Here is a 127,086-nt window from a genome sequence, read left to right as displayed (position 1 = left end):
GGCGTGGGGGAATACCAATAGCATCTGAATAACTAGTGCGGTTGAAGGGAGGGACTGGAGCTGGAAAAGTTCAAGCACTACTCAGGCTTTTGGGGCTCAATAAACAGTGCTTTCAAGGAGTATCACTGTGCAGTGAGAACCTGGAGTAAACAGTGCAGCTCTTTAAGAGGCTTGAGCTGTTCGTGTTGGTAGTCATGGTCAAACGGTGGAGACAGCACCTTCCCACGTAACAGCTCGCAGTCGGTGTGCGTTGGCAGACTTGTCTGCTCAGGGTGACACCGGCTTTTTTTTCTCTCCTGCCGTGGGCAGCCTGGTGAAGCCTGGCACAGCCTGGGGAGCTGGATTGCCTCTGTCTGTGCTCAGCTCCCAAGGGATGAACGAACCTGGCTAGGGCTGGTGGTGGGAAACAAAGGCTTGGCTCAGTTCTCTGCTCACAGGGCGTGGGGGTGCTGGCAGAGCAGGTTTTTGTTTTACCTTCTAAGCTAAAACAGATTTGACATAACGAATTTATTAAGATAAGAGAGGCCACACTGGCAAACCATTTGTCAGAGTCAGGGGCTGTTTTGTATAAAGGTGCTGGGGTTGCTGCCTGCCTCGAAGAAGTGCTGAGGTAGAAGGGCAGAGAACCCTTTTCTAGGGCTGGAAATGCTTTCTAGGGTTTTAGGTTGCAAATCAGAGGTGGGGTATTGGCAATAACCAGGGCAAGGTCTGCAGAGAGGCAGAGTATCTATTAGAGGACAGCAGCTATGTTTGGGAGCACCTTTGGACACACAGACCCTTAAGGCCAAAGCCAAGCTACAAGTGTCAAGCTACATGCGATAGCATCTGGGGAAGGGGGCAGGCACGCACATGCCTTTCGCTTTTCCTAGTTGTGGTTAACTTTGTGAGCCTACGAGTTTGGGACAAGGTTTGAAGGGCATTTCAGGAGACTAAAGAAGGCCTTGGAAGAGGATCAGCGCCACGCAAAGAGTTAGCTCCGGTCCCGAGAGTCTGGCTGCTTGGTTCCCAAAATAAGCTCAGAGATGAGTGTGAGAGCTTCCCTCTCCTTCCCGCTGTTACCAGCAGAGCAGGCTCGAGGGGAAAGGGAGCAGGATTGGAAAGTGAGATCTGCTCCCTCCTGACTGCAGCTCGGTGCCAGTGGGTCTGCTTTGCGCCCTGCTCTGTTAGCTGGTGTGGCAAAACATGAGGCTGTTCCTTTGGCACGGTGCATTAGGAAAAAGAGAGGGGAGGGAAGTGCTATGGCGTGGCCAGATGCATCGTTTCATGGGCTCAGGGGAGGGTGGGGTTGATCTTTTTAAAGAAATCCAAAGTAACTTGATGTGTCTTTCCCATGGAGGAAACCAGGCTGGTCTGTGTTGCACTGGGATGCCATTAAAACCTCAGCGAAAAAAAAAAAAAAAGCCTCCCTCTTTATTCTTTGATCGTATCACTTCTTTGCAAGCCGGGGTCATCCCAGTACCATTCGTCCAAGGCCGCGACAGTGACGAACCGCGCGAGCGGGGCTGTGCAGAGACCTGCTCTGGGGGGAAGGCAAGCAAACGCGTTAGTTACTGCTCCTTGAGATATGCTTTAGGAGATGAAGGCTGATCTTTCATATCAAGGCTAAGATGACATTATATCTCTCCCTTCTGCTCAGAAGGTTTTATTCTAACACATTCTTGGCACAGCATAGCAGAACCACCAATATTTCTATGAATTTTATTAAGCTTGCTTCCATAATGGGAGCCAGCAATCTGCTCTCTAGAGCTCCTTCCACCCCCCTCCTCCCTGGATCTAAAACTGAACTTTTATCAGGAGTTTTAAAACAAGTTTGTTGGCGGCAAGTTCCAGTCTCTTCCCCTTTCCCAAAGGCTGTCATTGAGCAGCTGAAAACGCTTCAGGCGAATTGTCCAGAAAGCTTTTTCTGCCGTGCTGCTCCTCTGGTCTGAGCGCCTGTCGAGCACAGCATCTTCAAAGGGGTTCAAGGCGCTGGCTCTGGCCACGCTGCTCCTGCCCTTCCCGAGGCCAGAGGAGATGGTATCTCTTGTTTTGTGATTTTATGTGACCTTTTCCAGTCACGCGTGCAATTAAACCACAGCCTTCCAGGTCTGAAAGCACACGAGGGGAAAGCACTTCTCTTGCTCTGCTGACTGCAGCGCTGGCTGGGGTAAGGGGGCGGATCAGTCTGGCTTGTGAAGTTCGGTGTTTGCTGGGGATCCAGGACTTGCCAGTCACGCAAGTGCCCCCACGCTAGGTTTTGGTGCAGAGCCGCCGCAGCGTGGGGCGTACATGCGCTCGGCACAGAAAGAGAGGGCTTGGTGTTAAAAGTGCACGGGGTGAGCCCTGGGAGCTCAGAGCCGTCGGGGCTTTTGATGTGGGTAACACAAGGGCTGCCCTGTGCTGTGGGCAGGCGGCTCCTTGCTGTCATTGCAGCACGAAACTCACTCTGCGGGCCAGCATGAGGGGAAAAGCTGATTTTTTTGTTATTCTGGATGGGGACCCCTTGTTGTTTGTTTCTAGCCTGAAGATCCCTCCTGCTCCAGGGTTCCCTGTGTGGGCCTGAGGAGGGCTTTGCTGGTGTTGCCATTGCGTGTTTTTCCATCTAAATGGAGGCACAGCTCTGGTGCAAAGGCTGCTGGCTTTGGGAAGGCTGGAAAGCCCCGCTTTTCCTGCAGCTCTGCCTCATGGTGGGGTTTACTGTGGTCTGGCAGGGGCTTGCTTGCATTTGGTCATACACCTTTCCTAAACTGCTGCAGGGAAGGTACCACTCATCCTTTGCCGATGCCACCCGAGCTGCCATTGCTTCACCTCTGCCGTTCTCATCTCTGCCTGTTTTCTTAAAAGTCAAGTGTTTTCCATGCTGGACATCTTCCCCTCTTCTCAGCTCCCCCCCAGGCCAAACGGCTGTCTTTTTGCCAAGTTTCCTCTGTTTAGACATCAGCACATATCATCCAAACTCTTAATTGATCTCTTAGGATTTGTTTTTCATCTGAATTCCTGGAATGTTTCCAGACTCTGAAGAGCTTCCTCCAGAGGGAAGGGAAATGAATCCTGTGTCCCTCCTTCCCGAGGAGCGGTGGCTGCAGGAAGGTCGGTTGTTTGGCTTGCTCCTGTTGGGAGATGCGGTGTTTGCTCATGGACGTGGCTGTTTGCTTTAATAAGGCCGTTGTTAGGAGTGCAGCAGGAAGGGGAGCGGTAGCTCCACATCAGCAGCTTCCCCATCGGATGCAGAAAGCATCCCGGACTGATGAGCTGGGAGAGCATTGCCTTGTTTCTGTGCATGAAGAGGACTTTTGCTCGTAGGTGGAGAGAATAGCAAACAGCTGCCTGAAAAGCTCCACTTTTGAGATCCTGGAATGCGCAGGAGCAGCAGTGGCAGGAGTCAGGCTGCCGGAATGGTGTGCGGTAGTGGTGGTCTCTGATGGTACGGTGGCACCTGCATGGTCCTGTCAGCTCCATCCCCCTTTCCCTAGGATGGAGATCACTCCGAGGCCATCTGACAGAGGCACAATCCCTGCCACAATGTCACCAAGTGTGACACCTCTCATGCCATGCCCTGATGCTGCCCAGCCCTGCCGGGGTGGCTGGAGAGGTCTCCTGAGGAGCTCTCTGCCCCACAGATCATGGCACTGTGCTGGCTCCTGCTCTGCTCTCAGCTGATCCCCACCTTGCACCAGCCCTGAGAGAAACCCCAGCTCTGGATAACACGAGACCGAGCGCAGGCTGGGGGAAGAGAGACGGGCAAAAAGCTTCAGGGTTCCTGCAGACTCGCAGGATCGGACTGGAAGCACTCACTAAACCCAGAAAGGCCACCTGCAGCCCTGAAAGCTCACTGGGCGCTGGCACCAGGAAAACCTGCATCACCCAAAAGGCTCCTTTGTGCCGGCACTGCTCCTGGCCGCAGGCCGGGCCATCCCCTCCCTCCTGGGCTGGTCCCTGTCCCAGCACCATGGCGTGCACCCTCCAGCAGCCCTCAGGGCTGCGAGGAGCTTAATGAGCCATGAAAACACCAGGCAGAAGGGCCGGGGCCTTGCTGGTATTGAAGAAGTCTCGTTACTAACGATGTCCTTACCACCACAGTGTGCCCGCTGGCTTGGTGAAAAACCCAGGCTCTGCTCTCTGTGCCGACGTGCATCAAAGCCAACGGCCAGAGGTTCTGACCTGGTGAGCAGGGCTGGGACCAGAAATACAGCCCGCAAAGGACTCGAGAAAAGAATATTATTTTCTTCATTTAGTGAGTAGAGGCGTCAGGAGGACGAAACGAGCTGCCGGAGGTTTGGGCCAGGTCTGGGTCAAGTGGCCCTCGCAAATGCAGTGGCTTGTGGTGAAGGCTGTCTGAGGAGGGAGGCAGGAGGGGACCTGGTGCTGGGCTGTGCCCCAGCCTCGCCATTCGGGCAGGAGGGACATTTCCACAGCACGGGGCACCAACCCCGCGTTCGGGCGGACCCGGGGCTCTTGCAGCAGCTGGGTGCTGCCTGGGAGCTGAGCAGGCGGCAAACCCTGCTCCCCAGCCCTCTGTGGAGTCACAGCTCGGGGCAAAAGGTAGGATTTAAGCGGCTGCTGCTCCTGGCCACGGTGCAGATGCTTCCTATTTGAATTGGGTACGGTTCAGAACCACTGTAATACTTTAACAGGCTTGTAAAAGCGTGGGAACCAGGTCTGGAGGCCAGCTGAGCCTGCCTGCTGCTCCAGGCTCCTCCACCAGCCCCGCACTCCTGCTCCGTCTGGGGTGGGGAAGCACTTGGGCCTTTTTTTTTTTTTTTTTTTTTTAATTTAGCACCTCAGCTACAATTAGAAAGAAAGCTTTGACTCTGGGGATGATAGAGCTAGTTTTCCCTGAGATTAGCCAGCCAGCCAGCCCTGCTAGGTCAAAGTGAGACGAAAAGACATCTTAGACTTGCAGTGCCCCTAGCCTAAATTTTTTATTGTGCTGCTCTGGGCAATAGCAAATAGTGGCATGAGGCCATGGATTTCAGGGCTCTTTGAATAGCTGATCTTGAGGCAGAAAGGGAACCCCAGGCCTTCATGAGCCTGGGCTGCCCCTGGACCCCTGGTCCGCAGCGGCTGGGGAGCAGATGCTGACCATGCCAGCAATTTGGCAGCGCCCAGGCGCTGCAGCCCCCTCCTCTGCAAGCTGAATGGCAATTTAATATCTGCCTGCCTTTCCCTTCTCACCCTCAGGATGCACGGGAGTCACCAATGATGCCCTCAAACACCCTCTGTTCAGAAAACATAACTTTATTATTAGTTGCAATATACATTGTATTCTTTTAAGAATCCTAAACTTGTATATGGTTTTTCCCACTGAAAATACATGTGTATGTATATATGCTTTTATATATGTATGTATATATATATATATATAAATGTATTTGATTGAACTGGAACACGATGGAACAAGAGGGACAAGCTCAGAAATTACTTGGAAAAGTAAGCGTGGTCTCAACGGGTTTGTGCTGGCAGTGTGCTAAGGTGAGCGGTACAAAAAGAACAGGCCAAACAGAAAATGTGATGGGTTGGGCAGTGGGGACCGGTCTCCCAGTGCTGTGGCGGTGGTATGTACAGTAGTTACACGTTGCTATTGCTCAGTCACGAGTGCCGCCTGTCCTCAGAGGCAGCCCGCTCTCTGGTACGGCCCCGCACAGCAACATTCGTAAGGCCGGCCGTGCTCCCTGCAAGTGGTACCTGCCGCTGGAAAACAGAGTTTAATCACATTTCCCTTGGCAGCAGCCCCGCTCATTGCTAATCTGGTCAGCGCAGGAAGAATTCCTCCGGGGCACGGTGCAATCTACTGGGTCAATGTAAAATAGCTTACGGGCAGGGTGAGGGATCAGCACCAGCCGGGAGAGCTGAGATGCGCAGGCTGAGCTGCAGCTGCTGCAGATGAGCATCTCAACCCACCCAGGCTGTTTGCTCCTGGCTCCTTCCCTCTCTGCTCATCTCCCCACCTGCAAACACGCTGCTCCATCGCCGCTCAGCAGCCTGGATGGAGTGGTGCGCGGCTGAGCCTTCGTGACTTTTTTTGGGGTAGGTTTCCTTGTGTTAATTTCCCCAGAAGATAATTCTTCAGAAAGCTGGCGGAAGGTGGCTGTAACCCCTGCTGTGCCAGGGGCTTGGGGCATATTTGGCTTTTTTGTTGTTGTTCTTTCAACTTTTGGTTTGTTAACCTGATTTTCAAACACAGCTTCCACAGGCCACATGCCATTGCTGAGCTTAGCCAGACAGAGGGACAAGCCTTTCCCAGATCAACGTAATTGGCTTCCTTTTATCTCTGCTGAGCTGCAGATGTTTCTTGGGTGAAAGGACGCATTTTATCCAAGGCACTGACCAGGGACCTTCCTCTGCCTGGAGCCAGGTTGGAGGGAGCAGACGGACTCTGACCTTCCTGCTGGAGGGTCACTACCCTCCCCCCTGCAAAGTGCTTGTCAGTTTGGGAAGGGATGTGAAGAATGTGAGCATTGATTTGCTCCTCCTGACTTCCTTGGGAAAAGTGCTTTCAAAAATCCCACCCTTAAATCATCACCTTGCTGCTGCCCCCGCAATGTCTGTCACCACTGGATCACGCCTACTTCATTCCCTTCCAGCTGAAGAAGCAGGTGAGGTTTATCACCGCTGTAGTGTTTCTCTTCTTGCTGTCCCTCCCCAGCAGCATCTGGCAAGGAGGGATCTTGCTCAGGGAAAAGAAGCTGAACAAGTCAGGCTGCTGGGAGATACAGAGCATCGCCCCCTTCCTAAAGCGAGTGTTGCCTGAGGTTCAGCGGGGGTTTGTGGGAACAGCTGATTGCACTGGAATCATGACTCAAAAGCTGGTGTTGCTGGAAGAACGACACCTTGTTCCTCTCTTTAGAGGCAAGAAAGTACAAATATGAAAGTGCCTGGATCAACCAGTGTAAAAGAGCTTTCCTGACTTGGCCCCCTTAGGGCCATTACAAGGATGTAACCTGCACCCACACATCCCTCATCCATCCACGCTGCTGCGGCCGAATGGGACCGAGCCCTGATTCTGTTATTGCACAAAGGTCCCTTTCCTGAATCTTGCCAGAAATGGCTTCAAGGGGAGGAGAGGTGGGTGACCCCCTGCGGCTGCCACAGGTGGGATCCAGCCCTGGGGACGCAGCGATGGTTCCCACTGCTGCCAGGGAAGGGGGGGCTGGTTTGTTGCTGGGGAGAGCCCCACTCTCTCATAGTGCAATATTTGAAGGTGTTTTCTGCTTTCAAAATCAGAGGGAGAGGCACAGGTTAAACCCCTTCCCTCTGGCTGGTGCCAAGAAGTGTATTCATAACCAGGGCCATCACCCTGGACAAGCTGAGCCTCACAGCCACGCCGGGATCACTACACAGCTTTTGCTGTATCGATACAATGCCTCTGCTCCATAACTGGGTCTTAAGCCTTTCCTTTAGCCCTGCTGCTACCAGAGATCCAGGCAGCTCTAGGATTTGGCTTATCTGCACCACCAGACCAGTTGACCAGCTCCTCCCTGGCAGCTTGTACACCAGTGCCCCTGGATGCCCCCGAGCAGGAAGGCAGATGTTGGATGGATGATTGCACCCTGTACTCTGCCTCCAGCTCCCCCCGTTAAAGGGGTGAGCTCAGCCCCTGCACTCCATGATCCGCCCCAGAGGTGGCTGGGCCGATTAGGAGGGGGCTGGGATGAGCTTGGATAGTATCTCTGCTCACGCTGTGGGTCTTCTGCTAAACCGGTGGACCATGAGGACACCCACTGCTAATCCCCACCCACCAGATGCTCTGCACTTCTCTCTAGTGTTATTTTTCAGGACATTTTCCAACTGATGAAGGAAAACAACAGATTATGACTGTAAAGTTATGGTGAGAGGACTGGATCCCGGTAGGACAACATTATTCTGTGCCAAGAGAAGGGACAATTAACCCCTTCTTTAGACTCTGCTGCCATCTCTTCCCCAGCTCCCAGCCACCTCTATATACATTATTATATTACTATATTCTCTTACAACTTTTCTTCACTTTTTCAGTTTCAGTAGCGCAAGTGATTAATTCCAAAGGAAGAGAAAAAGAAAAAAGAAAAAAAAAAGGAAGAAAATTTAAAAAGCAGCCCCTAGGAATATTTACAGAATAGCTCATCTTCCAGAGGAGATGGGGACGGGCATTGGGAAAAGCACGCGTTTTGAATGTGCTAAGTGGGTTTGATTCCACGTTCTTCCTCTCCCCTCTGGGATCCTGGTCTGAAGAGCTGCTCATCACGCCTCCCCACATGCAAACTCGCAGAGGCCGTGCAGGGTTGCGGGGGGAGGCTCTCTTTACGCTTATAAAGCAGTACCCAAAGGGGTCTGACCTTGAAAACCTGCCTTTCACCTTCAGGGAGCTGTCAGCTCCATTTTCAGCCTCTCCTCGTTACTCAGTGCCTCCATTACTGCTCTCCTCTCAAGGACCAGGGATTAGGAAGGTGCTGGATGGTGGGGGTCAGGGAAGGGACTGTATGCACCCAGAATCAAAACTGTGAAGTGGAAGATACTGAATTCTTTAACATACCAAAAATTATTGCAGTATAAATACACCCCTGTCACCCCAGCGAAAGCAGAGAAGGGGAAGTGATGGGGGGAGTTTGGTGGGTAAGGGGCATTTCAGTAAAATCACCTGACCTGGAAAGCTTTGACGGCTGCTCGCACAGCTATCAACTCTTCCCCGGATTGGGGCAATGACCATTTACATCTGCAAATAACGCCCCACCCTGTGCCTCTCCCCCCACCCTCCCTTACGCCGTGCATGATACAATATCCCGAGTCCCTCCATGTCAGATCTTTTTCAGAGAGACTTCTGTTAAGAAAAGCATCTATTCCCAGAAAACCCCAGTAAAAGCTGCAAAAACAATTGCTCTTAAGTATGGCTGGGTTCCCCAGCTGCTGAGACCTTCTGGCCAATCCACGTTAGGATTTCTGTGAAGACAGAGGTAGAGACCTCGGGCAGCTCTTTGTGGAGGGCATGATAGGCTTCCTCGTACACCTGCAGCCAGGGAGAGAGCGGAGATTAGCACAGAAAAAAGAAATCCGCATGAACAAAATAGCCTTCAATCCTCTCTTGTCAACACCCACAGGTCCGACACATCCTGCCCACACCTTGTCAGGTTTTTCCCCGAGAAGTGGCAGGTTATGAAATCAAAGAGATGGTTGGCGCTGGCCCTCCGCAAGCAGGAAGGCATTGGCGTTGCAGCTTGGCATCTGGGCATCACCCGAGCACCCGCTGCCCTTTAGGAAGGTAACGCATGTCCCAACCCCATGCATTTATTGCTGCTTATCCCTCTAAGAAGGAGGAAATGCTTATCATGCCCTTGGAGTTTAAAGGACAATGGGGGATGTTCCCATCATGCCTTGTGCAATTTTACTCCTTTTATGCCAGATATCCAGTTATTTTTCCAATGACAAAAGCTTTCCTTTGGTCTCCCTGTCTCTCTTTCAGGCTCATTCATGTGCTAACAATTGGTTAATCAGCTGTGGCTCTCTTGAAATGACCAGATGTGAAGAGGCTTTTGTTGTGCGGTGCTTTGGAAAGGCCCCCCCTGTACCTTTATGTGCTGGGGCATGAGGTAAGGTTGGTGCCTTCACAGTTGGTGTCGTTCAGAAGAGCTTTCGGGGTCAGCACTTTACCTGCTGATGAGCCTCGCTCTACTTTTATGCCACATTGCTTCACGTCCAAGAGACCCTCTGGGTACACAGCCACCCCTGGCTCAGGTCTTCAGATCACTCACCCCTTGCCCACAGCCCGGCTGTAGGTGGTGAAAGGCCACCTCATTTCTCAGGAGGGCTACCTCCTGATGAAAGGGGCTGTCACCTGCTCGGTCTCACCAATGCATCAGGCCCTGCTTTGCCTCCAGCTCTCCAGAGCTCAGCAGGCTTCCCTGCCCCTCACAGTCACTCATGCTTAGGCCAACACTGACAGGATAATACCCTAAAAATCAAGAAAACAAGATGACCTTGAGTGTTTTGTCCTGACTCTGCACTGTGTCCATCAGTAAATAGGACCCTTTGATGTCGCAGAGCTTGTCAGAAGAGCCGTGTAGCACCAGGATGGGCAAAGTCAGCTTGGGCAGAGCTCGCTCAATTCTGGCAATGGCATTCATCAACTGGATGACAAAGGAGACCTTCATGCCACCGTGGTAGACCAGGGGATCGGATGTGTAAGACTCCATCTGGCAGCGAGAAAGAGGTCATTTAAGGTTAGCAATATTTCATGCAGAAAAGACAAAGCAGATCAACCTGGCAGTGAGGAGCCTCTTCCTTTGGCTTGCACACATTTCCTACTCTGTCAGGACATCCTGCCATCAGAGTCAAGGTCGAGATCTTTACTGTGGCTACCCACACTGGCTCACACAACCTGGCTTGCTCTGTACTGTGTTTCTCTCTACATCACCAGAAATATTCAAGCCAAAGCTCTTTCTGCAGACAACCAACCAGTGGTGGACAAAGGCTGTTCCCGTGGGGGCACCTGCCTGTATTTTTCTGCTCTGCCATGTCCTTCTGTCACTTGAAGGTGACATCTCTTCTGCAGAGGGTTCTTCAGACTGCGTTACTTGAAAGCTGATGTTGTCCAGGTCCTTATCCTCTTTGCTGAGGGCTCAGATGTTCTTCTCTTTCACCTTCCCTCTCTGGGGATCACGACTGTGACCTACACCTACTGACAACGGACACACCTGACTGCAAAGCACTTGTACGCTGAGGGGGCCTCTCCGGGCACCAGGTCGTAGGCAAGAAAAAAAAGTCAACAACTCACTCAGCCAGACTGTGAGAGGATGAAAATGTACAAGAGCTGGTGCAGAAAGATGCTAGGAATGAGAAGTTACTGCAGCAGGAAAATCTACAGTAAATATTTGTATACTGTACGTGGAGACGGCCCACACAGCCACTGCCATCTCAATATTTGCCAGAATGCTTTGATTATGGGTTGGTCTCTGGCCCAGCCTCCAGTTTCTCCCAACCCTGGCAGATGTTTACAGAAATGATGGTTATTTATAGGTTACTCAAAACCAGTCTCCTCCTCTCCTCACAACCAGTGCGGTCTTTTCAAATTCTCCCTCTCTTTGCAGAAACTCAAGGCCCTCTTGCTGCTGCACACGCCTGCCCTGAGGGACACATGGGTGGGCGATGGCCCACAAGACCACCCCAGGGACATGCAGCTATGCGAAGGTATAGGCACAAACGTGCACTGTAGCGGGACAGCTTGCACCCATGGTTCCCATCCCCGAGTGCAGCAAGGGAAAGGAGTGGGTGGGAATTTGGGACTATCAGCGGCTGGCACCCTTCAGTCCCAGCCCACAATGCTGGGGTGGCCAAGGGGCTGAGAGCTGTAGAGGCACTCTAACTTGTGCTGGAGTTGGATCAAAGAAATTCAAGTTGTTGTAGCACCCATTGAGGGACCCTTGGATAGTAACTCCCTGTACAAAGAAGCAAGTGCTCACACACGCCGAGGGTTTGGAAAACACTGTAAGAGGCCACTGCAAAGATGAGATTGTGGATGAGACAAAAGGATCCACTCTTAAGACATGCTGAGCATCCGCTGCTCCTGCTAAAGGCCCTAGGAAGCAGAGGCTGAACAGTGTGTGGTCCTCTTGGCTCCACATGGACCCTTCCAGTGCCCGACCAGCTTGTTGGTGCAGAAACCTCCACCCACGTCCTCCATCCCCTACACCGCTCAGCCTGTCTGCCATACTCTCCCTGCTCTGCAAAGTGCTTCAGAAGGGCAAGCAGCTGCGAAGAAACTGTCCTCTCCTGAATGTCCTCATGGAAAAAGTTCAGCTTTGACTTCCAAAGCACCAACTGCCCGGTGTGTGTTGCTAGCTCTCCTGTTGACAGCTGGGTGTACCCTGATATTTTCAGCCCAATGCGTTGACTTTTCATCAGCATTTTGAGCAAAACCACCCTGTTGCACTGGCTACTTAGCAACTAGCTCCAGCCTAATCTGGGAGTGACTTGTCCGGATCTATGTCACAGCTCTGCGCTGAAGCAGCACTGCTTTGAGATGGGTTTCTTTTTATTTTTATGGGGGTTTTTTTGTTTGTTTTTTGTTTGTTTGTTTTTTAATTGAAGACGACAAATTAAATTTAGGACTTTGCGGGGGGCGGGGAAGAGGGGGAACAGGGGAGTAGGCAGATGGACTGACAGAAGTTCCCTTCCCATGGAGCAAAACAATGTTGATGAATTCCTGTGAGCTGGCCCCCTCCCCATCCCCATGAAGATCTAATGGTCATTTCTCTTGTTCTTTTCTGAAAGAATAGGGATTTTTTAGCTACTGAGCAGCCAATAAATATTTTTGTGTAGATCATGGGAGGGGAAAAAAATAACCCAATCTTAACCCAGATGGATTAGGACTGCAGGGGGAGGATGCTGGTCCCAGTCAACAAACAGGAATCCTGGTCAGAGTTAACGTCCAGTGCATGGAGTGAGTGCAAAGCCGCAGCTTGCTGGGAAAAAGGGGGAAAGACAGGGAAAGGGCTTTATGTTCTGCAAAATACAAGCTGCAAAGCCACGTGGAGCAGCAGACAGAGCTCCTGTTGGAGCACTGGGCTCTGGGACAGCAGGGGCAAGGGAGTGAGGGTGTCCCCGGAGAGTCTGCGGCTGCTTCCAGCTGCGGTCCAGCAAAGGCTCTGCAGAGTCCATCACAGCAGCTCTTTTTTTCTCTTTATGTAATGCTAAAACAGAAGCAAACATCAGGGCTCCTGCTGATTACATTGCCTTTCATAGAGGTCTGTATCTTCCCTTTGCGTTTTGCAGAGCAATAAATTCATTATAAGGTAATTGCAGCCTCATCCTACGTGGGCTCTGCAGGAATAAGACTAAAGTCAGGGGGATTATTCCACTGAATTCAATGGCAGCTAACAAAGATTAATAGGGTAAAGGGGTGCCAGCCCCTGTGATGTTATTCCTGCTTGGAATAACAGTACTGGGTTTTTAAGATTGCTTTTTGCACTCTTTTGTGTCTCTTGCGTTTGATGTAGCAAGCAGATCAAACAAACATCTCCACACCATCCTGTGTCTCAGTCCCTACAGGACAGCCTGCTGGGAACACAAGCTCATCAAAAAATTATTGGATGATGTCCCAAAAATATTTCTAGAGAATAGAAAGTTAGTCTGGCAGGAAAATATGTTTAACATATAAATAATGGATGTTTCCAGCCCATTGTGTGCTTTGAAGCCATGCGTCTTGGGTCTGAAGGAGGGCGGAATGGGCATTAAAGATGGCCAGAGGACTGAGATGTTGTGTTGTGCTGTGTAAATGCCTGGAGTCTCAAATCCTGGTGTTTGAAGATGATCAGGGAAGCGCTTTATATCACAATCCATGGCTGCTATGTCAGCCGTGTGCTCACTTGCAGGTGCACAGGCAGCACAGCAAGGAGGGGCTTCTTGTCTTGCTTTGAAGACCACTCCATCATAAGCAGACTCAAATGAAGCAGACCCATGTTTTCATCCACTGCAAAAGGCTTTCCCTTGCTCCATGGAAAGGGAAAGGGCAGAGGAAAAACAATGCTCAAAGAAGCCCTTGAGACTTGGAGCATCACAGAGCAGAGGGAGCAGTGGCAAATATTTGTGTAGAAAGACAACAGAACAGCATTTGTTATAAACTATGTCCCGTGGTTGCTGTGGTGATTCCTAGCATCACCCCAAGAGCCTACATGGAAATGCTCAGTCAATATTGTGCACCAAATTAAGGGAGTTGACACTTTTCTAAATGCATTATTTTTTGGGATGTCCCCACATCAGCACTTTTCTCCTGTGAAGCTATTTAGCGCAGCAGTAACATCTTCCAGCAGAGACCGCAGCTGTCAGGGGTGTATTTAAAACTGCTCCCTTAAGGACCCGCCGCGGCACCGAGTTCAAGTGCCACACAGCAAATCAGTGCAGAAGCAGGCAAAGACCCAGGTGTCCCAGCCACGCTCACCCTCCAGCTAGGGGGTAACGCTCAAATTCCTCCCCTCCTCCAGAGGACCGATTGCTTTTATCCTCTAAATACAAATGCAGAAGTGAAAACTTTCCTCTGTGTGATTTCAGTGAATTAGTTCTCTAATTTAAACCTTTTCTCTGAACTATAATGCAATGTGTTATGGCAGCCGAATGTAATTAAGCACAGGTTTCTATAACTTGACTGGAATCAGTCTTTTTCCCAAGTATATATCCTGTGCAGCTTCATATGGGACTTAAGAACAGATGTCACACGGTGCATCAGTGGATGCAGATGAACTCGCTCCGTGCTCATCCTGACTGTTTCCTAGAACCGACTTTGTCTTCCTTTTCTCAGCTCCTTGAATCTTTCTGCCTTCAGCCCAGTGAGGTTATGCTCTGTTCACAGCTAAGTGAACAGAAAGTCGTTTGAAGAAAAACCTCTTTGTCAGAGCCAGAAACAACCCTGAACACCTTGATGGTCTTCTGGGAGACCCTTTGCTCTCCAGTTTACCAAGTGGGTGGGTCAGAGAGGTGGGATATGCAGTGCCTGAATGCATTGTGCTCACACAGCTACTGACATTGACTTTGCTCCTGATCCTTTCAGCTTCAATTCTTACACCAGTTGAGCTGCCTCCCCAGAGGAAAGCCATTTATTAACTTCTACTTAAGATATGACCCGTTGCATGAACGGCAGGAAAAATGACAGCATCTGTCAGAGAGATGCAAGCTGATGTGGGCGCACAGGAACAACTGACCAGCACAGCTCTCCTGCTTTTCAGATACCCTTGGGTGCCTTTTTGATTTCTGAAATGCAGCAAGTTCTGGGTCCAGCCACAGCACCTTCATTCACTCACAGCTCGTGTCTCCCTCCTTTCACTCCTCCCACAGCAGTGAGAAGGAAAAGCCCCTGTTATGTGTTCTTGCAGCTCTTGCAGAGACATCTGGTTTTGCCAGTGCTGGCATGAACAGGCTGCAGCAGTTATCACCAGGAATGGGTTTGAATGGGAGAAGAGTCCCAGGCTATGGTGACACTACAAAAAAAAAAAAATTCACCCTGGAATAGTTCCACGCACAGTCGCAGCGGTGCAGCTGGAACTAGGGTGTTAGAATACCTGCTTCAATTGCAGCTCATTTAAGTATTCTTCTTGGGGCAGCATCATTTGTTTGGAAAGGCTGTAGCAGAGCCAGCATGTCATCCTGGAGACCTTGCAGCAAGGTCTTTGGGGCAAGCACACTCTCTTCCTCTGTTTGAAAGCATTCGGGACAACATGATCCTGGTTTGTAAGCAGGAAAGCAAATCCCTGGGACTGCAGCGTTTTGCACGGTCTCACCGCAAAAAGGAGGACTGGAAAGGTTTGCTTTAGCACTGTGTTTGCAACCTGTGTGAGTTGTTTTTTACTGCTGTAACGAGCAGTGGTGGTGCAGCAGAGACAAACATGGTTCCCATGTGCTTTCCACCGCAACCGTAGCACCGGTCCCTGTGATTTCCCACAGTTTTCTGCTCTGTGCAGTCAGTTCCACTGACTTCAGAGATGTCTTACCTTTTTACCCCAGCATTGATCTCGCCCTCATGATTTAGCAAAACATTTGTTTGTTTTTTTTTTTTTTTTGAAAAGAGAAATGGCAGGACTAGTATGAGATACTGACTATGAAGTGACTTGAAATGGCATTAAGGTTCTCACCTCCTTCTTGTTCCGGGAAATTGCACTTGGATCTATCGAACCCAGTGACAGGTTTGGGAGAACAAAGTTGAGCACTTTCGCTGCAAAAACCTGTGGGAGAGGAAAGCAAGCAGTTAAAGGGCTAGTCAACACAGAGGGCCAAATCCCGAGCTGATGGCAATCAGCACGGAAGTTAAATAGTTGAGAAATGTCAACTGACACAGGAGAAAGATCTGTCCTATATCTAAAACATTTCTCTTAAAGAGAAAACATTTCAACTGCTCCCAGGATCAGGGAGCGGGTGTGCTGGTCTGAAATGCTGTCAGCTGTCCATCCACACGCAACATCACAACTTCATCGTACTTTGCCTTTTTCTCATTCTCAAGTTAATTCCTAAAAAGGCCTCAGCTAAGCACTTTGATAGGAAAAAGCCATTTCCAGCCTTCAAAATTTCTGGGGTTTGTTTTACTGCCCTTTCCTTGCTGCCACAGCTCTGATTTCAGGCTGCAGTGCACAAGTGATGTTGGGTGCAATCTGCAGTAGCTGTCTAGGCTGCACTCCTTTTGAGAAGCCTATTCTCCAGGGAACCTGTAAATAAACATCAGCAAAACGTGCAGGCTAAGGAAATCCATTGCTCACTTGTCTCCTGGGAACAAAACACAAAAGCATTCAGCAGCCCAGGCTCGAAACCACTGGCAGAAGAAAGGGCAACATCTTTCATTTCAATAGCACTACAAGCACATTGATACCAGGGTTCTGCTCTGATCTTTGATAGATGTCTTTAATTAAATTATCACCACTTAAGCCAGAAAATAAGCAATTAGTGTTTGCTGGTCTGTTTTATGGCCCTTCCATGCTCACAGCTAACCATTGCAGGTAGGCTGTGATCCGTGTTCTCTGTTTCTGCTGATACGTGATCACTTCTGAAGCGCTCCTGACATTTCGGATCACAGATGACACATGACAGAGTAATTATGATATTAGAGGAATAACGCAAGGTTGAAGTCAAAGTCATCCAGGAGTGAAAAGCAGTAAAGACTCCCAGCAGATTTGAGAACACACGTGTACTTCAGCATAGATATGACTGGAACCAGTGTCACTGTCTACCAGCATATTGAGCCCCTCCCTGGCTATGACAGTTAAGCTTCTACTGGGGTCTCCAGAGTGGGACCAGTAAAAATCCATGCCCACACAGATGCAAGTACAAGCTTATGATGCAAATGAGCAGGAATGGGCTTTTCTCTGTTTTGTGTTACCTCCAGGCAGTGATGATTTGAGGAATTCTCTATGAATCCTAGGCAAGGTTATGGACTCTGTGAGTTGACAATGCTCTAGCAGTTTTACCTCTCTCAAACCACTTATAATCACACAGATATATGTCAAGCAACCTTAGATACCTATCTGAGGTATTTAACTTAGAAGTGTAACTGTCCTAGGCTTTCTTTACAGGGTATGAAGAGTGACAGAAACATCTCTGAACACCTCTAACCTCTGAATAAAGGTCTGGAAGTGCCTGTCTCCAAAGATTATCAAGAGAACCTAAGGCAATCAGGCTGCCCTAAAGCTGGAGCCTGAGTTAAGAGCTAGGATGACTTCTTATGCCTAAAGATTGCTTATTCAAGAGGAGACATGACCTGATACTCACTCAAGATCTATTTAGAGTATTGGCCACAAGACATGTCAGTATTAAGGCCACAGATATTTAGGTCCAAGTTAAAAGAGGTAAAGAGGGCACGGCTTTTGGGAGATGCAAGCTTTGCTTACTTTTAAATTTGTCTGAAGAAGAAAGTTGACATACTCTCAGATTCCAGAAGCTGTGAGTTTGATGGAGATTCTGCTCTGTGTCTGCTTGGTACGAGTGTGAATATTTATATTCCCAAGGATTTGCAACAGCGATTTTGCACAAAGAGCATGAATTTGAATCCTCTCACGTGAGCAACAATACACCAGCCTAACAATAGGCTGAAGCTGGGGAAGGTGTGACATGGAAGGAATAACACATATGCTCTTTCTCAGGCTCTTCCTTGTTGGAGACAGGCTAGGCGGGATTTTATCAAACTCAGCATGGCCATTTTTCTGTTCTAATATATGGTTATCATCCCAGCCCCACAGCCTACGGATGGCCGTGTCTCTGTGACAGGCTTTGGAAATGTTCTTGAAGATTTTGTGCGTCTCTGGAGTTTTGCCAAACCGAGTCACAAGCTGATTGCTAAACTGCTGCGGAGATTGGGCTGGCTGCTGACCGCAAGTACAGCGGCACGCACCGTCTTGGGCTGGTGATACCAGAGAGGTCATTTCTGGTGTTCAGCTGTACAAGAGAAGCACCAGGCCCTGTAGATAGACAGATCAGTTGTACTTACACACACATTTATAAACTCCCTGTGTGCATAAAAACTCTTATTTATGCACAAAAAGAACTAACTTTGGTCTACAGGCCTGACTGTGAAAGGACTCTGCCCATCCTTCAAAGGGTCTTCAGATCTCTGGGAAATGCTCCAGTGCCTCCAACATGTAGTACATCCTCAAAGTTTAGATGTAATTGTGATGATTCTTGAAGGCAAGGTCACAGACAGAAAAAAAATTCGAGTTTTATGCTATAATAAAAAATTCTGAAGGTTCCCCTGATCTCAGAATAAGACTGGAATTGATGACTGAGCACTGCCTCTTGACTTAAAGCTGATTTAATGCTTTTTGCATTGCTTTATCTATATGGGTGCTTTACAGGGTAGACACTTTTCTCCTGAATGGAGCAATGTTCCCTGCACACCTCAATGTGCTTATTTCTCTCTCACATGATCTCTGCTTGCCAACCACTTGTGTGAATGCCTTTTAGTTCATTTCAGGTACAAATGACCTGGATTTACAAAAATGTGGTGTTTGAACTGGTTAAGCTAGCCAGGCTCATTTGACCGAGCTGAAAAGTCTCTAGAAGAGACACTGTGATGAACTACAGAGATCAGGCTGACAGCAGCTGAACAGCGTTATCAGGGAGATGCGATATCAGGGATATTATATAATATATATCTATATCTATATCTCAGATATGGTGTCTCCATACCTGGGTATCAAACCAATTCATACATGTTTGTATGAACCTGATGATTACCATCTCTACTAAACTGGAAAGACCAAAGCAAAGCCAAAATAAGAGATTTAAATATAATACTTTCTTCCAGTTTGTCTGTATCTTCAGAAAGAGTCCTCTGCGCTGTTACCGGATGCAGATTCAGGCTGAATGACTGGGAGACCCTCAGGTGCTGGAACAATGTGATGCTCAGTTGGTTTGGAATAGATCAGCAAGGGGTGAAGTGGAAAACACAAAAAGTAAAGAGAGAATATTGTGTACTGAGATCTTAAGGAATAGGCTGAGGGTTACTACAGGATTAATCACTAGGGAATACTTCCTAAGAGGCTGTCCTGCCCATCAGATTTCAAAGCATGCAATAGCAGAAATGTGGTGGGAGATACTATTTTACCCTTACTCTGCTCTTTGCCAGCAGATGCGATGCCTTTCTCTTTGCATCCTTCGAAATGTTGAAGATTCAGAGCTGAATTTTGTCCAGATTAGTTGAGAAGAAAAGGGGGAAGGCAGCAAGATCCCTCCCTTTCCACTCGCTCTGCAACAAGTAGGTCGTTGTTTCTATCAGGACATAGGATTTACAGGGCATTGATGAAATTGTGTTTCTGCAAAGAGCAGAATTTTATTTTCCTGCACGTAGTCTGCAAACGCACCGTGTTTCTGCTGCTGCCAGGGCTGGTTCGGCAGCGAGGGAATGTATTTCTAAGCCAGACTGAAGGACTCAGTGTGTAACCTGGCCCACTGTTATTGTGGTCTTTAGCCCCCGTTTGTTTAGGCCAAGGTAAATTCTTGCTCAGCTGGAAACTTCCCTGGCAAAGGGATGAATGTAACGGTGCTTGGGAAATGGCCCAGGGCCGAGAAGTCGTACCAGTTCCAAGGGAAAACCAAAGCCTTTGTGCCTCAGAGGCACAAACATCGATGAAATGTTTTTTGGCTCTCAGCAGAAAAAAAAAAGCACATGAGTGTTTTCAGCTCAGCTTCATGGGAAAACGTGGCTTCCACAGGAATGCTCTGCCTGTTTTCACTCCCCCCTCTTGAAAATACCTTTTCACCTCCAGGTCTGATTTCAACTGAATTTGACAGAGCAGAGATATTTCAGGAATAATGAATTATTTATCAGTTTTGAGATGCAACAATAGATTTGAAAGAAAAAAACTCACTGTGCACTTTTATAATGGCACACGAGAGACTCTAGGAAAGGGACCGTATAAACACCTCCACAGTGCTTCAGTTAGCGATTGGGATTTCCCACACCGAAATTAAGCAACAGTCTGGTACAGATCTGCAAGACATCAGACTCCAGTAATACCAGCTCCCACAGAACTGGTGAGTCCTTATTTCAGAGAGGGTTTAGCACCTAGCAAAAGTATAGCTCTAGAAGAAGGAAAATCTTGCCATATTTTCCTTGACTCGACTAGAAACAGAAGGCTAACAATGTCTCTCAGATTCAGACCCTATACTATTTTTTTTCCCTTTCCAAAATAAGAAAAAACAGGGGAACTGGTGCTCATGGGACCTTGATGGTGAGCTAGGTATTGCCTCACCTGTGAGGAATCAGCTGCCAGCCTCCTAAAAACACCTTTTGCTGCTCTGACTCCTATTCAAATAAGTTTTTTCCAGACTGAACGACTTCAGGATTCACTTCCCCTCTGAAAACTAGGTGGGACTGTGGGGGAGGCACTCAGAAGGAAAATATTGACTGACATCCAGGTGGTGCAGATCTCGGCGGGGTTTTGCATTTTAACGCCAGAGGTATTAACGCATTTCCTTCAGCGGCAGAGTGGAGTGATTAAAAAGCATCCTTTGGTGCTTGTAATGATCTGTGGGGTGAGGAGATGGCTTTGGCTACAGCAGAAGGTGTGACAGGATTATACTGAAAGCTGAGGCAATCTGTTTCCTTTCTCTCAGAAGACAAAAAAAAAAAAACCAAACCAGGAGAAATAGCTTAGAAGTAGATTAAAACAAGAAGCCAGCCCTAGGGGAAGAGTCTAGGGAGAAAGGATAAAGGAACGAGTCCTGTGGGAATGAGATGGTCTGCCCTTTCTGCTGGCTTAGCTGGTCCTTCCCTTTGCTTCCAGCTTATTTTAGGGTTGTTGTTTATTCTTTTAAAAATCCAGAAACAAGAGGAGAGCTGAGGGTCAGTCACCTTGCAGAGCCTCCCTAGGGAATGGGAAACTGGGCAGTGCAAATTTGGATCAGAAATAGCTCTGGAAGGGCCATGTGAATGGGAGGGGGGTAAAGCCTAAAAGCAAACTGAAGGAGGTAGTCTGGACAAGAACCAGCTATGGTACCAAGCCAAATGGGACGCTGCTGGAGCAGTGATGCTTTAGCTGGGAGCATTCTTTGAGGCTCACAAAGGATTCCTAGGACTCAAGTGCTCTAGCTTTGTTTAGAAATCGGTCATCCCCCAAATGCCAAAAATAACCCTGGCCTGACTTAGCCAGCAGCCTGTGTTGCAACTATACCAGACTCTGCATGAGTCAGAAAGAAAACTGTAGGAGAGGAAGGGAGAGGACGGCACTGTGTGGGCTGCCGCAGGGTGTGGTGAAGAAAGCACAGTCTGCTACCACCTCCGGAGGTAGCGTCGTTCTCTGACTCTCATTTAAATAAGTTTTTCTGGACGAGTTCAGGATTCACTTCCCCTTTGAAAAGTAGGTGGGACTGTGGGGGAGGCACTCAAGAAGAGTATTGACTGGCATCCAGGTGGTGCAGATCTCAGAAGGGTTTTGCATTTTAAAGACAGAGACCTTAAGGCGTTTCCTTCAGCAGAAGAGCGAGGTGTCGAGGTGAAACGCGGGTTTGCTCTTACCTTGATGGGAGTGGCGACCTCTGGGCTGGCTACCACTAAAGGAGAGATTAACAGCATGCCTGAAAACTCGCTGGGTCTCTCACTAGCTGTCAGAATGGAGATGGCTCCCCCCTGCAACGCAGAATGACAACCCACAGCTTAATACAGAAGTCAGCACCTCATTTATATAGTAATTTTGTTAACGGAAGGGTTTGAATTCAAAGCAGCAAATTATTTCTGCTCCAGTGAGGGGGCAGTGTGGTCAGCAAGGAAGGGTGGAGGAGCAGGGTGACCAGAAGTGGCTGGGTTTTGTTGTGGAGAAGAGACCTAGTTTCTGTTCTCGTGCTACAAACCCTCACATCACACTGGACTCAACTCTCCTTGCAAGGTCCGTCAGCTCCCTAGGATGCCTTGTGTCCTCCTCAGTGAAAGGACCAAGAAGAACAGGTCTGAAGTGGTAGTTCAGGTGGGACTTGAAGAATGAGTGGAGGCTGTACCAGTGTGACAGACTGGCGCTGCACTGGGAAGATGCCGTGAACTCGGGCTCACTCCGTGCTTGTGGCACCGGTAACCTGGGCAACGCAACGCTGCCACCCAGCATGTGAAAATCTTCACTAATTACTGGAAGTTAAATATTCCCCTCTTCAGTGTCCCCATCCCCCCCAGCCCATGGCTCACAGGTGAACGCCAGCCCGGCTGAGCCCTCCTGCACAAGGACAGTGGCTGAGGGCGCGAGGGGCGGGGGACAGAAGGGACCTGGCTGGCTCACTCAGGAAAGTTTGCAGAGGATTAGTTGCCAAGGGAAATATTTGGTGAACTTCCATGCTGCCAGAGGACCAGGGGCTCGTTAAATGGAGCAACAGCAAGAAGCATCTCAAAGTCCTCACTGGGAAATTAGCTCCTTGTTACAGCAGCTTTGGAGCGCAGCGAGCACTTCAGAGCATGCCATGCCTTCTTATGCAAGAACACTTGTTTATCTGAGCATGGCCTGAATCCCAAAGTACTTATTCATTTTCCTCTCCTCCGGGAATGCAGGGAGAGCAGATCAATTACATCAGTGGGAATATTGCTCGCTTGAATAAAGGGATTTGGCCCGAGCTGTCAGAATCAGACTTCAGATCTGTTCACCAAATCAGTGCCTTTGTTTTTGCAGCCCTAATCCCTGGTACATTTTCCTGTTAGGTTGTTTAACAGAATGAGGCTACAGGGTATTTTCATGCTCCATCCCCGAGCTGCTCACAAAGCTTTGGAGGGCTTAACCTCCCAGTTAAATGAAAGGAGAAGCCCAGTGCTGCAGGGAAGTGGTGGGACTTACCATGCACCTGGTGTGAATGAACGGTTCTATTAAAAAATAGACCCGCTGTTGCAAACGACACTAATTAGGGCCATGATCCAGGTAGAAAAGTTAAGGACTGACTACACTGAAGACAGATCTCATGGGGTAAAGCGTGCTGGCAAATCAGTGAATGAAGTGGAAGGGAAGATTGCTTGTGGTTTTGTTTTTCCCGCTGTGGGACGTTATTTCCCACCACCCACACGAGTACCACCATGCTGCGGCACGCGCCCTGGGCGCTGCCGGGGGGGTGGGGACGGTGCTTACCATGGAGTGCCCCAGAATGAGAATGGGGAGCTCGGGGTGCTCTTTCTTCATGAGATCAATGTGCTGCAAGCTGTCCCTGACGAAGACGTGGAAATCTGAGACCACCATACGATCGCCCTCGCTCTGCCCATGGCCAACTGTAAGGGAAAAGGAGAGCAGGCATCTAAGTCGTTTGAAGCAGCGGTTGCAACCAAGATAGGCTTTAGAAGAAACATGGCTGGTGGACTCTTCTGTCCTAACTTGACCTTCTCCTGCAGTCGTCTCTCAACAGAAAGAGCACTACAGAAATACAAAGGAAGCTGCTCCCTGAGCAGATTAAAAAATGCCATATTGTCCATTATCTGTTTAAAATAAAAATAAATCTTATATTCTCCTGTGTTTTCACCTGCTCTTCAGAACTGAGAGCACTGACCTAATCTCTTGCAGCCTTCAACATCAAATTGAGGAGGGCAGAGGGCTGTCTTGCCTTGCTGCAGGGATGAGAGGTCACTGCATGCCAGGAAATGGGTTTTTGCCCGAGGGATCGTAGCTGCTGGGGTCTGATAGCAGACTGCACTGAGCCAACTGCTGTGTAGAGTCTTGGCAAGAAATGGAAAAAATTCTGAAGACTGGATATGGTTGCTATAAACTTAATGGGCCATGGACATAGCCTTTTCTAGTGCCTGGGTGTGCACGAGCTTTGCAGTGTCCTGCCTTTTCTCACTGCTACTCTAGAGCACTGGGTGGGCTGGAAACCTTCCCTGCTACGAGGTGAACCGGTCTCAGCAGCGGGGGCCAAGTGATGGTGGTGGCAACAGCCTGCAGTGGGAAAGTATGAAGTGGCATGCCCCTCCTAAACAAGTGCAAACACAAATTGTACTGCATCTGGGCACTGTTAGCTCCTTCTGTATCTGGGAATTATCTTGTTTGATCGAGGGGACGGGAAAGACTAAAAGGGGAGATGGTGAGTTGCTACGGGAACAGCGGCATCCCTGGCAGAGCTGGAGCTGGCATCACCAAAAATACAGCCCCAGGCAATTTTGAGCTTGCAAAGGCTTGAAATTAATACCACTTTGGGGAAGCAGTCTGCATGTTCACCTGACCACACATACGTGTAATTATCACAAATAGTATTCTTCCTAAAAAAGTCTCCTTGCTTCTTTCTGTTCCATGCAGGTTGTTAAGGAAAACTGTGAAGGGGAAAACACATCCCGCCCATACAGGATAGGGTACAGGGAGTCTCAAACAATGTCTCCCTCCTCCGGTGTGTCTCCCTGGGCCCTCTCCAGTGGGCGCTTAGGCATAAAGGGGCAGTGACTTGTCAAAGGATGTGGAGTGCCTGATAATTGTTTGTGTGTTGGATGATACCCCCTCTAAGGATCCACAAAGAAAAGCACTGCTTCCCCAGACAGAAAGGCTTTGCAGTTAGATCTGCTGTCACCAGTCATACCAGAAGAAATCAGTATGCCTAAACTTAATTTTCTTGCAAGCCATCCAACAAATCACCTTCCAAAGGCAGAACTTCTAATGAAAAGCTGGGCTAAATACACTCCATCTAAGAAAAAAAATGAACCCTAAATTTGCTTTTCTTTTATCCTGCCAGGTGCTCTGCAGATCTGGGCCTCTTGGCAGTGAGCACTGCCATCAGCCACGCTGTCTGCCAGATAAACCCATCCATGTCATGCTGGTCAATTATAAATAACATATTACCGGTTCTGCTTTCCATGCACACACTCCAATTCCTGCCAAAACATGACAGAGCAAGCACCCTCCGTGGATCAGTGACCAGAAACAAATCGAAGGGCCAACTAAAATACAAGTTGCAATAATCCACAAAAGTGAAGCCATGTGTGTGACTTGTGGTTCTATTAACTTTAAATTGATTTTTTATTGCAGATGGAAAGTGAGCTTTCCTCAACTTTTATACATGTCCAGTCCACTCACTTTGTGGACCTCAAATACATTATCTGCCTAATATTTAAACTTCAGATTTAGCAGATTAATATGAGTTGAATAGTCCAGACAGAGAAAAATTTTCTTTTAGCAGAGCTCTGCACTTCCACTTCTTTTTTCTCCGGTGCTGCTTGCACTTGCTTCTAGTACCTCTTTCTCTATGGGATCTGTGTAAAACAGCTAAAAAAGCAGAAATAGCAAACCACCACAGCCCAGGTCTGTATATGGACCATGACTCCCTGTTGTGGGGCCGTGAGGCTTTGCCATCCATTTGATGGGAAAGAGGGAGGTTTGGAAAACCTCCTTGGTCCTCAGCATGGAGAAAGTCCCCTGGCCCTATCACATAAGAATGACGCTGCCCATAACAGTCAGAGTTATGACTGTGGAAGCCGAGAAATACCCATGCAATAGATCTGACAAGCATCTCATTGTATTTCTGCAGGGTTTGGGGTTTTTTTTTAATTAATAATTTAATGAACCCACCTTTTGACCCTGCTTTTAACTACTAAACTACTGTTCCCCACTGAGGCGGACCAGAGCAATGCTTGAGGAGCAGTCTGTCTGCATGGACGGTAAAGGAAGGCCATGCAAGTCTTTGCTTTGATACCATCCCTGCCCCTTGCACAAGGTTGGCTGGATGGCATTGCTTCATCAGAGAATGAGTTTATTGCATGTTTGAACCTCCCAGCTGAGAAAGCTTCAGGGTGAAGAAATAAGACCTCTTCTATTAGATGAAAGACATGTGCACAACCAAACATCAATACAGCCAAGAATATTGACATGTTTTTCTCTGATCTTTTGCCTTTAGAGTTATTAAGAATGAAAGGCCGGTTCATCCTTGATGTAAAGCTATTTGCTTTGGGTTTTGCCAAGAATGAATCTGATGTAGAAGTTCCACAGTGCCAGCAGCAAGACACCGGGTGCAGGAGGAGGGGAACGGTCTGCGCCTGGGAACTGGAACTAACTAGAGGCTACTCCCCCGCCAAATGACACAACACTCAAGGGAGACAACAGAGAAGTGTCACGATAATAACAGCTCGCCGAGTTCCTCTTCACAACGCTTCCTCTGGGGCCCCTGGTTTCAGCAGGGTGATGTGAGGTTATAACCATGAGATGCTCATCTGTAAAGAGCTGTGACTGCCAGCGCACGTCCACATCACACACTTGGTTTTCAAAAACTGTTGAATGAGTTTCATATCTATCTGGCTTCACCATCAGCTTGCAGGGGTCACTGCTAGTATCATGTATCTGCAGTGGCTCAGTGATTGACAATTTTGGGTTGTGTGTACTGAGATAATTGTGGGCACCCTTTCCTAGATGCAAGCCTTTAAAACCAAGAATCCAAACCACATCTTTTCAAATTGCAAATGTAGAATTAGGAGGTCTAAGCCTCCATTTCCAACCAAACACACCACTGCAAAATAACATACCTTGCCCAAACAAAGCCTGAATAAAAGCTGCAATGATCTGGCCCAATATGTAATAGCTTTTAAGATCTGCCCTCTATTTTCTGCACGACCTTGCTCAGATGGCAGCTCTGCCACTGCAGAGACAAGAACAGTAAGTCACCATCAGTCAATCCTGTCAGAAAACGACTTCAGAGCATGATTTCAGCTATGACCACAGATCCTCCAAAGCCTCACCCCTCTCTGGATGGAGGAATACTGACTGGCTGCGCAGGAAGACAAAGCCAAGGGTTCAGTGATTAAATATTTGAGGGGGTGAGGGCTCTGGGGAGCGCGTTATCATCGTGTAGGTATCACTCTGCCTGCATAACAGACCCTGTGGCCCTGCAAATGCATACTTCTACAAGTCCCTACATTCCTCAAATCCCATATCCTCCTGTGCTGTGGGGCTTGCTTTTAAAAACCACTCCAAAGCAGCCAGACTCTTCCGCTGACATTGGCGTACGTGCCTTAAAAAAAAAAGTTACATCCTGGTCAAGATTGGAGATATGCTGAAAAAAATGTAAATAAAAAGCAACTTGACCCTCCCTTCCCTTCAGTAAGGGCCAAGTGGGAGCTGCCTGAAGAAAGAGCGCCTGTCCCCGCACACCCCAGGCTGCATTAGCACCCGGCCCTTCGAGGCGCCGCAGGGATGGACGAGCACGGCAGCACACCTCGTCCACCCTCAGAAACTTGCACAATGTTCTAAACACCAATTTTAATGTAAGCAACACACTATAGATTTATTTCTCTTTCCTAGTGCCAAACCCTCCTGACAAAGGCACTGCACGCTCAGGTGCGGACTGAACTGCTCTTCACAGCTTAAGCAGGGACGTTTTGCTATGGAAGATGAGGGGACAGGGGAAATGCAGGGTCAGATGTTGACTTCAGCTATGCTGCTGTAAATTTACCAATTTCAGCGATGTTCCTTAAAGCTTACAGTCATGGGAGAGCAGAAATTATGGGCTATGTTGTTTTTTCAGCCTTTGCTCCCTGTTTATCATAGAAAAGTCATAAAACAGAGAGAGGGCATGAGAAATCTGCCTGTGGAGCAGTAATTCTCCAAGCAGGATCCAGATCTTGATTTTTCACATATTTTGAGGTTTCCAGCTTTGGGGGAAATGGGATGGTTTGGATCCGGTTTTACTGTAGCGAGCACACCGTCACGGGCATCTGTGGGGTGAAATGCTCTCCCTAACCAACTGATGGTAAAAACAATCAGGAGGAACGCAGGTCTTGACTTCTATCTGGGGATCCATCACACTGTGTGTTGGTTTTCCTCGCTAGATACGTAACTCCAAGATTTTGAAGTGGGAGAACCAAGAACAGGGAGGATTAGGAGGTGGTCAGGCACTCCAGGCTTACCCCTCCCTGAGCATCAACACATTTTGAATTGCGATGGCACCAACACAGGAGCACCAGGACTTTGCAGAAGTAGAGGTGAGAACCACCACCACTGCGAACTCAACAATTTGCCAGCCACAGCCGAGGGGCTGTTCCTGTTCCACAGGGTCCCCACCAAAAGGGCACTTTGTGATCATGTCAGAGGGGGCCATGGGCAAGGCTCAGTACTGTAGCATCTAATTTAACAAGCTGGAGCACGGGTGCAATTCAGTTCCCAAAAGAGCCATTGGAGGCCAGAAAAGGTGATTTTTCTGTTCCACAGCAGCAGCACATTACAGCACAGGCAGTGGTGTACAAAGGAAGGATTTCTGTTAGAGCCCACATCACGCTCAGGCTCAAGAACCTCGTCTTTCACTGCCTCCTTCATCAATAAGCTTACTGGAGTCTGACAGGTCCATTTGAAGCAAACACCTAAATGCAAACACCTAAAGGAGGTATTCATATGAGTATGTGTCTATTAGATTTCTGATATATTTGCTTTATTTCTGAAGGCCTCCACCTCTGTTTTCTGCCCCAAATTGGAGGTGGGATGGGCTCCTCACTGGTGCTGGATGCTGCAGCACATGGAAAGGTGAGCCCACCTACCCCCCCACACCCCTTTTCACTCTCACCTCCCACCAGGTGATGCTGCTGGAGAGAGACAGGAAAATAGCGTATCTTCCCTGCTGCTAAACTGTCTGGATTAGGGAAAAAACCCCCATAATTAAAAGATCTCATGGATGCTTTCATTCTGCGGGCAGCCCACACAGAGGAGCAATGCTGGGTCTCAAGTCTGTGGGAGGGAGATGCCAGTGACAGAAATTTGGATGGCTCTTCTGGTGCACCAGGTGCATATGTGCCAAGCTAATCCCTCTCCCGCTATCTGCCCAAGCCTGTGGCAGCTTGCTCAGGTGGGGCTCTCGCTGTGGTGGTCCACAACCTGCCCTGTGATCCCACTGCTATGGGGAGGGACCACTTCAGTCGCTTATTTTAATATCCAACCCCCATAGACTGGGAAACAGCCGTCCTCGTCTGCCTCCGCTTTCATCTCTGCCCTATACAAAACGCATTCAGACTTGGAGGTAAGACTTCTACTTAAAGTACAAGATGAAGCAGGTAGAGTTTTCAGGAGTGTTTCAATTTTGGAAGTCAGTGCAGCAGTTAATTAAGCAGTGTCACAAGGCATTACAGCTGATGCCTGTATTTATGAAATCTACTGAAACTCATCTGAGCAAGGATTGCTTTTTTTTGCACTCGTACAGCACCCAGCACCGCAGGGCATCATCACAGACCTTGGTCCAAGGTACTGCAAGATCTAAAAGTAATAATTAACTCTAATCCCAGACTGAAAGGCAGCATGGTTTTTCTGAGGAGATGGGAGAAGGCACATAGATGGAGAATGTGGGTGAGACAATACACAAGACAACACTAGTGATGGGTTTACACAGCAAATGTTGTGTGAAGCCTTGATTTTCTGCTTGGGTGTTTTTTTAAGGTTTAATGAAAAAAAAAATGAACTAGTAAACACTTCAAATTGTCATAACAGTTCACTACTGAAAAAAAAAACAATACTTGTTTTGTAATGAATCAAGTACACATCCTTTTTATCAAGTGAGCAAAGCTCATTAATTAAACATACTGGATTTCAAAGCTCCCAACGTTTAATTATTTGTTGAACAAGCAGTACATCTAATCCACCATTCAGACATACAAACAACTAAAACAACAGGAAGAAGCTTCAAAGCAGGACAATCAACATCTGGAAAAGTCAACAGACTGTGCCTGAGTTGTCAGTAACATGTAAAGCAAATGTTCCACTCGCAGAACAAACACACACAGGAAGCACCTCTGAGTTCATCCCACAGATTCCTGCTCAACAAAGCAGCTTCCTTGCCCTGAGAACAGATTTATCACAGCGAGGGAGCCTGTTCTGATTTTATTTCCCCTATCTTTTTCCATTCCCCAACAAAACCAAGACTGGTGCACAGAGGGCGTTCAGTCATGTCTACCCACCAGACGTACGTAACTCATCGTTTTGTAGGCAGATGGAGAACAAGGGCAGGACATAGACACCTGAATTACCTGAGGAGCAGGGTCAGCTGTCCTGGAATTTGCCATGCTACCTTGACCCCGATGAAGTTGCCAATTACGTCAGCTGCTGTGCTGCAGTGATTTTGTAGCTTTACCTTGGAGGTGAGCTTTTCAATGTCCATCTGACTGGACCTTAGCTGTTGTCATGGTTTAGCCCCACTCAGCAGCTAAAATACCACACAGTTGCTCACTCACTCTGGTCCTCACCAGTCTTAGTGGGATGGGGAGGAGAATTGGGAAAGAAAAGAAGGCAAAACTCATGAGTTGGGATAAAAACAATTTAAGACAACAACAGAGGAAAACAAAACAGAGAAGGAAACAAAAACCAGTAACAATATACTTCAGCACATAATTTACAGTACAATATCTCACAGTGGAACCAGGTGCCCAGCTCCCTCCCAAGTAGCAAAACCTGCTTCCTATCACCATCCCCACTTCATACACTGACCACTGTGTCACATGGTGTGGAACAGCTCTTGGGCTCATTTGGGTAAACTGTCCCAGCTGGTGGCTAATTAGTAACCTATCCCAGCTCTGTTCCCAGCCACAGGTACCACCAGCTCTGGCTCCTCTCCCAGCTCCGGTGAAAATTAACTCTGTCCTAGCTGGAACTAGGACAGCTGTGCACCATCTCTCTCATCCTCTCCCACAGCTCTGGGTTTCCACAAGAAGAAAAAGCAGCACTTAGGCTAGAGGGCAGCTGTGAAGTCCTCCAGCTAGGCTCCTGATCTGGACTACCAAGAAACAGGACTGTGGGGCACAGTGCAGGGTAAACTTGCTCCGCAGCATTGACAAGCTTTACACTGTGAATATTTGATACAAGCCTACGGTCTAAGGCTTTTCCAGGAGGACTACTGCCACGTCAGAAGGGAAGCAACAGGAACCACTGGTTCATTATGTTCCTTGAGGATCTGAAATATAGCTCAACGCATGCTCATCCTTAGTAACTTTTGACCGCTCTTCTCTGTCTGGGCAGTCCTCAGCATCCCTTCTTTCTCACCACCTGTACAGATACAGTGAGTACACTGGGTTCCCATGACAGAAGGCACATTATAAAACCATTAGATCTGGTACCCAACAGAAGTATCTCTCCACCCTTGGTGTTTTACATATGGAGCGTGTATGTAGGAATTACAGATGGATTCTGCCTCTCTCTCAGCAGAAGGGAGTCTTGTCTGTCAGCTCCCCTATTCTTTCTCAAGGTTAGGAAAATCATTTTGCTTCAGCATTTGCTGGATAGTTTTTATGCACTTGCCTCACACAAAGAGTGCAGCAAACTGAAAGCCTTCTCCTCCCACATCAGAGACACATTTACAGAGCCGAGATATTTTTAGAACAGTGCACACACAGAGTTATATTGTTTGTTGTCTTGGTTAGAGGGAAAAAAAAAGGAACAGGCAATTTTCTATACTAAAATTATTTGTGCCTTATTGCTGGGGAGCAGAGAACTAGTCTTGCCAAAGCCATTTAAAATTTCTGTACTCCAGCAATGACAAACAAAATGACCTGGTACATATCAGAGCAGTCGTTAATTCTGCCCGACAAGGCAAACTGTTTCTGTCAATGTTAAGAGCCAATTCATCTCTAATGGATACAAGCAACGTTCTTTTGGCTTTAGAAGACTTGCCCATTTCTTATGCTGTTGCTGAATTTGGCTCTGAATTACAATTCCTTAAAAGTCTTCCTGGAACACCACGTTGCTCATGAAAACATGCTGAAAAAACCCATCTGAGTGTTTGTGTTGCAAAATAATGAGCTCTTCATAGGCTGCGTTTCCAAACAGCGGTCACTGTGGCCAGACGTGTCTGCTGGGACATCATGCAATGAAAGGGGGCAAGACAGTATGAAAACCTGCACATACCCTAGTCACTTCCCACGCTGCCTGGAGTCGGCTTTGTCATTCCTGTCACAACATCAGTATGCTCCTGCTGAGCAGCTGGTGGAAGCTAAGGCCCATGAAAGAGGAATATGGAGCCCGGTTCCTTCTCCACAAAGCTCATACACAACCATATTCCACTTTCTTCTTCAGCCCCTTTTGCAATCCCACCTCCCAAGCCAGCCCTCAAGAATAATAAAGCAAAAGACAGCTGAAAGGAACGCCCTTCTCTACTGGGCTACTGGGATCAATGGTTTGAAAATGGTGCACAACACTGGTGTAGATGATTGAGCAGCCGTTGAGTTCCTCTGCAGAAGAGTTCCTTTTGGTGCTGGGTGAAACGATTCGTATCTAATCTCCTTTCCCATGGCAAGAAGATCACAATATAAATTTAAGATATCTAACCTGTGAGGCACAACTTATGGTGCCTCTAAAGAGTCCTATAATGCGGCACTAAGGGATTTTATTTAAGGCTCTATACTAATTTTTAACTGTTACTCTTGCAATGTTGCACAGAGATTTTGCCATCTTCCATGAGGAGCAGCTACTTTCCTGAAGTATCGCTGAGATGACTTTATTTAGCATTAGAGTTGGTCTTCAAAGACTTTTTCTGGTGTGACCAGTACAGAACCAGTACAGTGCTCAGATACTGCAGAAAAAATTGTGTGGACTTTGCTGGAGTTACTACAGAGTCTCACTAGGTCACTTGAACTACATGCCACTGACCTTTTAAGAATGGAGAAGGGCCTCTTTTCTGCTCTCCACATGTGACTTAAGATACCACTAATGGTAGTTAGAGTTTCACACTCACTGGATGAGGAGAGCGGCCAAGGACAATCTCCCTGCTACTTTAATTTAACTTTAAAAACAGATATATAATTTTCTTCTTTTCTTTTAGTACCATAAAACCCAAAAAAGGGGTGCAAACTTTATTCTTTTCCAGATGAAAACAAGGATAAAAGTCCACTTGCATTAACTTTCTGATCCAAGTTCCAGCTGTAGAACAGCTGGGGCACCAATTCAAAATGTCAGGGTTTCCAGTGAAAAAGCCAGCGCTGGAGTGGAACGGCACACTCCCCGTCCCCTTCCCTGCCCATTTATTCCAAAGCACGGCTGGCAAGCGGGCCGGCTCTCCAACACGCACAAGCTATTAAGTCCTAAATGACAGCTTGTTTAACTAGAAAACATTTCCATTTTTTCCTTCACAAAGGCCATTCATTTCTCGCTCTTCTATTTGCTTAAAGACGGTTTCATTTGCCCTGCCTGAGAGTTTGCACAACCCGTGCGACTGTTCTCCTCCAAACAGCGCTGCAAGTTAATGACCCACCTCTTGATCTCCGAGCAGGGAGCCTTGCCCAGCGCACCGCAGCGGGATCAAGCCAGCCAGTTACGCCGCAAAATCCATACGTGCGCCTTGAATATTTTTATGCTTGAGAAAACAATCAAATCAATTCACCTCAGGGAAGACAATCCTAATTCTTCCCTGCTAACAGTAGATTAGGCATCAAGATGCAAAGAAGATGAAAGCTGGATCATGTAGCAACTCTCTCCATGCTGTTGATGAATGTCTTGGGGGACAGGCACAACTTCCTTTCAAGCTGTCTTCAAAAGGTTCCCCTCCATGCAGACCACCCATTGGGGAACCACATCAATAACAAAAAAAAAGAAAATTTAAAAGAGCCATTTTTCACCCAATTTATTTACATGTTAAAATAAACACGAGTTCCCATACAGAGCAAGGGCTCCCGGTGGGTTCTGTTTAGTCTGTGAGATTCTTGGCACTGGAATGTAGCATTTCTCTATTCCAAAGCAATCTTGGCACAGATTTCTTTGGTTATATAATTTTTTTCAGCAACTGGCAAATGAAAAATAATGATGCTTCTAAAAAGTGGGAATCGTGGTCTAAGACACCAGCAAGATGTTTTACCAGTTCATCTGCCAAAGATCATTAGCAAACCAGAGCTCCTAAACTCCCGCATTCAGGGTTGGTTCTCCCCATGGGTTGCACTTCCAGTTCCCAGTCAACCTGCCCGAAACGAGCTTTCCCACGGAGTTAAAGAGATTTTTGTTTCACTCCTTGGCATTGCCACATGGCAGTGCCACCCTCATTAGAGTGGATTTGTCCTGTTCCTGACCATGCAGGAAACACCACTCTTCCAGAGCCGACAGCTTTTTATCCCCACTTTGCACAAGCTCAATGGGTGCGCAGCAGGTGGATTATTTGAAATAAGGGTAGGCTTTTCTTATTTGTTTTTCTTTAACAGGGTACATCCGCACAGAGCTATATCTCCCTCAAACCCTACCAGACCTGACCGGGAGCAACACAACTAAGAAGAAACCTTCTGATTAAGCAGGCCTGGCAGGGAGCGTTCCTGGGTGGGACAACCCTGCCCGGCATGCTGGAATGGAGTCCCAGGGCTGCCAGTTGGCTCACGGCTGGGTGGCATTTAGATGGTGTACGGGGAAAGTCACGGGGAAAGCAGCATGGCAGAAAATAGCTCCACTAAATTCGTCTTGCAGCAAAGCTGTTGCCCTTTCTTGGTAGAGACTGATTTCAGTGTTATAAGTTCAGCTGCTTTTTAGTACGAGACCCTTTTCTCTAACTCTCCTGCCACTCTGAAATTCTCAGTACATATATATTTACCAAACAAGCCAGGATCAAACAGGCAGGTTGTTGCTTCCTGTGCTCTATTACTCCTTTCAAACCATGGCTGGTTGGCAGTAGACAATGAATACTAGCTGGCAGGTCTGCACTTCAGTGAACAACGCGCAGGTACAAGAGTTGAGCTGTTGAAGGTTACAGACCTGAATGCTGCTTTTGGGCTGTGAAAGCTACTTGGCAATTGATCAGCGAAGGCATATTTGCAGCTGTGAGAAAGCTGCATGTTCAAAATGTGGGCAGAATAGGTGCAGGGTTCACGAAAGGCATGGGATTGTAGTCAAAATACCAGGTCATTTCAGGCAATCTCAGCTCGGAACAGCCCCCAACCTCCGCTCCCTTCCCCCACTCCTCCACCAAACCGAGCGTGAACTTGGCACCGCTACAGATCAGGCTGCATAGCCCCCAGTGTAAGACAAACTGCCAGGGTCTCCTAGCACGCTTTGTCTTTGACAAATTCAGAACCAGAAGATAAGTGCAGTGTGGAGAACATCCATTTTAAGGGATCTGAGTTGGGAGCATCAGTCTTTGTACCATCTACAATTCAGCACTTTTTTTTTTTAATTTATTTTTGAAACTAAACAAGGATTCTCAAATTGAAGAGTACTGCCAAGTCCTGAATAAATCCCAGCATTAGAGATGCTGTGGGTATAACAGCTTTCCTCATTAACTGAATCTGCTGATGGTATCTTCAGAGAAATTAACCCCCGAGTGCCACACGGCAGGCTCTGTGGCATCAGCTTTACTGCCCTAGGAAATCTCACCTCGTGGTTAAAGCAGGTTCTTGCCATTCACGGGGCGATACTGATGGAGTGTGGAGTAAAGCACAGGCTTAGCCGGTACAGAGTAACTTTTCTGCATTGTTTGTGAAGTGGTGAAGTTTGCAGGTGCAATGCTGAATACAAATTCAGTCAAAGGACACGTAACTACCAAACTAGTCAACCGACATGTGATTGTCTGACATATGATTGTTTGTTTTCCATTCACAACCCCACTTCTTAGCAATTCCAAAAGAAAATGGTTAGCATTTGGATGTAAGAAAATGCTATACAGTCACAATTTAACCCTTATTATTTTTCTGCCTCATCCCTTCAAATGTTGGTGAGATATTTTACTCTGAGCTGCTCTCTTCACGGGCTGAATCTTCTCCTCAGCCTGTGAAGAGCCATTCACAGTAACAGTTTTGCTTTCTTGGAGCTTAGGGCTTCTTCTCTGCAAGCTCTCTGGAAGTGAGCTGGTGTCACGTTCGGATTTTGCCATGAGTAACCTGAGATACAGTGAGCTGAAGTGTTTTTCCTGAGATCCACAACCAACCTGTGGCAGATCTAAGTAGAGGTTTCCAAACACCTTCTGGCATTGCCTACTACTGCAATACAGAATGAGCCACATCCTGATCTGAGTTACATAGGATTGACCATATGATTAATGGGAAGGATCTACCTGCAAGAGATACCCACAGCTACTAAAACTCCTGCTCTATAGAAGCATAACAGACCACAAGCTACACCTAAAAGCTAGGAAATTCAGGGAAGTCTTTGGGACACTGACTAAAAAAGCTTTTCTAGTTCAGGTCACTAAAATTTGGCCACAGCTGGCACAGACCAAGGTATGTTACCATCTGAGGACTGGCTGTTGCTTACAGAAGTGGGTTGACAAGCTCTCCTTCGATGTCTTAGTGCATTACAAACCAAAACACCTCCACTGCAACTGGCTCCCTGACCGCCAGACTGCACAGAAGGCTTCATAGTGGCCTCCACACACCTTCAGATAAGCCTTCCAGCCAGCCATAGGTTTTGTGAGACCTTTTGCAATCCTCATTTTGTTTTTATAAAGCAGCAAGATGCTCAAGGCTGAAAGGAATGTTACTGCGATGCTGGAAAATCTCAAATGTGTTGGAGATGAACCAGAGGCTAACCAGATGTTCTGCTTTACTTTACTAACAGGCTCAGAAATGAAGAGGATGGCACCGCCAGAGGCTTTCAATTATGAAACACCGGTTTTAAAACACCAATTTTCCATCCCGTTTTCCCAAATCACCAACCATGATTCTCATAGTTCCCTGTACACCCCTTTATCAGCTAGAATGATCTTTTCTTCTCTAAAATAATAGCCCAATAGATGTTAGCTTCTTACTAAAAGAAGATAAACAACCTTAAAACCCATGAGTCAAATCCTGACCCCACTGAAGTTACTGTCATTTAGCTACTGCCTTCAGAGGGTGCAAGCATGTATTTTTTGTGTAGAGCTCAAGCAATTAAAAAGTAAACCCCCAAACCACATAAGAATTACATTATAACTGCGGTTTTAAATTAAAGACATTCTGAAATTAAAGAGAAGCTGCAGTGCTGAGCTGGCAGGGCACACATCGGCACTATCCCTGAAGGAGCAAGAGGCGAAGCTGAGGGCATCTCACACAAAGGAGATGTGCCTGACGCCTCAAAGGGGAAGGAGAGGCAGGACCAGGAAAAGTCCAAGGGTTACTTGGTACCTAAGTGAGAGACGTCAGTTAATGTTAACGCTCTGCTAGGCTCTGCAGACAAGGTGTGAGACCAAAAGAGAAGCGCTCTTAACTAACATGTTGTGAGTAACTACTAGATGGAGGAGAGAGAAATATTGGCACTGAAATATAGAGCCCTAAAGTGGGCAGAGATGCACTGGGACAAAAAGTGAGAAGAGAGGAGTAAGGAACAGCCTGCTCAGCCGGAACAGTGTTTGCTAGCAACCAAACTTGGTTAAAAACTGAGCTTTGACCATTTGTGAAAAAGACCCAGGGATGCTGTTTGCCGGAACAAAAGAAAAATCCAGGGAGCGTCTTCCTGTCTGTGCTCCTAATAAAGTATGTTTTAATAAACAAAGAAATGTCCTGTTTCACATTCAGAATGCATGTGCAAGAGAAGGAACATGATTAACTGAGAACACCAGACACCATAACCAAATATGTTTCTCTGCAAGACTCAGACTGATTAAAAAGGGAAGAATCTGACTTTGTGAATTTAAAAAGGATGAAATTCCCCCTTGTTTATTGCCTATTTTGCTTCTGGGGGTTGTTGCTGCAATATTCAATGTTGTGTTTGCAGTCACAGCTAGAGAATTTGGGTTTTTAAAAAGGTCTCTGCATCTTTTTTAATAAGAAAGATTCTAAGACTTGTGAGACAGTCCCTTAAAAGAGCTCATGGCCTGTAACAAGCAGAGCTACTCCCAGGAAAATCAGCACGGATGGTTATTTATGGAGGAAATACACCAACATGAATCAGGCATACAGGCTCTATAACAACACGCCACACTTTATGAATGAGCAAACAGACCATCAAACAATGAATACTAGAAGGATAAAGTACAAAAAGCAGTGCACGGGCTGCTTCTGTGCCTTTACTTTGGCGAGTGCAACCCCGGCCCCAGCCCTTGACCTGACCCAAGAGCAGGGCCAGGAGGGACACCCACTGGAGTCTGCCAAGCTGGGGTGGGAGCTAGTACCTCCCTTTCAAGGAACCTGTTCCTGATGTAGACCACGTAGCAGCTGACGGCATTTTACAACGCACTAACAAACACACTGCAGTAGGTTTGCCTTGGGCAGGCCCAGGGAATTTGCTAACAGCAATACTGGGTGAAAAATAGGAGGAGACTGCCGCGGTTCTGATCAAAGCACACAAATGCAAGCAGCTTCAGTCAGCCTTCCCATGACTTCAGACCATCACTTATGGTATAAGGAAAATCAGTTCTCTCACTCGAAGCTTGGAAACGTTTTGCTTGCCTTAGTCAATAATTTCCCCTGATGCAGTAGCCGTGCAGTTCAGCAAGAGCAGTTTTATCCAGTAGTTTCCAATGCAGGTAGGGTACAAAGTGCATTAGAAGTAAAGATGAAATGGCAGTTTTAGGCCATTTATTGACTGGTTATACATTTTACTTCTCTTTGTAAAGCTGCCTGTCCTTTGCCTTTGTTTGGTGCAAACAAGAGCTCTCTTTGAATAGCACACCCCTTAACAGGGCTGTTCCTCCAGGTCCGTGCTGAACCAGGCGCTAACCTGAGACGGGCTGTGCTCCCTTGACTCCTGTTACCTATCCAAAAAGGTACTGAAGGAAACCAGACTATGTTTTAATCCAACAGGAGTTACATACACAAAATATATGTTTCTCTGTAGTTTTCAAATGGTGTTCAGTGACTTGGAACAGTCATTTGTAACTCAATAGGATGACAAACTCCACATCTGTATGAAGATACATTTATAGGTAAGGTATCATCAGCAATTAGCTTCTGAAACAGCCTCCTCCAAATTAGACACATCTGACAAATAAACAATAGGAAAGCTAGTCACATTAATGAAATACTGTTGCTATGGAAAAATTGTTCCCATAAAGGTGAAAATAAACATGCTTCGATTTTCTCATTGTGCAAAGACATCAAAAAGCATTTACCTCAAGATGAAGCTGTTCCTAATTGTAGATATCATTAAAGTGTATTTTTAAGAGGGCCATTTCTTCACCCATTTCAAAACCTCCTGTGCTTTAACATCCGAAGCAACATCCCAAATTCTAGCATCTAGGATGCTCTTTAGTTTACAAAGAATAATTAAGGCTGGAAGGGACATATGGAGATTATCTAGTTCAAGCCCTTACTCAAAGCGTTTCTCATTCAAGTAGGTTGTTCAGGGCCTGTTGAATTAAGCTTTAAATATCTCGAGGGCTAGACGTTTCCCTACCTCTCTGGGTCCTGCTCCAGCATCTGACTGCCCTCATGGTGAACACATTTTTCCTTGTATCTAATTGGGATTTCTCATGCTGTGATTTGCGTCAGTTCCCTCTGATCCCGTCAACATGCACCTCCAAGAAGAATCTGGCTCTGCTGTCTCCACACCCTCCCACTGGGGACTTGTATACAGCAATAAGATCCCCTGTTAGCCTTCTCTTCTAAGGCTAAATAAACTCAGTTTTATCAGCCTCTCCTCGTACATCTTGTTCTGCAGTGCCCTAATTGTTTTGACAGCCCTCCTCTGGCCTTGCTCCAGTATGTCAATGTTTTGCTTTTACTGGACAGCAAATTGGACCCAGTGCTTCAGATGTGGTCTCACAAATGCTGAATGTAAGAGAATAATCACTTCTCTAGAGTTGCTGGCTATAATCTTTCCAATACAGCTCAGTATGTGGTGGCCTTCTTCACCACAAGGTCACACTGTTGACCCATGTTCAGCTTGTCTGCAAGGATCCCCAGGTCCTTTTCTGCAAAGCTGCTTTCTATTCATTCAATGGCCAACCTTTAATGCTGAATGGGGTTGCTTCACCTCAGATGCTGAGCTTCACAAGCACCTTTGTTAAAACTTCATGAGGTCCCTGCCAATCTGTTTCTTCAGCTGTCAAGGTCCCTGTGAATAGCAGCCTTCCAGCATATGCTCACTTTCCACAATTTGATACCCCTGTAAACTTCCTGAAAGTGCTCTCCATCCTATCATCCACACCTTTAATAAAAAAGGTCCATTGACAGTGTATGCAACATCTATTTATTATTTTTTTCCCCTTGAAGAATACAGATTCCTCTGACACTTCTTGAGGCCAAAGTCCTTGCTGATATGAACTGATGTCCTGCCATGGAAGTCAGTAAAGGAAATGACCCTTGGATCAAAGCTTGAAGCAAGTTTGATATCTGTCCGGTAGCCCCACGTAACAGACAGCTAGCAACATGAAATGATCTGTTCTCTCAGCCTTAGCTCTGTACTAACCCTCTAGTCCTTGTCCTGCCACCCTCAACTATCTTGCGTGCAGATGTACGCCTACAGCTAGCGAAGCTGGCTATGGGAGAGCAAGTAAACTGTTGAAAACATTACACAAGGTTGCCAACCCTCCTTCACTAATAGGAAATGCAATTACAAGTTACAAGCCTGAACCGCCTTTCAGACATGGCGACAGAGTTATCCTGGATTTACTTGAGCAGCTCTGAAAGCAGATTTTGACCCTTGATGTGGGGACTAATTTATATATGTAAAGACTGAGTACAGATGACAATTGCACAGATTTTTGCAACAACAGAAGCAAACCAACAGGTTGTAAACTGAAATGAGCTTAGTTCAGTCAAGGCTATTTCCTCTTTAGTTTCTCTCATTCACCAAAGTGAACCCTTTGTCCAAATAAAGGATGTTTTATTCCTGATTATCAGGACCACTCATCCAAAATTCCTATCACTTGATCCCAATGTTATCAACACTCCACACAAATTTAGTGGCCTACTCCTCTTTATCACGGAGGGTATCTCCCATCTGGGAGACAGAATCATGGAACGGAAGCCAAGAAGGACTCAACCCTCACGGGAAGCAGGAAGCCTTTTAAGTTTCCTGAATAAATGACATGTCTTTCCTCTGTCCTGCAGTCTATCTATTAACAGTTAACACTGACAGGTTGAGGAGCACAGTCTGGAAAGTGGCCAGCGCCGATAGCTCCATGCTCAAAGTCGTTGTGCTCAAAAAGGAGCACTCTGTTCCTTCGGCCGCTGTGTCCCCGCTCACTGGGGCCCGTTGTTACAGCCTCACGCCTCCTTGTGTGAAGGCCAACAGCGAGGCTTTGTTCACGAAGCAGCTGCTGAGAAGACGTACTATCTCATGGAATGACCCACTGACATTTCTCCCTCTGCTCATTAGTAAGCAGTGAATAATTAGGAGAACTAGGGCAGATTGCACAGCCCATTTATTTCAGAGCAAAAAGCCAGTTCCTCAGATCCCAGTGTGCCCCAAAAGGGATTCCCTCACAAAGCAGGATTGCAGCAAAGCCAGGGGAGCTGGCGCTGTAGCACCTTCTCATCACCTGATGGAGTGAGAAAACAGAACGGCTCATGCCAGAAGGTTGCCTAGAGAGGTGGTGGATGCCCCATCCCTGGAAAAATTCAAGGCCAGGTTGGACGGGGCTCTGGGCAACCTGGTCTGGTTAAAGATGTCCCCGCTCCTTGCAGGTGGGTTGGACCTTTAAAGGTCCCTTCCAACCCCAAATGTTCTATGATTGTATGATTCTGTGGTGGATGGGGCAAGACTGGAGTACAGGGTGTCCCAGCTTCACTTCACTCCAAGCTCAAAACACATCTCCGCTGCATGAAGAGCAGGGGCAGCTCAGCCAGGACCTGAGCCAATGATCCTGTTCGACTGGATGAGATGTTGCTGTTTATTCAGTAATTTATTATTACAGAGTGGATCTACAGCAGTGAGGAAAGCGTTGAGTGGCTGGAAGGAGCAGAGTAACTGAGGAAGCTGAGGAAACCAGAATCATTCTTTTGCAATCTTCACTGCAGTCAAATATTATCATCTAGTGACCTCCACATATAGGGGCAGTGATAAAGGAGCATCTGCATTGCCTTCCTCCCATCCAAACAACGCGTGCATCCAGCTCTGGGTTACAGCACAGAACTTATCTGCCTGTCTTGTATCACTGATTATACCACAATTAAATCTGACTTAAAAAATATAAATTGGTCAGATAAACAAATAGATTGCTTTGAGGAGCCCAGGTTTGGTTTGGCAAGTTTTCATAGCACACATTAGATGATGCTACACATCTGATTTCAGGTGCTCTTGCCTTCCATGTGTCTGTGCTACAGGTGTATCCAGCCCTCACAATTTCCAAACTCCCTTGCTTAAAAGATAGGTGCAGAGCCATGTCTTCCCCACATTTACCACAGCATGTCTCCAGTATTACTCTGGGAAGTCCATGAAACAAAGAAAGTCTCATCCTCTGAGTGGAGGGGAAACACCTCCGAGTATCCCCTGCCTCTTTCCAAACATTTTAAGCAAAACATTCCACTGTGGCTAACATGTGCACTGTCAGGTACATCAGCTGTGTGCAGCTTTACTGTCTCTTTAATTTTAGTTTGCTCTGGTCTAGCTGCTTCCTCGCTCGACAGCGTTGTTTCATCTGCCTTCACAAGACAAACAAAATAAAAGCCGCCCTTGCATTTCCAAGTCCCAGCTTGTGGCCTCCTCTAGAGCATGAGACGCTGTTAGGTATTTGCTTTCATGAGTCCTCTAGTGTTTTCCTGCTCTTGTGTAGCTGCTCTCCTCAAAAAGAAACAATGCTTACTGCCCCGAAAGATGCCATGCGGTGCGGGCAGAGACTGGGGACTGTGTGATCGCAGTGTGGATGAAGGGTGAGCACTGAAGAGACAGAATCACTGCTGAGATGACTGCACCAGAGCAAGACTGGGCTGCAGAAGTCCGTAATGAGCTTCTCAAAAATAACAATAATAATGTGCACACCTCTGTTTAATAAAACCCATCTCAAAGTACCTAAAATTGCCTGTTGTGCCACAGGATACTCCCCTTGGGCTACACTCTCCTCTGACACAATTACAGGCACATTTCAGCATCACTGTGTTGTATGAGGTGCATCCAGATCACCTTGTTTTTCTAAACAAGCGGTGACCGCTCTGGGATGTTCTATCTCAACAACCACTGAGAGAGCCAACTCCATGCAGCGATCTGGGAGAAAGCAAGAGAAAATACACTACATAAATATGCTACAAGACCAGTCGTCACTCAGGAAGAGCTGGAGGTGAGAAGCAACTGCTTTCACCTTGGCTGGAGCTCATCAGGCTGGTCTCCCAGTTAATCTCAAGTTAATCTTGCTTTTTGGTCTTCAAGTTCATCATTCACGTCTGCATTGGGAGAAATGCACGCTGTAGCCCCACTTTACATCAGAATCCACACAATCAAAACAGAGTTAGAAAAGGGTGGCAGAAGTAAGTTTACACATTAGCTGTTTGTTTTATAGGAGGACTTTGTTCTGGGCTCTTAAAGTTTCCTCACTGCCTAAGGAATTACATGGCGTACTGCAGTAGCTGAACTCTCACCCTGTAATTACGCGCTGTGGTTTCACCTCCTGCGTGCCCCGCACACGCTAAGCATTCCTCACCACTGCCCTGGAAGGCAGATAAGCCTGACTGCCACCTTTGTTCAACATCTGGACAAGGAAAGGCTAGAGAGAGCTAGGCTGGCTTGGGACCACACCAAATATGCAGTCAAAACAGGGACAAAACATCGCTGGCAGTGCTCTGCCAGCCAGGCCAAGGAGCCATCACCTCCGGGATTGCCCTGATAAGAAGAACCTATAGCAGATGCTTACAAAAGAGGACATGAGAGGTGAGGCAGACCAACATGACTCTTCCCTGGTATATCCCCTCGCTTTCCATCTCTGCTCGCACGCCACGCAGCAGACACCACTGCCCGCTTTTGATGTTGCAGCCATGTTTACGACTCAATCTTTCTCCAGGTTAAAAGGGGAGAATGGATGAATTCCAGACAGGGCTGATGGGTCCATATGACACTCAGCATGGATCAAGGGTTGGAGAATCACTTAAGTGTTCTCTTATATTCCTGTCGGTTTTGCTGTCATGAGCTTTCAATCTACCGGTTTTCAGAGCTATACGCACAAAGATTTATGTCCATGCACTTCTCTCATGGTGCGACAGATTAATCACCCTTTAGCAGCTCTCTCTCCACTCCAAATTAATTTTCATAAAAGACTGAAAGACAGACAAGTCGAGCTAATTTGAAGAACAAAAGGGCTAATTTCCCCATAGGGAATGTACTTGCAAAGTTTAATCTGAAGCTCTGAAGAACTTTCTTCTTTGCTTTCTTCTACATCAAGCAGTAGGTTCAGGATCTGTATTTACACATGGGGCTGGGCAGCACTATGAACTTCTCCTGGGAGAACAACTGTCATCACTTCAGGAAAAGCCCTAAAGAGGATGCACTAATACAGGTACACAGGTAGTGCTATATTCTCTTTCCTAGCCAAGGAGAGCATCTGTCTAAGGATGAGCACATCAGGAGCAGCCCAATTGCTCAGAGAACAGCTGCTGGTATGGTTCAGGTAGTGCGACTTCGTGTGCAAGTAAATTCCAGTTCTGCAAGGTTCTCCCTACTGCAGGGGGCATGAATGAGAGCAGGATTAATGAGGAGAACAGTCCTTTTGCACTCCTGCAAATGCTAATGTGTCCAGACCTGTGGTTACTTCAGGTAGTGCATATGGAAGACTTTATTTCCCAGCAATGTTCATGTATTATGCTGAAGGCCAGGAGTTCTTCTCTGGAAAAAATAAATAAAAATGCCCACCACCCATTCTAAGCCTCCCGTCAAAGGAAATGTGAACAATGAGTGCCATTCTTTCCTATGTCTCTGCAGAAAAACAGGTTAAACTTTTCCTGCTCTAGCGAGGCAGACTCAATCGGAGGAAGCAGAAAGAGACCAGATTGCTATGGGTAAGCGGGCCCTCACCCAGCCTTGCTAACAGTCCCCAGGGAACAGCTGTGCTGCTCCGCGAGCAAACCCGCGCCGAGTGATGCCTGCCAAGGTTTTCCTGACTCCATCCCTGGAGATCGCCCCAAAGCCGGCTGACCACATCATCAGGGAGAGCTGCTCTCCAAGAACATTCCCTTGCGCTGGTGCGCGTGAGCTGTCACTTCTCACTCGCAGTGCAACCCTAATTCTTGCTCTTATTAACGTTGACATCCTTCTTAGTCATTTCCCCCCTCCCAGTTTGACCATGTTTAGTCCTTTTTAACCTTTCTGTGTAGATCAATCCTTCCCAGTGCTATGAATAAATAAAAGCCTTCTGTTCTCATCAACAAAATGGTCTTTTAACAGTTGCAAGAACAACACAGCGATCGCTTGGGAAAAAAAAAACAAAACAAAACCAGCTAATATTTGATGCATTTAAAAATCTCTGCTCCAGCTATTTTCTACTTTTTAGAAATAAGTGCTTCATTAAATAGAGAAAACAGAGAGAAAATTAATGGAGAGCACAAGCCGCAGCAGGTGTCTGCAAGGGACCTGCTAACCCATCAGAAATGCTCACCACACACAAAGTAGCAGCAGGGCTAAAAAAGAAAGCTGAACTTCAGTTAGAAACATCTAAAGAATATGAATAAGCTGTTAGAGCTGCAACCTTTCCCTCCGCTTTGATCTGTCGTTACACATGACTTGAGAGTGGGAAACTCAACGGCTTCAAAGAGGGTCAAAGAGTCGGAGGTCTCCACGTACCAGGACAGGTAGAGGTTTAGTCTGCCTGGAGAGAGAGGGAGGTTGGAGGGGCTCTCCTCAAGCAAATCTAAGGGCTAGGAACTGCTGACGGGTTAGGACTAAGTATTTCACCTTCCTCATCTCCATGTAAGACAGCCACATTACCCGTAAGAAGCACCAGCAAGTCCAAGTGAAAAAGAGGGTCAGTGCCACTGCTGTTCAAAAGTGGAAGAGAAAAGTAAACACATTTTTGTGGCCTTGGCATCTTGGAAAAGCTTTTGTAACTGCAATTAGTTGACATGTACTTTTGAAGGTAAAATTGTGGTTGAACTGGGCTCTGGCCATGTAATGCAACCACAGAGAATAAGATCTCAGCAAATGAGATGTTATAGGAAGAGAGATGATGAGGAAAGCTGGAACATCATGTGCTTTACCAACTGAAAATGCTTGGTATGAGAAAACAAAGCCACATTCTCTATCCTTTATTCTAATTTTCCTTGGCTCTCAGCTTTACAGATCCCCAAAAATACTGCATTATAACTAAAGGAGCTGCAATCTGCCTGCAACTGGCTGGAGAATTACAATATCACTCCAGTTTGATGAATCTCCCACAAGTATTCCTTCTAAGAGGGCTTTCCTAAATTGATTGCCAACAACCCAGTATGTTTGTCTGTCTCTTTTTCCTGTTGTCAGAATGTTGCCATAATAAAATAATAGTAATATAGAAAGGAAAATGAAAAAGTGAGATGTCATTCCAAAATACCTAAAGCTTGCAGAAATGCATGGTAAACCCAGAAATAACAGGAAACAGTTATCTGCCTATTACAAACACCATATAAGAGACCACAGGAAAAAAAATGCTGTATTACAAAGAAATACCATTTTCCTTTCATGGGATTGATATAAAACAAAGCAATTTAATAATATTAGATGTAAGCTAGGGTTAAGAGGTGTTCTTGAATTAAATTTTCACCACCACCATGAAAAAGCTTTAATACCTATCTATGAGGTCTAGCAGTCATGGGATTACTATGAAATACCACAAAGAGTAAATGTACAAATCCTGACATCCTAAGAGAACTGAGCCAGTGATATCTTATACCAAGCAATACTAAAACATAAATTTGAGTGAATACCATTACTCTGTGAAGTGCCAGCCTTTTTGCTGAAGCCTTGTTTAACAGGAAACTGTGGTGCAGAGCGGCCTTTGGCAAGATTTAGAGCCAGTGTGTAAGCTCCTACAGACTCAGCAATATACATGGAAATTATTTTTCCTTCTTTTGACTGAAGGATAGACACAATATAAGTCAGTCACGTCACGCATACTACAGCCCTAGTAACTTCCCAGCTCATCTGAGAAATCATGCTAGCCACGCTGTGAAACTGTATTAGTAATCTCACGGATAATGTGCCTATATTGAGAATTTTATCTGTGAGAATATCAGAACCGGAACAAATGTCCAGGTCAGGAAATCTATGCCAAGCTCACAAGACTAAGAGCCACTGTAAGAGATTGGTAAGAGAAAGCAATTATTTTGCTAACACCATTGAATAATTAATTTTACCCAAAGATACCCAAAGGACATGACACAAAGGGGGAACACACTGTTGAAGTGATTTGGAGGAAAGCTATAAACTTCCCAGTCTTATCTGAGAAAATTTTGCAATGGAGGTGTTCATGTCCTTCAACTCTTGCTGGCATCCAGCTCAAGCTGTAACCTGTATTCCATCAAAGTTGATCCTCACTGCTTACCTTTTCAGGTGCAAATATTATTTTACAGAGCTTAAAATATGTTATTTGTCTTTCTAACTTACAGCAAATCCAGGCTCAGTTAAATTAGCTCTTTGTGTAACACAACTGGGTTTCCACTGTTCTGCTTTCGAGTTCCTCGTTACCCTCTCCCCATTGCTGATGAAGAAAACCAAACTGAATTTACAAAGAAAACTGCAGGTTTGACAGGAGAATGAAGTTGTTAACTGGCCTGAGCAACTAGATTTGTACTAATTGAAGTGAACTAATTAATCCAGAATACCAGTCTAAAGAGAAAACCCACAAAATATTTATGCTTCCCTAGTCAAAAAGATATTCAAGGAAAAAGAGAGCAAATAACTGTTTCATTATACAGCACAAAGCATGCCTGACAGGACCCTTCACCCCAAAGGCCCTTCCCCATCCACAGAAGAGGCATTCTCCATACCCAATCCATGTGATAAATACAATGTTTTATCCTTTCTGCTAGGTGTGTTGCTTCAAATATTGTTATTTTAACTCTACTTCTCAAAATCTTTATCAAGTTTTAAGGGAATGAGGAATTAAGGCATGACGTTAAGCATGCACAATGAGCAACCTCAGTCTCTCGTAAGCCCACAGTGGCTCTGAACAAATTCCTTGTGTGCCCCAGAGTTCAGTAACTTTTTGTATATATCATCTGTGGTCTAACAGCAGCTCCAGGGTGGACAGCATGTGGCCTGTTCCATTGCCTTTCTCATGAACTTTATGCCATATAGATAAACAGAGGGGAATGGAGACACTTTCTATTGGGACTACTGCGGACTCCTGCTAGCCTACATCCAACTCAGAATCAACACTTAGAAATATTGTGCCTGTATAGGGCAAAAGAGACTCACATGGTCAGCAACAATGTTTCTGCATGGGTCAGCTGTCTTTGTAAAGCCAGCCCTGAATATGGCATGTGATTCCTTGCAAGCTGTACTGAGAAACCAGGTATTCACTTTTTCAGGGAAATACAGAGTTTGGTTTTGCACTTGAAGTGCAGTGCTGTGACTGAAAGTGAGTTGTGAGAGCAAGTGCGAGGGGAAGCCTTGGTTACCTGGATTCAGTAAAGCTTTGCCTTCCCTCTCACAGATTAAATGGTGCAATGCCTCACACACATTCAGCATCTTCAAGCTCAAAATAAGCAGTTTCAGCTTCAGCCAAGTAAATTGCAGTACACTTTCCAGTGTATCCCAGTATACTTTCCAAGTGGAGGATCTGCCAGAGGGAGATTGGATTTACTGTAACTGAGATTCATCCCATTTCAACCTGTCAGCTCAGAATTTGGCCTTGCCTTTTGTCTGCTGCCATCATTAGTCTCATTGATTCATTTTCTAATATCTAGAATGACTCTTGCAGGGAAGCAGCAATCTGCAATGATAAAAACAAAGCAAAGACTTCCGAGCACCAGGATGTCATGAAGTTGCAAGAGTCAGGTGTTACAGGAGGCTACCAAAGAACCAGGATAGACGGTTCAAATACGCTATTGGGATGCCACTGTTCATGCGCTGCAAGAGAGCTGGTGATACCCAGAAGCTATGCTGTCATTTCAGCCTCCTCTCTGGGATCATTTAGGACATCGATCATGAATCCAGCAGAAATGGCTCCTAGTCCCACTTCCACAGCGGACAATATCTCTTCACCCCGCCAAGAGATAGGTGAAAGAGAAAAAATCCCTTACAGAGAGGTTAAAATAGCACCAGCAATAATGTTAAGGACAAGGCTGAGGAAAACTCAACGTAAGCAGGGATAGCTTTATACAGATTCAATATGCAGATCTTTACAAAGCAACAGATGATCCCTTTCTCATTTATACTGAGGTGTAAATACTTTATGGACTCTTCTCTCACTGCTGAGTAGCTTTAATGGCATTTACTTCAGTCAAGTCCTGAGCTGCTGTAAATCAAGTACTGTTTTAGGCTACTCACCATGATCATGGGCAAAAACAAACAAGTTAAGTCCTGTCAGCCTCTGGGCCAAGTCGTCATAGCGGCCGCAGTGTTCCCCAGCGCCATGAGCAATAAACACGAGGGCCCTAAATGGAGCATTAAGGTATAAATCATTAACTTGGCAATCAGCTCGCAAAGGCTTCAGAGCTGCAAGTAAAAACAGCACATTCAATTTACCAACAGCATTTCAGACATCAGCAAATACAAGGCAGTACATAGTGGCTGAGGTGGGTTTGAACAGAGGGGAAACGATGGCCATCCTGACCTATCATCAGCCTGGTCTTCACCAGGTGGTAGCAGGACAGACTGCACGGAAGTCAGCTCCTCGTGGGACAGACACTGCTCTTTACCATTGGTCTGCCACCACGGTCTGCTGCAAGTTGGAGATGTAGATGGGCATCAGCATCAGTCCTTGAGCTGGATAACTCCATCTTGGGCTTGAGGCATCTACGCCACTCCTACAGTGTAAGTGTCACCATTGATTTTTTTTAGGATCGGTATTTCTCCATGGTTTCAAATACAAATATTGTCCTTAACTTTACAACTTGCAACATTGTCTCATGCTACAGAGCACTCTTAAAGATTAAATTTTAGCTAAAGAATAGGCCTCAAGCAGAGTCCAGAATTTTGGTTAGAGTCTGGAATTTTATCTTTTGACTCCAGTTCTGGTAATTTTACCATTCCAGTTTCTGCCCCAAAACAGTTGTTTCACTTCAGTGATTTAAGTGACTCTTACACAGCCACCATACAACTACATACAGGGATCATTAAAAAAACAGTCTAATAGACACCCCTTTTTGAAAGACATGCACATATTTACCTTTGAAGAATCTAGTTTTACCAATGGTATTTTATTTTTACTGGAATGGCATCAAGTGAGAGTGGTTGAAGTTGAATAAACCTTCCCATTGTTTTTACTGGGCAAAGTTGGTACAGAATTAGACTAGAACGACAGCAGAAGTAGCAATGAAATTACAGAAGCTTTGCTGAATTTGACAGGTGACTAGTTAAAATCCAGCTTTAGCAACATAAGCGTAACTTGTTTGTTTAAAAGTACCATCTGTCATTGCAACATCAGCAACCGCAAAACAATTTGAAGGCTACAAATTAGACATTTTCAGTATGTTAACAGTGAAATATTAAGTGAACTGACAACATAAAATAATTACAGTAGTTTACAGCTAGCGAATTCCTTAACTTTTTTTTTTAATTGAGATTTTGAATACCTTTTTAGATAGTGTATTCACTGCAATAAACTGCTTTGATCTTAATATATTTAAGCTTTAAAAATACGTTGGATGATGTAGAAAGTCCTGCTGTAGCTCTTTGATTAGCACCTGCTTCAAAGTATTGGCTTATGCTAGACAACTTGAAAGAGCATCCATCGAAACCAGAAGGATTTTACAGAGCGTACTGCAAACACAAAAGCAGCAATGCAAAGATGCTCTGGTATCCATCTAATACTATTTTGCAAGGGTGAGGTTTGGTGATGTAGCATATTTAACTTGCTGTGCCTTACCAACATTCTTTAGTACCACTGAAGGTTTCAAAATGATCAGTGTGGAGAAGTGATTTCTTCCTTTGTCATCTTCCCCAGTCAATAGATTTGTCAAGTTATCAATGCACTTGCCAGACAGTCTGATTTTCTTCAGAGTGCAGGGTCTATCATCATAGCTCTAAATACTGACGAAATGGAGACACTGCTCATTCCACAGGGGAGAATATTAACTTTCTGCAGCAGAGGCATCACAGCTTTACGTGTCCCACCTCTCCCAGACACAGGCAGCCCAGCAGAGACACTGCAGCCAGTGCTGGAATAGCAAGTCATTATTCTATACGTGCCCCTAAAAATTGGAGGCACTATCCAAATGTTTCTGCCTCCATGCATGTATAATGGTCTGGTACCTCAGCCCTGGTCCTGGGTCACCTAAAGAGACACCACAGTTCCCAAATCTGGGGCTGGCAGATGTGCCAAACATTCAGAAATGCAGCAGGGAACTGGGGGGGTGAAGCAAAGCCAGGCTGTTGACCCCCAGGCTCTGGACCCTGTGGTACAGAAAGCAGTGGCACTGTGTGCACAGGATGCTGATCCAGAAACGAAGGAAATGTGAGAGAAAATTCCTGTGTACCCATCACTTTGATAAGCACACCAACAGACTCAGCCAGGTTGCCTCTCTCTGCCGTACACCTCCTATTACCCGCTCTCAACAGCTTCCCAGCTCAGTGTCTCACTTAAGCCCTTGGTTACTCTTCAGAGGACCTGTATTTTTTTTCTGCTGACTAGGCATAGACATTAAGGTGCAACTTGGCTGACTGAATACAGCCCTTCATTTCTCAGAGAAATATTATTTGAATGCATGCACTAAAATGCATCAAGTGAATGAAACCTAATGGGAAGCTGGCAAAGAGCTCTCTGCCAGGAAATTCTTGCTGTTATTTCATCCTCCCTGACAGCAAAGCCCTAATTTTGCTTTCATTCACATTGATGCAGCACCGCAACTTCGCCTGACAGCATCCTGATAGATGCTCAGCCCCCTCGTCTTCTGTGAAACCAATGAGAAAAGAAAAAACCTCAGTGCTTCAGAGAAGTGAGGTGTTCCTGCAACCTCTCCTCTCATCTACCACAACTGCCAGGGGGTGCAGAACCGAGCCTTTGGCACCACAGGGAAGAGACCTGGGTTACTATTTGTCTGCAAAACAGTGAATAAAATTCCTGAGACTGTTTGTGCCTTAAGAGCCCTAAAGGCAGCAGCTGTCGAGAAGACTAAGATACTTTTGAAAGTTTTGTCTTCTCAATAGTCATAAATGAGGAATAACATTTTCAAATTGTTATGTCAGAGCAGAAGTAGCTCATTGTGTTGTTCAATAAAAAATGAGAGTGGCTTTACTGACTAAAAACTAGGTCACATCTACACGGCTCTTTAGCTCCAGCTTTTGGGTCTAAGCATAGGGCCCATACACTAAACACAACAGCTTGAAAAATTGAAATTAGTATGAGTATCATCTGAGTAAGGATTGAAGGATTTGGCTCTTTCACCTAATCTCCCATTTTCCATTACAAAACAAGTTTAGATTTGGCAAATAATACCTGAAGGCACTACAACAAATCCAATCCATGGTTCAACACATTTTCACTAGCAAGCTGGCATGAAAATGCAATGAGTGATTAGATTGACTGGCAGCACTTCTTTACCGTATGTAAACATTTTTGCAGACACCCCTGCTCTTGAATTGCAGCCTGCTCTTTCCTACCACAGTGGCTGGAACAACAGAGTATCAGAGACTGCTTTCAGCAGTCTCGTTTAAAACGAATACAGAAACCCTGCAGGCTTTAGGACTTTGCAGGACTGCAGTGCCTCTGTGCATGACCTCAATAGAAATTTTGTTTAAACAAGGCTTGCGTATCTGCCATCTATCAAATCGACCCTGGGGAGAAATTTCTTCACCTCCAGCTATTGCAATGGCACTGGTGAAGTCCTTGGAAACTCGCACATCTCAGGCAGAAAACGCTGCACACAGCCTGCAGAGCTTTCTGTGCCTGAGCCCATGCTGACTCCGGTCTCCCTAACCGCGAGCAGGGAAACGCGCGGTGCCTTTGGATGCTTCAGCTGGCTTTGGCTGGTGGAACTGTACTTGCTGAACATCTTGAAATAGCATTGCTTTGGCATCTGCCCAAGAAAGCACCTGATCACACAACAGCACGCTTTCCCCAAGCTTGGCAGGTGTGTCTCCACGCAAGCCAAGGTGGGAGTGGAGCATGAGAAAGCATCCACGTGCCTGCTCTCACCCAACTAGCACAACAGCAATTACAGCTATTAAAGGAAAACAGTTTATTGACTCCAGTTTGCAAAGCAACAGGCAGTTTTCACAGATCCCTGCCCTTCCCGCAGCCTTCACCACCTCCTCCCTCCACACTGCAGGTTTCTGCCTCCTGGTACTGCACAGCTTGGCAAACAGATGCGATTACTTATTACAACAAGAGGGCAGGACAATATTTGTCTTTACTGTTCAAGCCAACTACCAGCTGTGTTTAGTCATGACGGTATGGACCACTGGTGAAATCCTTGCTCCCACATCACCACCTCTGCCCCCTCTGCCATGCCAATGCAATTGTTTAGAAATGCAATTCCACAAGCAGTTGCAGGAAAAGAATTGCAGGGAAAATAAACTGTAACGCTGGGCTTATGCAAATGAGCAAGAGCCCTCTTAAATCAGGGCTCTGTCATTGGAAGAAACACACCTTGAAACAATACTTGGAAAGCTGCTGCGCTGTGAAATCTGGCAGGCCAGAAACACAACTCAGGACTTGGGTCCTGCTGGGCATAACACCCATGTTCTTCCTTTACTGTCCACAAAAATCATGTTCAAACTGAACCAGACGAGGAAGGTTATGAGCGGAATGGCATGATTTTAACAACTTGCGTCCTCTGGGGAGAGAAGCACTTCTGTGGGACCCTGTGCATGCTCTTTTATCGCCAGAAAATAACTCAAAACACTAGGACTAGACCAAAGAACTGAAGACAAGCTTCCTATCACTGCATATATGAAAATGCAATCTTTTCCACCCATTCAAAGGCACCCCTCTTCAGAAAAATATTTAAGTACTTGCTTAACTTCAGGAAACTTTCTTTAACTCATGAAAGTCAGTAGGACTTACAAAGTACAAGATAAAAGTTAAAAAAGAATTTATAAATGCTGTCCTGAATAAGGACTGATTAAATAACATGCAGACATGATTTCCTGAATCAAGCCCTCAGCTTAAGCTAATACCATGTTATTCTAGGTAAGACAGCTACGCTTTTCATTTGGTATTACGTATGTTGTTACCAAAACCAGATCAGCTCTAACAAAGAACAGCTGACCTGAGCAGTTTTGAATACTTGACACTAAATTTCCAAAGTAATTTTTAAAAACTAACTGACAGGAAACCTCTGAGTTGGCTAGGCTGCCAGAAAAATGACTTACTGAAATGAAGTATTATATTTTGTTGTGTTGTTTGAGCTGATTTACCAGTTCCTTTGTAGCTGGCATAGCCTGCGTCTTAGAACCACAGCGAACAATTAACCTTTATGTATCAAAAACATTCCACTGGTGGCATTTTTGGACAAGCAACTGGATAGTTGCTCACAGACCTTTTTAACTTGTTAAAAATGTAATGTCATGTATACATATTTTGCTTCCAAAGTATACTATAATGGAAAATCAACTAAAGGTGCGCATTCTTGTGTTAGCTGGGTTAGTGGTCCTCACGGATTATGAACATCAGTTATCTTTCACATAATACAATTGTGCACTAAGCAGCTTCTAACTTTATCGAGCTTTAACTGCTATTCCAATTTTCTACACTTAGCATTAGGTTAAAGATTACCTTTTTAAAAAAAAATTTCCAGCTAATGATTTCCAAGAACACATAATGAAGAATGAATTGTTTTGTTCACTGTAACAGATGTTGGTGAACTTTTCTCTGGAGGGCTCTTGAACTTCTTGCTTTGGGTGCAAAACCTCAAGTTTGGAAGAGACATATCTCTATATCTGCTTTCTGAGTCAGCTTTTTTTTTTACTCTTTTTTTTTTTTTTTCCTGAGGTGATCTGTGTTCTGAAGCAATCCTGACAAAACCCGGGCCATGGGCAGGGACTACAGATAGTTATGGCAAATTCTCTCACGTTGTGTGTGCTCATGACCTATGCAGTTAGCCAAGATTTCAGCCTGGTGACTCCAGTTAGACAGGAAAATTTATGGTGGAGGCAGGTGTGTCCCTTCATGCCGTTTTTCTGTCTCTAGGAAACATGCAGAGTTATGTCCCTCTGAAGGCACAAGACGCAATGACTTTGCTCTCCATTCCAAGCCATGTTTCAAGGAGCTTTGCTTATTCTCTTGCTCAGTTTTTTTTTTTTTTGACAAACGCACTCTTAGCCTCTGCTCTGCTGGCCCATATATGCTCAGCTTTGCCACGCAGGTCCATGATCTGGGTAGCCACCTCTTTTTTCAGCTGTCATTGAAGTTGAACAATGTTATGTTGAACTAGCAGTTCTATGGCTGCTTTTCCCAGCTCAAGAGAAAAAGCAAGTCAGAGTAGCAGTAGCTTGGAGCTGAGTCTCTATCAACCTTCTCTCAATATCACAGACCAGCACCAGCATGGATATCTCAGAGAGCTCCAAATATGGAGGAATTCACCTCTTCTACGTAGCCTGACGTAAGTAGTACTTCAAGACTGTAGCAGTTTAGCCTGTAAAAACATTTGAGCACCATTGAATATCCCAAAGGACAGTGCACTGTGCTCACACTACGTAATTTCTGCTTGATTTCATAGGGCTTGTGGGGATTTAGAATTCTGCACATTTGTGTTTAAAGTGGTTTGGTCTAGTCTAGTGGAATCAGCAGCTTAATTCCTGTCCAGATCCTAAACTAGCAATTAAAAAATAAACCCCTCCAGTAAACTCTGCTTCCTACTTTCTTCTCCCATTCACTCAGGCTTGGGAGTTCCCATTCAAGCCTGTCCAAAGGGGCTGCTGTTGGTCTGGGCAGCATCCTACTGCCTAACATGATAGAGACTAGGGTTCAGTCTTAAAATCTGCGCTTGCTTCCGTGAGCAACTCTCTTGCATCATGTCTGCAAGCCTGGTCTCCTCACACATCTCAAAATCACAATAATCCCTCATCAGCATAGAGGTAGGAGGACATTTGAGAACTGCCATGACCTCGGGGAGGAGTAACGTGGGTTAGTCAACAACACCAGAAAGCATAGACACCATAAATCAACGGGGCAGGGGCAGAACCGGCTAGTATGGATGTATCTCAAAACAAAAGGTTCAACAAGATCTAGCCAGAGCCAGCACAAAACAATGTGGAGAAACAGCTTATGCTGATTTATTGTAGCTCTTCGAAAAGCAAGCCCTCCCCAGGAATAACTCACGCGTGGTCTAATACAGGGACAAGAGAGGAAGGAAACTTCAGGTGGGGGTGGTGGGAAGGAATTATTAGAACCTGGCAACTGCATAGCTCTAGACAAAACTCTGCAAAGTTAACATTTGAGACCAGCTGCATTTTGTTTCAGGAAGCTTTGAAGCAGTATTTTAGGGGACACAAAGCTGAGATCAGAGGTGAAATATGCGGTGCATAATTTAAAATTAATGGGCTGGATCTTCCCACCCCTTTCTTAGGTAAAACTGAAGAGAAGGGATTCTAGGGTTACACAAACGGCCTCGGGGAGACAACCCTCCACTTTGATATCAGAGGTGGGATTTTCCTCAGCAGCCCTGCCTGCCAGACCTGCTGCTCTGAATCTGCCAGGCAGACAAGCACTCCAGAGACACGGGCAGCTCAGGGTTCGGAGCTGCACTTTTCTGGCTTCTACAGAGCACAGGAATCCTTGAAAGAAGAATTACAACTTCTCTTTCCAAAGAGACAAGGTGTAGGCACTGCCACACGCACAGGACCGAGGGAGGGATGACTTGGGGGGAGCCCAGGCACAATGGCCCCCGGACCTGGCTGGGACTAAGGCTGGAATCGGGCATCCCGGTCCTGTACTTAGCTCTGCTTCAGCCCTTCCTCGGTACGAGGGCTACAAGGGAGATAAAATGGAGGTCATATCTCCCAAGGGGAGCTACAAGGATGAATGCACAAAACAGTCAGTGTCTTCCTAAGAAAACTGTGCAAAGCATTATTGAAATAGATTACATTGGCTGCAAAATTCAAGTTAATCTGAAGTCACACCCAAAACTTTTAGATTAGCTTTAAGGTGTGGAGGAAGTATATTCGAAGAAGCAAAAGATTTTCTGGCATAGATCCCCTTGGAAATCAGGAAAAATTACATACTTCTAGTTAATGTTATTAAAAATTAATTTTCACTTGGAAGCGAAGCCACCACAGATGGAAGATGGCTGCAGGACCACGATTCTCAATGGAGAACCAACAAATGGGGAGGGAGAGCAAGAACAGTTTTCGCAGACCTGCCCCTCCTCTTTCAAGGGCTGGCGCTGAACATCTAGTGATTTCCAAAGGGAGAAAAATTACTGTTTAGCCAATTGTGTGACAGTTTCTTCTTGAAATCAAAATGCAGGCACCGCCTGGTGAGCCAAAGCCTTGGAAAAAGAAAGGCTTGTGTACTTAGATGGACTGTCCTTTCAAAGCATGGGAAAGCTGCAACTAAAGGCCCAGAAGCTTTCTTCTGCACAGCCACTACGGCTTAAACTCAGCACTGCTCACTAGTTCAGGACTAAACCTGTTCACTGGACAAAGAAGGTTTCTTTTACATAAAAGTATGTCTCTGTTTCAAAGTAGCTGTGCAAACCAGTTCCTTCTCACTGAGTTCACCTGCAGTCTCGGCATATTCAGCGCACTGGTTCCTGTTCCAGTGACAAGTCTCACTTCTTACTGCTGCAGCAACTTCATAGCCTGACAAACCCAACTCAACCCTAAAAGACCAAGCAAGCTTCCTAGGAAGGAACAAGGTGTGCTTGATTAAAGGATCAGCCCAAGCCATGCGAGAATGCTCCCTGCATGGCCTCCTAGCCCCATTTTGACCATTTAATCTCACATTTCTGCATAGCATAGCAGATGGAATTAGACAGCAGTGTCCCTGTACTGAGGTCAGTTCTAGTTGAGCCTCTGTAGGTTTCAAATTATGGAAATTACTTTACTTAGTAAAACCATCCCTCTGGTTACAACTCACAAGTACTTGGTGACTTTTAAGGCCATAGCAACATGCTTGCTTGCTTATTTTCACATTTGCTAAGAAGTGCTTATAGTTCTGAGACAAATCCTAAAGTAGTACAGAGGATGCTACATGTAAATGTTAAGCAGTGTTTGCTAAAGTCCTCTAAGACAAGCCTGCAGTCTTTTTCTGACTTCATTTTTTTCACAAGGTATTTTTCATGCAGGAGCGGGACATCACTAGTGCTCTGAACCCAGGCTCACCAGGGGTTCTTCACAGTCATTCTCCCAACTAAATCAATGGTTCTTAAAAATGGGATTGTTTATGTTTTAGACTCTAGCCATGGCTCTAATCACCTCCAGTCTCAAGCTGTTATTTCAGGGAGTGGATGATACAGACAACACATGAAAAGCAATATTGAAAAACTTATTAAAGGAAGAATTCAGCTCATCACCCTAGCACCTGCCATCTGACACAAGAGGGTCAGAGCATTTCCAAGCCAATCCTTACAATAAAAACTGTACGACTGAAGTACTTGGATCAGGCATTTTGGGCTTACCTGGGTAAATCTTTACCAGCTTGGGAGAGAGCTGTGAATAAGCAAGGAGCAAGAAAGGGGATGACACTTTACCTGTTGGGTGAACTCAAAATAGTATGATATTATTATTTTTAACTAAAGCACTGTCTGTGCAATTCCCAATTGTATGGCAATGGTTAAAAGCAAAACATAAAACTTCAGTTCCCTGAAATACTTAGACCTGGTAGTATGGTTTGTAACCAGGCAATTCCACCCATAATGTGGAACTCTTGATTACTTCCCACACCGAGTCAACTACCTGTCCTCACTTTTACCTTTCTGATCCAATTTTGTCTGTGGTCCTCTGTGTTGGCAGAGATCTTAATTGGTTGTCTTTAACAAACTGATGAACTCATACAAAGTTCAGATGTCACAGATAACATGAGTCTCCAAACAGCCAATCTTTTTCTGCGTGATTTTCCAAAAGCCAGAGTCCTGGCTTTTATCGCATAAACTTAGGGACAAAAAGTCAAGGATTTATTTCTTCATCATAAAGCACTTACGTATATTTTAACATACTTTGAGATTAAGCACATTAATTTCCAATGAATAATCCTATCTTGGCACATCCCAGAGCTGCACTTCAGCCCTGCCCAGCTATGAGAGGAATCTTTGCAATGAGAGGCTTTACAGGCTTTTTCAAAATCAATATCAGCAGCTATTCCTCTGGGAAATCAGTAATGTCACAGGCAAAGTGTTTGCCAAGGCTTTGAGCACGTTCCAATTAATTTACTATTCCACGTTTGCCGTAGATTTGAGGTAGGAGAGAAAGTTGAATGTAAGCAGTTCAGCGTGAGACACAGGAATCCTGCTATGGTAGTGATTGCTGCAACATGGGCTTTAAAGGCTGAAATGTTTATTCAGGTTTTGAACCAAAGTACATTTGAACCACGGCTGAGGTGCAACAGTTTACCTACAGATGACTTAAAAGTTAACAAACAGATAGAGACTTCAGCCTACGGTTGTCAAATCCAGGTCTGTGTTATTTCTTGGCCACACTGAGCTAATCTGGCTGTCCAAAGACTTTAACTACAGCAGGCTTGCTCCCTAAAACGTTCTTTGCTTTCTAACACCAAGGCAGCTTCACCCACGGCAGCAAGGGCTGCCACGCTCGTGTTAATAAGGAACTACTTGCCATGAGTTTTAAACATCATCTTGTTGATTTTTTTTCTCAGAAAGGGCTAGATGTAATAGTTTTGAACTCCAAAAGGTGAACGGGGACCTCACCAACTTGAGGTGCAACTACTAAAATAAGGATGAGCTGTACCAATAAAATAAAAGTATTTAGTTAGATAAATCCTTGGCTGCAATCACTTTAGGTACAGGCAAAGAAAGCTACAGGCGTGTGGGATGCCTTTTCTGCAGAAAAGCTTAAAATAGAAAAGGAAATCAATACTCATTTACAGTATCTGGCAGTCACTGAACCAAAACATACATGTACACCTACAGCAGAGCAGAAATAACAACATTTAAACCACAAGCTGTTATTCTGCTGCAGGAACGCTGTGTTTTATGTGGAGTGCTTCACCAGAAGCTGAGAAGTACCACATATTTCTGACCATTTTTTAAAAAGCCTCCGCTATATCAAGACGAAATACTTTCAATACCACAGTTATTAACCCTGCCACTGCCAGGCCAGCTCCGACTCCTCCGATTGCCAGCAAAGAAAGAGTCAGAGCTGATGTCTGAGCTAGCAGCAGGAAAGATGCTTTGTTTTCCCTTCTGAGTTTCTCTTCTGCCAACTTACAAGACACCATTTGTTGGATCACATGTGAGGGGTGCATCTGCCACAGCCTGCAACGGGAATGGGAATGGGAAGAGCTTCATCGGCTACGTTGCTACAGCACAACAGCAGGGCTGCTCACAGCATGGGAGACACGGAGGCCTCAGATGAGGTTTGAACCATTGCACACGGGGAGGAAGAGAGACCTCACTTCTGTTGCTGAGATAGGGATGGGGCTCAGGAGCACTGCAGCCCCTGTGCCCGCGGTAACCGAGAGCCGGTGTGGGCGTATGGGGCAGGAGAGAGGTTTGCCAACTGCCTACAGAGCTGCGAGGCAGCTTGAGTAGGGATGTGTCTGAAAACGTCCTGGGTTTAGCAAAACATAAACAAGCCTTGATGGTACAGGGATCTGTGCGGAGGGATCTGACCGTCACTCCTGAAGCAACAGGAGGACAGGCACAGCAGGAAGCAAACCTTTGATGGTTGGAACCCTTAAGTGATGCTTCAGAAGATAAATGTATACCTGAGTGTAAGAATGACACAACGTTTCCACTGACTCTGCAAAACTAGGGGTTTTAGGGGAAGGAGTAGTGTTTAACAAATCTACAATCCTCAAACACTGAAAATGACATGAAATTAAACACAAACAAAGTGAATCTGCTGATTGCTTTTTTTTTTTTGCCATTCCCCAGCTCTGAGAAAAGTGACCAGTAAATAAACAGCATAAATAATAACAACAGTTGGCTTTTGTACAACACTCCTCATTCACAAAAACCAAAACGCTTTACAAAGGGTGCAGCTAGGCTTGTTGGAGAGTCACATAATGCAGAGGTGAATGGGATGTCAAGAGGTCCTCTGACCCATGTCCCTCTCCCAAGGAAGGATGAACCCTTCCTCCCACTGCCACGTAAAGTGACACACCAGAGGTAAAAAGCCCTGCCCATGGCAACACGGCACGCCAGGGGCACAGATGGACACACAGCGAGAGGCAAAACCTGACCCTACAGCACTCAGCGGGAGCTTACCAGCAGAGTCAAAACGCCACCATGGGCTCCCTGAACTCCAGCCCTGCGCTACGCGCACGGGGCCACAGTGAATCTAGAGAGAAGAGTCAATTTTTAAAAAGCTCTCTGTCCTAATGAACTTGTGGGCAGCTAATAACTTCAGAGGGATGATCTGTGCATTTTCAGGACAACTTGGGCTGAGACGCTTTGTGCCTCTTGCTAAAACCATTTGCGGAGGGCCAGAGGATGACCGAGTGCTGATTGCATGAATATCCTTTTAATAAAATGAGATTATGAATGCTCCTCAGAATACAGTTTTTCATATTCTAAATACTGTAGACTAGGTCTCACACAAAATTGAAAAAATGAAGAAAAAGCTTAAGCATTAAGTCAGCTAGATGTTATCTCTACAGCTATTTAATTACTCACTGCTTCCTCATCACTCCTCATGCCTTTAGCCCAGCAAATTAAGCCACTGCAGATTTCTGGAATTTGACAGCTGAATTTGAATCCTCGCTGAGATAGTTTTGAGAAATAAAGTAAAAAAATATGTTGAAAAATTATAAAAATAAGCTCATCCTGCCAGCTGGTGAACTAGCCAACCTGCTGACACCTACAGCAAATTAAACCAACTTTCTGTTCTAAAAACAGGCCAAAGATTTAAGTGTTATTCCCTCATTCTGCAAGCTTCAAGCTTGATCAAGGAAGAAAGAAAACATACGGAGCAAGATGGAGCAAGTCTTTTTTACCATAGGTCAGAGAGATGGCTGAAAAAGATCAGTAATCTTGCTTGTCTACCAAATCTATAGTACTTTGTACATTTTCTCCTTAATCATCTACACACAATACTGGAGCAAGTGATTACTACACTATTACCACTGAATGTTTGGCTTTAGCTCAGTTGTCAATATTTTGTTTCCTTTTTTTAACTCTCTTCTCTTTCTTTTAACGGATTGGTGCTGAAACAATTTACTTGTAGCTAAACAGCAGAGAGCAACTAATGCATCACTTTGTAGATTAAAAAAAAAAATCTCTCTTCAAGCATCAAGCACTCTTCAACCACCAAAACCTCAAAGAACAACTTACTTTCACTGCCAACTTTCATCTAGGGGCTCCGGACACAATTTATATAACTTGCCTGCATGATTACACCCAATTTTAGATGAGGAAACAAAAGTACAGACAAATTAAGGGTCCGATTCTGTAAATCACTGGTCATTGTGTCACTACCTATTGACTATCTTGACCATGTGTTTTGCCTGTTCTGTGCTTCTCATTGACTTCTTTATTCCATTTTCTGACACAATATTTTCTAGGTCTAGCAAGCTGCCTTTGCCATCCCTTAGCATGGGAAGATTCAGAGGCTCCCATTGTCAAGTGAGCGCCTGCCAAACAGAAATGAAGATAGCTCCTGGCTGGAGAGCAAGTGTCTGTCACACAGAAGGGGAGTCTCTCTCATTCCAGTGGAAGCACTCATGAAGTCTCGTGTTACTCAGAGTCTTGGGACATTGAAAACTGTTACATGGCTGCTGCTGCAAAAATAATGAATCCCTGCATCTGTTTTGGAGAAACAAACCCCAAGTAGAGCACGCACCAAGACCCATCCCCTCTCCTGCCCCTCACTGATGCGGACAGCCCGTAGGAGCGTGCTTGGAGGCAGGCAAATCTGACTGGAGCGCTCCAGCTACCACAACTGCTTCCACTGGCCATTCCCTGCCTGTCCCCAAGGCCACACCTTGGTACCAGTGTCTTGACAGCAAGTCTGGTCAGCTTTGATACACCACCACCCTGTAACTGCTCCAGGTCTGGTTGCTTCAGAAGATGTTTGTGGTCAGGACTAGCCCAAGGTTGGTATTTGGGATTGTTGTACCAGTATTTCTCTTCCAGCTAACAGGAGTGAGATTTCATTGGTCTTCAAGAAGAAACCCTAGGTGAGACAGAGTTTTAAGGATGCCAAAAAACTTTACCTTGGTACTGCTAATTTCCTTCCTATAGGATAATAAGCCATACTGATGCAGCGTCAGAATGTCTGTACTGGTAGAGTCAGGGCAGGGATGTATGGATATAGTTAAGGATGTAACTGGGGGTGTGATGAGGTAAGGGACCTGCCTAAGCATGTCTTAAGGGATCTCATGGGCAGGACACAATACTGTCTCCTTGGATACTTTGGAGAATCAGCCATTTGCTATCAGGCTTGTCTCACATCTCTTGGATAAGGGACAATAGAAGGTGGTTAAACACTGATGGCTTCCATTCAAGTGGAAGCACATTAGGACAATGGCACGCCTGAACCTAGGGAAGGCAGCTCAGCCAAATGTGTCTGCAGGGACAGCTCGTAGAACAATGCAATTTCCCTAGAAGAACAAAGAGATCAGATGTTCGCCCTGGCTCTGAAAAGCACAAAGCCGCAGCAGCTTCAAGGGAGCTCGCAAGGAAACACAGGCCAACTCCTCTGCAACAAGCATCTAGAAAAAATACCCTTTTCTAGCCAATACAACCATACCAGCCAACTCTTGTTGTAGATGTATTCATGGTGATCCAAAAGAGCTGCTGTGTGTTCCCAAGGGATGTTCAAGAGTGCAGAAGAAATTGAGGCAACGAACCCTGCACAGCTCGTTTTATTATTTGGCTGAACCTACACGTTTCTTGTGCTGGTGAAGTAAAGTGGTCTTGCACCTGGAACGCTGATAAAGGTGATGAGTTTGTCTGCTTCAACTATTGCATCGCTGTCAACAAACAACTGGTTTACAGTGCTCCCAGTTTGATAAGCTGAAGAAAACTTACACATCCGAGCCTGAGAGGAGAGCCAGCACAGGATCTGCTCAGGTTAAAGAGATGTGGAGGTACAGGCAGGGCTCTAACTGCTAAGTGACACCCATCAGGGTCATGGCACAAAGCCAGTACTGATCATCACACTTGTAATCCCATTAAAAGGAAACAAACTATTTGCATGAGAGAAGCAAGGTTTGCTCAGCCTTCAGTCTCTGGCAGAATCATGAGGAGAAACTGCGTTTTAGAACAGAATCTGAAGACCATTTTTCTTCTTTTCTCCTATTTCTACCTCTACCTCTACCATGTTGGACAGCACTGTTTCCAAGAGTTCATCAGGTGGCACACTGAGAACCAACGTTAATTTTGTTTCCTTTGCTGCTGTCTCAGGACCAGGATGAAATTTTACTGCTTTGAGATTCACAACAGGCAACTCCTAAAGACACCTTGTTCTCACACACAAACGTCACAAAGTTGTACACTTGTGCTCAGAAGCTGATCCTACCAGGGCAACGCGCAAAAGGGACAGTTTAATTACAATTGCTATTCCCTTTGTTTTTTGTCTTTTTCCTTGGGTTCTGTGGAATAAAAGGCAAATTTGCCTCTATTGAACATTCCTGTGGGGACTGAAAAAAAATTATCCTATTAAAAAAGCCCATTGGAAACATCTACAGCAAGAACCAAAGCTGCTCTCCTGTCTGTCAGAGTCCCTCTTACGTGAAGCTGGTTTGCTAATTTGCCCGTCCTCTGGAAACACATAAGAAATCATAAAAGGATGCTCCCATTCAGAGCGAATAAGACAGTCACATGGAGCAAAGAGAACACAGGCATTAAAAGAACACATCCATGGCTGAAGAACAGAAGGGAGGCTTTAGAAACTCAGGCAATAGCAATACAGCAAGGAATGTTGATTCCACAGTGATAATTGTTATTTCCCCTGTGCACCGTGTATGATGATGTGATCAGACACAGAGGGAGCTGAATTCATCCTACGACAAACTGTGCTGACATAAGTCACTCTGCGCTGTACAAATGTGGCCCCTGTGCATCAGTCTGAAGCTGACCTCATTAGTACAAACAAAAAGTGTTCTTCCAGAGTGCCACGGAATTAGAAATTCCTTTAAGTATTTCTTGAGACTAACACCACATAGCATAATTGAAGACATTCTAATTAGTGGCTTGATTTGATTCCCTTTGCTTTGACTTGACTTCGATTTATTTATTTATTTATTCATTTTGGAAGGGCCTGAAAGTCAAATTCAACTTTGTCATCTGCTCATGCTGGGAGCTGTGCTGTTCTTCTGGAAATGCCATGGAAATGCTGGTAATGAGGTGCCAAAATCAGCAAGCAATATCCACAGTTTTAGGGCCAGTTCGACTATAAAGGCAGTTTGTATTTCTGCACCACAGGCACTTCTGCAGAGTCCCTGGGGAAGAGAGAAATATATTTTCTTCTTACTGGCTTGGCCTTTCATTGCTAACAAGTCAGAATGAATGACAGGCTTTTTCAAAGAGTAAAATAAATTTTAAAAGTAAATAGAAAAGTGTCTATTTTTTTTTTGTTTAATTCTGATTTTTGATCACACTTGCCAGGTGCAGAACTGAAAGAACTCCTACAAAGACACTGCTTACTCAGACAATTGCAACTCTGTTCCCTTAAACCATGGTCGCGACGTCTGAAGCTGAGCCAGCCCATTTTAGTGCACGTAACCATCCACCAGGAAGACATCTGTGACCCACAGCTTCAGGCGGCCTCCTCAGGCAGACCACTTCAGCTGCTGGCAATCATCTAAGCGCACCTAGAGACCACTACGTGGAGAGACACACAAGCATTGTGCTAACTAGCCAGAGAATTATTTCTGTTTGGCTGGTGAGGAAGCTCAGATACAAGGATGTCTGGAGGCCACATTTTCAAAAGCATCCTCTAACTATAAGTGTCTCAAGCTTCAAGTGCCCAACTTAAAGTGACCGACCTGCAGCAGGAGAGTCGAGCATCACCGTCTCTATCTGAAGTCAATGGTGGCTGCAGGCTGTCAGCACCTTTGAAAAATCACACTGGGTCAATAAATCTCATGGGGTTTATTTGAGGCCAAGCAGAGGGGCTGAAAGTGCCCCAGAAACAACTGTTTGTGCTTATCTAGGCAGTGACAGGAACAGCTGAAGCATCCAGAAAAGGCTATGGGGACACAGAACAGAGAGGAAAAGAAGGTCATCACTGAACTTCTCCAGGCCCTTTAAGGGCCTCAAGGGAAATGTCTTGACTTCTCCTCCCAACTCTCCTTCCCCTTCCTCATCCCACCTCTATTCTTAGCAGCTTTGTCTGAGAGCTGGGAACAGAGCATGGTTTCTTAATTCCTCACCTCCTATTACCTCATATTTTGACTCAGACATCTCGGAGTGGTGGCAGAAGTTTTAACCTTGCATGGAGACACTGTTTTTGTTTACACAAAGCCTGCTTTTGCAGTAAGCAGGATTTCCTCAGCTACTGGGACATGCTATAGGCATGAGATCAATCTGGTTTGGTACCAATGACTTATTTCCGCCAGACAACATTCCATGGTCCTGAAAATGCCCTGCCCTGCCCAGATCTTAAACTTTGCATCAACTAGCGAGCACTCAGTGACAGAGTTACCTGTTTTCATGGTCCACAAATTCTGCTGTTGGCATGATACATGAGAACGACACCAGAACACACCGCTGTTGCCTCCCTGCTGCATTCAACAAGACCACTTCATTACATCTTAAGATGAAACTGGCTCAACAAGTTGGGCAGCTTGCAGGGCTGCTGGCTGGGGAAGTTGCACCTGTAGTGCTGCCAGCAGACAGCAATAGAAGAAGACACCCAGTCCCCAGCTCTCCTCTTGGGAGTGACTTCCCACCCCAAAAACAAGTGGAAAACACTGTCATCCTCCTTCCTTAATCCCATTACTACCTACTCTATCTACCCCATCTAATCATTATGACATCTGAGTGCCTTTGTGTGTCAGCTTCCTGTGAAGTAATCACCTAAATCCCCCTCGGAAACAAAGCGGACCCTGCTGAGGAACTCACAATAGGTGCCTTTCACTCGCATGACAACCTTGGCCTCGCTGGCACTTACAACAAAGCTTCCATATGTGCACCAGTATGGGCTGATCAGTCAGATCAACACTGCACAGGACCAGAGCCTGGGTATTTGTGAGCAGGAAGCAAAAAAAGCCTTAGAAAATTTCCACATCTTCCTGAAATATAGGGTTTCTTTTTTTTTCAAAAAATACGCTACAGCACATTAGCCCACCACAGCCTTTATCCATCTGTGCAGGTCTGTTTGAGGAGACAAAAGAGAAGCCCCAGCTCTGAGGGGTGATATCTCTTGTTGGTCAGAGACTGCCTAGCTATTGTTTGCTCTTCAACCCCAGGCTAGGGCTACTTTTTAATTTTTCCTTTGGCAGATATCCTGACTTTTTCCCCTCCCTGGGGCGAGGATCAAGGATGATAAGTTCTATTCTAGTAGAAGACAAGTCAATGATAACCTTTGGGCATCTGCAGTGAAGAGGTATTTCTATAGCCCTAGCCTGGATTAGATGCACAATGGATCAATGAAAGATCCCACCGTCTGACAGTTATAGCGTCATTCATTAGCGCTAAGATTTGAACCCGAATCAACAATTGAGTTAGAAGACTGAAAGAATCACCTTCAGTATTTGAAATAGAATAAATTGTAACAGGCCTGCAAAAGTCCCCTGAGGTGCTTCTCTTTCTCTCCCTATACATATATATATATATAGACCACTTTTGCTGAACATTTAAAATTAGATGAAAGTTGCTGAGCTTCTAAATATGAAGCAGAAAAAGCTGAGCTACTTATGAAAAGTGAGAGGGGGAAAAAAAAATATTTTTTTTTGGTTTGCCTATCAAAGCACTTCAAGAGCATTCTTGACTGAGGGATCCAGGCACTAACTTGTTATTCAGTCACTTACCATCTCTCTCATACATAACAATGCAAAAAGAGCTAATAATAAACACTACGCCCCCTCCTTATACACAAACACGCAAAAGCAAACTCACACACACACTTAGGAACCACTTGTAAATGAGCAACACTGATCCCTTCCACTTTTGTTGTCACAAAACTAGGGCAAGCTCTCTCTCAATTAACTGCTTGGTACAGAGAGCCCGAAAAAAAATTAACTACCCAGAGGACTTAGACACCAAGTTTTAACTCTCAGTTCTTTATCATCCTTTCATTTCTTGATCAAAGACCCATCCACTCACTACTAATTTACTAAGAAATTAAACATGAAAAAAGAAAGCAATTCCACAACTGGGTGAAGAACGTTGTGGGCAGTTAATGATTAATTAGCATTATAATACAAGACAGCCTGGTTCCACAGTAGAAGCTTGTTTTGATAGCGGGTTTTTTTTCTGTAGAGGAAATCTTCAGGTTGGTGCAAAGACTATGTAAAGCATCAGTGCCAAAAACTTTCTTCCTTGTCTCTGAAAGACAGCGAGAAGAAGTAACTACAAAATGCTCTGTGGATCAGGTGATCTTAAACCAAGACCCATGTCCTACAGCCCAACGAGTGCAATGGGGCTGTAGTGGGGTGTCCTCCCCTCTGGGGACAGTGTGCCCACCTCCCAGCTCTGTGTCATTCACATTGCCCCTTGCATTGGCAGGAGTAAAACCCAAGGCCAGCTAACCTGGACCAGTATCCATCTCTCAGCGCAGCTACAGGCTGACTGGGACACAGGATGATGTCTAACCTGTTGGGTGGTCAAGGAAAAAGTTTAAGTCCTGACTACAGCTCAGGTAACTTTTTCCTCTGACTGTTTTCTAGCTGTATAAAACCAACACAACGTTTTTTTTTTCTGTTGGCTTGCAGAAAAAGAAAACAATAAAACAATATCCGATCTTTATGAAGCAGCTACTTGTATTACTAGTGGTAGCACAAATGCATGCCAAGCCAGCAGATACTAGGAGGAAGAAGAAAGATCATAACTATGGGAGGAAGAGAGCTTTCTATGGCAGATCATAATCAGCACACAATCAGCATAGAAAGCTATTACAGTAAAGGGATTATTTAAATTATGCAAAAAAACCCATTATTTGAATTTCTCTATCCAGTTCCTTCTCCATGTTTATTATTGAGGTCAGTTTTGAAATTGCCAGTGAAAGAACTCCCTAAATCATTTACTAACTAGAAATAATTTAAAAACACAAACAACAGTCAAGAAGCAATGCAGTCAAACCAAATCCTGCCTGTTGCCCTGAAATTTCAGCTACTACTGTTCAAATTGAAGTCAGATGCTGATATTTAATTTGTTGACACTAAGAACATTAGGAGGAGTAGGTATCTGTGAGCCTGTATCCCATCCCTCCCTGACTGCCTGTGCTACTCGTTTGAGGAGAGTTGTTTATTGCTGACAAGCACAAGCCACCCGCATGTGGCACTGGGCAGCACCCCGCCCTGCCGTCCCAGCCAGCTGTGCATCAAATGACAGCAGCTCCCCGTTGTACATCTGTAAGGCTGGCTGGAGCGAGGGAAGGTTTGGAGCGTACAGTCCTTACAGTAAGGGCTCTCTCCGATGAGAGAAACCTCTCTTAGTGGCTCTGTAAAGCTCCATGCACACAGCCCTGTAATGCCAGTCAAGCTATAAATAACAATTACACAAATACAGTCTTATTTACTGATAACAAAAAAAGACATTGGCTTGAAAGTGCTCACCTGGGAGCTGCTGCTGGCTTCCAGTACCTGCAGAAGAGATGCTGCCCATCAGCATTGATGATATGGGGCAAGTCCTTGTACGGGATGTTTTGAGGACTCCGCTTTGGCGAACTTTCCTCTGGCATTCTGGAAGGCTGACCTGCAAGGCATTGGAAGAAACAAGACATACCTTAAAAGAGCTTCAGGCAAGATAGAGGCTGATGGCCTTGGTAGCCACAGACATTCAAGAAAGTCAGTCGGTAAGGCAAGCAGCACCGATGGGAGTCTCCCTCCAAAACCCCAGCCAAAGAGCCCCCCAAACCTTTACTGCATTTAAATAGAAATGGAGCATTTTGTGTTCAGAAAAGGCTCACATTTTCGGGGAGGGCATCGCAGGGGGGAAAGGAGGGAAGATCAATCCACCATCACTACTTCATTACAGCTTCCTCTCCCCCACTTCTCCCATCTGTGTTTATTTTGCATCATTTTGTGAAACGGATCCTAAAAAGAGTATTTTAGCTGCAATCAAGTGCAGCTTGTGCAGCAACCGCTACAGATCCGAAAAGACAGCTGCATAAAAGCTTCATCTCTGCCTTAACATCCCCAAAGAGCAGCGGGGGGCAGGCAGCAGAGGTGCCCGCCACCCTCTCAGCTCTGAGAGCCCTGACACCTCGGACAGGAAGGTGGCAGCGGCGGGGAACGAAGACGTTTCCAGGAGCGCACGCTACAAACCTGCTTTCATCCTGGGCAAGGGTTTGCATTCTAGTGAGGAGCCGGCATCGCAAGTCAAACGCAAGCAGGGGCGGCTTCTCGCATCTCGCCGCGGAGACGCGCTCACGCCCCGCCACCCGCGCAGCACCCGCGGTCCCGGGTGGGTGCCCGGCGGGTCCCTCCCGGCGCTCCTCTTGCCGGCTCGCTCGCTCTTTGAGGAAAGTCGCTTGGGTAATTCACCACTTCTTGCTCATTTCATCACTTCTTTTTTTTTTTTTTCTTTTTTTTTTTTTTCCCTCCTCTTCCCTTCTCAAAAAAAATTGCGTGTGTGGGCTGAAGTGGCGGTGGTGGGAGGGGAGGTTGGGAAGGGTGGGGGAGAGGGAGGGCTGACGGGTGGGAAAGCTGCAGTCCACTTTCCCGGAGCTGCCGCACGCACATCAAAGGCACCTTGAGCGCAGGCGGCGGGAGCAGCGCGGAAAGTTCCTGCCGCCGCAGGTTGTTGGCAACTTTCCGTCCTTCCTGCCACTTACTGTGCGGGGGGGAGCCGGGGAGGCGGGGGGAGACCTTTTTCTCAGGGCGATCCCCGCTGCGAAGCCATCTCCCGTGTGAGCGCAACTTCCCCAGCCCCTCGCTGCCAGGGGAGGAGGAGAAGGAGGAAGATGAGGAGCGGGAGGGATCCAGGCACCGGCGCGATCACGCCGCCAGCCCCGCACACGCACCCGCCCCGCTCCCGCTCCACCGTAGGCTCCGCACCGGCCGCTCCCGGGGGCGGCGGGGGGGGCTGGAGGGGCGGTACCGCCGTGGCTGCCGCCCCACCACGGGCTGGGCGGGGAGCGGAGGACGCCCCCCCCGCTGCCCCCCGAGCCGCCTGGCCGCGGGGCGGGGGGAACTACAGGGAACCCCCCCCAGGAGTGGCGGCGCGGGGCTGCCTTGCCCGCGGGTGGTCTGCGGGGGTGGGGGGGAGGCGGGGTCCTCACTGGCTGAGCCTGCCTCTGCTGCCCCGGCTGCTGGCAAACCCCGGACGGAGGAGCCCAGGGGGCCTTGCTTTGCCCCCCCACCCCTTGACGGTAAAGGCGATTTAAAAACGCAGGCTGCCGTCCGTACACACGGAATGTACCGGATGGCCAGAGATGGGGGCTCCGCACATGCTGCAACTGCGCAGGGTGAGGTCTCGGTGATGGTGTATGATACCTGCTTATAAAAATTGTCACAGCGGGGTTCCCCGGCGTTAAAATAGCTTCCCAGCCTCGAGGCATCCCGATACTGGGTTTTGTCATTTAATACTGGCAAGTGCTCAGCATTTATTGGGCACTTTTAAATTGTTTGTATTAAGGGCACAGACTCAGGCCTTTTATGTTTCATCAGGATAAAATAATAAACTTTAATTTTTACATGCCTACGGATACCTAGAGATTGCTAGGCTTTTTAAGTCTAAAGGCTTTTTAAGAAGAGGCAGCTACTAACAATATTTTTTAAAGCTAGGCAATGTGCTCACTGAGTCCAAACCTGGGAACAAAGGCTGAGGAAAGGAAAGAAATGTATGCTAACACTCATAACAATAAATGCAGAACCTCAGAGATGATCCATGTAAAAATATAAAGGAAATCAAAAGCAGACTTTTTCCTCTTTCAGTGTCATTTATATTAAATGCCCTAGAGGGGTTTTTAGTTATAAACTCCAAAAGTAAAATTACATATTCCTGTAACTGCTATTGTCTGGAAAAAAAAAAACCCAAAACCTAAACCAACATTTATGATTGTTTATAATGAGCAAGATTTAGGTCAGATGGGCTCTTAACCAGAACCCTGAGAGCTGTACTTGGAGGTGCACAGTTTGCTAGGCCAGCTACTGTCTAAGCACGCATGGGTGGAATTAAAGAGCTATCACAAGCCAGCTCCAAAGCTGGGAGAAGCAATATATATTTATTTAAATGATACAGATCTGATAATAACTGGATTAACAAGAAAGGAAAGAAGGAAAGAAGCCTCTTCCCCTGCTCACAGTTTATCTGCCAGGAACACTGCACTGCTTCCCTACAGCCATCCGTAGAACCTGATGCCAGGAACAGGCTCCTCTCCCGCTGTGGAGCTGGGAATATCCAAGTTCCCAGGGCCACAAAGAGGTGGAGGAGACATGGAAAAAAACTCTTTCTAAAATTCAGGATAAAAATAGCATCTGAAAGAAAATGACCTTTGTAGGGACACAAGAGCGAGATCCTGTCTGTGATAGCTTGCCCTGGTCAGCCCAGATATATGATTCCCTTGATACCCCGGTAACCTCCCTGTAGCTAATATTGGAGGCAACAGGAGTGTGGTCCAACCTACGCTCTCTGCCAGGCCCAGTTTCTCACCATTGCACAGGAGTGGAGGATCAACCGGCCCCTCTTTCCCTTCTCCCCAGCTTCCCTGAGCCCCCAGGAATTTGAGGACGCTTCTTCTCATATATCCTCCCCGTCTCGCGATAACATCGTAAAAATGAATGACAAGCAACTGCTGACTAGTTACCTCATTATTGTATGGAGTTTAGGCTGTGAATGAAAAGCCAGCTGGGAAAACTGGATTGGGTCAGAAGAATTCACCTAGCTGATACCCAAACAGTATACAAACAGGGCTTTAGCAGAGCAATTACTGCATACGAGCTGCCTGCGAGAAATCAAAGGGATGTCTGAGCATGCAGTATTTATGAGACTGTAACATCTTCTCTTGTCTCAGTGGAGTGAAATACACCTTGGAAATACAGTTTAAGCTAAATCAACTTCTTAATAAAAAATACAAATACACTTGGTGAATGTTTCAGTAGTTGCTTAAGCCTTCTAGGGGAAGGTGTTTGGTTTATTAAAGGCTGAGCCCTGCTTAGTTTAAGTGTCTCCATTGACTCCCAAGGTACCCACAGGAGTACAGAGAAAAGGACTACACCCTCAAATATGTCAAATTTTAGGAAAAGAATCAATTGCTGGAATGACACAGAAAACGTGTATAATGAAAACTTCTTATCATGGCAAGGGAGAGAGAGAATGAGAGAAGAGAAGAGAGGGAGTAGGATGGATGGGAGACAGCATGGCAGGCTGGCATATAATGCTGACGGAGGGGTAAGGGAATGGGTTGGTATTTTCTTTGTCTTTAGACTTTCATTCAAAAAATGAATTTTTAATGGATCGTATCCTCTTGGCATGCAAAGGTAAATAGATTGTATGAGATCCTTCTGCTCTGGTTGACAATACCACACTCTTCAATTGCAGAGGTGTATTTTTGTTTGAGAAGTGGATTTGATGGGGTGTGGCTGCCAAACCATTCGGGATTATGCTCACTAGGACCACAACGAGAGATTCTGCTGACAAGAAGGAGGAAAAAAAATAATGGAGGAGGAGGATGCAATAATAAAATATCTAAGTATGTGGTTATGGAAGAATCTGCTCCAACAGAAAAATGCTGGAAGTTACAGTAGTCAGGGAGCAGCTGGAGAGAGCAACAAACGGCGCAAGCAAGAGAGCACATGGGAAACAATGGGACATGAAGCATGAAGAGGAAGAATTAAAATTCAGTGAAAAGCAAAGAAGCCAATGCCACTAAAGTTGTCAGTTTGGAGTCATTGTTTTGGACTTGCCCTTTTCTTTGGCTGTTTTTTTTTTTTAATTTATCCCTAGCCAGAGTCCAGGCATCCAGCTTTACTGATTTGTGTAATCTGCCTTTGCTTGGCTGTTGGTGTTCCTGAACAAGACACGTACAGGGATGAGACAGGAGTGGGGGCTGGGGTAAATTGCTTTAGTTTTCCTGTAAAATATCTGTTTTAATGCCTTGCAGACAAAAAATAAACTTGGTGTCAGGCAAATGAGATTGAGGAAGGAAATGTTAAAGGACAATATTTTATTGATCATGTTAAGCATAAAAATTTCAGGAAACATCGTAACTAGCTTGTCATTGGTCTACTTTCTACAGTCTCTTCACTAATTTGTGAAGAGGTACAGTCTCATGTACCTCTTCACAAATTAGTGCCAAGTGAAATGGAGGAAGGTTGAAGGGTTAGCACAGGGATATCTCACTATCCCAGAAATTGTTTGCAGGCTTCCACTGGTTTGTTACCCATCAGTAATTTCACTTCCCCTAATCAGTGGGAATAGAATTATTAGATGAAGCTACAAGTGGTCTAATAGCTCTAGATGCAAACTACAGTCAAGTAATAAAGTGTTTTTACCATGTAAATGAAAATAATTAGTGGTAAAAATAGTCCTAATTTTTTTGTACATAATAAAAATTCTGCAAATCATGCTGTCGTTAGAAGTCTCGCTTACAAAGCCGTGACTGCAAGCAGTAGAGGTATGAGCAAAGTGATTAGTATTAGTAAGTGCTCCTTAGCTGACAGGACCAAAAATACACACTTAAAAATACACTCTTTGAATAGAGGTTTGAGTCCTTTAAACTGATGTATAGAAGATGACCCATCCTACATAGATGCTAATTTGAGAGCTGGTTGGTTTTAATGACAGAAGCAATACACGTTTTGTTTGGTGGTTCATTTGGGTTTTTTTTTAAATTAAAAAAACCCCAAAAATATTAATACCAGATTCTGAGGCGTTCTTAGTAGGAAATCCATAAAAGGCATCCTCCAAAAGTAGGAAATTCAAAATGAAAGGTGGAAATTCTGCCCTAGAGCTTTGTCTGTAGAGGGGAAGGTGATAAGAGTTACTCTAGCAACCCTGTTGCTTGAGAATAACTCTGCCTTGGGAATCAATGTGGTTTTTATAAAGTCTGGAATTGTGTGCCCCTAGCAGTGTCCCAGCAAGGGAGCTGGCCCGCACTGGGTGCCGCAGGAGACAGCTGGCTGCTGGCTTTTCCGAGGCGCAGGAGCCCCAGGTTTGCAGGAGTGGCAGCTGGGCACTGCAGGCCTGGGGCACTGGAGGGCACAGCCAGGGCTCCGCACCCTGCCAGCCTGCGGCATCGTACCCCAGCACACTGCCCTGCCTCCGGAATGCTTGGGGGTTTTTTTTTTTAAATCATTTTCCCCTTTGTCATGAGAAGGTTTTCTTTAAACACTTGTCCCTTTTTATCCCTGCGGCTCAGTATTGGTTTCTAAATAAAAGTTTCCTGTGCTGGTATATAATTAGTCCAATTTTCCCTCTGGATTCACTCACACCATGAGAATAAACTTCAGTGGTTTATACCCTGGACAAGCCCATTGCTGCAGCACTCGAAGGGAAATCCTGTCCTTGTCACTGTGAGGACAGACAGATTAATGAGTCTGTTACGGGGTGGCATTTCCTATTGTACTGCGCTATGGCTGCACGCAGCCGTGTTACTGTTGGTTGGTCACTTTGGTAGGAACAGGGTTTTTATGGCAGAAAACTTAATTAAAAGGCATCTTAAAGGAAAATATTCTAAGCTTTGCATTTTAATATGCATAAAAATCAGAATAAGATAACATTATAAATTTTCTCTGGGTGGAATTATGGTCTCAATTTTCAGAAGTACCTGACCATTCCTTTTCTCATTTCTGTTACTAAGGATGACAGCATAACCCACTTTGCGAACCCAGCATCATGTATCAGGCTGAAATAACACAGCCAAAAGATACAGCTATTCTGCCGTGGTTAGAGTGGTGCTGTATTTTGGTAGCCAAACTGGAAGCATTGAGTGGAGAAGAGTTATTATTGTGCCGCCTGGTTTTCTTGCTGCTTTGCAATTGACAAAGCATCATTTATCATGCTTTGCATTCCAATTTTTCTTTGCATGTTTTCCAGCTCATCATAACATAATTATGTTTCTGTTTCTTCCAGCCAGGGGCTGATACTTTCTTTTACTAAGACAACAGCTGCACTGCACAACCTTGATGAATCCCCATAAGGGTAAAATCTGTCTGTGGTGCTTGTTTCTGCCTTGGCAACCTAAATGCTCAAGCTCTTTTTTTAATGACAAATGCTGTTCTAAAATGCACCCAAGCCCGATGCTTTCATAGCATTTCCCAAAATGAGCTTTTATATTGTAATTTAGACTTGAAATATTAAACATCTTGGCTGGTTTGTAATTTTAAAGGCTTCTTTTGTAACATTTCTTTTTATAGTGTTTAGAGGTTCATGAGCACTGAGATGGAATTTTAGAGGGCCATAGTAACTGATGTGCAATTTATTTTTTGAATGAAATTGATTTTATGTGTGAAAATCAGCACAATCTGGAGGCCTGCTTTATGCTGCTAAAAGGCATCTTAAGGGAGCTTTTGTGGTACAGGTGAATCATTTCCTTATTGGCCTCAGTTGGTCCAGCCACACTGCACAGTAAAGGTAATTATACCAGCCGCGCCTATGGAATGCATTAGCTGCTAGTGATGGAAAATGTCATAAAAGACATGCAGCATTTTTATTATCACTTACTGAGATATTTTATTTAACCCTAATTTAGTACTTTGAACCTGAGATTCCAAAGTATTTCAGGAAGGATAAAATTTTTATTTTACAGGGGAGAAATCCAAGCAGAGAAAAATAGGGCGCAACACAAGAGGCAGGCTGAGGGCAGAATCCATTCTTAATGCTCCTGATTTCATTTACCCAGTTATACCATTACTAACTCCCATCTCATCTCAAAATCTATCCATCAAAGCACTGTGAACAAATGAAGCAGTAACTTTTTCAGTCATTAAAGATTACCCAGGTTTTCAAGCATAGGGAATATTGTGTCCTGGAAAAACCCACAGCCTGGATAACCACATTCTACAGGGAAAAAATTTCCCTCCAATTTTGCTTTCTCTCCTAATCTGCTGGATGTTTTTACTGCTGCCACCAGACGATTGGTTGTATTCATATATAAAAATTATAATAATTCTGTACACAGAGGTAAGTGTTTTAACTCATATGATCAGTCCTCTTTACATCTATGTGTGCCGTGATCTAAGGATACTCTGGGATATCTGAGCATGACAGTGTATGTAGCAGCATTTTAGTTCTTCCCACCACATTGGTTACTGATGTGATTGCCTGAAAGGCTCTTAGATATTGATGGCAACTGTACCTGCCCAGCCAGTGCTAACTTCATCTTCCATCCCTGAATGATGAGTATAATTCTGCTGTGGCTAGGAAAGGTAGCAAGCTTGTTTTTGGCTATGCAATGAATATATGGCTCGTGAGAAGAGCTTGCCTTGTGCTGTTTCTTCCTTATAACCACACAGCAAATTCTGGTAGATTCTGCTCAGACATATTTTAGCTTTTTTTTTTCCTCATTTATCTTCCCTTTCTTTACTCAGTCCACTCACACATGTTCAGCGTAAGATGTGCATTTTCTTTCTGATTCATGTACAGTAATTACTTCCTAACATCTGCCTAACAGATTTTGTAAGAAAAGTAACTCTGCAAAAATTAAGAAAAAAATATTAATGTATGAAATCTTTGAAATCTCTATTACTGGGGTTTGTTATCCACAGCTGACTGGATTCATTCCCAGCCAGGAAGCTGGTTCAGCAAAACAGCTGCATTAGTAATGTAACTGATTCTGCTCATGCTCACACTCATGTAAATCAGGAGGAGTACCAGAGAAAATAAAGAATATCCCTAGTGCAGAATGCATGTGGGAGAAAAAGTAAGCAATACAGTATGGAACACCAAGAGAATTCTAGCAGGTGCTCTGCCATCCTGGTATAGGTGTTGGGCAGCATCTTAATGTCTTACAGAAACCTTTTACCAAGTAGACTGCTCGCTCCTGGGAACCTTCTCCTGGATATATACTGTGGTGGCACCAAGTGGCCAACAAAATTACCGCCCAGTTGTGCTCAGTGTTGCACCCTAACCCCGTGAATTCACATGGGACCTATTCTGTACGAAGCACCACATTGGTTACTGTTTGCATCTGGTTCATTATCGTTCCCTCTTAGTTATTTAATTTTTACAGTATCTGCTACAATTTACTTTGCACCTTTTAGTGCAGGAAAACACACTCCCTGGTATTCCTCCTAGGCTGAATTAATGCATGTAATAATTAACCCAGAAGTACACTTTGGGAAAGGGGATGTCAAATGAGGAGCATTGCAGTGAAAAAGGAAAAAGAGCATCCATAGGCAAAGTATTTCCTATATAAGATGACAATGCTGTATCTCAGGATTGCTGCCAGTGCCTCATGTGCTCTAGGGATGGACATCTTCAGTCCTCAAGGCCGTTAACACCCTTTATATTTGATCTTTTTGTAAGTTAGCAGCATGTGCTGTTAATAGCAGCCAAAGTTACAGTATCTAAGAGTAACTTAGATACCACATCCTGTTTCCTCCAGCACAAGAAATCTATTGTGTCTTGGCTATAGTCTTTCATTCTCATGCAGCAAAGGTATCTGTGGTTTTGTTTGTGCTTTGGACTCGTGAGCATCTGCAGTTGCTGTGGGCTGGTAATGTCAGCTCAGATTCCTGTTACAGACCTCTTGGTGGGGCTTCCTGAACTCCTTCACAGCAGAGCCTTCCAGTTCACCGTACTATGCTTTGATACCAGCGTATGTTTATTATTTTTACTCGTTGACTTTTCCTGGTACATTACTAAATCATCTGTTAAGTTACAGTAACTTTAAATGCAAATATAAGGTTTGGAGATGCTACCCTTTGAGGCACAAGAGGAAACACTCAGCTCCTGGATGTAGATATCTGCATGAAACTCCATTATTCCCGGACCTTGTGAGGTTTTGAGGAAAAGGACAACAGAGGGAAGGTTGCAACATTCAGCGCCTGAGCCAGCGAGTACACAGCATCTCTTCCCCTCCTGTGCTGTGAAATGTGTATGAGACCTGCTGAGCAACATGTGTATCCTCAGTCCCGCCCCAAAACCTCTGCCAGGCACCTCAGCACCCACAGGCGTGGGATCACAGCAGCATCTCTGCTTTGGTTTAAAACAAGGACAAACTCCCAGCTTTTGATGTTGTGGGGCTCAGTCTGAAACGAGACAGGTGAAGCCAATCCAGCAATGTCTGCCTGAGTCCCACACCTCCCTCTGCAGTCCAGTTCAGACACGTACCCCAGCTTGCACCCCGGCAGTGTAGCACTCTGCCATGGCTCATCTCCCTCCGCCTCTGCCCTCAGTTTCAGATCTCTTCGGCAATACGTTCTACAACAAACAAGGATTTCTGGGGCAACTTTAGTGAGATCAGAAAGATATCCTTCTGCTGCCTTGAAATCTATGAACGCGAGTAATTCATTCAGCACAGCACCCCTTGGCCATTCATATCTATCTGATGATCAAATATATTTTTAATTATCAATCTGAGGTAATTTTTTTTCACTAGACAATACCCAACTGTATTGTAAGAGCTGTTGGGAGTGAGCCAGAGAATTTGGCAGCAAGATATGGAACATTTGGGCTTTCAATGCTTAGGAACATATGGAAAGAGGTTTGGAAGATTGCCACATAGGCTGTAACTTGGAAGATGCTACATTTCTTCATCTTTTTTTTTTTTTTTTTGTGGACAGAAGTAGAGAAATTTTACTTTTTTTAAGGATCCTAATTCCTCTTTCCTTTTCTATGATGTACTGCTGTTCTAGAATAAACCACTATGCTCTGTTCCAAGGTTTGAGCAAATTCAGCTGCATGTTTATGAGCAACTGTAGATGGGCAATTAAAAGGCTGACAGTGTTGCAAATCTTTCCAAGTGTTTACCTCCTAAGTCGTAAGATCCCTTGCAGGTGAACTCACAAAGCTACAATCTGGTGACTCAGATCACGGAGTAGAAGAGGATATCTGGTGCCTGGCCTGACTCAGGATGTGTGCCACTTACAGAGGCCCTGCCAGGCGGTCCATCCTTCTTGCTCCTGCTGTGGCCCTCTGTCTCCCTATCACCTTGACACCCATGGACAGATAGCCAGTTCAGGCTGTCTGTCTGCCTCTGGTACATAGCTTCATCGTCCCGCTTGGAGCTCCAGCACTATGCTACAAATGCCAGCCACGTTTGGGGCAGCAGGAGAATGGGAGAGAGGAGCCACCTCCAGCTCGATGCTCAGGACTGGACGCGTACGAACCAGCATTGTCTTCATACCACTGTAGAGACAGAAGCCTCATGCCCACGATGGGAGAAAGCCATGTCTCTCAGAGTTGTGGCCTCTGTTTGTCACAAAACCAATGCAGTTTGCTTTATATTTGGCAATTCACTCACCATAACTACTCTGTGAGGGTTTTTTATGTGTTTTTTTTTTTTGTGGCACAGTTGTGTGCCAGGTTGGGGGGCTGCAGCAAATGCAGAATTTATTGGAATACAGAAACATGGATGCCCTTCTTAATTTGCACAATTGGCACACGAGCCCTGCAGCTTAGTGAATACTAATTAATCTCTCAGAATGAGTAGGAACGCATAATCATCCTGGTTTAGTGATGAAGGACAAAGACCAAAGAGAGTGGCAGGGGCTTGTACTGAGTGTACAGATAAAGTCACAGCAGCCAGAATTACAATCTTCTTCAGTATCTTGAATGGTGAATCACCCAAGTTTGCCAAGACTGCATCTGAACAGGAGGATGGAGGCACTTCAGGGCTTTTCCCAAAATCTCTGTCCCTAATAGCTCAGTTCAGGGCAGGCTGCAGTTCTTGTCCCACCCAAGTACTCAGGTTTCCTTTTCCCGAGAAGGAGTAAGAGCGATGGGGAGGAGGTGTACGCCAGCTCTGCCTTCAGCAGGGAGCTGGAAACCAGCCCAGGTATGCATTCACTTCTGGGAATTGAGAGGCACTCTCAGACTCTGCACGTTGGTTATAGCCTGAGTGTGTCTTGCCCACAAATTCATTGTGGCTTTTTATCTTGCATTTTCATGTGACAGGTTGTTTCAACACATGCAGCCAAGTAATGACTAGACAGGGCAAGTTCCTGTTATTTCTTGGCTAACGGCATGCTGGGGGTCACTACGGTATCTCTAGGTTATGGAAGGGATAAGGGAAGGGAAGGAGATGGCATCCAGGAACAGGAATTAAGCATGGAGGAACTGGTGACCAGGGCGGAGGAAAGAGCATCTCCTCCAAAGGAATTCAAAGACCTGTGGTAATAGCTCTTGAGAACTGTCCACGTAGGTTAGGAGAGCAACAGAGATAGGCAAAGCCCAAATCATTTGAATGGGATTTATTTTAGAATGAAACCTCTGCCTTTCTGAATAAAACCTGGGAAAGACTGGGTGAGTCTGGAGTGGTTTTTTAGCCTTATATCCTGTGGCTGCAGCATTTCTGAGCCAGCTGAAATCTGATTTAGAATGTTTTTACTATTTTGCTTCCTCTTGCAGTAGGAAGAGAAAACACTATAGTTATTTCTACTTTCTGTGGCCATAATGGCCCCAAGTTCTGCTATTCTGAGTATGCACTTCCCTTCCTGAGTTGCACTTTTGGTGTCTATTTAGAAATCTTTTTGGCCCTAACACAGTTATATCCATAATTTTCTTAGAGAGATTAAAAAGCATTAAAGCTAATATATAGAATAACCTTTTCACAAACCCCATCCAGTTACATGCTTCTTTGCATCTCCATTCCCATCTCTACTGATCTAAAAGGAGAAAAAAAAATGCTGTCCTATCAGCCTGTTCCTTCTGTCTGATTAACTGGTGGTCATCACAGGTTTTCCTCTCTGCTATTACAGTTTCATTTCCAGAGAAAAAAAACCAAAACTGATGGATGTTGACCTCTTGGATTATGGCACCACTGCAAAAAAAAATCAAGTTCTGTTTGTAGCAGAGGGCCAGCAGTACCTTATTAATCAGGCTGTGTGTTCATTGGAAATCAGCAGATATTTTGCCTAAAAGCATCCAGCAGTGCAGTGTAACTCAGTAATAACTGCTTCTCAGGGATCGGGGGAAACCCCAGGAGAAAGACTGTAGGTGCCATTGGAAGCACGGGTGAGTAGTTAACTTTGGGAGCTTTCTTTTGCTTTTTTTTTTGCTTTTTTTTTTTTTTAAGATCGCCTGAATTTGATGGAGGCTCTTTCATTTAAAAGAAAGACCTACAAATTAAGCAACATCCAGCTCCTAATGTGTGAAACTGCAATTTGCATACATCATGGCAGCTGCTGAGTCGGTCCTTATTACCTCCGCTGGAGTGTTAATTTAGCTACAACTTTCTCATTTATTTAAATGAAAAAAGCAGCGGGGGGCTGGCTTGCCACATTATCTGTCAGGCAACCTGGGAATCAGGTTGACAGAGCCAGAAAGAGATTTCAATTCAGAGGGACTGCAGGGGTGCTGCCCCTTGGACCGGTGGTCACAGGCGAGCTCAAGATTGCCCTTGGTCTGCTCTAGAGGTCAACGCTTGCCCTAAGGAAAAAGTTAATCAATGTTGTATTTGGACTGACATAAGAGAATAGATAATAGGATTAAACTGGAAATCTCTGTTTCTGTTTTTTCTCTCCCTATGTATCCAAACTGGCACAACATACATGGATACGATAACCAAAATATCATTACTGGTCCTAACATAATACAAATAGAAAAATCACCATTTGTAGCGCACTGAGTGTGCTGTGGTCCAAACCCACCATCAGGGCCTGAATGCACCCCAGCTCTCTGCGCAAGCAGGAGGATGCCACAGCTGCCCACGCGGGACGTGCTGGGATGAGGGAGCGGCGGCGGCAGCCAGCAGTGCTGGTGGCATTGCCGCTGCAGCCAGCCTGGAGACGCTTCCACACATGTCAAATGCCAAGTGGGTGAGTGGACATCATGGAATTACTTACATGCAGAAGGTAAAACAAATGTTTTAAAAGTTTTAAAATAGAGGGAAGTAGATTTAGAGTAGATAGAAGCAAAACATTTTTTTACAATGAGGGTGGTAGAACACTGGACCAGGTTGCCCAGAGAGGTGGTGGATGCCCCATCCCTGGAGACGTTCAAGGCCAGGTTGGACTGGGCTCTGAGTAACCTGATCTGGTTGGAGATGTCCCTGCTTCTTGCAGCGGGATTGGGCTGGATGGCCTTTAAAAGGTCCCTTCCAACCCAAACCATTCTATGGTTCTATGAAATGTGAGGTACTCGTTCCCAGGTCAGAGGCTGCCTCACTCTCCAGGAAAAGGGGCTGCAGAGCCACCCGGAACTGCTGAGCCAGGAGGAGCAAAGAGCAGTGGCCACACTGGGGAGTCACCTGTGGGTACGGAGATGAGCGTGAGGCTCTCCTCTTCCAAGCTACAATGTTGTACCATCATTTGATGATGCGTCTGTATAAAACTCTGTCAGCAGAGAACATGTCAGATTAAGGGTGCTGAACCACAGCAAGAGTGACAGAGGAGATGAGCATGTTGGGTGCAACATTTCAGTGGCAGCAAAGGAAAACCATGTCCTGATAGCTGCCGCACACCACCCAGAGCTTAACTGAGGTATTGTAGGCCTCTTCTAAAGCTCAGCTGTAACTGACTGTGGCTTGTGGGTCTGCTCGTTGCAAGCCATGGCGTTTCTTCACCTACAGACAACTTGCAAAACCCATCAAAATGGGTTTTCTGCATTTGGACGAACTGCAGATGTTGTGCAGCTGTTCCCAAAGACTGCACTCAGAAAAACACACTCTTGGAAACTGGTCAGACTTTTGCCTAAAAAGGGGATGTTCTTCCAATAGGTGAATCACTGGCAGTCGAGCTCTAGAAGGCAATTTCTTTGTCCATGCAATACCAGAAGGGACTGTATGACCGCTGCCATGCAAAAATTGTTCTAAAACATTAAATTCAATGTATATTTCCTGAACACTGAAATCTTCACATCAAATGTGTCTCTTCTGTCTCTGACACCTACTTCTTATCATTGTTTTAAGATACACTGTGTCAAAAGGTCGGGCGTTTTTATGTACTACCACAGATAATTTTCCCTTTACCATTAACTTAATGAAGTTCAGCAAAAACTTTTGTCTTCACCCACTTCTCAATCATTAATTTTTGTAATTAAAATCACCATGATGACAGATAATGATATCAGAATGAAAGGATTACAACTTAATTACAAGAAGAAGGTGAAAACAGGCTTGGCTTACAGCAGAGAAAGCTTTTAATTCCAGCAAAAATATGGGGGGCCTGATTCACCGTGGTGTTACTCTGTTAGTGTAATTACAACGTGCTGCTGAGAGCCGCCCGGCAGTCACCCTGCTGCAAGACAAGGTGTCCTGGTTAATTCAGTGAAGTGCAAGAGAAATGTTCAGAATTTAGTGAGCAATAAAATGGAATCTGTCTTAAAAGCATTCGTTAGTGCTTTTGTGAAAAAGGCTCGTTATGGAAATTAACTGAAGAAACTCACTCATAAAGAAAACATGATTATTATTATGCTAGCAAACTGGTTTCATATAAATAAAATTAATTACATAAATACCCCATGTTGACCATCATGATACTATAAATTGTTCCATGTAGTAGGAGAACAAGGCAATTTAGGGGTATGGCCCATTTTTATCACAGCTGTGGCATTTCATTAGTTCACCGTTCCATCTTGGCTTCTGTGAAAACTGTAGTATCACATCGGATATTTTTATTTCTCAGATATAGTTGAACTTTTACTAAGAACTATCTGGGAAGTTAGACAATCTTTACAAAGTTTAGATCTTTGTAATCTGATCTATCAAATTTTCTGACATAAGTAAACTTTAATCACTTTGATTTTTTCCTAGTTTTGTTCACACTTTTAAAACACTTTTAAAAATCATGTACATCTTAATTTTTCCTCTAAAACAGAAATCGCTGTTAATAGTTGAACATTCCTGAACACTCCCTCCATGGCTTTTGGAAAAACTCTGTAATAAAACCATCAGACTAAAAATCTAGATAAGGAAATACATTTCATTTTCAATTTTCTCAAAAACTATTATGATCAATCAACCAATTAGTACAGCGAATAAATAAATTAATGCCATTTAGAAAAGAACATTCTGAAAAGCCCTTAATGTCTTTCTCAACTAAAAGTATAGGCTCGGCATTAATCAAATTTATAACCCTAATTTTTGCTTAATCTTTTTTCCATCTTTGCTTAAACATATGGAGACATAAATAGTGTATTATGGCCCTTTCTACTCCTCTTTGATTTACAGAGTACAAGAGCTGCAGCTGATGTGAATCACCGCAGCCCCACTATCCCAGGCCAGTTTAGTGGATGTGTTTCTGATCTATATCAACACAAACAAGAAGACAGTCAAGCCTTACACCTGATTAAAAATGTACAGATAACACTTAGCTTCGGTCAGGAATCCATATTTTATGCACAACTTCAGCTCTTAGTGATCTAGCAAGGGCAGGAGAAACAGTTTGGGGAAATTCTTCTCAGCTGTAGAGGAAGTGGCCTTGGTTTTGGGTGTGACTTGGGTAGAGTCAATGAGCAACAGCATTTCCTCTGGTGTGGTACCCACACCTCAGTGGGAGGAGGGGGTTAGTCTGCTTATCACCTGCACTGGAACCACTCCAACTGCCCAGAAACTAATGGTGAGACAGAGATGTGCCTGGTTCTCTGCCCCTGGCAAGGTCTGGAGGGGGACACACGTGTAACTCTCTAGGTGGACCACCAGCACAAGGGGTGGCTGTGCCGTCCCACAAAGGGGCCTGCTGCTTTTTAGCGCAGAGCCTGGCAAGCAGTGGCCAGGCAGCATGTGGGCAGGGGGGAAGGAAAGCAGCACCGCTGCCAGCCGGCTGTGTCCTAATGTGCCCCTGTGCATGACATTAAAGCAGCTCCTCATCTCAGCCAGGAGCCCAGCACGGGCTATTTATAGCCCTGGCACCTTGTTGCTTACCAGGAGCTGTGTGCTGCTGTACGAGATCTCTGTTTCCCTCTCCCATGCACTCTCACGGACACCTGCCGCTCCCAGCGTCGGAAAGGTACATATGAAATCCTTTCCCCACTCAGAGAAGGAAAGAGAAGGAAGTTTGGCGCTGAGATGGATGGGCGGTGTGGAAACACCAGAGACAAGCTGCTTTGGGTTGCAGGGTGTGTGGGAAATGTGTGGGCAGGGGCAGTTGAATGTACGTGTTGGGGAACCCGTAACGGTGCTGCCTCCATGCAGTGACGCAGGGCCAGCTGCGAGGCAGGTACATGGCTGGGGGGCTCTGGGACCCATTGTCAGTGCCAAAATTGAAGCCCTCTCAGTTTTTACAGCATCTGCTGGTCAGTTAAAAAAAGGAAATGTAAGAGATTAATTGCAAAAAAAAAAGTTAGGATGGGAACCCCCAAACAATATCAAACTTGGGGTCTGTTTGCAGCTCTACAGGGTTTGCCAGCAGTGGGGATCAGCCTGTGGATGCAGAAATTTTGGTGTCTGAGGTCTGTGCAGGGCGGGGGGGGGGCTTTGCATACTGCACAAGCCTGCAAATCTCTAGACTTGCTTCCAGCAAGGAAGCTCAGAGAAACTCTTGCTTCTCCCATCAAGGTATCTATATGTGCCTGGGACCAATCCTTACCATCAAGAGGCTGAACATTTTTAATGTGAGGGTTTGGTAGGGATTGCAGATTTAGTAGGTATTGAATATGAGTGCAGGGGCCATTTTGGAGGTGGTGCTGTGTTGTTGCCATGGGTTGCTATGAATTTTCTTTGCTGTGGGCATGGACATACCCAGATATTTGCTTGATAGCAATTGAAATCAAAACTAGAGAAATTTACGGGGAAGGCTGAGTTCAGACAGTAACTAATGGAATGCTGATGTCACATTATAAAGGTTTACAACTTGCAATTTTTTTTTTTATTTCACTGCTGAGTGACAGGGATATGAAAGCTTTCACATATGAGCATTTGCTCACCAAACGGATACATACTGCAGAGTTTGGTGTAAATATTAGCGATTAGAGTTCACAATATTTTCTGTTGTAAAAATGCAAATAGACCCTAGTTTGCACCAAATTATTAAATTATGTTTCTTTTAGTTGTGGTACAGTCCAGTTTACACAGTATGATATAACTGTTCCAGAAAGCCTTTCCTATACTTGCCAATATGTTTAGATAAATGCAAAAAGAGAAGCCTCTGAGATCTTTGCCAGGCTGCTTGAAGAGCTACTGAAATCCATTCTAGAAACACATTTTCCTTCTGCTGGCATCTATTGTTGAGTATGTAAAAAAACTTGTGCATCCTCCTTCTGTGAATGAGAACTTTGCCATTTCAATAAGTTTGGATATGTAAGAAAAATGACCTGCACATGTGAACTGTTAAAGAAATGGGCTCTGTATGTATATATTTAGCTTCTATTCTTCTCATGCAGTTAATGCCCATAATTGGCTCAGACTGGGATTTGTTTATAGGCATTTGTTTGTGAACACAGCCACATCCATTTTCTACTTAAATCGTGGGATTCTTTTGACTGACTTCACTGAGCTTTGAGTCAGAGTCAGATTAAGGTCAGGTGAAGGCATATTTGAAAAGATGGCCCACAAGGTCTTTCATTTTCAGCTTCTTTGATTTTTCTCATGAATCTATAGCAGTTTAAAGAAAAAAAAATGCCTGGTATTTGCTGAGATTGGATCAATATTAATCCAATCCCACATCTAGGCCTCTGTCTTGGCAGTAAATGGAGCTCAGACTGTCAAATCTTTCCAGAATCATAAACTGCCCAAAGGCTTTTAAACTGATCAAAGCATCCTCAGGTCTCCAATGGTCAAATGTGCTCCCAAACACAGTTTCTGAAGCTTTGCAGATTCCTTAAAATCTCACTGTTAGATGTTAAGCCCAAAGAGCCTTGTTAAGTCCCATTTTATTTTTACTTTAATTTAAGAGCAACAAAATGAGAAAGAAAACAAAAAAGCTACTGCAGAGAGGACAGGCTGTGGCTGTAACAGTCTGAATGGAGATGATTCCCATCTCTACTGGCAGTGGGATGCTTACAGCAGCAGGGATGCAGTGATGCACACAGGGGAGCACAACTGTCTACATTTATAGGAGCAGCTTGTAGGTCAGCAGCCTGTCTTTCTGCATTGAGAGCTGCCTTTTACACCGCTTGCAGACTGTAACTGGCTAAGGAAGCTCCCGTGAGCACGCCTAGCAGCACGCGTCCCAGCAGCAGCTGGTCCATGCCTGGCTAGCATGAGACTCAGACTGCCCTGACTTGGGCTCCTTGGAATCAGATGGCATGTGAAAATAAACATGGTGCCACAGGGCCTGAGGAAAAAAGTAGTTAAAATCTCTCTCAGAAGGATTGTCATACTTTGTCTTATATAATCTAATGACATAATTTGATTATTATAGTGTTCACAGTTTCAAAACCTCAAAATTCCTCCTTCCCTTCCAGCAATAAATCAGCTCAGATCACCTGAAACTCATCTGCTGTGGGGCTGATCTGAGAGATCAACAGGGCTGAGCAAGGAGAGTTCTTTCTCTGACTTTAACGGGAAGGAGATCATGTCACCTGGCAAACCTTTTAAAACAGCCTAAGCAATTTAAGGCTGAAGTTTCACCTTTAAAAGTGATGCAGACACTTCAGTTCCTAAATTACACAGTGAGCTTAAGTAGGATTTGGACTTTTAACTTAATTAGATGCCTTTGGAAACTTGAAAATCCTAAGTCTCCAAGTAACTAGCAACTGACAGAATATAGAAAACTTTGGAAAAGGTACCCTGGCTGCTAGTAGCGATGGTGATCCTTGAGGCACATCCAAGCTGCATGTCTAGTTGTCACAGAGATCCATTTATTAAAGAGTTACCTGTATGCCCTCTCAAACAATATAGACATACATTTCCTAGAAAGAATTCAATGTTCTCCCACTTAAATGCTCTGCCACAAGTTTGTATGTTTTATCTGGACAGAATGGATGAAATTAATTCAAGAAATAATATCTAAATCAAAGCAAGAAAGCATGTGTTCCCTGCAACTGAGTGACCTTTTCAGCACAGATCTTTAGGCACAGACCAGAAATGCCTCCCAGTCTGACCACCTATAACTATGCTTTGAATCTGCTTTGTTTAGCCAGTTGAGCATCTAACCTATGTTGCTTTAGTCAGTTGATTTCATTACAATTTTGTTTCTAATGATATCAAGTAGGACCATATAGTAACTTCACTCAAGACAAAGTATCTAATTTATCCCCTATTATCCCTGAAAAAATGAAGGAAATTAGATTGGAATGACACAATTTGTTCCTGATAAATAGGTGCTATAGCTGCTTTTATCACCTTATTGCCCTCTAAATTCTTGTAATTCAATCATGTAATAATTTCTTCCGGCATCCTTCCAGGTAGCAGAATTAGGATAATAGTTCCTATTATCCTATAGATACAGGAACATCTATAATTCCCTGGAAGCTTCCTTTCTGTATCTTGGTCTTATTACATCTTTTCCTTATATCAACATTAGCATTATTATTTGCCTTTCTCGAGCACTGCGGGATCTTTTGCGTGGTTTAAAACCTTGATCTTAAATGCCAGCACAGCCTTCATAACGAAACCCCGAGATTATAACATTATTATCACCTGGGTACTGATTTCTCCCTCACTGTGGCTGTCAGCCAAATGTCATAGCGCATACAATTAACAGATTTGCTTCTCAGCTTACTGATAACAAAGGAAGCACAAATAATTCATAGGCAGAGGCACTGGTTCTTTGATGTGGGTGAACCCTGATCCTTTCAGCACCTGAAGGGAGGCAGGCTGAAGACAGAGCAGCCTCATTAAGGCAAAGAAGGAAAAACATTAGAAAAGCAGAGGAGGAAGAGGAGGATGCAGGAGGTGCCCCCTGCGTGCAGCCTGCTGCCCCATGCTGGGTGCTGTGACCTCTTCTGGGCCAGGTCCCGCAGCTCCCACCCTCCCACCACAGCACGGGAAAGGGCAGATTCCTTGGGACTGGGGGAAAAGACAAGAAAAATCTATGTCCCAGACAAAAACACAGACAAAATAATGTCTCTAATTACAAGGTAGCTCTTTTTTTTCTCAGAGGTTAAGGGAAATTCTTGATGAGATACTTCCATCTGGTTTACAATCCCTTTGCGCTGGGGCAGTTCAAAGAGGCGTCAGTGTAACTGAGAATTGAGGACAGCATTTATTTATAGTTTGATAGCCTCATAAAAGCTGTAGAGCTGAGCTCACAGCAGTGTGCTTATTTATGTTTTGAACTGCTCATGCAGCACCCTACCGCCTTGCAAAACGTATGCTGTTGCTCCTGCATAAAATTATATATGACTCTTCATAGGGTTCATGACATAAAGGCAAAAAAAAAAAAGTGAAATTAGACTAACAAACAGCCGATATAAAAATTAAAGTAGTGGCCAGAACTGGGGGAAAATTAACAGCCTGGCTCTGAAATAAAGTACCATCAAAGAAAGATTTGCACCTGAATCAATTTTTCACAATAGAAGAAAAAAAATATCCCAAAACTCTGAATAAGACAGCAACTCTGATTTCAGCTCCTGGTGACATTACAAAGAATGTGAGCCTTGCACTGGAGGGTTTTTAATGACAACCCAGCCTCTGGCACAATCTCAGTATAGTGTCTCCCTGCAAATTATATTTGTACCACATTTATTCTTTTTTTTTAATGTCAATGTACCATCTTTTTTCCTCTGTAACCCAGAGGGGAAAGCAAAGCAGCACTGTTTCATTTTTACCCTTTAATAGTCTTTCCAATGACATACAGGAGAATATTAATATCCTTCCAATGACCTCACCTAAACACTGCTAAAAGCCGGGGGGGAGTGACAAGTTTGTAGCTAATGCACAGGGATGAATTTCTGAAGTTAATGGAAGGATTTCACCTCTGGATTTTAATCCTGTTGTATTTTTAACCTTTTAGCTTCAGTTTCCTCAGCTGTAGGATGGAAAAGTAGACTTGCCTGCAAGTTGACAGCACAGTTTTATTGAGTGCAGTTCAGTCAGGAGTTTGCTGTGCTATCAAAGCAAGAGATGACGAATGTGCATTCTTACGAGGAAAGGCCAATACTGCCTTCTTGAAAGTGGGAGTTAATCAAGCTCTGCCTATAGCTCGGGCTGGGAAGCAGCCTTGCTCTGCAGAACACAATGGGGTGGGTGAAGAGGAGGTTGGAGGGTTCCAGGCAATCCTGCCTGCGAGGTGGAGACTCCTTGCACAATTCAGCCCAAGGATGAGGTGATGGTTGGGTATGGACCAGCCCCAGGAGAGGGGAGGCCCCACCATCTACTCACAGGCTGGGCATAGCTCTGCTGCTGCTCCTGGGAGGGTGCCCAGAGCCACCTCACCAGTGTTGTGGGCGGCAGAGGAGGCCACCCCACACTGGGTGCAGATGGGCAGCTCCCTTCATCATCTGGGTAGTGTGTATAGGAGGTAATTTTTGCCTGAAGTAATGCATAAGTGGCATGAGCTACCTTGTGCTTTAAGGTTCCTGTTGCTAACGTCTTTATGAAGAAAAAGAGGAGAGAACGGCTGTGAGCATTTTGTGACAGATATCCTTGTCACTGTTAAATGAACACACAAAATTCACAAATCTGCTGAACGGTGTAATCAAAGACTAAGTGTTGCTCTTAAGAAAACTAAATTACCAGTGAAAGAAAACTTAAAGGTGACCAGCAAAGGAAGTGAAATCATAACTTAGTTCTTTCTACACATTGCTGCTTCCTGATCTGTACAAAGCTCTGGGAAAGATGATGATGATTAATCATCTCACTTGTTCTTCACATTAAAAATGCACATTTTTTCCATTATGAAAAAGCTGGAGGATGTGCAAAGCTCTGACATCATAAAAGAGAAAAGAGAGAAGTTGATCATTTTGGAGGAAAAACCCTGGTTAGTCAGATTGCTAAACAGGATTGGGGTCTTGCTGGTGGTTATTAAAACTTTCATCCAGCTGGAGAGTGAACAACATAGTTAAAGACACTACAGCCCATCTGCTTGAAGATATGTGTGCTTATAATACATGATCTTTGAGATATGGTGCGGTTCTTTTATCAAAATGCAGTAAAGATCAAACATTACAAGGTGATAAAATAGCAAGAGGGGAAAACAATAAACTGGCCATCTAATTATCATGTAGGATTAATGAAAAGAACATTTTCTATCTCATAAAAGGCTTCTACTGACTGTAAATACTGGTTCAGAGGCAGTTGATGCAGGATTAAGACCTATGTTTTCTCAAATGCAGTATTTCATTTAAATGTAGCCAGGAAAACAAAAAAAAATCTTTACTTTGGAAATACCATTGCTTTATTTTTTTTGTACTAAACTTACTGCCTTTGATTTTTAAAAGTACCATAAGAAGAGCTCAGAGCTTGGCCCACATTCAGGCTATGAAGTTAATGTTTTGTCTTCCAAATCTATTTCTTAAATCTGGTAATAACCCAGATTCATTTCTCAGATATGTTGTTTCTAGTTCCAGATTTGAAATATGGAAAAAAATTATAAAATCAAGGAAATGCTAGTTTTCAAGCATGCCTGGCTTTTAATTTAGCACTCAATTTGAGGAATCTATGTAATTTGCTAAAACAGAATGATGACTACTTCCAAAAAAAACCTGAGCAGCTAAAAGAGTAGGTCTGATATTGATGATATAGCTATAGATTTCCTTTTCACCTGAGAAGTAGCTATAATATTTTAAAAATATCCATCTATCTAGATTTGTAGAGAAAATTGGACTGTTTGTGAAAATACCTGTGGATTTCAAAGAATCTAATATACTCATTTTTTATGTTGATACATATTTATTTAATGAAACTGAGACTACTCTTTGTGCTTCCAGGATTTGAGAAAATCAGTTCAATCTACCGTACAAGACTCTGCAAATATTTGAGCTGGTGAGGAATGTGAACAGTCCCACTAAGCATTTCATAGCATGTTCACAGTGTGTTTCAAACATGGTTATACCACTGCTTTAGGACTTGTCTGTGTTTTGGTGATTCACTACATGAGTCCCTAATGCATCGCCGCAACAGAACTGTCTCAGCACCACATTAGAGACAAAAGCTGTGGTAAGGACTGGTATCCCTCAAGTGATGGGGTTGTTCTCCCATTGACAGCTCTACCACCATACTTCGCATCCTGCAGCTTGCTGATCTGAAAGCCTGAGAGGTTCAGTAAAGGCACCCCCCTAAGAAACCCTAAGATATGGGACTATTAAGTTCCTTCTGTTTTCCCCATAAATAAAACTAGAGGGAGTATGTGAATAATTAGAATTTAATTAAAAATTCCATTTGACATTACAGTAAGTGGAACCAAAACCCTGTGAATGTGCAGCACTTAAGCATCCTGCTGAAAAGCAGGAGGACAGCTGGAAAGCTGGCCCCTGTTTACTAATCCTTTATTTATCCCAAAGCAAACCAGTAGCAACTCTGTAAAAAGAAGTGACCTACGCTTTGGTGTGAAAGAGCGAAGAATCTGGCCAATCAGATGGAGTTGCTTCCTGCCAGTTCTGCCACCGTACCTCAGGGGTGGAAGCTCTCTCTGCTCACAACATTCTCTCGATTCTCAGCTGGAAGCCTGGGGAGAGATGCTACTGGTGAAGTGGGGTGTGATGGGGCAGAGACAAATCCATTGATTGACTAACGAGGTGGTAGCTTCCTAGCTGCTTTGCAAGGGTGTAAGCACAGGGCTTCTGAATCAAAACCTGTCTGCAAACTGGTAGCCAGGTCTGGTGGTAAGGCAGAATGTTAAACATCCACACGTACGCTTGTGTTGCTGTAAAATGCCAGTGAACTGGGTTGTACCAGTGGCTTTATTTCCCACCCACTTTGCAGAGGTGTGGATCACTGTCAAAACTAACGAGAGAAGCAAGTCTAATGTTTTTCCATTTTTTTAGTCTTGTAAAACCCTTTTCTGAAGCCTCAACCTAGGCATAACTCCTAGTTTGAGAGGAGCTCTGAGCACTGAGAAGATGCTACTCCATTCTCTCTGTCTAACCCAAGGGGCTGTTGAAAATACAAGGTACTTTCAGCTTCTAAGAGAGGACTAGTGTCCTTCAGGTGAATGTGAGAGACAAAATCTGAATAGCCAAGGGACTAAGGGCCTAACCTAGAGTTCACTAAAGTCAGTAGAAATCTTTACTTCAATTTTCATAGGCTCAGGATCAGCGAAAGGAGGGAGAAGGCAGCTGGGAAGGACCATTTTGAAGGGAAGTCTGTAATATTCTTTAAATAATCACAAAACTTGTGGGGGAGTTACTGAATATTGAAGATCACTTGAAGTGTTGATTTTATTTTTGTGTGTCTTGGAGACCTTGAGCATGAGACCTCACCATAATTTAACATACTTTTTATGTATTACTGATTTATATCATGCTCGATAGAATGACTAGCTTTAGACATTAACAGCAATATTCATTTGCTCAGTAATTTGTCCTTATTGGACAATGTTATGCTTTTACCTCTAGAAAAATTCCTGATGAAGACCTTGAATTCTGCAGAGATTTAAAGACAGGCAGTTTGAGATCAACCATGGATCATAAGACTGAAGAGAAAAGAAAGCAGCGCCATAGCTTGACTTTAATGGAACAAGTAAAGAGAATGAAAGAATCGACAGAGATCATTGATGTGGTGCTAGTTGCAGAAGGTGAGAAATTCCCCTGCCATAAGGTGGTGCTGGCTGCCTTCAGTCCCTATTTCCGAGCCATGTTTACCTGTGGCCTGGTTGAATGCACGCAAAAAGAAGTGGTACTGTGTGACATCTCTGCAGAGAGCATGTCCGTAATACTCAATTACATGTACAGTGCAGATTTGCACCTCACTAATCAAAATGTGCAGACTGTTGCGCTTGCTGCATATTTCATGCAGATGGACGATGTTTTCAGTACGTGTCAGAAGTACATGATGGACCATATGGATGCTTCCAACTGTGTGGGCATATACTACTTTGCAAACCACATTGGTGCAGAAGATTTATCTGATCAAGCGAGGAAATACTTATATCAGCATTTTGCTGAGGTGAGCTTACAGGAAGAAATATTAGAGATTGAATTCCAGCAGCTGTTGGCTCTCATAAAATCAGATGATCTGAATGTCTCCAGGGAGGAGAGCATTCTGGACCTCGTCATTAGATGGGTCAAATACAGCAGACAGTCACGTACAGAGCACCTTATCGAGCTCCTGAAGCAAGTGAGACTGGTACTTGTCAGCCCTTCCTTTCTCGTGGAAGCCCGGAAAAGGAACACCATGATCCTGTGCAATTCAGAATGCAATGATATGTTTGAGGAAGCCTTGAACACCATCAAGCTATCCAGCCGCCCTTCTCTCAGCCTGCGATACGGCATGGAGACTACTGATCTCTTGCTCTGCATCGGCAACAATTCTCTTGGCATTAGGTCAAGACATGGTAGCTATGCAGATGCCAGTTTTTGTTACGCTCCTGCGACACAAAAGACTTACTTCATTTCCTCTCCAAAGTATGGAGAGGGGTTAGGATGTGTTTGCACTGGTGTTGTTACTGAAAATAATGACATTATTGTGGCAGGAGAGGCAAGCGCTGTCAAAATGTCTAGACAAAAGACCAGGAACATCGAAATTTATAGGTGTGTACCCTCTGTCAGAAAATCCCTAATTATTTAAAAATGTTAAATCCAAATAATGTTTCTGGGGACAAAAAAAAAGACCACTAGACAAAGCATTCTTTACTTGAAATTTTTCCCAGAGATTTTGATTACTCTGATTAATTTGTGACAAGTGGTCTTCATGGCACAATGAATTATATACATGCAACAAAATCCTGATGCCTTTTCTCCTGAAAGAAGGGGGATTTACTGTAGTGGCATCTCTGTGTAAATGAGCTTGATTAGTTCCTACATCGTTGTATGTGGATTTTATATTGTCCTTACTCAAATTTCAACATTTTCCTAGGATGCTCGTTTCTAGGTCATTAGCAGGGGGAAATGAGCCAAGTGAATGACCCAAGGAGTGCAGTAGGACGGAGGTAACACACTTCTCTGATGGTAGTACTTCAGAGGTTAAAGGATAATGATCGATAGCTTTAAACCCTCATCCTGTTCTTACTCGTGTCTTTTTCAGATGCACCCATTTTAAACATAACCAGACATTTTCTGAATTAAAGACAAAATTTTAAAATGGTGACCGCATTCTCAAACACAGATGCCTAAATTTAAGGAATTAAATCCATACCGAGGCAGACGAAGTGGCCTTATTTTCAGCAGTGTTGAGCTCTTGCTCTTCCCACTAACTTCAGTGGAAACTGTGATTGAGCAGCACATGCAGAAATAAGGGACTTCTTACCTTAATTAGGGTCACAATATCTTTGAAAAGATGCTTAGGATTCCTCATACTAAAAATACCTGATCCTGCCAACATTGGGCTCAATTTTATAACTTACCTGTGAAGGAGAAAGCTCCTTCTGTCATCGTACTATTGTCTGAATAAAAATTGATGATGAAGGGGGTGACATTTCCAGACAAGTGGAGTGGGACAGACAAGCTGATGGGACCTCAGTGAACCAGGTCATTTACAACTTTGGATTTTCCTACAGATACCACCAGCGAGGAAACCAGTTTTGGCACAGCCTGTGCACCACTCAGCTCCGGGAACTCTATGCATTGGGCACTATCCATAACGATCTCTATGTAATAGGAGGGCAAATGAAAGTGAAAAACCAGTATCTGGTCACAAACTGTGTGGAGAAGTATTCCATGGAGCAAGGCACCTGGAGAAGCACAGCACCTCTTCCAGTCCCATTAGCCTGCCATGCAGTGGTGACGGTGAAGAATAAGCTCTACGTGCTGGGTGGCTGGACACCACAGGTTAAGAAATGTGCCAATGGTTTTGTTTTGTTTGTTTACTAACAAGCAGAGTTTCATAATTTAGCCCCACTCGGGACCAAGCTATGTGGTCTCTCACTCGCTCTCCCCACCCTCTGAGCTATGCTTGGTTTATATGATGTGTAATTTTATGGTGCTTCTTGCATAGGAAAAGCACATCAGTGATAAAAGAAGAATAAATTGCTTACATTCCACCGATGAAACATCTTTTGTAAGGAAAACTAAACAGGGTGAAGAGGAATAATATCTGTCTTATGCTCTCCTCACTGTAAATACCAGCTTCAGGAAGGGCAGCTCTTTCAGAGGCGTGGACACTGAGCATGAGTTTAAAATACATCTCCTGTGTCAACATGGGTTCCATTTTAAATAGCTACTGTGCTAAACACCTTATTTTTGAAAACAAAACAAAAAACACAAAAAAAACCACTCCAAACTTGAATTGAAATAGCTAGGATGATATTTAGTACTTATTTGGCACTCCTTTGTTATCACAGGCTGTGAAAAATGGATTAACTTCAGCCTTTCCTTATATACTGTGTCCTTATTTTTTTTTCTAAGTATCAGTAAATAATGGTATTTAAGCCATACAGAGGCCCTTAACTGAGCCCTGTCTTTAAAAATTGTGTATGTGGGTGAATTTCAGGGACAGATTTATATCTAAAATGTAAAGTTCACCTCAATTTCTCAGGAAACTTCCTTGGTTAACCAAAGGTCTTTTATTTTATTTTAATTCTATTATATTTTAAATGAAAAGTTAAATCATTCTCTGGAAAACAGATTCCTTTAATCAATCCACTGATTTGTTTCAGTTGCTTGGCTATACAAAGTTTTAAGAGGAATTTTCAGCAGGGGCACAGATACCATGTTCAGTCGTACAGGGCATGTACAGAACTGCGACAAAGGAGACGGATGTCAGGAACAGCACTCACTCTCTCCAGTTGCTCCCAGTGTGAAAGATCTTTTTTAAGAGCAGAGCCCATTCTTATTTACTGACAGTGCAGTTTAAATTTGAGCATTCAAGATAAAGCCCCACGTTTACTTGATGATGAAGTAGTGTCTGTAATCCTTACTGCCAGCAGCAATATGTTCAGACTGTCATCACATCTCATTGGTTTGTGTTCTCTTGAAATAAATGACTGTTTAAGGTATTTAAAAGTGAGATGCATTCAGCAAACAAGATTTACACCTCTTTGGATATTTTGAGTGCAGGAGTCCCCAGAGGAGACAACAGAGTATTTATGATACTGAAACAACTGAGCAAGGATACCTCACTACTTAAAGGATTAAGATCTGAAAATATACTTAATGTAGAAACAATCTGTCTGTAAAATCTTGAGCAGAAAAACATGTTATATAACAAAGATAGGTGCTGAAGTCAGACAACCGGCTTTGTCTTTCTTGATAGTTCTCCAGAACAGATTGTAAGGGGGAAAAGTGGCTTAGAAGCACAAGCCAGGAATATTGCGACAAGCGTGGTTTTTAAAAAAATACAGGCACCTGTAAAAGACCTGAAGTGGGTACTTGCCGACCAGTACTATCAGTAACAATATACAGGAGGCTGAGTTTTTAGATAAATAGGCTTGAGATGAGCAGATTAACAGGAACTGATTAAAAACCATAGCTTTGTAACTTAGGGCGTACCTGAACAGATCAGACCAAATTAGCTAAAGGTCTGAAAAAAAATGCTTTAAGACCAGCACTGTGGAGTGCTGAATTCTTCTGGTACCATGTATGTCCCACACTCACCTGGCCAGATGTGGTGATTGTATATGTGGTGCTACCACAGCTGCACTGTGAAAGCAAATTAGTTTGTCAAGCCAGGAGTTGTCCTAATGCCCAAGCAGCACTGAATGTTCTGTCAATCCTGAACAAATACTAGCCATGCAGCATTGATAGAGTGCTGTTAAATGCATGTGTCCATTACAGGACAGAGATAAATACATGTTCCCTTCCCACTCAGGCTTTGCAATTGAAGCAAGAGAAGACGAAGTCAAGCCAGGACATAAAATGAAAGCTTAGGAGGGCAAGGGCTCGACTCACAGCAGTGTTGCTCCAGCACAGCCTCACTGATGCCAGCAGAGTTAAAAACCCAAGTGACTCCAGCCCTGGTAACTGGGGGCTCTTAAAATGAAAGAAGGCATTTGATGAGGCTAAGAGGAAGGTTTCTGACCCTTGAGACAGAGAGAAGGACCACTGGATATTATGTTTTCTGTATATGAAGAGCACAATGTGCGCTCTGAGGTGAATGTTACCACAAAAATTAAGTAGGATGTGAATTTACAATATGTCAAATAGTGCCTGCTCCTAAATATATGCTTATATGAAAATACACAACTTACGCCTCTTTCAGTTAATAAATCAGTGTTTCACACTTAGGATGAAGAAAGAGCATGGCCCTGGGCACTTACGTGGGGTAACCCAGAGGCTATATATTTACTTTCTAGTTTGCCTCCTACTGTCTTGTCCATTACAGCAGTGGTGGAAAGGTCTTTTGGGAAAGAAAAATAAGAAGTAAAGCAAGAACACATATAACAACATCACAAGTAAGCAAGTAGTTCTCTCCTTCTCACTCTCTCTACATGAAACCTTTCATCCTGAAATATTTCAGGATCCTTCCCCCACAGCCTACTGCTTATATTCAAGGCTGCCATACCCAGAAAACATAATCCGAGTTCCCTGCATCACACTAGACAGGCAGAGAAAGGGAAAGAAGATTACAGAGAACAAGAGGAGTAGGAGTGACTATAAAAAGAGTATTATGGCAGCAAAGATACAGCGGGGGGGGGGGGGGGGGTTAGGAGATTATTATTAAGAAAACTATTGAAGGAGAAGTTACAGGAGTTGAACAACATTACTCTGGTTAGGCTAGCTAAAGAAATGTGGAAATGACTTGAGAATAAGTTATGTGTATAGTCAGGCCTGAGAAAGGCCAGCTAAGTGCCTCACTGAGACTCATGGTACAATCTGAGTAACAGTGGGGATAGACTGCAACCTTTAGCAGGAAGAAAATATGTCAGAGAGACTGGTTTTCCTCTCTTATTATTAGGACTTCACAGCAGCCTTGTGAATGAGGTGTATTTTGCCTGAGGCAGGCCCATGAATGTATTATTACTACCCGAATCCTCAGCTTTACTGCTGCAGAATACAGATGCCTTCTTATGCATTTGACTTCTACAGAGTACTCCCAGCCACAAGTCATGGGTGCTCTTGAACCCTGGAGAGTACGAATCACTTCGCAGCTTCAATTGATGTGTTTATGTTATTTATCTGCTCAGCTGTCTGCTGTGATTAATTGCATGCAGGCGTGTGCAGAGGGCTCCAAATGTTGTATTACTATATATCTGTCATATTTCATACAGATGGATCTGCCTGACGATGAGCCGGATCGATTAAGTAACAGAACGTTTCGGTACGACCCGGGCCAAGACAAATGGACAGAAGGCGCGCCGATGAAGTACTCCAAATACCGCTTCAGCACAGCTGTAGTCAACAGTGAGATTTATGTCTTGGGTAAGAGGAAACAGATTTTTAACATATAGTACCATGACTTTTTCTTCTTTCCAGCAATTTGCCTCTGCGAAGTGAAATACCTCACTTTTGGCTATGTACGTCGGACAAAATATGTTGGACTAAATGGATAGTATTTTTCTAGAGTTATTTTTCCCCACATCATGTCTTCCTTCCATAATTTATGTAGATTAAATCAAGTGAATGTTTAGTCTTCTGGATTAATGTAGCAAAGAGACTTTGCTTTTTAAACTACTTTTTTTTGGAGTATTAGTGTGTGCTATAAATAATAACGAATTTTAAAAGGTGGGTAGAGAGGCCTTGTTAGCATCATTTCACAGGCAAGCAGTGAAAACCTCAGGAAAGCACTCAGCGCCATGAAGGAATGGCATAGGGAAAAAGATAATTTGGATCTCTCAGTTAAAACCAACATTATTTGTGGATTCTGATAAAAATCACTGAACCATTCTCTTCCACCCACTTCAATACAGTGCATCTTTTTTACAATCTAAATCTTTGTCATTTTTGATTCACTCTTTTCAAATTTTTGTTTCAAAACAGTATTTTCACCAAAATCTTGTGTGAAAGAGTTCAATGAACTCCTACTCCAAAATCTTTTGTGCCAAAATGATCCCGATCCGTATCCCCAGTTCTACAGTTCATCCATCACACGACTCTTTTCCCAGAGACCATCCTTCAAGGCCCCATCCCAACCTCTGCCCCAGCCAACAGATAGAACATCACCTGTTTCTGAACACTAGCAAACACCTCACAAGGTGGCAAGCAAGGGATTTTTCTGAAAAGAAAATGATCATGTAAACTAGGGAAAGGCAGATTTAGAAGAAAGGCACTGTGGGCATTGGGACTGATACTGGGAAAATGTTGAAGGGGCATCTTGAAAGGAGAACAGGAGCCAGAAAGGTGATAAAATGAAGTAGAGAAGGATTATAGATAGGTGTATAACTGGAAAGTACTTGAAGAAGTGGTAAAAAAATGTCATATGGTCAATTAATCCACAGGTGGGCTGTGAGTTATTCATGCCCTTCCATGCTCCCAGGGTCCCGTGGGCAGCATCAGACATGAAGAAGGCAGCAATCACGTCAGTACCTCAGGACCTTTCAATCCATTCTGCTTCAAACTGCTCCTGCTTACAAGCTTATCAAAGTGAACACAGTAAAAACAGTCTTATCAACTTAATACACCTCCTGTATATGAGGTATTCTGGTTTTGTCTGGGTTGTTATGTATCATGGATAAAGGAGAGCTTGTTCCTGGCATGTAATAAAGAAAGCCTTTCGCAGATGCTGTATCTAAAAAAAAAGGTGTCTTTGAAGTAGAAGAGGAAAATGGCTTTAATGCTGCATTTGTCTTCTTTTAGAGAAACTTCTTTCTCTCAAGTGGCTTGAGACAGGCCCATTGGCACAACCAGGAGAGAGGGTAAAAGAAGCACGTATGGAAAAGAGGGTTTTGCAAACAGAAAATCATTTCATTATTGTCAAAGGTTAGTGATAGAGAATGCCAGTACGTGGTTAAATAACGAGAGTGCTGGGTGTCCAGGTTCAAAGGTGCTTCAAAAATGTGGGAGCCCTATCCTTTGTAAAAGGTTAAATATATGTATTTATTTATACTGACACTGATGCTGTAATGGGGCAGCAGAAGCAGCTGTACTAGTTGGGAAGAGAAAGGTTGTATTCATACATTTCAGTAAGAAGCATTCTGAGATCAAGATCATGAATGCTGTGATGACACCGGAAAGTCAGGGAGAAAAAAAAAGGAGCCACCTTGGGATGCATGTGATTCAAAAAATTGACAGTCTTCTTCACAGCAAGCTTGACACTGAGACAATGAAAAGGAGTGGCTAATAAGGAAAACTGCATCTATTTTCTTCCCTCAAAATCTCACAAAGCAAGCAGCATATCTGAGTGATTACAGTAATGAAATGTACAGATTGAACACAAAGCACAGTATTAAATCTGAAAAGTGCCTGTTTACGTGGCATTGAGGAAAGTTCATGATCTCAAAGACCTTCACAAGAATTTTGCTAACATCAAAAAATAAAAAGCATTGCTTTTTTATGCGTCGCTGCCAGTGCTACAGTATTCAGGAAGCCGAACATTGATTTGAATTCTTTCTTACATGCCAGCCACTACCAATATTTTTTTTTTTGTGAGAAAATCTTTGCTAACAATCAGATTGGCGTGTGGGCCAGACCAGGCTCTTGTTTTGTCTCCATCATTTTGTTGGTTCATGCACCTTCCCATGAGCAGTCCTCATCCAAGCAGTCCTAAGGGAACCAATGCACTTAATCCGTGACTCAGAATTTCCTGTACCGGACCCTTCACTCTTGCTGCTAGATGTAACTAAACATATGTAAAGGCAGAGTTTGTTCTCAGTTTTGACAGTGTAAATCTGAGGTGATTTCACTGTAATGAACAAACTTGCTTGTCATTTATACCAAAGGTAACTAAGCTCACACGCTGCTCCAGGGAGCAGATTTTTGAGAATGTGCTATTTTTACCATGGTGTTTCTGACCCTGCCTCCCTTCTGATGCTCCGTCCAGTCAAGCTGTAACTGCAGCAAGTGAAGACACAAATAAGTTATCATCAGGTAGCATGAATATTGATTGCAGGGAAGACATTTTGACCTAGGTCTAGGCTGTTTTCACAAACTCCTGATTGTCTATTTTCACAAACCTTGTGAGCACTTTAATGTCCATAAATCTGTAAAATTTGGTTGAAACTGGCCAACAGGCACAAAAGCTATGAGAGGCAGATAAAATAATGTAAAGACAGATACAGAACACACGTGTAGTTAGAGTAACTGCCTGAGTCTTGTTTCCTCAGGAAATCCTATAATATTACAACTAATTTTTTAATTGAAAGACAAACCTGACACTAAGCCAAAACCGATTTGTCAACAAATTCTACCTTTGAATATGCTGATTTAAATCCACCTTTAACTGTATGGCTGGAAATGAAGATTTATCTGTTAAAACTGAGAAGGCTAATTAAGAGGTAAATGTTAACCATCACGGTCTGAAAACTCCATGGAAGAGATTAAAGCATTTTCCAAGACCTCTCAAAATGATGAAGTAATTTCCAAACAAATTATGTTTGGAAACAGTGATACAGTCACTGATATTGGCATCTTATTGTGCTGATATGACACACGGCCTCATCTCCAGCTGTAAACTCACACTCGCCTACTGTAATTAAAACCTGACACAGAAAAGCTACATTCCGCAGTTTATTCATGGTGACAAGTTCCTGTTATGTTGTGAGTTCTCAGGGTGTTGGGCTGCGAGGTGGGTACAGTTCTTCTCTGGAAACAATTGCGATGGTAACCCCGGCGGGGTGAACAGGCAATTCACAGCATTGAAAGGAAGACAGTGAAAGCGCTCTTAATCTGGCTGATGTGGTACTTGATCATGCAGATGACATTCAGGAGAGAATGGGAATGGAAGGATCGGAGGTTGATGTTGACAGACCAAAGAATAGCAACTGTCATGAGGAGGGGAAAACCATTGCAAGCTGTTCAAAGCTGTGGATCCCTCAGACATCACCCTGCTTCACAAGGAATGTGGAGCACTGTGGGAGTCTAGAAAGATGCTGTCAAGGGCGATTTGTGCAAAAAAACCCCACATTCTGAAGAGGATCACAGCTCATAAGTCGTCCTCATGTAGTGACATCAGGCATAATGACTAAGCTTTTGCACTACAGATGAGAGAGACTTTTGGGGAGTCTCTACCATTGCCATTTATACCCCTTGTCACTCCAAATGGGGGTTCCCTGTCGTGAAGTGTTTGTGCACAGAACTTGAACATCTAACAGGCTCCCATGGCGCCCCAGTCATGGGACACTCAGAAGCTATTCAGAAGCACGCTTGATGTCAATGCTTGGATTCCCGCATCACCCCCTTTTCACATCATACTTGCTCCTTATGTGGTGCACTGACTCCATGGGCCTCCTGCAGTCTGCACCCATCTAAGAAGATCAACTGGGGGCTCGTAGGGGCAGAGGAAGGAGCAGGAGGGAGGCAAGGTGGAAACAGGTAAATGCAAGATATCTTCTCTATACCATGAGAACCAAGCCCCACTTCCCAGAAATAAAAACATGAAATAAATAAATACATAGCTCTAGCTGGATACATAAACTAGTGCTGCAGAGAGATGAGACTTGTTTAAGCAACTCTTGAAAACAAACCCTTTAAATGAAGTAAGTTTGTCAGCTCTTTCGGGCAGGACCTCTGTCCTCCTGTACAGTTCATACAGGTATCAGCACATTCAGGATTAGGTGGGACTCTAGAGCATAAATGAAAAATCACTGCACTAAAAGTTGATCCTCTCTAATGCTTCTGATGTGTGAATGAAATTTCTATCATAAATATGAAGCAAAAAGCATAGATGGAGCACTAGCTTTGAATAAGATGCAGTAGCGGACTCTTTGATATACAGGTCTAATTTTTGCTCTCGTCCAGGCAGGTGTAAATCTGTGGTAAGTAGTCTGTTGATCTCAATTGTGTTGTGTCAGACTCATTTTGTTCTAATCCAGATGAGAATCTGACACTTAGCCTTTGAAGTGTTAATTTCTGAAAAGTCCTATTGGCACAGAACAGAGAATACGTAGTCACTGTCCAAAAACTCTTCCCAGCCTAATTGCCAGCTCCAGCATGTAAAACCCTAATGACTTAAATGGAATTATTCTAGAGTCACACTGATGGAAGGAAAATGAGAAAAAGATTAGAGCTTTTGGTCTGAGTAATATCATTGTTCAGGAACCTGTACCATGTGTCTTAATCAGCAATCCTGCAATATAATTGCCTGTTGTGTAATGTTCCTAGAGAATCTTATGCTATTTATACAGTGTACATAATCCTCATAAGTAAATGAACAGCATTTCCTAAGGCTCAAAATCCTTTCTCCCATTCATCCCATTTGACTGGTCTTAGCTCTTTCTCTCCATATTTTCCCAGGAACATAACTATATTCGTTGGAAAGCCCAAGAAAGAGCAGTATTGTGTTCTTAATGACAGAGGCAATTGAGACAGTTTTGGAAGAAAACCAGATGGGAGGGCTCTATTTAAGGTCATGCATTTCAATCTCTTGCTTAAAAAAAAATATCCTTTCCAGCTAAGTCTCTGAAAACTCATTACAGCCAACAGACAAATTAGGAGAATTTATCCAAATGAATCAATTTGAATGCCATATTCATTAGCTTATCTTAAAACACATTCAGTGGAACTACTGCCTCTGAAATACAGGTCACTGGTAAAAAATGTTGTATCACCATGACAGCTTTAACCATGTGTTGCTTTCATGTTATATAATTCCTGCTTTATAAATAAGAACATATAGAAAGACTTAAATGAGAAATCCTATTAGGGAAGATTTAGGAATCAAAGAATTTTTGTTTATCCTCCTTAGTCTGGCATCCCACCTCTTACAGCTTGGGTTTTTTTTTCCCATGAGTACTTGCTGAGAGCTTCTTTTAAAAGTTTTAAGCAGTTAAATGAAGTTCAATTAACTACTGAATGTCCCAACCATAAAATACTTATTTGAATATGTACTTTGGGGTCTCTCTGGAAAGGAAAGTGTGTGTAGGAGGGGCTGGAAGGAGACATTTTAGCTTTCATGCTTGAATATTAACTATGTATTTGAATAACACCTTCTTCTAAAATAAACCTGTCTATTTATAAATATGCTTTGGACTTCTGACAAGTAGCAGCTTATGGGTCTGATTCTGCTCTGTTGTACCTGTGCAACAGCCTCCGTAGCGCCTGTGCGCAGGGAGGAATGAAAAAGGCAAAAATTTGGTCTGATAGATGAGATCAGAATTGCTTTCTATTCACTTAAGGATTATCAAAGGAAATGAGAGCAAGGCATTTCAGGAGAAAAGAAGGAGCTGGAACCGAAGTGTTGACCACGTTTAGGAAGACGATCTGTTTTTTCAGCCCCGCTTCTAATCAATCTTTTGCCCTCATGTCTTCTACAAGCATTACCTCATCTGCTTTGCTCTGTGTTAGTAAAGAATGAGAGAGCTTCTCCATTTCATCGCTGAAAGTGCCTGCCAGGGCTAGCTTTATTGCTCCCTTATTTCTCCAAGAAACCAGCTATGCAGCCCTGCTTTGCGGAGAGTGAGAGAGCAACGTAAGTGCTGAGGCTCTCAGCTTGAGTGCTGTTAAAGAGTAATGAAGGGAAATGTTACATAAGAGATTATGCTATCAAATCCATCGTGCATTCCAGAGATCAATTTAATAGTGAATTATTTTACAAGAGACAAAGCTTAGATTTCACTTGCTTGTTGGAGAATTATTCCTTTTTTTTTTAAACACATTTCCCACATTCCTTTGATAAAAATTAAAAGAGGCACTAGTAACAATACATGTTGCTCAGTATTGTGATCCAAGGACTTAATCACATGATAAAGGATTACAGTGTCAGTGCCCTGAGGGCACTAATAGGTCTTGATCATCCTGACCAGCATCACCTGGGGCCTCCACCCACATCCTCTTTCGATAGGTCCAGGAGCATCATTTAAACACAGGCCTGGAGGGGTCAGCCCCTTCTTGTCACCTTGCCTTTGCCTGACAGCTGCTGGTAGGACCTTCTGCAATCACTTGCCTCTGGTCCTGCGGAGCTGTGCCCTGACGGTGAGCTCATTACCTGGGTCACCTTCCCTTTGGAAGCAGCTTTGCTGTTGTTGCTCCCTGATACACCACCCTGGCTGAGATACTGTAGTTCATGTCTAATTTCAGGTGTCTGTTAGTGGGGGAACCAAATTAAATGGTACGAAGTCTGATACGCAGAGGTCTCCCTTACCCTGCCACTCTCATAGGAGTACATAGGCTCTTTTCAGCCCTGTCTGGACCACCAGTCACCGTCTAGGTGTCATTTTGGTCAGCCATCCTGAGCCTGCAATGAGCAATTTAGACTGGGAGCTGGGTGGCTCTCCTGGAGAGAAAAAAAAAAAAAATGTTCATATTGGACTCAGTTGCCTGGCAAATTTAGCTGCATAAGAGCTCAGTGTGGATAAGACTTGGAAGTGCAATTGCTCTGCACCAGTGCATGCTTTTACAGGTATTGGTGACATGGGTGAAGTCGCCGGGTACAGGTAGGTAGGAATGTTCCCTATCTCTTGAAACTCAACTGTATGTCAGTCTCACTCCTACAGAAATACACAGATATGTCTAAGGCACTTACTTCCTTTGCACTCTTTGAAATAATTATTACTAGTGACTCTTTGCCTCTTCACCACAGTTACAGACCTTCCCCCTCAAGCGCTGGAAGGGTGTTCGGTTATGAGAACTGATGTGACTCAGGTTGCATTCAGCCCTCTCAGATGAGCACGGGGTAAGAGGGAGGCAGCTGACTTCAGCCAAAGCAATGGGCTTTGCCGTCAGCCGGCTACGGGCAGTGTGTGGGTACAGCAAAGGCAGGGAACCGTGCCTCATTGACATTCTGAAGATGTGCTAATCGCATCACCTACCCTGCTCTGCCTTCTTGCATCAAAGGCTTGTCTTCTCTATCCTGATTTCTTAATAAAGATCATGTATTTTATTTATATATTTATTTTACTAATGGCGCTTCATGTTAAATTTAAAGTCCATTAGAAGCACTGCTTACAGGGTGCCCTTGAAAAGTATGTTTGATTGCAGAATCATCCAAGCGTGATATGGAAAGCTGTCAAGCTTTAATGGGTTTGGGAACACAAAGGTGGCTTCACTGGCTTTTTTTACTCCTTCAGTGGCATCTGAAATATCTCCTAGGGAAAGCACATAATGTAAAAAACCTAACGTGTTGAAAGGGTGCATTTGTAAGGGGGCAGGGGAAAGACTGGGTTCTGAGATTAAATCCTCTTGTGTGATGAATGTGAAAATGACAGAAATGTTCAAAAGTCCCAGTGAGAAATCCACCTCCCCCTGCACAAAGGACATGTAATTGCTCTTTATGTGGAGAACTAAGCCAGGTGCTGTTGCATTCACCTCCTCTGCTCATCATGAGATAGGTGACTGTGGGTTATCAAAGGACCCTCCCCAGCATCCATTCCACTCTTTGCTGCGCCCTCCTTTGGCCTCTTTAGGGTTACCTCCATTTTCTGTAGAGGGTCTTGCAGGAGCAGAGCATGAACTCAGTTGTTCAGCTGCCCTGCTTGGAGAACACGAAGACAATCTTCATGGTCTTAACTGTAATACCATATGTCTCCACTTGCACTCCTAATGGTCTCATAAATCTGAACGAGGAAGGCAGTGGGACAGGACGATCTGAAGCTGAGTGACGGAGGACAACGCAGCCTGAATTGCCTGATGCAGCAAGTTTCCTTTTTATGCCAATTTGAAGTCTGGTATTGTAGAGGATGGATAGCCTGGTTAACGTGAGATGACTCCACTCGATTGCAGATGTGGATTGATTTAAGTTTGAGAATATTTTTTGTTGATTTGTATATTCAGTCCTTTGGGAAGAGCCTGGAGACATCAGTCTCCACAGAGGAAAAAAGTGTTGTGTCTCAGGAGTATTTCTCAAATACTGCATCTGGGAACACAGCAAAGCAGTGCTGGTAGAGTCTAATATCCTCAGATTCCTTTGTTATCGATATTTCAGTGTTAGCATTGCTTTAGAAGAGGAGACCGATGTTCTTGATTTATTGTTTTTCAGAATACTACTTTCCTAAGCTTGAAAACAAAACTTTACTCCCCTCTGATTTTCCTTCTTACATTCTATTTGATGTGAACTTAGCTTTGCCCGTGTTGTAAACTGAACATGAAACTGGATTTATCTGAAATGGCTGTGGAGGGTGTAAATAAAATGGAGATATTTTGCATCTTCAGGACTGTCTCTGATAATGACAGGATTACAGGAGGTCAAATTTAAGTTGCTTAAACTATCCACTGAAGGTTTCATAAATGTTTGAAAATGTGGTAGCTCTTAAACTTTTGAAAAGATGCTCCAATAGGTCACGACAGATTACTTTTCTAATAACTATACAGGAAAAATGTTTGGAGACGAATCCCCTGAATTGTCAGCATAATGTCTCCATTAGCTGGTAATGGTTGTGATTTTTTGCAAGAAGTCACTGACTGTGCTGTATCAGTTTCATATCTGATTATTTCTGTTCTTTCTGAAGTGACCATGCCCTACAGTTACTCAATTTAGAAAATGACCATAAAAACACAGTAAGCAATAAACAGCAATTATGCTTCTAGAAGAGTTCTGGGGCATTTTGTCCGCTTCCCCCCTTGAAATATTGAGGCAATCAGCAAAGCTATTGTTGTTTGACTCTGACATGCCACATTCATTCCTCCGATTGACCAAGATGCTCTTTCATTTTTCACTGGAAGACTTATCCTTTGGGAGAGTGCATATTCTACTGTGGTGTACGGTAACACCTGGGCTAATTTTAAAAAAAGCTAGCTTGATAACCAGCTCTTTGACACCACAAAGCTGTCTTTTGATCAGATCAAATTAGTCTGTGGGGAGCTTTAATGTTATTGGTTCTCAGTTAAAACTGGCTTGAGTATCTCTTTCTGCATTACCCTGCACTCTGTAGACTGTACATGGACTGGTAGAAAATTGTCTTTGTGCTGTACTCTGTGATTCTACTGAAGGATGCTATAGAGTCAGAAAGACTACATGATAAGCTATCAATTAATAGCCCTATCAGTTAAAAAATTAATTGGATTAGCCCTTAAAACTTTTCTTGATAAATTTAGAGGAAGAGAGTCCTGTCCTTAGAGTGGCACCTCTCTTATAAGCCGTTAAGGAATAGTGGAGAATACTGCATAGAAAAGGGTAATGCTCCTGGCATAAAGAACAATATGATAAGTAAATGTTTGAATTCTGAAACTTATTCTTCTTTCCACATAGTTCTAAGGAATATCTCAGTGAGACTCCATCGTGAGAAAGGCTCAGCATGACGATGCATACAACTCCCTTTTTGGCATAGAAATGATTAGCAAAATTCCATGACTGCAATTACTCCCTACCTCGGCTCTCTCAGGTGAATCAAGCCTCAGAGGAGAAGCCCATCAGAGCAAATGCTGCTTAGCTGGAGGTGTTAAGCCAGTTATGAAAGCATTTGGATGCTAGCCTTGTTTAAGCACACAGTGAGGGGAACCATGATACAAACTGCTAGGACTTTGTTGGGAGGTATTAGGGCTGGTAAAGATTTTTTGTGCATGGAGAAGGAACTGAAAACTAAACTCAGTGAATGTTTTCAAATTCAAATATTGAACTGAATCAAATGCTGCTAAGTTCAATTGAAAGACAACTTCATGCAGATGATAATGGATACTGGATTTCATCTTAATTTCGCTGCTCTGATACAGGCATAACTGATCTTGTCTTTACGTAACTCTAAAATACAGATCAGGACTATAGTGGTAGCAAATTTGAAGCATTACAGTTCCCATTTACATGTGTCTGTCTCTTGCAAATACCTTTGGAGAATGCACAAGAGGTTGAAAAAATAACAGTCCATATTACAAGGTAGATGGAAAACTATATGCAAGTAAAACTTTGAGCACTAGGGGCTCATTTCTCTGACAGACTAGCTTAACAGCACTGGGGGCAATATATTTTAAAAGCAGCCCCACCAACCTTGCACAGGTTATATTGGCAGTCCTTCCTTTGCATATGCAAGGGCACAATTACATGCCATACAATGCATTTTGGATTTGCACAATTAAGCAGTTCTACATGTGTATCTGGAAAGCTAGCCTTCATGTGGAAATTGCTTGCATATTGCAGTCATTTTATATTTAAAAGTGGTCAGATACACACACATGCTCAAAAGAACTGCTTCAGCATGCCTTCAGTGCTCATTACAGGGTATTGTGCCCATTGGCACAGATGGAAAACCTGCGAGGGTACGTCAACATATTAATTCTGGAGAACCAAAGACTATGAATTCAAAAATCTGGATTTGATCACTGGAAAGGATTTGGAAAGGCAGTGTTTACACTGTGATGTCAGTGTACAGGATTTGCAGCGTGCACTGAGATCTCAGGTATGTCTGCAGCCTGTTGCAGTGTGTCCCAGCAAATGAAAACCTGCACTCCAACTTCAGGCATCCTAATTAACCCTTCAACAGCAGGGCTTGTCACAAATAACTCAACTGGCATTCCTACATATTAGATGAGTTTGTTTCTGGAAGCTGATTTCCCTTAAGAAATGGGTGTAATCTTTTTCTTTTATTGGAAAAGACAACAGAAAAAAATCCAACTGATTGTTGATTAACAAGTGTGAGGGTCAAATCCAGTAACAGTAATTAGAGAATAACTTTTGATCCATTAATAATACAGAAATTCGTCCAGCATACAGAAAAAGTAATTATGACAATTTCTACTGCATAGGCAGAAAACAAGATAAAATACCTTTGCATTTTGAAGACATGCTGCTTGTCCTTCCTTTGATACAAGACTTCAGAAAGGATCTTGCTTCGATGTCTGTAGATAACGTGCGGTAGCCTCTGCTTTGAGTTTATTATCTAACAAATTTCTGGAGCTGCAAAACAGAAAAGAAAGGGAGAGAGATGAGGACATGCAAACAAAAAATGATGCAACAAGCAGTGTATTTTTTTAGCAGAACCTGAGACTGCTACATTCAACCTATGTATGTTTTGCAGGAGGAATTGGGTGCCTTGGCCGTGACAGGGGACAGACACGGAAATGTCTTGATGCAGTGGAGATTTATAACCCTGATGGAGACTTCTGGAGGGATGGACCTCCTATGCCTTCTCCCCTCCTCTCCTTACGAACAAACTCTACCAGCGCAGGCTCTGTGGAAGGGAAGCTGTACCTCTGTGGAGGATTTCGCGGAGCAGGTACTAAGATGAGCCTGATGCTCTTTACATAGTTGAAATCAGTTTCACTGCACACAGACTGACCTGATGACCAGCCAGCCCTATCAGGTGGTGCTCGCATGCCCTGGAAACACAGAGCTGATTCAGCCCTTTGGACTGCCAGCTCATAATGTCAATATGAATTGTATTCTGTTTGTCCTTTGCTTTTTTTTCCTTAACAAAACATGAAAAATTAAGGATATTTCCAATCTGCACTAAACCTGTCCAAATCTACATCCAGAGCTACTGAGATCAAGAGATTAGTGTGTTATGGACATTAAAGAACTTGGATGTATTTGTTGAAGATTAAGGCACTACCCATCTGTCCTTAGCCAAGCTATCTGGCTCTGCCTATGTACTTACATGCTTTCCATAATCGGTGTGGAAAAAACTTGTGTATTTAATGAGGTTCAAAGAGACTAAAATTCCGATCCGGTGATTTTAAATAATCCTAGCCCCGTGGCCACCCTTCTCCTTTTAAGTCTTCCTCCTCCCAACTGTGCTTGGCTCTGTCTAAATCTCCAGTACTTCTAACCATTCTTTTTTTCATTATAAATGCAAAGAGTCTCTCAAAACATGCACACTTAAACTCTCCTGCTACATAGCAGCTGCTACCCCCATTTCTTTTCTAGGAGCAGCAGTAGTACAGATGCATTACCCACTGCTGATAAACGTCACGTCAGGCTTGCTGCTGCCCAGGAATGTCAACGTGGTCACTGGCTGGGTGATGTCTCCTTCACATTACACTGACTCCAGTTGCATTGACTTTCACCTGCGTAACAAACTCTAAGCTTAAAGCTGCTGTTATTTTAGAATGATGATTTTTATCAGCTCGTTCACAATGTGCCTTCCTCTCCCTTCATTTGCTAGTGTTTGAGGAGGCTGCTTCCTGAAAACAATTGTGTATGGCTGCTCTCTAACAGGCGTGTTCTCGTGTCATCTCTGATGGAAGTTCTGTGACCTCACAGCAGTTATGGTTATGATGCATCACTGTGTTTCCACAGCAAACGTTGTGCCATCATATTTGTCTTTTTCTTAGCGATCTTAGGAAAAAGCCTAAAGTTAGTGGGTACAAATCTCAAAAGGCTGATCATTTGCACTGGCAAATGAAGCAATTTCATTCAAGATGACTAACAGATTAGTATGAGATTTTTCTGAATAAGGTAGCTTCAGAGCCATAAAAACACTCTCTGTATAATACCACCACGTTCTGTCACTGAGTCACATATAATGAGTGGCAGGAGCGGGAGAGGCTGACAGTCTCCCTGCAGATTTCAAGATGGCCGTCTTTTGTACGGGCCTACAATGCCAGCTCAATGGGGTCCTAATTCCTGACTGTACTGTTGCAATCTAGATAATTATGTACAGAACTCCCCTGCACGAAAAGTGTTATTGAGATTGGAAAACAAGAAGTCAGAGTTGGAAAATGCCAGTTTTGTAGCTACCTGTGCAATCTGAATTCTGGCCCCCTACACGTGCATTTTGTATACTAGAGAGGAAATACTATGTGATTGTGTTGTTAGATGTTGTTATGATGTCTATTAACAAGGGAGCCAAAATAGATTCTCACTCTCAATTGTAAATCGGGTGTATCCAAATGTTTGAGAAGCGGAGAGGAAGCTGTGCCTTAAAGACAGGTTTCTTAATATGACTTTCAAGCTATTAAATGAAAAGAGCTTTCTAAATCTTCATAACAATAACAGCTTCCAGCAATCATCAAGAAAAAGACATGCGGGTCCATATGCTGAACCTGAAGAGGTTATCTAGCTGGCCTCTCTCCCTGGCCCCATCTCCTCTCCATGCTGGAAAGAGCTCTTGCCTGATCGGCTCGTTGGCGGTGAGAGGAGAGGGGATTTTTGCTGTCATATGGGGACTTGGAGAGGGTGGCTTGGCTCTGCTCTTTCACAATTACAGCTGCTCAGTGTCTCCAAGATATTCACAGGACAGCATGTGCTGTTGCTGGTTTAGTAGCAGATAAGGTTATTTTAGAATGTGCTTGTTTGGTTTTAGTCTTTTGGGTTTCTTGGCATGCCACTTTGATTTTTGTGAGGATTGCAACCAAGAGAGGATATTCCAATTTCACAAAACATTGTAATTTAGTTTCAACCAAGTGGAGCTTTTGGAACAAGCTGGAGGCACAGCTGTAGTCTCTGGGTTTTCCGCCTGCTAAACACTAAAGGGCTGCTGTCAATATCCAAGAATGAGTGCCTCTCAAAAAAAAAAAAAAAAAAAACAAAAAACCAAAAAGGCAAATAAGCCAAAAGCACTGCTGCAGTGTAAAGTCTTAGCCAATGTATATAAGGGACTGCAACCAGCTCCCTATACACTGCCGATCTGTCCCCAGCCTCAACTTGTCTTTGCATTAGCTTAAACCTGCTCTTGATCCAGCAAGCTGGCCTACTAAGGATCTTGTTGCATCTTAATTTTACTTGTGTATGTGCCATGCTCTATATGCCTTTCTGTATGAGTATTGACCTAAGTGGATAATTAGAGACCAGAGATACTATAGACAAACACAAAGCTGAAAAAGCAGCTGTCAGCTACTTAAAGGGCCTTAAATTTGGATGAAAAAATAAGTACTGCTTGGCTGCCATAGCTTCTGAATCCCATATGACACTTGAAGTTTTGTGATGGCAGGGTTTCCATCCCATATATATTGCCTCTCTCAAATCTTTGTCTGCTTGAAGGAGGACAAATGGCAGCATCTCTAGGAGCAGAGGAACAGAATTTACAGCTTCTTAGAGTCTCCAGAGGGAAGTCAGCTTGGCCAGCAGACAGTAGAGTTTGACCAGCGCAGAGCACAGTCTCTCTGAAGGACGAGTGGACTCCAAAGTGTGTCCAAGCTTCATCAAGAGAAAACTTCCTCTCAAATGCAAGGAATGCTGCTCAGTGTTGAGCTGTGGTGGTAAATACAGCCTGTAATACTTCCCATGCTGAGGCTTCCTCAAGTTAGAAGCTTGCTTGAGGCCTGGCTGTGAAAGGGGAAAGGAGATTAATTCTGCTGAAGTTTGGACACTTATCTGGAGTGCCTGCGCTAAGACCTTAGTGACCTCAGGCTCCCTGCAGCATATGGAGAAGCACAGACACTTCCAGAGGGAGGGTCAGGTCCTTCATGCTTTACATCTGCTCTGACCAGAAGGCAATTTAGAGCCCTGAGGGCCTCTGTTGCCTCTTACTGCTTTGTGTTTCCATCAAGATATGAGGGATGCTAACCTGGCTTACCTAAGGCAACCACATCAGGAGCGTGGTGTCTATGATGAGATGGTACAAACCCCTCTGAGACCTCTGTGTTGTAGCACTAGCTGACAAATGTATGTTCTTACGATCATAATAAGTACTCAAAAAAACAATTCTTGTTTTGAATTTTTTTCCTCCTTAGCAAGACTTGCAAGACTTCATCTGTTAGGCAGTCATTATATGAATTAGCTCACTTTCTACTAAAACTGTTATGGCAAATAGGAACCATTAGTCTGCTTGTCTCTGATACTCAGCTCCAGCTCTTGTAGCCTACTGTCGTGAATGTTGCCTGTCATTTGTCAGCAATGTTATAGCATTCATCCAGATATTCAGAAATATTTTTAAATGGCAGGGTTTGTTCATTGTTGTGCACAGAGTGAAAATATTAGCTGTAGTGTGAATCCTCAGAAGGACTCAGTGCGCAGCAGCCAGCCAGCTTTCTACTAATTATCAAAATACGTCGCTGCATTTACTGCTGTAACTATGGATTTTAATCCATCCCTTGCAGCCTGGGTGTATAATGTTGTTGACATGTTTTATTTCCTTCATCTTGCTGTGGAAGTAAAACCTTCCCCCCGCGCAGGCTGACAGCTATTAGCGTTACCCCACGTGCGGCAGAAGCAGCCTCATTAGCGTGCCTCACCGAAGGGGGTGGGAAGCACCTCTTCAGGTATCCAGCTTATAAAATGCCAGCCAGATTGAGTTCCCTTTCTTTTTGACTGCCCCTGAGTATTATACATATTTTTCCTGGTGAAAATGATGAAGGCAAGGGTGTGTTCCTGTTTGCTGGGACCACGTCATCTGCTATCGATGCCAGCTTGTGGAGGCACATGTTTGTTGGCTTTGCATTGCTGCTGCACAAATACAGCTCTCATGAGCCTGCTTCTGGGGGCTGGGGGTTGTAGCTTTAGTTTCAGATTATAAATGTTGGTCCAACTGCCTGTCTCACAATTTGAACTCATAAATTCAAATCCAGAGTTGATTTTTTTTTTGACTTGATGTTTTTAATTAGACTGCTATTTTTACTGTGTACCCACGTGACATCAGCTGATGTGCAAAGTAAAGGGACAACCACTTCAATGCAAATAATAAAACATTTAACACGTCTGCTGTTAGCAGCACATATCACTTACAAGGCCTTACAATTTCATCAGCTAACAGCACACTTGCTGTGGAACTGTCTTTCTCTGAACTGACAGTTTTGCCAGCCCCAATGTAGTTTATAGCAGAGAAGATCTATGCACTGCTTCCCTACTACATATGTGGAAAAATTCTGTAATGTGTTTAGCATCGTGTGTGGGACCAGAGCTGCTCAACCCAGTGCTGCTATTTACTTACTGATACCAACTAGAAATTAATTTTTAAGTGGTATTACAGTCAGAGGAAGGGGAAAGGGAAGAAATATCTATGAACTTGGAATGTGAGAATGTCAATTTTGCTTTTGCAACTGTTAGCTAAGATAGGTGATAGCGACAGAGTCCTACTAGCTATGTAATTCCAATTCTACAAAAAAAAAAAAACCAAAACAGACTTACCCTAGATTCATTTTCTGGCCTCTTCTTCCTCATTTACATAAACTGCAATCCATGCGCTGGAACAGAAGCGGCACTGCTTGTGGCAGTGCAGAACCCTGTAGTAATTACTGTATTCCAGCTGAGCTAATGAGTTTGTATCTCCACGTCATCCTCTCCTGACAGTGGACTAGCTTAATAGTTATTTATTTTGACTAATCTCCCATAAAGGCTGTTCTCCCTAGTCTCATCCATTATGTGATTTAGATGGAGAATCATTCTAGTGCTTGTTTTTTATTATAGTGGTTATGGAACATTACTGGAATAAAATTAAATTTAGACATATTAAGAAGTCTGGCACAGTAAATACTGCACTTGTGAAGTTTGGGGGTTGAGGGATTGGAACAAAACCTGTTTCTCTAGCACCTTCCCATGTTCCCAGCTAAATAAAGCAGAGGGGCAAACCTCGGGCTGCCTATCTGCAGCACTGTTTTCTTCCCCCTGTTAGAATTTACTGGGCAACGATGAATAATTGAAGTTCTCCTGCCCACAGTTGTTACCATTTGAATTAATATTCCCACCAATGGAAGGGATTCAGAGCCCCTGCGCTTCACTCAGCAGAGAAATCTGCTCGTGGCCGCCCGCTGTGCCGCAGGCACTGCCACATCTCTCCAGCCTCCGCGCTGAGTCCACCCCGAAAAATGTCGCTCGACCTTTCCCCTAATTCTCCCCAGCACTGGCGCGAGCTGCCAGGCTGCTGTCGTGAACTGGCGTGCAGGAGGGACCTCCTCAGCGTGCTGCCTTCACAGGGAGGGCTCCCCATTTACCCCTGCTCATTAGCTAGAAACTCGCTACCGTAAATAAGGCCAGTACAGGTCAGGGGAATTGCTGGGGAGCAGCACCTGTTCATCTCGGGTCTAAATTTGACCCAATAACTGACAGCGCAGTATCAGTAATTCAGTCATACTTCTTACTGAGGCTCATTTATGGTTTATAAAGGGTTAACGCATGATTAATAGAGATTTTAATGCATTTTAATTAATTGCTGAAGAGGTCAATAGGTTGTTTAGAAACATGGCTTGTAGCCATGTATGACATCTTCTATTGTGTTCATAACTGTCTGTCAAGCATACAGTCTAAACATGCTGTACATCCTCTATTAATAATGTATTAACCCTTTGCAAGGCATTTAGAAACAGTATCTCAGGATGGTCTGAGACCAGTAATTCTTATCCTGATCTTGCAGTTCTTACTCGTATGAATGGTGCATTGACTTCAAGAGCACTCATCCTGCTGCCACTGCAACCCGTGATCCTGCTATCGCCGCAGAGCGAGCAGGACTGATGTTTGTAAGATTATGTCTGAAAGAGGCCTTGCCTGTGAACAACAGGCAAAATCTGGAAAGATTTTTAAAAGCTGAAGCAGCTGAATCAATCCCAGGAAAAACAACTGAAGTAACTGAATTAGAAGTTCTTTCCTGTAGACCATCCCATTCTTTATATATTTGATTTTAATATATATTGATTTGTGAGTGAATGGGTGGACCGTGAAACTATGGTCCTGAAGAATTACACAGCACAGCGAGAGGATAGAGGTCCTGTCTATGAGAGTGAATATCTTACCTTGCTCCACGCAGGTACTCTGAAATCAGTAAGCTGCCATGGTTGTAAATTCAAGCCCCAACCTGCCTCCCAGCTTTCGCTCTGTCTGGTGGGATGCACTGCCTTGATACTTAACATCACGAAGGCTGGCCAGCATGTTAAACAGCCAAGCCAAGTTCCCTCTCCTGTGTATTCTCTGCCTGCTTCTGCCCACAGGCGTAGATGATGGATGTACTTGACCCCGCAAAGGATGTTCGCTGCGTTATGCTAGCAAGGCTGGGAGAGTTAGGGGGCAGCTCACATACACAAATGGGATTGAAGGCCACAGACTTGATGAACTTATTCTTTTTCCTACTGCAAACGAGGAGCCAGGACATCTGGTGGTAACGATCTAAATGTGCTTTTATCCCATTGCAAGACAAATGCAAATTCCCAAGTTGCCAAACTCCACATCACGTAATTATGAAAGCAGCTATTAGTGGCGAGGAGGATAAGTAGCAGCAGCTAGTCCCATATGCTCAAAATCGTTCTCTGGTCTCTGATACAGTTAATGGCATGCAAAACCAGGTACAAACTAGCACTGGAGGCTGAGATGCTTCAAGGCAGCTCTAGGGCGGCTGTTATGTGACAAGGACTGGGGGAGCTAGAGAAAGAAACCCCTGAGTAAACATGTTGGGGAGCGGCAAGCACCTTGTGATACTGAAGTGCTTTTTTCCATGAAAAAAGCAGAGCAGACAGTTAACAGTTTAACCACTAGAAGTTTGGTGTCCTTTTTTTTTTTTTCTTATAAACTGATTTATGGCCAAAAAAATTAGAGCGTATTAGGATACTCTACAAGCTGGAAAGGAAAACTTGCTGTGACAACCTGAGAAGTGCCAGGACTGACATCAGCAGGAGCTCAGGCAAGTGGCCTGTGTGAGGAAGTCCCGGGCCACAGAGCCCATTGGCAAGGACAGACGGTGACACTGAGACGACCCCGCCATGCAGTGCGATTCTGTGCTGAGATACCTGGCCCTGCTCTGGATAAACTTCATGAGATACCGCTGGCCATATGTAACAGTATGCCAACGCAGCCATGCCACAGCTAGGACACATGTGAGCTGGTCCAAATCTACTTTGGGTACCTCTGCCCTGCACTGATACATGCAAAGGCATCACAACTTGTGACGCAGCACATGCTCTCAGCATCTCCATAACTCTGCTTCCTCGTTTGTAAGATTGAGGCAAATACACCAGCTGATGTCAATGCGCTTCTATAAGAAATAATAAATATTGACCACATTTTGGCAAACTTGCCATAGATTTAACTCCAATGAACTAAAATTCAGCATGATTTTTTTTTTAGTTCAATGCTCTGGACACTGGGCTATAGTAGAGTGAATTTCTTTGTATTGGTTTACCAACATAATAGCTGTATAGTTAACAGTCCTGGGTGACCTATAGATTTTCTACCTCTTAAGCATGTTGCTTAATTCTTCATCTCCCTCCCTTTATCCCTCTCAACCCAAAACCTAATAATTGTGTATGAATGTTCAGTTCCAAAGAGGAAAGAGAAAGCAAGGTCAAAGAAGACCAAAAGTGGTAATAAAGACCATAATCACACAGAAAGTTGTTCCTTCTCCCAACCTCCAAATCACAAATGGAATGCAGCTCAAACAAAAAAAAAAAAAAAAAGGAAAAAAAAAAAGAAAAAGCAGATCAAATATTTATGTTGCCTGCAGTCATACTGGGGGTCTTTCCAAGAATGGTTCATCCTGATTTATGGTCAACCCTGATTCAAATGACATGAGAAAACTTACAACATAAAATGAAGTCTGGCCATATTTGAGGAGTGAATCATATGTGAAAATAAACCTTTTAAAGAGAAAACATGATTGTGTATATGGAGTGCAGGCAGTCACTGAAAATTAATATTTTTTGTTTGGTTTTTTTTCTGCACGTTCAAAGAAATTTCATACAAAAAATTGTGGGAAAATATTTTGTTTACAGACCAGAATTTAAAAGAGACTAATTAGACTAATTTTGCTTTCAGACTACTATATTTGCATCTATGAAATATGATTTTTGCATTTATAAATGAAACATTTTCAGGCATAACTCAAGGTCTTTCACCGGCAAAAGATGAGGTTTGCATGCTCAGTGATAGCCCTCAGTCCACACTTGTATGTCAAAAAGGCGTAACTGTACCTAAAGAGCTCTGACTTTCTTTTAAAACACCACAATTTCTAGTGGGGATACATTTATGCTGCAGTTAATGTTCCCTGTGCTGGTTTAGCCTTTTCCTTTCCTGAATAAGAATAAACCATACTGCCATAACCACTGTTCTAAAGCTTGAAAAGGATCTGCGTTAGGGTTAGGTTTGTACTACCTGCGTAATCCTAACACAAAGTGGTTTAATTCCTATGCAGAAAAACCACAGTGTAAAGAAAGTTTCTTAAAACTTCTCATAGTTAAACAAGAATATGAAGAAAAACACTGCCTCATTTTGTAGAAAGAAAAAAAAAATGAAAGCACTTGGAAGGGAGTGAAATCCTTTCATTAGGTAAGGTGATTGTCTGGTAAATGATGCAGAATAATGCGATGTGTGACAGGGAGTTCTGTGGGCTGGCTTCTGAAGCAGGTAAGCTGTGTAACACAGCCAGTTTCTTTTTGTAGATGTCGCATTATTCTCTTGTAAGCAAATTGACTGCGAAGATATTCCCTTAAAAAAATAAAAATTGCAACTAAGTAAGGTGAACCAATGAGGCAGAATCTGGAATTATTTGCACCTTCAGGCTTAAAACAGTTTATTGGGATTAAAGGGCAAATCAAACATTACAGCCTGCAATCTAAGGTGCTATTCTCTTTGAAAAACATTACCTTTTCTATTGTGCTGAGAAAAATTTAAAAAGAAAAAGAGGCTAAGGTGTTTTAACTAATTTCTCTTTATAAAAGAAAGAGGGGATGTAATTTTTTTCTGAAGTATGACTGTATCTTGAGCAGTGCTTTTCCTCACATGAACCTTCTCATCCTCAGGGTGCTGCTTCCTTTCATATTAAACAAGATAAGACCAGATAAATGATTGCTTCCCTTATTCCAGCAACATACTCTTTTTATCTCCCATGGATTAAGAGTTAACTAACACCCCATGTGCTAGAAAGCAGAATTTGTAGAGTGGAACAAAACCAGTTACAACATCCCACAGAAAAGGGAAGCAAGGGACACTAAAGGTTGTGAGTCACTGGGGTCAGGAAAAAACACAGCAAGGCTTGTAAGGAACGGTTTCTGAATCTGCCTTTGATGTTTTAATTATGATTGGTTTTTTCTCAAGTGTTGCAGTCACCCACAGGATGTTTCAGACAGTTCTAGCGTTGGATATTTTTATTCCTCCGATTGTCTTATTTTAGTCATCATCTATGCCAAAGAAAATTGAGGCATAAAAATTGATTGCCTAAAGGAGATGATCTAATAATAAATCCAGGGACTGGATCCTCCCATGTCACAGCTTAGGTCTGTTTATGTCTCCATACTTGCCTCACTCTTGCAGGGTCATATAGAAATGAGTTATTTGCTGGTACTGCCACGTGTTATTTGTTTGCAGTTTGGCAGTCATGCCTTCTCTCTTCACATGTAACTGGTATTTTAGCAGTTTACTGTCTTCTATCTTGGATGGGTGCTGCTTTCCTACCTATTATTATTCTTCTCCTTTAATATCCAGGTTCAATAAGCAAACCATCATGACTCTTCTTCCACTTTTTGTGAACAGCAGAAAGGAATGGAAAAAGGACTATTCAGATGAGGCTAAATCCTGAAATCTTACCCAAATTTTACTCAAGCAAGCTCCCAGAGATTATGAAAGTCCCAGAGGTCTGGGTTTGGACCAAGAAAAATAATGCCACAATTAATTGTGACACAACTGAGGGGAAAATGAGCACGGGCTGTGAACTGTGGGGTAGAAACACTGTGCTGCATCCTTCATCAGGTGAGAGAGAGGCCAGAGGCAGTGAATGGTTGGTGAGTGGTTTCCTTAAATAAACACAACAAAAATGTGTAGAAATTTCCACAAAGCTGAGATGGCCACAACTCCCGTGCATGTGCAAGACCTGTAGTAAATAGAACTGTCCCAAATCAGCTCAGCAAGGAAACCCATCCTGGGGGGGAAGGTGTCTTGTTTCCACCCGACCTCCCCACATCCTGAAGCTACCTTTGGAGGAGCCCTAGGGGTGTTTAAAATCCCATGACATTATGTCGCCATAACATCAACAATTTTGCACAGAACCTAAACCATAACAGCACTGTCTTGGGGGGTACTAAGGCCCCAGGGTTGCTGTCCTCTGGAGGAATGTGTCATCTGTGTTTCCAACATGAGAGAGAATATATGCCTCTGGATGCTCTTCTGTGTTTCACTCTTTTCCCCTTCTTCAATCCTTTGTTGTCAGTTCCACAGAAAGGCAGTGTCCAAACAATGAAACACAGTCACTAGATGTGAGGAATAGGTTTGGTTTCTTTTTTAAAAAAAAAAAAAATTAAAAGCTTTCTAGAGGGGAGAGCTGAATGGGAACTTCGATCTGGACCCTGTCAAGTTCAGACTGTCACCAGCCTTTCAACACTCAAAAAGTGTTGAGTATTCAATGTTTCTTGCTGTGATGGTTCTTACCCTGGTAGCTGTGAAGTCTCTGCTTGGAAATCTTTGAGACTTGGCTTCTGAGATATCTATCCAGAAATTCATCAGAAGGAAGCTGACGGCAAAGGATGTGGCACATCCTCAGCTCAAAGTAAGAAAAATTTAGAATAAGTTTAGGATAATTTTGCTGTGAGAAAGCAACTTTAAGATGAAAAGAAAAAGCGAGCAGAAAGAAAGATACTTTTGTATTTTTAGGAGAGAAGTTGGCTTTGAGTAACAATTGCTGGAGAGTTCAGAACTTTTGTTAGCAAAGAAAGGTTTTTGCATTCTTATAAGAAGTTTAATATAGCACTGCTGGTTGACAACTATAGTTCTGTACTGCATGGTGATTCTTTTCATTATTTTTTGTTAGTTTCAGTAAAAAGCTTCTTGTCTTGAGATTGGCTGTGATTTAATGGCACTCTTCTAACTTGACTGTTCATGACAAATTCCTCAGCACTTCAGAGCAGCTAAAGTACATTTAAAGCCCTGGAGGTTTCCTTCTGTCTTTATTTCTCCCCAAATGGCAGGATGTCCAGACTTCACATCCAAGAAAAGCCATAATACTGGCATGCTTCCAGGAGCCTGAGAGCTGCATTTTAGTTGGGGCAAAGAAAAGACAGCATACTGCATGTAGGCACGCTCATTAACAATAGGCAATGCTCTGCCCCTAAAATATAAGCATTTGACAATTGATTGCACAATGAAATGCCACCTGCATACTTGTACCAAGATGGAGCACTTCATCCTTTTGTCCCTGCAGCTGCACCTGGAGCCCAGAGCGTGGGGACTGAATACACTGTGCAGATCTCCATCTGCCCTGTTTCGTTTGCTCATGTCGACAACTTGCATGCTCCTCAAACAGCATAGCTGTTAGTACCACAGAAATTACCTTTTCTTTGCCACCTTACAGAAGGGTCACAATAATAACTGCACAAACCTCTTTGATCCTGTTTGACTTGACTCCTGATGCCTGCTGTTGTTGCTTCTGTTTTTCAGCTCGTCACGAAGTTATCACCAAAGAGATCCTCGAGCTGGATACGTGGGAGAACCAGTGGAACGTGGTGGCCATCGATGTCCTCATGCACGACAGCTATGATGTTTGCCTTGTTGCTAGGCTGAACCCGCGGGATCTCATCCCTCCTCCCCCTGATTTAGTGGACCAATAGAAGTTCAATGACTCTCGGTGCTTCCAGATTCTGCAGAAACTGAAGAATCTGGAGATGCAAATGCTGCATTGGCTCTGGATGACAGCTGAGTCCCACAGAGAGGAGCCAGCAATGCATGCTTAAGGACAGAATTGCCTCTGAGCTACACTTCTCAGATGATGCTTAATTTGCTAGCACTGGTACTCTGGACTTCTGTGATTGAAAGTCAATGTTGCCCAGCCTTTGTGTGTGGCTCTTTGTCTCCCATCTGGCTGTGCAAGTTCCAGTGTTGGGTGCAGCCTGGGCTTCTGGGACTCTTTGCCTCCCAGGCACAGTGGCAGCACAGGGCTCGTTTCACAGCACAGCATGAGATATGAAGAAAAGCTCTAGCCAGGGAAATCCCTCCTTTGCTGTTCAGCCCACCTGGTTCTAGTAAGCTGTCAAGGAGGCTAAGAAATATATTATGTCAGCTGATGAAAATCAGTCCAGCTCTACCAAAGGGCCAGACTGTACTTGGCTGATGCAGGAGCAGAGGGACAACAGAGAAGAGCCTTTTTTTTTTTTGTTTTAAGCAAAAAAAAACCAAACCATTAGCCAAGGTTCATTGAAGCCCACCAGCTACTGCAAGCATTATCTAACTCCCAGACAGGACAGTCAAGAGATCCTGTCTTTGCCAACAGAGCTGAGCCTGTGCTAGTAGAAAACTAGTCTTTTGGCAACAAGTCATAAGCAAGTCTTCCAGCAGGGTTAGTAGGCAGCCTGTACCAAAGACAAGAAGAATCCTAAATTTTCATACAGATCCTACCTGTTACAAGGTCTGGCGTGACCAGAACCTTAAAGCTCAGTTAGAAAACCCTCTTGCTCTGAGAGATGGAGAAGGAGATGTAAACTGAAAAGTAATAAGTGAGGCCAGTGTTATCTGCATATCAGCTCTTCAGCTACAGGGAAAGGACAGATGTGCTAAACATTAAATATTTATATAACAGTAACTGTTTTTATAGAAGTAGCTTTAATGAAGTGGCATAAGGTAAATTCTCTACCAAGAGAACTGGCTGTAATCACAGGGAAGAGGAATAATTCAAACAGTGTTTCTTAAGGCACTGTTAGCCTTTATAGGGCTTGAGGACAGTAGGCTGGAGAGAAAACTGTGACCAGTACTGCTATCCCATTTGAATTACCCATAAACTGTTCACCAGGTCTCTGCTGCCTGGCTTACTGTATGTCTGTCACTGCCCGGGCAGCATGGGCAAGAGAACTGGAAACCTCAGTTGTGCTCTGAGGCCAAAATTGCAGATGATAGTATGCTGCAACGCAGAGTGGATGTCAGAGGCAAACACTAAGAGTAAGCTATGATATAGTACAGGAATGATCATTGTCAGCAAGAAGTTGCTTTTGATGGCTACAAAAGCAGCAGCAAAACTGGAAGGAAATAACTGGCAAAGAAATGAGGGAATCCATCAGGTAGTTCATCTGTAGTTACTTGCAGGATCTGCACTTCAGAGCATCTCCTTTTTCAATCGCATTTTAGGCTGCAAAAATGCCAGCTGTTGTTGTAGGGTTTTTTTTGCCTGCAGTACTTAAGGCAGAGAGAGATGGAGAGGATGACCCAAAAGCCCTTCCCCAATTCTCATTTTTCTGATTCATGACCTATTCTCTAAAATATCCAGTGGGAATACTAAGCTGTCATATAAAAACAATTAGCAGGAAGGTCACTAAAGTTTCCCTGATAACTGTAGTACCACACTGAGGACTGCTCAGACAATAAGGGAGTTGGTGGAGGGGAACTAAGGAAAATACGTAAAAGAGGAGTAGATCTGTGAGCCTTACAGCTAATCTCTTGTCTTCCTTTACGTTTCCCAAGCCGAACAAGCGTCACAGCCTAAACACATACTCTTGTGTTTGTATCATTTTTGTATCATGCAATCATTCTTATTTTTTTTCCATTGTGCACATGTAGGTCATTATCTGCCTAGAAGCATGAACTTCAGTGGTATTTATTGCCAACCAGTTCCTAGAGTCTTAACCACTCTGGTCGTTAAACAGAGTTGTAGGTGTAAGGTCAAGGAGGGGAAAAAACTCTACTTTAATATATTTTCAAACAAAATCAGTAGAAAGTTCTCCTGATTAACCATCCAATGTTGGGAACTTTTTAAACCTTTGTTGTTACTGCAAGGCAAAGGTAATCTTGTTCTAATTTCTCTACAGAGTTGTCAAGGCAGTTGGAAGCAATGCTGTTGAGCATCAGTTAAGTGTTTCCTTGTGAAACTCCAAATTCTGCCATTCTATCTACTGATTTTGATTTTTTTTCACCTTTTTTTTTGTTTGTTTGTTTTAAGGAAGCATGATTTAAAGGTGGTTTTGGTCTTCGGTCTCTGCTCTGTGGTTTATTCCTGACAATTCAAATCTTCCTGTGGTTTAAAGCATGAGTTAATCTACTGCATTTCACTCTGAAAGACAGTCTACTTGGAATATTTCAGGGGCAAAAAGGGAACTTTTGCAGGCTGTCATTAGTCATGTTTGAACATATATGCAGAATACAGCTCTATTAAACTTTTATTCCAGTAGTGAGCTGGCTGTTTCTTTCCCACTTCATATGTTTTACTTTTTAAACTGATATTTAATGAGCTGCATGGAAGGAAAATATGTACTCTGAGAAGGTCTGCCTTAATAACTGAGGAGAGTAATTGCACATGTTTTATACACTGTCTTCGCAATCAGGTAGCATGAGCTGTAGTGGGCAGTTAACAGGTTTTTCTTCGGGTGCCACTGGCAAGTGACTGGCCCTTGGGTGCACCGAGCATCAAGTTTCC

General features: G+C 44.2%; 2 protein-coding genes and 1 long non-coding RNA gene across 10 annotated transcripts; 1 reads left to right on the top strand and 2 right to left on the bottom strand.

The window, feature by feature from the left end:
• Positions 1-8,461: 8,461 nt before the first annotated feature.
• MGLL (monoglyceride lipase) lies at positions 8,462-71,684 on the bottom strand. 8 transcript variants are annotated; one of them, XR_015259518.1, is made up of 8 exons: positions 70,764-71,504; positions 69,544-69,682; positions 23,016-23,152; positions 21,437-21,547; positions 15,570-15,659; positions 9,927-10,142; positions 8,730-8,959; positions 8,462-8,693 (listed from the first exon to the last, which is right to left on the bottom strand). XR_015259518.1 is itself a non-coding variant. In XM_086755230.1 (8 exons), the coding sequence occupies exons 2-8, from the start codon at positions 69,666-69,668 to the stop codon at positions 8,834-8,836; spliced, it is 912 nt and encodes a 303-aa protein (XP_086611356.1). In that variant the 5' UTR covers positions 69,669-69,682; positions 70,764-70,891; the 3' UTR covers positions 8,462-8,833. The 8 variants fall into 8 exon arrangements, 7 of the variants coding, with proteins under 7 accessions (XP_086611356.1, XP_010116297.2, XP_086611357.1 ...); XM_086755230.1 differs by adding an exon at positions 49,092-49,198 and having other exon boundaries at positions 8,462-8,959; positions 70,764-70,891; XM_010117995.2 differs by lacking the exon at positions 70,764-71,504 and adding exons at positions 49,092-49,198; positions 70,255-70,757 and having other exon boundaries at positions 8,462-8,959.
• Positions 71,685-85,956: 14,272 nt separating this feature from the next.
• Positions 85,957-126,840, top strand: KBTBD12 (kelch repeat and BTB domain containing 12). Its single transcript, XM_010126386.2, has 6 exons — positions 85,957-85,980; positions 94,409-95,542; positions 96,508-96,778; positions 100,156-100,306; positions 111,922-112,119; positions 124,128-126,840. The coding sequence occupies exons 2-6, from the start codon at positions 94,473-94,475 to the stop codon at positions 124,295-124,297; spliced, it is 1,860 nt and encodes a 619-aa protein (XP_010124688.2). The 5' UTR covers positions 85,957-85,980; positions 94,409-94,472; the 3' UTR covers positions 124,298-126,840.
• LOC147599535 (uncharacterized) lies at positions 107,101-112,134 on the bottom strand. Its single transcript, XR_015259554.1, has 3 exons — positions 112,095-112,134; positions 111,671-111,800; positions 107,101-107,252 (listed from the first exon to the last, which is right to left on the bottom strand). It is a non-coding gene; the product is annotated as an uncharacterized LOC147599535 (long non-coding RNA).
• Positions 126,841-127,086: the final 246 nt, after the last annotated feature.

This window comes from Chlamydotis macqueenii, chromosome 10 (genome assembly GCF_036417535.1).
Source record: "Chlamydotis macqueenii isolate bChlMac1 chromosome 10, bChlMac1.mat, whole genome shotgun sequence".
NCBI classification, from domain to species: Eukaryota; Metazoa; Chordata; class Aves; order Otidiformes; family Otididae; genus Chlamydotis; species Chlamydotis macqueenii.
Note: the sequence above shows the minus strand (reverse complement) of the source record. Positions and strands in the feature narration are given on the sequence as shown.

Bases quoted from the DNA above. Each gene is read 5' to 3' on its own strand.
- MGLL (XM_086755228.1), bottom strand. From the start codon at position 71,489: ATGCCTCGAGGCTGGGAAGCTATTTTAACGCCGGGGAACCCCGCTGTG. The intron at 21,548-23,015 runs GTAAGCACCGTC...TCTGCGTTGCAG, and splicing joins TCATTCTGGGGCACTCCATG to GGGGGAGCCATCTCCATTCT. The intron at 10,143-15,569 runs GTGAGAACCTTA...TCTCGCTGCCAG, and splicing joins TTTCCCGGAACAAGAAGGAG to ATGGAGTCTTACACATCCGA.
- KBTBD12 (XM_010126386.2), top strand. From the start codon at position 94,473: ATGGATCATAAGACTGAAGAGAAAAGAAAGCAGCGCCATAGCTTGACT. The intron at 96,779-100,155 runs GTTAAGAAATGT...TATTTCATACAG, and splicing joins TGGGTGGCTGGACACCACAG to ATGGATCTGCCTGACGATGA. The intron at 100,307-111,921 runs GTAAGAGGAAAC...TATGTTTTGCAG, and splicing joins CAGTGAGATTTATGTCTTGG to GAGGAATTGGGTGCCTTGGC.